The sequence below is a fragment of the Mustela lutreola genome, chromosome 7 (genome assembly GCF_030435805.1).
Source record: "Mustela lutreola isolate mMusLut2 chromosome 7, mMusLut2.pri, whole genome shotgun sequence".
NCBI lineage: Eukaryota > Metazoa > Chordata > Mammalia > Carnivora > Mustelidae > Mustela > Mustela lutreola.
Window position 1 is genome coordinate 94,879,937 of NC_081296.1, and position 144,179 is coordinate 95,024,115.

Consider the following 144,179-nt stretch of genomic DNA (forward strand, 5'->3'; position numbering starts at 1 on the left):
CAAAAAAAGAGTTAGATATGCCTAGGAAACAAGGAAGCTGATGAATACCAGATTATTCCAAGGTGAGGAGGCAGTGTCTGGAAGAAAAGTCAGTGTCTGCAATGATTAGGGAAAGACAGATGAAGGAAAAGAGCCATTTTCTATCTTATAACTGATAGCTGTTTGTCTCAACAACCAAGAATAGAGATTACAAACCAAACTAAAGCAATATAGGAGTTTATGAACTATTTAATACTGGCATACTAAAGGATTTCTGCATCTAGTATAGGAATTGTATAAAGTTCTTATAGCCTATAAATTATGTTTTACTATATCAATACTGTTCTAAATGCATGATACACTTGAGTTTTGTGATAACCAGTCTATTGTTTGCTTTTAAGCTTGTATTTTGCCAAAGCTAGTTAAAACAATTAAAACCCTTCAAACTATTTAAACTGAGACTTTTTTGAAAAAAAAATTCTTTGAGAGAGAGAGAGAAAGAAAGTGAGTGAACAGGGGGAGGAAGGGCATAGGGAGAGGGAGGGAGAATCTCAAACAGACTCCCTGCTAACATGGAGTCCAACTTGGGGCTCAATCCCAGGACCGTGAGATTATGACCTTAGCCGAAATCAAGAGTCAGATGCTTAACTGACTGTACCACCAGGTGCCCCTAACCTAGGACTTTTTATGAAATATTCCCAAATTTAAGCTTTGCCGCACCAGACTAAAATAGTAGCTAACGTGATTATAAAGGATTATTACAGTTTAACACTAAAAGTTTTCATGCTTTGTATACAATAAAACATATTACAATGGTCACTTTTTAATGCTTTATTCATTGATTAAAAGAATATACATTTAACATAAACCATACAACATCAGTCATCAGGTCAAACATTCAGCTGGTTTCCTTACAGTTTCTGTCAGGATTTATTTTATCTGATCACATTTGTAAGATAAAATCTCACCACATCTGGCATTTACACACACTGTGCCAGTGGATTCACACTACTGATGTACATATAAAATCCTCATGGTATGTGCTCACTGGAGACAAAACAGTGCACACCTGTCAAAAGGTCATTTTAATATAAGATGGTAAAACCATTTGTAAAATACATATAAACTTTTTCCATAAATAGAATCATATCTGGACATCTGTTGCATAAATTGTGTTTCCAAAGCTTACAATAGAGCAGCCAGGTCTCAGCACTGCTGGGCACCCACGTTGGCTACTTACTTTATTATTGCAGACTGTCCTTTAACATTAAATGCACAACATTCGTACCACTTAAAACTGGGGTCAGGTGGAAGTCTCACAGAGACCACGTCTGTACCGCGGTTGCCCTGAAACAGTTAAGTCGGCTTTTAAAGCCTCTCAGATATAACAAGGTTTTAAAACATACTTCATGGAATGTTCTTCATGTATCATAGCAGCTCATACCTGTGATAGAACAAGCTTTCAGTTCTTCCTTTCTTTCCTTTACATTCACTATTCACAGTGAAACAGGTGCATGGTTTTTTTTTCTTTTTTTTGTTTTGTTTTTTTCAGAGTTCTGAGGTTGCTGACTGAGCCACAGCACAGCTGTGTACCACAGGTCGAAATTCGACCTTAAATATTACAATCTAGCAGTATCTGGCTGGCCAGAGTGGGCCGGCCCCTGCCAGCATGTGGGCACTTCTTCAGTTAAGTCTATTCTTTGGCAGCTGACACGCGCGCTGACAGAGAAAAATCCAGTGACTCATTGCTAGGGATTTCACGACTAATGTTTGTTTGCAAGCATGTGTGTTTACAGCTCTGTTTTTTGATTTTCTTTTAAGGAGGTTTTACCCTGGAATACAGTTTCCTCCTCCACTATTTGAAATCTGGGCTAAAAAGCTAACTTGAATGTATAATGTAATTGATGAATAAAATTATGTCTCATACAGTTTAAAAAAAAGTCTAACAGTTTGAGTATTCATGTTTATGTAAATGCATTTTTTAAAAAAAGGATTAAGCAGTATTCTAACCTAATACACAAAATTCAGAATGGTAATTGGTGATATCAACTATTATATATGTAATAAAAGTTAAAGTCTTGGCTTCTCTGTTAAAGATCACTCATTTGGGATCATACTATCCTCCCTTCTTCCATTTCAAAAAAAATTAATGAAATGCTATCAAGCATGAATGCAGTGCATTGCATACAAATCCACCAGGCTATGGATATATATCTATATACGTATAAAAATATTTTGGCTCCTGAGTTCTGAACTCTGACACACAAAGAATAAAAACATCAAAAGGCAGAGTAACTCAGTGAAAAAAAAAGTTAGCCAGCAACCTCAGACAACCTTCGGTTGTATATCCTTAAGGTTTGATAACAAGTCCATTAACCGTGAAAGCCCTACACATTGTCACTTTGAACTTCTAAACCAATACCCGACTACGTTCTTTGATCAAGAAGTAGAATATACATATATAATTCTATAAAGCTAATACTGATTAAACACAGCACAAAGGGATTAATTCACACTACTGAAAAAAAAAACATAATAGGACCCTACTTGCATATGTAACCACAGGAATTGTACATTTAAAAAAAAGCTAAATGTCTTCGCTGAAGCTTTGCATCTCTCTGTAAAAATGACGATTCGGTTCAGTGAAGACACTGAGTGATTCGATGTCCATGACCGCATGCCAAGGTTGACCCAGGCCCAGGGATACCTGCTCAATAAGGTTATGCACTGGATCCACATCCTGGTCGGCCAGTTCACCTTGGTCAAAATCAATGCTTTCTTCAGTGACTTCAAGTACTTTTAGATCAGAGCCACGAAGACGAGCAATGGCAATGAGGTTGTGCGCCCACACTGTGTAACCTTCAAAATAAACAAAAAACAAGCACTGTCATTTCCTCGTAATTTATTTTTTCTATTTGATAAGTTAGTCTTTTCCACAAACTTGTATCTCACTGACCACTTTGGTCCTTTTCCTTTAAAAATATACCGAGATTGAAAAAGACTGAAGTAGGATTGTTTAGCTCCAAAAAAAAAAGACCAAGTTTGATATTGTTTCCAACAACATCACTGTGGCTGGTGAATTGGTAGATGCTGTAATGCTATTCCGATATCAGTACATTTAGTTAAGACTGAAGACATTTAAAGTAAAACTTTATAGCTTTGGATAGTGCTCTATCATAAAAAACAAAATTTTATTTCATGTGTATGTATCCATTAACAATACATCGAAAACATTTTTAGTGAGTAAAAAATCCTCTCCTATGATGCTTCACAGTCTGAAGTTAATAAGCGAAACTTTAAACTGTTAATTGCCAATAGAAAATATGTAAAGTATTAAAGAGTCATGGATAAACTTTGGGAAGGAATAAAGGGGAATGGGTATAGGAGCTTTAGCTGTATCTAACATCTTATTTCATATTTCTTGTAAGAAAAAAAGAGCTTAGATTGGCTGAAATTAATCTTTAATATATAGTGTTGAGTAATATTATAACAAGTTGAAATGTATTTCTCTACTGCTATCTCTGATGACTGGCCAAAGTATAAAGCAAAACTTTATAAGTTTTGAAAAGCAAGACACATACTTTCCTGCACTAATGCAGGCTAAAAGATATTTAAAAAATAAGGAAACACAACTAACAGTCCATTTTGTATGCTGTAAAGGTCTTACATGTTCCAGAAAAGGAAGTAAAACGTTCTTCTGGCAGAATAGAAACTCTCTCTAAATGAGGATAGTATTAAGATGAAAGGCACCAGTAAGAAAAAGGCATATACCCAATCAATGGAATCATCATTTAAAAAAATATACAAATTAGGGCGCCTGGGTGGCTCAGTGGGTTAAAGCCTCTGCCTTCGGCTCAGGTCATGATTCCAGGGTCCTGGGATTGAGCCCCGCATCGGGATCTCTGCTCTGCAGAGAGCCTGTTTCCCTTCCTCTCTCTCTGCCTACTTGTGATCTCTGTCTGTCAAATAAATAAAATCTTTAAAAAAAAATACAAATTAATATGGTAATATCTAGAACCTAGAAGATGAGGCAGCAAGCAAGTAAGAAATCATACTTTCTCTTCCTTCTGTATTATGTTTTTAAGAGATCTTGTGATAAGAGGAAGAAATATATCTACTGCAAGTAGATATGTAACTTTTCTTAGATAAATTAATTTCAAATGCCACTCTCATGAAATACCATCTCTCATGAAATACCATCAATCCCATGGTGGAAGAAAAAAGCAACATGGAAGCTGGAACAAAACACTTAAGAGTGGAAATATGACCTTTTACTTGTAAGTGGTGTATCTTATAAGTTAAGTATAAAAGCCAGGGTGCCTGGGTGGCTCAGTGGGTTAAAGCCTCTGCCTTCAGCTCAGGTCATGATCCCAGGGTCCTGGGATCAAGCCCCGCATTGGGCTCTCTGCTCAATGCGGGGAGTCTTGCTTCCCCATCTCTCTTTGCCTGCCTCTCTGCCTACTTGTGATCTCTGTCCAATAAATAAATAAAATCTTTTTTTAAAAAAAGTATAAAAGCCTGCATTTCAACTTGTTAGAAGATTACTCAACACTACAAATGTCAGTGCTTTTTGCTGGTTTAATATGTTTTAGATATAAATAACAAACTGAACAAAAATCACCTACCATGAATTGCCAGGAGAGAGAGCTTTGTGCACCTCCATGCTAATAAAACCAATGGATCTTCATTTCGGTTGTCACTAAGATCTGGAAAACCAGATGTGTCAATCACATCATTCATTAGTATAAAATGAGTGAGGAACTTATCATACTGCCTGGATATAAGATCAACAATAGCTCCTGAAACACAAGTGATGTAGCTGTCAAAATGGATCCTCTCTAGTGGTATACTGGGTTTCAGAATCTTTAGCATATCTTCACTCTTGATATCAAAGGCCATTATGTAGACACGAAGGCTGGTGCTCTTTCGTGACAAGGCTTTCCAATGCTCATCATTTGGCATATTGTCCAGAGACTTGTGCATCACGGAAACATTGTGGACCAGGAGAGACAGTCGCTGCAAAGGCACATGGTTGCTATCAGTTAAGACTCTTGCCATCTCAGCTGTAAAGTCACAGAAATCCAGGGCAAGTGAGCGCAGATTCACGAATCGCTCCAGTTCGACTGTGGTGATAAGGGTGCTGCTACCAGGAATATTGTTGTCTAGCAAGCTCAGGTGCTCCATGGTGTTGGCAATAGAGTTTGAGAGAGATGACAGTGATGTTGGGGTTACTAGTTCCAGCATAAACCCACAGGACAGCCATTTCAGTTGCCTACTATTACTCAGTATTTCTTCAAACAGCTGCTGAATTCTGTATGGAAAACACATGCCACAATGATCCTGTTAACATTTAGTGCTAATCTTTTAACACTGACTTCTGAAACTGGGCAATAAAATGGCATGCAATGTTAAGATCCATTTTCTCTCAATCCAACCCACAAGTAACATTATCATAAATACTACTAAAATTCACATAAAAATATAATGAATAAACCATATTAAACATCCAAAAATAAGTTCTTCAACCAATGAAAGCAGCATTTTTGTACCAGTATGGTAGAAAAGAGTGATGATATACAATTTATGTTACAATGAAGGCAAGGAGAGAAGTAACACTGTTAAATAGCAATAATTTACCCAGCAAAGTCTTTGATTTATCTTAAAGATTTATGATGTGGAATAGGGTATTTCATAGTTAAAACACTTTCAGTTTACAGGACACATTTTTTGGGAAAAATATCATTACTCTCCTGATTGTATCTTACAATTTCTCAGAAAAAACTAAAATTATTGTTAATATAAGCCCCCTTCCACTAGCCATATAACTTACTGTTTAATTTTTTTGCCATCAGGATCCACCTTGCTGAGGTATGTATTTGACAAACTTCCTTGCTGTTGTAAAACACTTATGTCTCCAAAAAGGCTAAACTTCTGGAGGTTCCTACAAAAAAAAAAAAAAAAAAAAGCAATTTAAAATGACTAATATATGCAAATATAAATATTAAAAATAGAAATGTATAAGGGATATCTACAAAAGTTTCCACTTTATAACTCATTTGAAATCCAATTAGGTACTTTCGGATTGCTTTTTACATACAATGAAAAGCAACATAATACAGGAGAAGTAGTAAAAGCTTTACAGAATGAGTACTGAGGTTTTACACTAAGCTGTATGCTCAGTTCAGAAATTCAGCATTTCAATGACCATGGAAAGATGTTCATGCATTGTTTTCCTGATTTTATTTAGTTGTCCGTGTTCTCTTGCGTGTAACTGAGCTTCTTTTGAGATGATTACTTTGAATGATTTGGCAGGCAATTCACAGATCTCTATTTTTGGGGGGTTGGTTACTGGAGCTTTATTAGTTTCCTTTGGTGGGTCCATGTGTGCCTGATTTTCAATGATCTTTATATTTGGAGGAACAAAACCTCTTCAAATGTTTTATAGATAGGTTTCTGCTAACGATCTCCTCTTACTGGGTCTCCAGACTGATGAGATCACCTGTAGGACCATAGTCAAGTTGGACTGAGGCCAGGTCACATGGCTGCTGCTGGGCCTGCACTGGGGTCTATCGTTTGTGGACCTCATTACCAGTCATCTGGGCAGGCATGGATCCTGTCTGGTCTCCTGGTGGAAAGGCTTGCCTCTGAGTCCTTGGTCAGTAGGGCTGGTGCTAGGACAATGTCATTAGGTCCGCGGACAGCGGGCCTATTACTAAGTGTGTGGGCAGGAGTGGTTTTTGTCAGATCCCTAGGAAGGCCAGTGTTTTGCCACTGGGTGGATCCCAAGAAAGGCAGGAATGCCCAGGATTGCAGCTGAGAGGGGCTAGAACTGAGTGTCAGGCTTGTTTCAGGGTCCAGAGCTGGGACCAGATTCTGCAGGTCTGTCTCCAAGGGCACTAACAGATATGTCACCTGCTGGGTTTCTAGATGAAACTGCCCTAGAGCATGGCAGAGTGGGGATGGAGGGCTGCTTCAGGATCCATTTAGACCAATGTTAATGGGTCTGCCCTGGGGTACAAACAGGTATCTCCCAAAGGTTCCTAGGCAGGTAGAAATGCTCCTGGATCATAGCTGTACACAAACTTGAGTACTGCCTTGATTAAAAATCCCTAAGAGATCACACCCTATTGGCTACAAGAAAAAGGCAAATGGCTAGCTTGGTACAATGAGATCCTTCAAAATGTGGTTCAAAAAAAGTTATACTGGGCTACTTATTATTTTTTAATTAAGATTTTATTTTAATTTATTTGACAGAGAGAACACAAGCAGGGGAAGTGGGAGAGGGAGAAGCAGGATCCCTGTTGAGCAAAAAGCCCGATGTGGGGCCCAATCCCAGGACCCTGAGATCATGACCTAAGCCCAACGGAGACGCTTAACCAACTGAGCCACCAAGGCACCCTTACTTACTATTTTTTACATGTAATATTATTCCCTCTCAGGTCTGTCTGGTAAACCACTATTGAGCCTTCTATACCTGAATGCCACCTACTCTATTAAAGCCTTTTCTGAGTCAATTCTTTCAGCATCTGTGGATTTAGCCATCCTATGGGAGTTTGTAAAATGCTTTTTTCCCCCTTTGTTTGTTTGTTTCTTTTTTTTTAGATTTATGTATTTGACAGAGAGAGACACAGAGAAAGAGGAAACTCAAGCAGGGTGAGTGGGAGAGGGAGAAGTAGGCTTCCCACCAAGCAGAGAGCCCGATGTGCCTAGATCCCAGGACCCTGGGATCATGACCTGAGCCGAAGGCAAACACTTAGTGACTGAGGCACCGAGGCACCTTGTAAAATGCTTTTATTTTTATTTATTTATTTATTTATTTATTAAAAGATTTTATTTATTTATTTGACAGACAGAAATCACAAGTAGGTAGAGAGGCAGGCAGAGAGAGAGGGGGAAGCAGGCTCCCTGCTGAGTAGAGAGCACGATGTGGGGCTCGATCCCAGGACCCTGGGATCATGACCTGAGCTGAAGGCAGAGGCTTTCACCCACTGAGCCACCCAGGCACCCCTAAAATGCTTTTATTAAACTAATATGCTTTACTGTGATTTCTTACCTTTCTCATGAGAGGGGTAAACTCCTGTTTCTTATAAGAACCTGGCAATACTTTTTGGCACAGGACAGGTGTTCAATGAGTATTTTTTAAACAAATGAATACTTTGAGAAGGTAATTTCAAGAGTTACCTAGATAGAAACTGTAATCAAGACCATAATTAAATGAGAATAATGGGACATAGATACATAAGGGGAGGTGGGCCTGGGATGGATTTTGGAAAGATAATCATATCATGTGGAGCATTATTTTAAGGGTAATGTTTTCAATCAATTAAAAAAAATAACACAGTTATCTTCTGGATAGGATTTCTATGTAAAGGGAAATTAAAGATACTGACAGCTATTCCAAGTAATTATGTCCTCCAATACTTTGTTTTTCCTATTAGGAGTTCTTTTATGAAACAGAGAACCAAATCTGCCTTAAAGGGGAAAAAAAGACTAAGTAAAAGGTTAGCACCTCAAAGGGCTTAGAATCACTTCTTCATAGATTTCCACAGACTAGTAAGACGATAAATACCAGGTGAGCAGAAAATATTTCACTAAATTTACTACCAAGATACTCCCATAAAAGTATTTAAATTTATTATTTATGAAAAGATATTCATTAAAAAATCTTCACAAATAAAAAGACTTTTTAAGGGACCCATGATAGATGGGAACCAACCTGAATTATTATTATCATAGTAGTAATATTCTTCCTATCATATTCTAAATCTGCATCATTCAATATAGAAAATATAGCTACTAATACTTGGGTAGTCAGAACTGAGATGTGTTTCAGTATAAAAAACTATTTGGAAGACAGTACAAAAATATAAAATCTCATTAAATTTTTTATATTGGTTATATAATATTTGGATATATCGGGTTAAGTATAGTAAGACTAATTTCATAATTTCTTTTTAATTTTTTAATGTGACTACTAGAAAAATTTAAATTACATGTATAATCTATATTATATTTTTATTGGACAGTATTGCTCTAAAGACTATAATGTGCATATTCTAGTTTTCTGGTTAGTTTCATTTAAAAACATATTGTCATCAGCAGAAATGCTCTTATGGTTATTTTAACCATTTTTCAGCTTTCTTTCTTTCTAACGCTAAGACCAATGACTAGTTTTTAACTATAAAAAAGTAGAAGTTGACTTAAGAAAATGTTATCCATAATTAAGCAAAAATCCTACAACTCCAAACACATCGTGGTTATACTGCTAATATATGTTACAGATAAAAAGTAGACACAGACAGGGGCGCCTGGGTGGCTCAGTGGGTTAAGCCGCTGCCTTCGGCTCGGGTCATGATCTCAGGGTCCTGGGATTGAGTCCCGCATCGGGCTCTCTGCTCAGCAGGGAGCCTGCTTCCTTCTCTCTCTCTCTGCCTGCCTCTCAGTGTACTTGTAATTTCTCTCTGTCAAATAAATAAAATCTTTAAAAAAAAAAAAAAAAAAGTAGACACAGACAAACCCACAGTCTTTCCCCATTTCTCCCATTAACTCAAATACAAATCAAATCCAACAACCCGAAAAAAAGTACAAATGATCAAAGGACAACCATTTTGAATGAAGAGAGCCACCTTTTTCCACCCGTGATGTCATTTCTTTCTATTTACTGTAACTCATTTCTTCTGAAGACATCATATTTAATCCCTACTGTTTCTATCTCAGACCTAGAAAAATGCAGCCTGCCAGCAATGGCTGATTCAAAACCAAGTCCTCCCCTAGGAGGAAGGAGTCTTCATTTTCTCATTCTCTTGAGAGAAACAGGAATGGAAAAACATATGGGCAGGGGAAATGAAATTAACCCTGGATTGTATATTTCCTCTAAATGGCGAGTTTTCTCCACTTATTTACTATAGTTAGGTCCACAGAATTTAAGATGACTATGCTGGTGTTTTTTTTTTGTTGTTGTTGTTGTTTTGTTTTTTAAAATTTTCCCAAACATTTCAATCTACATCACTGACATCAAGGTCTGGGTAATTCCTTTTTTCCTGCATTCTGCTGTCTCTGCTACAGTGGAGGGAGATTATCCACATTCTCCAAGACATCTATCCTCTCTTTTGTCTTCTAATCTTCTTTTTTCTACTCCTTCAATCCATTTAGTCCCCAGACTTCCTTAAGTATAATATCAAAGACTTCTACTTACAACGTGCCATAATGGAACAGAGTTCATTTAAGGAACTGTGATTTTAATTTTGCTGAACTACATGTGGTAAATAAAATGCACCTATCTCCTAGTCATGGAATACCAAAGTCCTCATAAATTAAAAAAAACAAAAGCAGAAGAATGGTCTTTCACAATCATGGCTAATAGCCAAGACTATTAACAAAAAGTTTTGACATTTTGACAATTCCTGGCATAATGGTGATGATCTCTTCATTATAGCTACTAGCATTTAAAATTAAAAATAGAGTTTAATAAAATATTGCCCCAATTAATTTGTTTCACAGCCGGTACTTAGATTTACTGAATCTAGAACATAAAAGTTTTCTCTATCTCAGCTTTCCTTTTCAATCGTGACTAAGATATTCTTGCAATGTCATTTTCTTAAGCACTTAAATTTTATCGACAAGCAGCACTTAATTTCTTCAGGTACACAGCAATTTAAAATTCCTTATCATTCAGACCACAACTCCGTGCTTCCGTATGTAATCAAATAATTAGATAATATTACCTGAAAATGAACTTGACAATTCCACTACAAAATTGTATATGAAAGATTTTATCCATTCATTTTAAATCCCGTATCACACTTATCCCTTCCCAGCCCAATAGCTTTCCCTAGCTGGAATCTATTGACCAAATAATGCTCATTGTGAAGCTCACAGTGTTAAGTAATGATGCTCAAAAATGTTAAATATTACATTTGCTTGGCACATATATTTAAGTACTTATAATTCTTTTTTTCATATACTATCCACACTGGTCTGAATGAAGTACTTAGTGTCACTTATTGAGACAATCAACATAAACCACATTATAATCAGCAAGAATAATGTTATCCAAATTTTTAAAGGCTTGGTCAGGAGAAATAAAAGTAGTGTTGATAGAGCACTAAGTGAGAAATCAAGTGTCCAAAATGCAAAAAAATCCACTGACTGGAGTTTTCTTATGTGTGAAACAAAAGTTTTTAAGTTATTTAAAAAGACAAAATCCTATTACATTAGCAACACCTAATTCTTCTTCTAAACATGGTGATACTTTAGTCATATTTAGAACTCTTGCCCACAAAAGTAGGTAAAAGGAGAAGAGAAATTAAGTACATTTACGTTAGAACCAGTACCTAATTTATTTTGAGCCTAAAGTGTTAAGTGTTTATCAATTTTGTTGGTAAGTCTTCAAATTCCAATAAAAGGACTTTTCTATCAGAAATGCCACTTTTCGGGATGCCTGGGTGGCTCAGTTGGTTAAGCGGCTGCCTTCGGCTCAGGTCATGATCCCAGCGTCCTGGGATCGAGTCCCACATCGGGCTCCTTGCTTGGTGGGGAGCCTGCTTCTCCCTCTGCCTCTGCCTGCCACTCTGTCTGCCTGTGCTTGCTCTCACTTCTCTCTCTATGACAAATAAATAAATTAAAATCTTTAAAAAAAAATTCTTTAGAAATGCCACTTTTCAATCAACCCATGTCACAGTTATCAATCACCACCACCACAACAAAAATGTTCAGCTTAAGGAGTTTCCCAGTTTTTGGTAGAAATAAAAATGTTTTACTTTGGAAATTCTTAAAGAACTTTGTCATATATATATTATATATATAATATATATAATAAAATCTCATATATATATATATATATATATATATATGAGATTTAAAAAATAATCCTAGCCATACCTTTTCTCTACAAAAATGCTGGACTGTCTATTATCTTCTCAGTTAACCCCTCAAAGAAAATAAGGCCTCTTAAATTTGGTACTTTAAGGTGGTTATGTTGTTGTTGTTTCAGTATTCACATTAGCTCACAAGATAAGCTTAATTTAGGATTTTTTAAAATATAATTTTTAATTTTTTATTAACATATAATGTATTATTAGCCCCAGTGGCTCAGGTCTGTGAATCTCCAGGTTTACACACTTCAAAGCACTCACCATAGCACATACCTTCCCGTTAATTTAGGATTTTTATAAGACAATTTACTTTTTATAAGACAATTTACTTTTTTATTTTTAAAAGATTTTATCTATTTATTTGACAGACAGGGATCACAAGTAGGCAGAGAGGCAGGCGGAGAGAGAGGAAGAGAAGCAGGCTCCCTACTTCGGGCAGAGAGCCTGATTTGGGGCTCGATCCCAGGACCCTGGAATCATGACCCAAGCCAAAGTCAGACGCTTTAACCCCTGAGCCACCCAGGTGCCCCTAAGACAATATACTTTTATATTTTCAGGCTGTATTTTTTGGTAAAATCTTGATTAATACCTATGTAAAAATCTAAGCAAATGGGAAAATTTACTTTGTTGGGTTCTCTCACATATATAAGATTAACATAATAATGGAAGTCTTAAGTATTTTCTACTTTTATTTGAGAAAACCATTTTATTTACTGAAGTATTATAAACATACAGTGTTAGGGAGCCTGGGTGGTTCAGTTGGGTTAAAGGACTGCCTTAGGCTCAGGTCATGATCCTGGAGTTCTGGTATGGAGTCCTACATCTGGCTCCCTGCTCAGCAGGGAGTCTGCTTCTCCCTCTGACCCTCCCCCCTCTCATGCTCTCTCTCTCTCTCCCTCTCTCATTCTCTCTCAAATAAATAAATTTTAAAAATTTAAAAAAAAAACCCATAGTGTTATATGAGTTCCAGGTATATAACATAACAATTCAACATTTCTATATATTACTTATGCTCATCACAATAAATGCACTCTTAATCCCCTTTATCGGTTTCACCAATTCCCCGACCCACTTGCCCTCTGGCAACCACCAATTTGTTTTCTGTATTTAAGAATCTGAGCTTTTTTGGTCTTTTTAGTTTGCTCATTTGTTCTGTTTCTTAAAAACACATATTGGTGAAATCATGGTATGGGTCTTTCTGACTTCGCACTTTGCATTATACCCTCTAGTTACCTCCATGTTGTTGCAAATGTCAGATCTCATTCTTTTTTATGGCTGTATGTATCACTTCTTTATCCATTCATCTGTTGATAGGGCACTTGAGTTACTTACATGTCTCGGTTATTGTAAATAATGCTTCAATAAACATAGGGGTGGCATATATATTTTTGAATTTGTGTCTTCATTTTCTTTGGATAAATACCCAGCAGAGGAATTACTGGATCATAAGGTAATTTTGTTTTTTAATTTTTTAAGGAAATTTCATCCAACAGTACACGAAGGTTCCACTTTCTTCACATGCTCACCAAAACTTGTTATTTCTTGTCCTATTAAGTCTAGCCTTTCTGACGGGGGTAAGGCGATTATCTCATTGTGGATTTGATTTGCATTTTCCTGACAATTAGTGACTTTCAGCATCCTTTCATGTATCTGTTAGTCACTTGTATGTCTTCTTTGCAGAAATGTTTGTCTAGTCAGGTCCTCTGTTCATTTTTCAAATAGATTATCTGGGGTTATTTGGTGTTGAATTCAATATTTCTTTTTATATTTTGCATATTAACCCCTTATCAGATGTTATCATTTGAAAATATCTTCATTACAGTAGGTTACCTTTTTGTTTTTTGATGGTTTCTTTCACTGTGCAAGAGCTTTTTTGGGTGTAGTCCCAATAGTTTATTGTTTGCCTTGCCTGAGAAGATGTATCTTCAAAAATATATATATATATATTTTAAGATTTTAAAATTTATTTGACAGACAGTGATCACAAGTAGGCAGAGAGGCAGGCAGAGAGAGAGAGAGAGAGAGACGGGGAAGCAGGCTCCCCAATGAACAGAGAGCCTGGGATCAAGACCTGAGCCAAAGGCAGAGGCTTTATTTAACCCATTGAGCCATCCAGGAGCCCCTTAAAAACTATTTCTGTGGCTGAAGAGAAATTACTGTCTATGTTTTCTTCTAGGAGATTCATGATTTCAGGTTTTACACTTAGGTCTTTAATCCATTTTGAGTTTATTTTTGTGTACGGTGTAAGAAAGTGATCAAATTTCATTCTTTTGCATGCAGCTGTATAGTTTTCCCAGTATCACTTGCTGAAGAGACTGTCTTTCCCCCACTGTATATTCTTATGCTTTTGTTGAAGATTAATTGACCTTAAAATCATGGGTTTATTTCTGGGCTCTCTGTCCTGTTCCACTGATCTACATGTCTGTTTTTGTGCCTATAGCATAGTGTTTTTATTACTACAGTTTTGTAGTTTATTCTTTCTCGATTGCTTTGGCTCTTCAGGGTCTTTTATGATTCCATATAAATTTTAGTATTATTTGTTCTAATTCTGCGAAAAATACTTTTGGTGTTTTGATAGGGGCTGCATTAAATCTGCAGACTGCTTTGAGCAGCATGGATATTTTAACAATATTGGCTATTTTTTTGTAATGAAGAAGAGTCTTCTTGGCTTCGGACTAGGAGCCCTTTATATATGAAAATATTTATAAACGTGAAGAAGTATAACTGAAATTGAGGGTCATTTGTTTCAGACTCCAGTTGGGAAATGGGTGGAAATCTTGTATAACATTTCAATTTTTGTTGTTGTTGTTGTTTATTAAGAGTACAGTCATAATTACATCCCAGCATTTTTAAATCTGATTTTTTCCTTCAAATAAAACCAACTAATTCTTCATGCTATGGATGAATACACAAAGTATCTGCAATATAAACAATTTTAGGGCTAATCATCCTCTGGGTTTTGGAGTTTACTTCTCCGGAACCAGAAGATGCTTTATTGATACCATTATATTTTAGAGCAAAATTTTAAACACATCTATGCCTATCTTTTAAAATGTATTTTTAGAGCAATTTTAGATTCATAGTAAAACTGATCAAAAGTACAGACTTCCCATATCCTCCTTATCCCCACATATGTATAATCTCTTCCATTATCAACAGCACTCATGAGAATGGTACATTTTTTAGCAAGGATGAACCTACTCTGACCCATCATAATCACTCAAAGTCCATAGTCTAACTTAGGACTCACTCTTAGTGTTGTGCATTCTATAGGTTTGGACAAATGTATAATGACACATATCCATCATTATAATATCGTACAGAGTTTTTCACTGTTCTCCAAGTCCTCTGTGCTCTGCCTATTCGTCTTTCTCTTCTCCCCACCCCTTGCAACCACTGATTTTTTTATTGTCTTCAGTTTTGCCTTTTCCAGAATATCACACAGTTGGAATCACACTGTATACAAAATTTTCAGATTGCCTTCTTTCAATTAGTAATATGCACTTAATGTTTCTCCATGTCTTTTCATGCCTTAATAGCTCATTTCATTTTAATGCTAAATATTCCACGGTCTGGATGTACTAAAGTTAATTTATACATTCACCAACTGAACAACATCTTGACTGTTTCTAAGGTTTGGAAATTATGAGTAAAGACACTATAACCATCTGTGAGCAGGTTTTTGTGTGGAAGTATGTTTTCAACTCCTTTTAGTAAATACCAAGTAGAACAAATGCTGAATTGTATGGTAAGAGTATGTTTAGTTTTTTAAGAAACTGTCAACATTTTTTTTTAATAGTAACCATACCATTTTGCACCCTCTAGCAACAAGAATTCCTGTTACTCCACATCTTTGCCAGTATTTGGTATTGTCAGTATTCTAGATTTTTACCTTTGTAGTGCATGACAGGATTTTGATGTGAAAAATGGACAAGATAAAATATTAAAGGAAAAAGGTACAAAACCACACATGGATTATTATTCCAGTTTTGCAAAAGATACATCATGTTTGCCCGTGATCATCTCTGGTGGATTTTTTACTTTATTTTTCTTGTATTTTTCAAATATCCTATTTTACAAACAAATATTACTTGGGAATTCACAAAAGAAATGTATTTATCTGAGTATAGGTGACAAACAATGTTACATTAGTTTCAGGTGTACAACTTAGTGATTTGACAAGTTTATACATTATGCTATGTTTACCACAAGTAGAGCTACCATCTTTCCCATTACATCACTATTAAAATATCACTGACTGTATTCCTTATGCTCTACTTTTTATCCTTGTGACTTACTCGCTCCATAAATGTAAACTTGTATCTCTCTCTCCCCTTCAACCATTTTGCCCAAGCCCCTTTGGCAACCATCTGCATTTACAGTTCTGATTTTGCTTTTTGTTTCTTCGTGCACTTCTTTTAGATTCCATTTATGAGTAGAATCATATGGTATTTGTCTTTCTCAGTCTGACTTATTTCACTTAGCATAATATCCTTAGGTTCATCCATATTGTCTCAAATGGTATGATCTCTTCCCTTTTTTATGGCTGTGTAATACTTCACTATATATATATATATATATATATATATATATATATATATATATATACACACACACACACACACCACATTTTCCTTATCCATTTGTTTATTGCTGGACACTTCTGTTGCCTCAAATTCTTGGCTATTGTTAATAATGCTGAAATAAACAAAGGGGAATGAATAGAAAAAAAAGTATCTTCCTAAGGTAAACACCCAACAGTGGAATTTGATCATATGATATTTGTATTTTTAGTATTTTGAGGAACCTCCACACTGTTTTCCACAGTGGCTGTACCAATTTACATTCCCATCAGTTGTGCAAGAGGATTCCTTTTTCTCCACATCCTCACCAACACTTATCATTCTTGTCTTGATTTTAGCCATTTTAACAGGTATGAAGTAATATCTCATTGCAATTCTGATTTGCATTTCCCTAATGATTAGTGATGTTGAACATCTTTTCATGTGTCTGTTGGCTATCTGTATGTCTTTGGAAAAATCTCTATTCAGGTCCTCTGCCCATTTTTTAATTGGATTTTTTTTTTTTTTTTTTTGTGTGTGTGTATATATTTTGGATATTTTGGATATTATATATTTTATATATATATTTTGGATATTTTGGATATTATATATTTTGGATATTAACCCCTTATCAGATGTATCATTTAGAAATACCTTCTCCCATTCAGTAGGTTGTCTTTTTTTTTTTTTTTTTGATGGCTTCCCTAGCTGTGCAATAGCTTTTTATTTTGATGTAGTCCCAATAGTTTATTTTTGCCTTTATTCCCTTGCCTTAGGAGACGCATCTAGAAAAACGCTGCTACGGCTAATGTCAGAGAAATTACTGCTTGTGTTCTCTTTTAGGATTTTTATGGTTTCAGGTCTCATATTTAGGTCTTTTCATTCATTTTGAGTTTATTTTTGTGAATGATGTAAGAAAGTAGTCCAGTTTCATTCTTTTGCATGTAGATGACCAGTTTTCCCAACACTGCTTGTTGAAAAGACTACCTTTTTCCCAGTGGATATTCTTTCCTGCTTTCTTGAAGTTTAACTGAGCATATAATTGTGGGTTTATTTGTGGGTTTTTCATGGGTATCTATTTTTTGTGCCAGTACCATACTGTTTTAATTACTACAGCTTTGTATTATAACTTAAAATCTGGAATTGTGATACCTCCAGCTTCGTTATTCTTTCTCAGGACTGCTTTGGCTATTCAGGGTCTTTTGTGGTTTGATACAGATTTTGGTATTATTTTAGTTCTGTGAAAAATATTGGTGTTTTGATAGGGATTGCATTAACTTTGTAGATTGTTTGGGGGTAAAAACATATTGACATTCTTCTAATCCATGAGCTTGGAATATCTTTCCATTTCTTTGTGTCATTTTCAATTTCTTTCATCACTGTTTTATAGTTTTTAGAGTATAGGTCTTTCACCTCTTTGGTTAATTCCTATGTATTTTATTCTTTCTGGTGCAACTATAAATGGTGCTGTTTTTTAAAAAACATTCTCTTTTTGCAACTTCATTGTTAGTATACAGAAATCCTACCAATTTGGGGCTATTAACTTTATATCCTGCCACTTTACTCAATTCATTTAGTACTTCTAGTAGTTTTTTTGATGGAATCTTTAGGATTTTCTATGCATAGTGTCATGTTGCCTGCAAATACTGACAGCCTAATTTGTTCTTTACCAATATGGATGCTTCATTTCCTTTTTTTTGTCTGATTGCTATGGCTAGGAGAAAGCAGTGAGAATGGACACCCTTTATCTTGTTCCTGACCTTGGAGGGAAAGCTCTCAGTTTTTCACCACAGAGGATGATGTTAGCTATGGGTTTTTTGTATGTGGCCTTTATTATGGTGAGGTATGCTCCCTCTAACACTGTTTTGTTGAAAGTTTTTTTTTTTTTTTTTTTAAATCATGAATGGACGTTGAATCTTGTCAAATGTCTTTTTCTACTGAAATGACCATATGACTTTTATCCTTCATTCTGTGATGTGGTTTATCATGGTGATTGACTGTGAATACCGAACAATCTTTGCATCCTGAGAATAAATCTCACCTGATTGTGCTGAATGATCTTTTATTTTTTATTTTTTATTTTTTAAAGATTTTATTTATTTATTTGACAGACAGAGATCACAAGCAGGCAGACAGGCAGGCAGAGAGAGGGAGAGGAGGAAACAGGCTCCCTGCTGAGCAGAGAGCCCGACGCGGGACTCGATCCCAGGACCCTGAGATCATGACCTGAGCTGAAGGCAGCGGCTTAACCCACTGAGCCACCCAGGCGCCCCTGAATGATCTTTTAAATGTATCGTTGTATCTAGTTTGCTAACGTTTTGCTGAGAATATCTGCACCTAGGTTTGTCAGGGATACTGGGCTATAGTTTTCTTTTTCTGTGGTGTCTGTACAGGTTTGGTATTAGAGTAATGCTGGCTTTATAGAATATATTTAGAAGTTTTCCTTCCTCTTTTTTTTTTTTTTCTGGAACTACTTTTAGAATAGGTATTAACTCTTTTTAAAATGTATGGTAGAATTTGGTCTGTGAATTCATGTGGTATTGGACTTTTTTTCTTTGGTTGTTTTTGAATACTGATTAAATTTCATTATTTGTAATCAGTCTGCTCAGATTTTTTTCTTTCTTTCTGGTTCAGTATTGGAAGATTATGTTTCTAGGAATTTATCCATTTCTTTCAGGTTGTCTAGTTTGCTGGCATATAATTGTTTATAGTATTCACTTATAATCTTTTATATTTCTGTTGTATGAGTTATTACTTTTCCTCTCTCATTTCTTTATTTTAATTTTTCTCTCATTTCTGATTTTATTTATTTGGGTCTTTTCTGTTTGTTTCTTAATGAGTCTGGTTAGGGGTCTGTCAATCTGGTTTATTTTTTCAAAGAACCAGCTCTTGGTTTCATTGAGTTCCCCCCCTCCTTTTTTTTTTAAAGTCTCTATGCCTTTTACGTCTGCTCTGACCTTTATTTTTTCCTTTTCCTTTCTTCTATTCACCTTAGGTTTTGTTCGCCTCTTTCTAGTTCCTTTGGGTGTAACATTGATCTTTTGAGTTTTTTCTTGTTTCTTATTTCTTAGGCCTGTACTGCTACAGAACTGCTTCTGATGTGTCTCAAAGATTTTGGATCATTGTGTTTTCATCTTCATTTGTAATCATGTATTTTTTTTATTTCTTCTTTGATTGTTTCATTGACCCACTGGTTGTTTAGTCTTCATGCATTTGTGGTTTTTCCTGTGTTTTTTTTTTTTTTCTCCTTGTGATTCATTTCTAGGTTTATACTGATGTGTTGGAAAAGAGGTATGGTATGATATCAATTTTCTTAAATTTATTGAGACTTGTTTTATGGCCCAATATGTGATCTATTCTTGAGAATGTTCCATTTGCACTTGAAAAGAATGTGTACTCTGTTGTTTTTGGATGGAATATTCTGTATATATTTGTTATGTCCAGCTGGTCCAACATGTTCAAAGACCTTACTTCCATAGGGGTGCCTGGGTGGTGTAGTTGGTTAAGTGTTCAATTCTTGGTTTCAGCTCAGGTCATGATCTCATGGTTCTAAGATCAAGTTCCATATAAGATGAGATAAGATCTGTGCTCAGCTTAAAGTCTGCTTGAGATTCTCTTTTCCTTTCCCTCTGCCTCCCCCCACTCATGCACATTCTCTATAATACATAAAATCTTTAAAACAAAACAAAAACAAAGATATTTCCTTATTTTTTTGTCTGAATGATCCATCCACTGACGTAAGTAGAGTATAAATGTTCTCTATCTACTGTTTCTGTATCACATCAATTTCTCTCTTTAACGTCTTTATGTAGATAGGTGCTCCAGTATCAGGTGCACAGATATTTATAGTTGTTAAAGATTCTTGATGGATTGATTCCTTCATTACTATGCCCTTCATTACAATGCCCATTATTATGATTCCTTCATTATAATTCCCTTCTTTGTTTCTTACCACAATCTTTATTTTATTTATTTTTATTTATTTATTTATTTATTTATTTTTAAAGATTTTATTTATTTACCTGAGAGAGAGACAGTGAGAGAGAGCATGAACGAGGAGAAGGTCAGAGAGAGAAGCAGACTCCCCATGGAGCCGGGAGCCCGATGCGGGACTCAATCCCAGGACTCCAGGATCACGACCTGAGCCGAAGGCAGTCGTCCAACCAACTGAGCCACCCAGGCGTCCCACCACAATCTTTATTTTAAAGTCTGTTTTGGAAGTGCTTAGGTGGCTCAGTGGGTTAAAGCCTCTGCCTTCGGCTCAGGTCATGATCCCAGGGTCTTGGGATTGAGCCCCGAATTAGGCTCTCTGCTCAGCAGGGAGCCTGCTTCCTCTCTCTGCCTGCCTGTGATCTCTGTCAAATAACTAAATAAAATCTTAAAAAAAAAAAAAGTCTGTTTTGTCTGACGTAAGTGTTGCTACTCCAGCTTTTTTACACTTTATTTACATGGTCAATGTTTTCCATCCCTTCACTTTTATTTAGTCTGTAGGCATCATTAGGTCTGAGGTGAGCCTCTTGTAGGTAGCATATAGATAGGTCTTTGTTTGTTTGTTTGTTTTTTAAAGATTTTATTTATTTGACAGACAGATCACAAGTAGGCAGAGAGGCAGGCAGGAAGAGAGAGGAGGAAGCAGGCTCTCCGCGGAGCAGAGAGCCCGATGCGGGGCTCCATCCCAGGACCCCGGAATCATGACCTGAGCCAAAGGCAGAGGCTTTAACCCACTGAGCCACACAGGCGCCCCTGTTTGTTTGTTTTTTAATCCATTCCACTACTCTATGTCCCTGGATTGGAGCATTTGGACCATTTATATTTAAAGTAATTACTGATAGTATGTACTTATTGCCACTTAAAAACTTTGTTTATTGGCTGTTTTTGTAGTTCTTCTTTGTTTTCTTCTCTTGCTCTCTTTGTGATTGATTAGTATCTACAGTGTTTTATTTGGCTTTCTCTTTACTTTTGGTGTATCTATCATAGGTTTTGGGTTTATGGTTACCATGAAGTTCATATATGTCATCTGATGTAAATATCAGTCCATATTAATTTGATGGCCTTTTAGTTCAAACACGTTCTTAAAAAGAAAAAAAAAAAGGTTTTTTCCCCTTCTTTTCTCTTTTTACTCTCTTCTCCACGTTTATGTATATATTGCCATATTTTGTGTGTTTTTATTCATTTTTCCTATGTTTAATTATGGCCATTTCTTTTCCACTTAAAGAAGTCACTTTAATACTTCTTGCAAGGCTGGTTTAGTTGTGATAAATTCCTTTATCTTTTCTTTTCTGGGAAACTATTTCTCCTTCAAATATGAATGCTAATCTTGCTAGGTAGAGTATTCTTGGTTGAAGGTTTTTCGTTTTAGCACTTGTCACTCTCTTCTGGCTTGCAAAGTTTCTACTGAAAAATCAGCTAGTATTCTTACAGGTTGTCCTTTCTAGGTAACTTTATGTTTCTCTCTAGCGGGTTTTAAGGTTCTCTCTTTATCTTTAACCTTTGACTTTTTAATTATTATGTGCTGTGGCGTGGAACTCTTTGGGTTCATCTTGTTTAGAACTCTGCTTCTTGGACTTGGATGTCGATTTCTCTCCCTAGGTTAGGAAAGTTTTCAGATACCGTTTCTTCAAATATGTTTTTCTACACCTTTCTCTCTCTTCTTCCTCTGCAACCCCAATAATGCGAACATTTGTTGACTTGATTTTGTGTAAGAGATCTCTCAATTGATCCTCATTTCAAAAATTTTTTTAATTAAAAAATTTTTTTTTCCTTTTTTTTGATGTTTGGCTTGTGTGCTATTATCCTGTCTTCCAGATTGCTGATATTTTCCTCTGCAACCTCTAAATTACTGTTGATTCCCTCTGGGGGAAGGGGGGACACTGACAACTCAATGGCAGCTTTCAAATATATTGTGTTGAAATAGGATTATAGATAATATAGTGAAGCCAAGAAAACTGCATATAGCCTCCAGGTGACTCACAATTGTTTCAGATGGTAAAAATGGGACTGAAAAGAACATCTGGCAACAACACTAGAATAGAATATACTGAACCATAACAATAAAGAGATGCCTCATTTTGAGGCCATGAGATAATACCAGTAACAAGGGAATTGTGCCCAAATCCTTTTACTTAAATATGAAATCTGTGACCTGCTTTTTCAAGTGAACTAAAGAAATAAACAGAGTTCTTTCCTGCACAATGTCCATAACATGTACTTGCTCAAAAGGTATGTAATAAAAACATACTGGGAAAACATTACAGTTGGTTACAAAGTTTTCTGTCATCTCAATTCTTCAAATTAGTTTAGCTCTGTTCCTAAGGTAATATTAATAGACTACAACCTACTTAATATTATTAGTCCCTCTGCAACATACCTTAGCTCTTTTCTTTTCTTTCTTTTTTTTTTTTAAGATTTTTTGTTTATTTGAGAGAAAGAGAGGGAAAGAGGGCATATATGAGTATGTGTATGAGTTGGGGAGGGGCAGGGAAGATGGAGAAGCAGACTCCCCACTGAACAGGGAGCATGATGCAGGGCTTGATCCCAGGACCCTGGAATTATAACCTGAGCTGAAGGCAAATGCTTAACTAACTAAACCACCCAGGTGCCTCTGAAACACACCTTACGTATGTTGTGAAAGCACAAAATCATAAACAATGTTTGATAATCAATCTCCTGAACCATGTAATAGGCCATACTACTGCCAAAAGAGAACGAATTTCTTCAACCTCACTGCATTCTTCTTTAATCCTATTTCAAAAAGCCATCAGTTTTAGATCTAGAGCTGTCAGATTATTAAGTACTTACAACTTAGAAACTCAGCGTATAGACTGCTCTCCTACTCTTTGTTCATTCAAATATTAAAATATGCATTATGTGTCAATGATGTGAAAAGTTATGGCAGTTAAGCTCCCAGAGTCCATGGGTTTAGTCTCTTGGCATAGAAATAAGGGTTTTAAAAGACTCATTCAAAAAAAAATAGATGAGAAGAAGGAATTATTAATAACTTTGTTAATGTATATTAATAGCACTGTTTATATTTTTAAAAGTACATAATTTTCAGAGCTTTATACTGAAATGTATAGTATAAAATGATCCTGGTATCTTGGATTTGTTTTAAAATACTTCAGTAAAGATAAAATAACGCACATGTGACAAATTCCTTAAATTACTGAATCTGGGTGATAGGTTGTCCATTTTAACTATTTTTTGTATGTATTAGAAAATTTCATTAAACAAATAAGAAAACCAGGCAGTCATTTCTCTGTATAACTGGAAAGTTAACTTAACTATTCTGTGGTTCAGTTTTAGCATCTGTAAAATAAGCAATAATAATGTTACCTACCCTTATGGTTGTTTAATACTGCTGTTTCTCTGGGAAAACTAGTTTAGCATTTTAGGAATTGTTAAGAACACATCTACTGGGCACCTGGGTGGCTCAGTGGATTAAGCCGCTGCCTTTGGCTCAGGTCATGATCTCAGGGTCCTGGGATCGAGTTCCGCTTCGGGCTCTCTGCTCAGCAGGGAGCCTGCTTCCCTCCCTCTCTCTCTGCCTGCCTCTCTGCCTACTTGTGATCTGTCTCTGTCATATAAATAAATAAAATCTTTATTAAAAAAAAAACAACCACATCTACTTAACTCTCTGCAGTGCTGGCAATATGCCTGGACCTTACCCAACCCCATGACTCTTGTGGTGACACTAACTGGAGTTTGGTATCAGAAGGGTGATGGCTTGAAAAGGTGGGTTTAAGCCATGGAAGATCAAAGTCTCTTGCCTCAGGTGACTACCTTTCTTCTTAGCCTTGAATCAAGACTGTCCCTTTGAGGTTTCTAATTCTTCTTAGCCTTGAATCAAGACTGTCCCTTTGAGGTTTCTAAGAGTGAGTCTGAGTCTTTTTTGAAGTAACTAGCAACACCTAAATAAAAGGTAGCTCAATTCTGCCCTTGTTTCTTCCCCTGTTCCTTGTCCACTGAAGAGATGTAATAGAAGAGTACACATGATGAATGTCTGGGTAGGAAAACAGATTTATCCAGGCTTACAGTTACAGGTGATGAGACCAATGATATGCAGCGAAGAATCCTTGTGCAGAGTACTACTTGCTTCTTCCTTTCCACTTAGTCCCACCATTTTGAAGCTATAATTCATATGTGGGCCAGACTGAAGCATATTCAAAGAAAAGGGTTTATATGAAGCAGGAAGTGAAGGAGAAAAGAGTGAAAGGAAAATTCCAAGTGTCTGCAGAAAGGAAGACCAGGAAGTTTCTGGGGCTATTTAACAAACTGATCCAAATTTACATAAAGCCTATGTGAACAGGGCACTGTTTGAAAGTACTTTGTGATACAAGGCACTAAATAGCAAAGATAAGCCATGTTTTCAGAAAACAAACTGTTCAAACCCTAGGTATTTTCTTTTTTTGTAAAAAAAATATAAATCGGGACCCCTGTGTGGCCCATTTGGTTAAGCAGCTGCCTTCAGCTCAGGTCATGATCCCAGGGTCCTGGGATAGAGCCCTGCATTGGGGTCCCTGCTCAGTGGAGAGCCTGATTCTTCTTCTCCCTCTACCTACCTCTCTGCCTACTTGCGCTCTCTCTGTCGAATAAACAAATAAAATCTTTAAAAAAAAATGTATAAATCTTTAACACAAAAGGAAAACAAAATGAATAGAAATAGCCAATGGAAAAAATATTTTTTAGACATATTTAGGGAATAATTAAAAGGGCACTGTAATATCAGTAAAATAATTATGTCTAATTTTTTATACTTACATTCTTTCTAGAAGGTCTCCAGATAAAAATACAGAATCAGACTACTCATCACTTTCATTGCTCCCATACTGGTCAACAGCAACATCATCCCTTGCCTGGATTACTGCAAAGGCCTCCTGACCCAGCCTGTTGCTTCTTCCCTTGTCCTACAACTATTTCCTACAAACTATTCCCAACACAGCATCTGGAATGTTCCTTTTTTTTAGTCCTTTGAGTACAGCTGACATACAATGTCACGTTAGCTCCCAGTGTACAAAATAGATTCAACTTCCCTATACATCATGCTATGCTCTCCACAAGTGTAGCTACCATCTGTCACCACACAATGCTATTGCAGTACCACTGACTATTCCCTATGCTGTGCCTATTATTATGACTTACTCGTTTCACAACTGGAAGCCTGTATTCCCTATTCCCCTTTACCCATTTTGCCCATCCTTTCATCCCCCTTCCCTCTGGAAACCATCAGTTTGTTCTGTTAGAATGTTCCTTTTGCAATATTAGAAATTGTCACTCCTTAGTTCAAAACTTTTTCATGGCTCCTCATCTTACTCACAGTAAAAGTCAAAGTCCTTACAACTGATTACTACTTCATCTTCCCCTTTTTGTGGTAGGCAGTGTTCTACAACCCAAGGCATTTCCTGCTATTTTACTTAAGCATGCCCCTGGTTAAAGTCCCATAGTAGAGCTGCTACTTACTCTAGGAATCACTTTCCAGAGAGACACAGAAGGCTGCTCCCTCCCTTCTTTTTCTCAAACTTATTGTGTGCACTTATCTTTTCAACAACAGTTTCAATATACATATAATTTTCATAGACATATTTGTGTGTTTTGTAGCATGTATACTGTAAATATGTATATTAAAATTCCACTAAAAAGAGTTATCTTTTTGCTTTTTAGCATAAAAATTCCCCTGTGAATTAAACAACCATCACAACTTTTATAAAAACCTATACACATATAAGCATACCTCTGAGACTTTCTGGGTCTTGTTCTAGATCACCACAATAAAGCAAATATTATAATAAAGCCAAGTCAAAATGAAGTTTTTGGTTTCCCAGTCAGTGCACATACAAGTTAGTTTTATACTATACTGTTGTCTGTCAAGTGTACAATAGCATCACATCCAAGTGTACATAACTCAATTAAACAATACTTTATTGCTAAAAACCCATCAACTGAGCATTTACCTTTTTATTTATTTTTTTTAAATTGGTGGAGGGTCTTACCTCCATGTTGATGGCTGCTGACTGATCAGGATTGCGGTTGCTGAAAGATGAGGTGGATTTGGCAGTTTCTTAAAATAAGACAATAAAGTCTGCCACATCTATTGACTCTTCCTTTTATAAATTTTTTTTCTGTAGCATGCAAGGCTGTTTGGTAGCATTTTAGCCATAATGGAGTCAATGCTCTCAAACCAGCTTGCTGCTTTATCAACTAAAGTTTATGTAATATTCCAAATCCTTTGTTATCATTTCAATAATCATCACAGCATCTCCACCAGAAGTAGATTCCATTTCAAGAAACTCCTCTCTTTGCCCATCGGTAAGAAGCACCTCCTCATTCATTAAAGTTTTATCATGAGACTGCAGTGATTCAGTCACATATTGAGGCTCCACTTCTATTTCTAGTTCTTTTGCTATTTTTCCACCACCTCTGCAGTTACTACTGAAATCCTGAACCCTTTAAAATCATCCACTGAAATCCTGAACCCCTTAAAATTATCCAGGAGGATTGGAATCTTCTTCCAAACTCCTCTGGTGTTGGTATTTTGACTTCTTCAAGTGAATTATGACTGTTCTTAATGACATCTAGAATGGTGATTCTTTTCCAGAAAGTTTTCAATTTACTTTGCCCACATTATCAGAGGAATCATGATTTATGACAGTGATAGCCTTATAATATGTATTCTTCAATAATAATGCTTAGAAGTCAAAATTGCTCTTTGATCCATGGGCTACAGAATGGATATTGTGCTAGCAGTCATGAAAACAACATTGATTTCATTGTACAGCTCCATCAGAGCTCTTGGGTGAAAAGGTGCATTGTCATAACCTACAATATTTTAAAAGAATTTTTTTTTTTTCCTGAGCAGTAGGTCTAAACAGTGGTCTCAAAATATTCAAAATATTACCATGCTGTAAACAGATGTGCTGTCATCCAGGCTTTGTTGTTTCATTTATAGAGCATAGGAAGAGTAGATTTAACCTAATTCTTAAGGGTCCTATGATTTTGGGAATGGTCAATGAGCACTGTTTTCTTTCTCTCTCTCTCTCTCTCTCTCTTTTAAGATTTATTTATTTGACACACAAAGAAACAGCGGGAGAGGGAATACAAGCAGGGGGAGGGAGAAGCAGGCTTCCCCCCAAGCAGGGAGCCCAATGCAGGGCTTGTTCCCAGGACTCTGGAATAATGACCCAAGCTAAAGGCAGACACCCAAAGACTGAGCCACCCAGATACCCCTGAACAGTTTTCAACTTAGAGTCACCAGTTGCATTAGCTCTTAATAAGAGAGTCCACCTCTCTTTTGTAGCTTTGAAGTGAAGCACTGATTTCTCCTCCCTAGCTTTGAAAGTCCTAGATGGTATCTTCCTCCAACAGTAGGCTATTTTGTCTATATTGAAAATCTTTTGCTTAGTTCAGCCATCTTCATTAATTATCTTAGCTAGATCTTCTGGATATTTTGCTACTACTTCTGCATCAGCAACTGCTGCTTCACCATGTAGCTTGATGTTATGGAGGCAATTTCTTTCTTTAAACCTCATGAACCATCTTCTGCTAACTTCAAACTTTTTTCTTAGTTTTCTCACCTCTTTCAGCCTTCAAAGAACTGAAAAGAGTTAGGGCCTTGCTCTGGATTAGGCTTTGGCTTAATGGAATGTTGTGGCTGGTTTGATCTTCTATCCAGACATCTAAAACTTTCTCCATATTAGCAATAAAGCTGTTCCAGTTATATTTGTGTGTTTTCTAGGGTAGCACTTTTTTATTTTATTTTATTTTTTGAGAGAGAGCGCGAGAGCGCGCGAGAGCATGACCTAAGAGAGAGGTGGGAAGCAGACTCCCCACTGAGCAGAGAGCCCGACTCTGGAGCTTGATCCCAGGACCCCGGACCATGAGGGGGAAGCTAAAGGGAACTGCTTAACTGACTGAGCCACCAGGTTCCCAGCAATTTTAATTTCCTTTGAGAACATTTCTTTTGCATTCACAACTTGCTATTTAGTACAAGAGGTCTAGCTTTCGGCCTGTCTTGGCCTTTGACATGCCTTCCTCACTAAGGTTCATCATTTTTAGCTTCTGATTTAAAGTGAGAGACATGTGACTCTTCCTACCACTTGAGACCATTTCAAAGTTATTAACTGTCTTAGTTTCAATATTGTTGTATCTCAGAGATTAAGAGAGGCCTGAGGAGAAGGAAAGAAATGAAGGAATGGCTGGTCATTGGAGCAGTCAGAACACAACACTAACTGATTAAATTTTCTATCCTATGTGGAAATGGTTAGTGGCACCCCAAAATAATTACAGTAGTAACATCAAAGATCACTGGCTGCAGATCACCATAACAAATCCAGTAATAATGAAAAAGTTTAAAATACTGTGGGAATTACCAAAATATAGACACAATACAGAGATACAAAGTGAGCAAGTACTGTCGGAAAAACGGTGTTGACAGACTTGGTCGATGCAGGGTTGCCACAAAACGTGGATTCGCAAATAAACCTTTCTGCCAAGTGCACTAAAGCAGAGCACAATAAAACAAAGTATTCCTGTGGAATTCATTGGGTTAGTTTGGTAGTTTTTTGAAAAAATACTAACCACCTATGAACCTAAGAAATATGCTTTAAGTTCTAACTACAGAAGGCTAAAGACCTTTCATCTTTTTCTGGGATTCTGCTGGACTATGGAGTACAACTGGGACCCAAAAGTTTGGTATCTTGGTCATAATGACCTTGTTCTCTCTTTTGTGGTTCAGAACTGGGGAACTTTATCTGTGGCAGTAACTTTGGCATGTTTCCTTATTATTTCAGATGACCCAAAATTATTTCTTTGATGTAATAAGTAGTATCAGTGGAAAAATGCAAAACATAGCCATCCTGAACTAAAGTTAATACAGCCAAGTCTAATTACCTATGGAAAATTACATACATGAAAACTTGGTACTTCAAAAGAATGTTCCTAAAAAGGTTAAAACCTTTCCCAATACTATAAAGAAGCTCATACAATGTAACATTTTCACTTTCTAAACTGAGAAAAGCTAAAATAATCTACATCATTTCAAGAAATTCTTTTAGGTAAATTCTATTCTCAGTCCATGTTCAATACCAACTGTGTCTACATCTACGTAACACTTTTGATAACATATTTACTCTCACAAATGCTAATGAATTACCACAGCCAAATGAAACATATAAAAACAAACACTTTAGAGAAATATTGTCCAATAGAACTCTCTGCCATGATAGCAATACTCTGGTCCATGCTGTTTATTAATGGAAACCACTAGCCACATTCGGCTATTGAGTACTTGAAATGTGGCTAGTGTGACTAACATCTTTAATTTTATTTAAGAAATTAAAAATTCAAAAACTACGCATGACTAGTGGCTACCAAACTGTACAGCAGAATTTTTGGGATCAGAAATAAGTCATCAGCTTCTCATAGTATTCCTTATTAGTTTTATTAGGATCTGGTAACTAAAAACAATCTCCTAGCATTTGATTTACAATTCACTTACTTAATTAACTTCTAAGAAACACCATTATCCTCTTCAATCTCAGAGATTACACAAAAAAATTTAAATAAGACTGACATTTAAGATTTTTATGGAACATGCTTAACATTACTAATGGCAAGAAAACTGAGGGATTCTTATGGAGTAATGAGAAAAAATATTTGATTTTCCCTTTTCTCTACATCTAAGCAGCAAGTCCTCTTCTCTCTACTTCCAAAATATATTCTGAATCTATCCACTTTTCTTCATCTCCACTGTTTCCATCATACTCTAAGCTACCATCATCTCTGTCTAGATTACTGAAAGCTTCCCAAATTTCCCTGTGTCCTCTATTCTTCCCTTATAATTCATTTGTTTACACAGCAAACACAGTGTCTTAAAATGCAAATAAGATTACTCTTGCTCTTAAATATTTTTCAGTGATTTCTTTTATTCTTAGAATATAGCTTAAACTTTATTCCATAAACCCACGGAACTAATCCCATTCCTTCCTCCTTCTACATTTCAGAAAGCGTCATGACACCCCTCCCACTTTCATTCTCATGGTCCTGCCATACTTTCTTTCCTACTGTTCCAATGGGGCAAAAATTTGTCTGGCCCAAGGACTTGGTGCTTAGTGTTTTGTTTTGTTTTCCTGCTTAAAATGCTATTTGCTGGCCACCAGGGAGATTCAAATTAAAACTACATTGAGATATCACCTTACACCAGTTAGAATGGCCAAAATTAGCAAGACAGGAAACAACATGAGTTGGAGGGGATGTGGAGAAAGGGGACCCCTCTTACACTGTTGGTGGGAATGCAAGTTGGTGCAGCCTCTTTGGAGAACAGTGTGGAGATTCCTCAAGAAATTAAAAACAGAACTTCCCTATGACCCTGCAATTGCACTACTGGGTATTTACCCCAAAGATACAGATGTTGTGAAAAGAAGGGCCATCTGTACCCCAATGTTTATAGCAGCAATGGCTACGGTCGCCAAACTGTGGAAAGAACCAAGATGCCCTTCAATGGACGAATGGTTAAGGAAGATGTGGTCCATATACACTAAGGAGTATTATGCCTCCAACAGAAAGGATGAATACCCAACTTTTTTAGAAACATGGACGGGATTGGAAGAGATTATGCTGAGTGAAATAAGTCAAGCAGAGAGAGTCAAGTATCATATGGTTTCACTTATTTGTGGAGCATAACAAATAGCATGGAGGACATGGGGAGTTAGAGAGGAGAAGGGAGTTGGGGTAAATTGGAAGGGGAGGTGAACCATGAGAGACTATGGACTCAAAAACAATCTGAGGGGTTTGAAGTGGCGGGGGGTGGGAGGTTGGGGGAACCAGGTGGTGGGTATTAGAGAGGGCATGGATTGCACGGAGCACTGGGTGTGGTGCAAAAATAATGAATACTGTTATGCTGAAAATAAAAAAATAAAAAAATAAAAATTTAAAAAAGGAAAAAAAATGCTATTTGCTCAGATCTTTAGGTGGGTGACTTGTATCATTCACATTGCAGCTCAAGTGTCCTTTTCATACATGTTTTTCCTTGCTACTCTAATGTTGCCACCTAGTCACTATTACATAGTCCTCTTTTATTTCACAAGTGAAATAATCTTTCTTTCATTTATTTACTTTTCTTTCCTTCCTCTCTAGAATGCTGACTCCATGAGAATGGGAAGTTTGTCTTCACTGTTTGGCAGATACTAGGCTCTTAAGATTTGGAGGAAAAAAAAACAGATTTTTTTTTTATAAGTATCATTTTAGGCCCTAAGTAAATCAATCGAGTTGGGTGAGCTCTTTCAAGGCTGCCTTAGAACTAGCATAGTAAAATGGAAATAATTTAGTAACCACTCAAAAGCTACTTCACAGCTTCATTTAACACAGAAAAAATAACATTTTACTTTACCAATCTTTTGCTGAGTTTTATTTCATATTCTCCATCTATCGGTTCTCAGTCATTTTAAGACTGTACCTATGGACTACAGAGAACCCTAATTCTTCTCAGCAGCCCTTCCAAGAGGTTAGTTTCTTTAACAAGTTAGGATCTCCTCCTTTCTTAATGGCCTATAGAACCACTTTATATTGTCAGATTTAAGGTAAGGAGTCTGTTGGATATGCATGATCTCACCTTTCTTCTCTATGGACAATCACCTCTTGGACAGTATACACTGGTCAGAATCCTGGTAGATTTTTTTTTTTTTTAAGATTTTATTATTTGAGAGAGACAGAGCGCATACGATCAGAGGGAGGGGCTGAGGGAGAGGGAAAAGCAGAGTTCAGCAGGGAGCCTGATGCGGGGCTTGATCCCAGGACCCTGAGATCATGACCTGAGCCGAAGGCAGCTGCTTAACCAACTGAGCCATCCACACGCCCCAGAGCCCAAATATATTTTAATATTTATTCTGCAAATGGGATTTTTATACAAATAATGAAAGCTTTCAAAAGATGCTATTATTACATGTACTGACTACATTATGAGAGAGGAAGATATTTCAAGAAAAATAAGGCTGCGGGTTGTTGAATACAACACCTTCCAGGCACTTCCTACCATCTTAGATAATAACATGAAAAGTCCCAAGAATTTTTAATCTATTTTAAGATGCATTTTTAAATGGCCTTATCTGTTTTTGGATCTTGGTAGACTAATGCGGAGAAAATAATAAAAAGATAAGACTTTTCTTCATTGCACGTGCCAATAAATAAGACAAAATCTAAGAATTACTAATATAACTTACACTCCTGAGAAGTTATGTAAGCTGGCATAGCCACGAAATAGTCAATGTACATATATGTAGCTGGGAGCTGTAGCCCAGATTTTTAACAAGAAAATCTCCCTTGTACAAAATCTCTCTGGCCTATTGCAATATTTTTCTTTAATAAAAATACAGCCCCCAGGTGCCGAGGTGGTTCAGTGAGTTAAGCATTTGCTTTCAGCTCAGGTCATGATTCCAGGGTTCTGGGATTGAGCCCTGCATTGGGCTCCCTGCTCAGCGGGAAGCCTCATTCTCCCTCTCCCTCTCCTCCTGCTTGTGTTCCCTTTCTCGCTGTGTCTCTCTCTGCCAAATAAATAAAATCTTAAAAAAAAATACAGCCCCCAAATTAGAATTTCATCCAATAAAGCTCAATGTAAAAATACTTACACAGTCCAGAAAAGTATAAACTGGATGATAACAATGTACCTATGTCTGCTGTCTAAAAATAAGTATTTTTTTTTAAGATTTTGTTTTTTTATTTATTTGACAGACAGAGATCACAAGTAGGCAGAGAGGCAGGCAGAGAGAGAGGAGGAAGCAGGCTCCCTGCCGAGCAGAGAGCCCGATGCGGGGCTCTATCCCAGGACTCTGGGATCATGACCTGAGCTGAAGGCAGAGGCTTTAACCCACTGAGCCACTCAGGCGCCCCTAAAAATAAGTATTTTAAGGGATTCCTGGGGGCTCAGTCCATTAAGGGTGTGCCTTGACTCAGGTTATGATCCCAGGGTCCTGGGACTGAGTCCCACTTTGGGTTCCTTGCTCAGTGGGGAGCCTGCTTTTCCCTCTGCCTGCCACTCTCCCTGCTCATTCTTTATTTCTCTGACAAATAAATATATAAAATCTTTGAAAAAAATAAGTATTTTTAGTGATTGAGTCTATTAACTATTATCATAAATCTTATTATCCACAAATTCATTTTTCTTAAGTAGTCAAATAGAGCATTTCAATAGGCAGTACTCAACAACCAAATTAAATCCTAAAAATGAATATTTACATTTGTTGTTTTGAACTTTTAAGAACAATTTCTTATGGAACAGCTGCAGAAGAAATTCAGCCTATTTAACTTATAATATAGTTGAATGAGAAATATCTATTGCATTTCAGTTCTTACTTCCTGTTTCTTATAATACTGACAGATATTGTAGTCTCCCGTAAGGAAGGGAACTCTGAAACCTAGAGGACTGTGTTTTGTCCTCTGAGAGGCATTTCTGCACCTCTTTGATCTTCATCAGTTGTTCCTAACATCTAACATATCTGTAAAGAAGCTACAGTCATTCTGAGAGGACATGTGCATATGAAACCCAGGAATCAAGCAAAAACTAAAGATTATTCTCTTGGAAGAATACCCTTGAAAAGTTCCCACAATCCAAGGTTATAGTTTTAGTTCTTTTCCTGGGGGACATGAAAATATTTGGAACACAACAAAGTAACAGTTCTGAGTTGTATAGATTATATAAAGGAAATTACCACAAAGCCGGGAAGCATCAGACTTGTGAACTGTTAGGTTTCATACCCTCCTCAGCAGTTAGAAATAATGGCAGAAATCATAAACCAAAATTACTGTAAATTTAGCTTGGAAGTGTAAAAAGACAGTATCTAATGTTCATTTTTCTCATTAGTTAGTAAATTTAACGGTTTTGGAAAACCCAAAAAACACTAAATGAAATTGTTATTTTCTTCACTGAACCTGAGTCTATAGTTTAAGTGCTTATGGAAGAAAACAGGTATAGGCTTTAACAAAATTACCAAATAAACCCCTTAATCTAAAACATTTCAAATTTGTTAAAATTAAAAAAAAAAAAACTATTCCTGCTTATGTTTTTAATATTCATGGTAGCACTTTCAATATTATTAGAATATCTCAAGACATTTTCAAAAATAAAGGTTAAATTAACTTATTTCCAAACTTATCTATTTTTAAAAACCCTTTGAAGTATCACTAGTACAGATAACACATGTAATAATACTATACTTTAATTTCAGACACACACAACGAATGTGCTACCAAAGCAGCACAACACACAGTACCTCCTCTACTATAAAAGACAAGAAAACCTTAAAATCAGAGATAACAGTGTGTTGTATTTGTATAGAAGTAATAGCTGACCCAAATGAGCGGGCATAAAGTGACATTACAGACAGACAGATTGGGATGCTAATGAAAGTGGTAGGTACACTTTTGTTATTTATACCTCCATAAAGCTGAAAAAAAAAAAAAAAGTGGTAGGGTTAAGGAAAGGAGGAAGAGAAGAATTATACACAAAGGAAAGAGGTGATATATCACTATGTTGCCTATAGAACGTTATCCATCCAACCAACCAGTTATTAAAACACATACAAGGAACAAGGCACTCTATAAGGCTTGTTTGTACTTGGACCAAAGTCATGCTCTTTTTTTCTTTTCTTTTTTTTTTTTTTGGATGGTTGCTCAGAGGGACCATCTGATCTCAGAACAGAAAAATCTAATTAGTACTCATTGAATTCACTCCCACTCTTGGTCTCATCAGTGACTCTTAATCTTTTAAACTCTGGGTCATTTGGTCCTCTAGTCATATTTTCAACTCTGAGAGTCTCCAATTTACAGCTTCAAACAGCCTCTCTTGCTACATACAAGCAAAGTAAGAAAATGGAATGGCTTGGTGTGAAAAGCTGGGGAAACACACAGGCCACTGGAATGATGGAGCTGTGCTCCAGGTACAACTTGGAGCTACATGCTTATCTCACTCTTTTGATTCAGAAACAGAATCTATATTAAATCAGTACCTTCTCTAAACCCTGTTCAATATAATGCATGATGTTCAACACAATGTATTTATTGCAAAAGGAAGAACACTGCTCTTGTACAAAAATGATGCTGTATGACAATGTGTACATCACTTGACCCTGTTAAGTGTCAGTTTCCTTTCTATAAAATAGGGATAATAGCTGCCCTGCCTACCTCACAGGGTCACTAAAAGGATCAAATAAGATAGTGTACTTGTAAACTGCTCAACCATTATTACCATGTAATAATTACTATATAATAACTATTATTAAAAGTTGCTCCTTTTAGAACTTTTCCCCAATGAACAGTTCAATTGTAAGGCTAGTTAGAACATCCAGATACAAAAAAATTAAATTAATAGGATTTTGAAGAGGATGACAAATAAAGAACAATATTGATAAAGATAACAGGTCAGAACATAGGACGTTAGTCCCAGAATTACAATAAAGCCCTGATGCAAAACCAGGACAGTTACGTGCTTACTCTTTGCAGACACTGGGCAGTTCCCCCAGCACACACAAACACTAAGCTGTACTGTGCTACTTTTAGGTGAATCACTGGAGACAAGTTGACTCTGGAGGTGCAAGGGGAGGGACTTCCAACCCCGATGATCAGGCTCTTCCCCCATCCCTTTAACAAACACTCCTCCTACTCTTTGTGCCTGGCCCAGTTAATGAAAACTATTCCTGCGAAGAAAATGGCTGTCAAAGATTTCTTTTAGGGAGAGTCTTGTAACTATGAGACACTAAAGGCATACCTACTTCGTCCCCGCATCACGAACTATTCTGAGGGGACAGGTTCAGAGTCAATAAAACCAGGTTATATTTTGTTTCTCTCAAGACTCGGGGGGCTCAACCCCCACCCCCAAGCTTCAGCTCTCTCATCTGTAAGATGAAGAATGACGGCGCCTGTCAGCTCCATCCCATGGCCACAGAGAGGATGACCGAGACAGTGCTTGGAAGGCACCAGGAGTGGTGTCTGGCCAACACCAAGTCCATCCCTGATTATAAAGTATTATGAGTCCCGTTATGCCCTCCCACCTCAAGGAAATCGCCGGGTTGGAACTGACACCCGCAGTCACTGAAGAAAGCAACGCTAAATCCGGCCGGGCGTATCCGCACGGAATCTATTTCGGGGTGCGGGGTAGGAAGCGATAAGAGGGCCCGGAAGAAGGGGACAGGGGAAAGGAGGATGGATGGAAGGTCCACGATAATAAGCCTACCTGTTGTTCCGGATGCTGACCAGCACACACAGCACCAGCTCTAAGTAGGTGCGCAGCACTTCCAGCCAACGGGCAGAGAGCTGCAGGGCCTCGACTTCTTCCCCGCCAGTCCCGGTGTCCGCGCCGCCTCCGCCGCCCGGGCCGCCGCCACCGCTCAGGTAATTCTCAGCCGCGAACTCAACACGCAGCTCTCGCACGAACCAGCCGCACTTACGCATGAGGAATTCGAGCCGAGGCTGCTCAGTAGGGGAGACGCGGAGACAGATGCGGAGCTGGGGCCAGAGAGCAGGGTAGAAGAGGCACTCCCGCCAGTGCGAGCAGGAAGCTGAGGCCCGCAGCCGGTCGGGCGCGGGCAGGAAGGAGAAGATGTGCACGATCAGCTCGCTGGGCAGCGACGCGGCGCCTGCCGCCTGCCCGCACAGAGCCATCCGGCCCCGCCGCCGGCTGCCAGCCCCCGGCCGCCCCCGCAGTCCCCGGAGCAGCCCCCGCAGCCGTCGCAGCTGCTGCAGCCGCAGCCGCTGCCGCCGCCACCGCGCCACCCGGGCGGCCCCCGCTCGGGTTCGAGCTCCCGGCGGTCGGGGCTGCGGCACTGACAAGAACAACAACATCAATGACAAGGAAGAAGGGGGCGGAACCGTCGTGGGTCTTGGCGGAACCAAGTGCAGCAGAAGTTGTCAAGAGGGGGGATGGTCTCTGAAAGGGTCGCTTCCAGATAGCCAACTTCTGGCTCCCTAAACTGTACTCAAGCGAGCCCGAGGCCTACACACTCAATAACTTCAACGCCCTCGCTTGTAATGTTTAGAGCCCAGAAAGTGGCAGAACTTATCGTAAAGAAACGGCAGATCTCCCCGCGCTTAGAGGCGGAGGCAGAGCAGTGGTAGAAGCTGAATTTGACGTCACCGGTGGCGGGAGGAGCCCTGCGAGGAGGAGGGCGACTTCCGGAAGAGAGGTGCGCCCAGTTGCCGGTAGGGAAGAAAGACGCGGCACGTGACTTGGGACGCACGCAGGCCGGCGGGGCGGGGCGGGAAGTGCGGTTGGTGCCGGCGCTAGGCGGCTCATCCCATCTCTTAGTGCCCGCTGAGTCCCATCAAGTGTGTAAGTCAGTTAGTTAATCTGAAGGTTCAGGCGGTGGCAGTGGCGGAACTCGGGTCAGGGCGAGGGGTCTCGGAAGTTTCTCAGTTGCTGGTCGAGGACTCAGAGAGCCAGAGTGTCGGCGTGCGCGGTGTTTCTGAGGGGACCCACCCGCCCAGAGTACTAAGAGTTTATGAGAGGGAGCGGGCGGACTAACTCGGACCGGCTGTGTGGGGAAATGAGAAGCGCGGCGCTGGGCGGCCGAGAGCACAGACCGAGGCCGCAGGCGGACCGTCCTCACGGGTCCGCTCGTGCGGATGACCTCTGCGCGCACCTGGTCTGTGGGGGAGGAGTGAGGACAGCGCCACCCTTTGGATTTTGAGGGCGAGAGGGAAGTGAAGGCAAAGGAGTTCTGTCTCCGGGAGACTGTCAACCTCTTCTCCGGGATTCGAGGGAGGCTCGGAGTGCCCGGCTCTGAGATTTAAAGGCACTAGTTGAAAAGAAGCTGATGGTTATGATATACGTTTTCTTTAGTTTGGCGCCCGTAATTTCAGGGAAGGATTTTTTCTTTTAAGTGACATTTTAAAAAGGTTTTATTTATTCTTTTGACAGACAGAGATCACAAGTAGGCAAAGAGACTGGCAGGGGGAGAGAGGAGGAAGCGGGCTTCCCGCGGAGCGGAGACCCCGATGTGGGGCCCTATCCCAGACCCTGGGATCACGACCTGAGCCGAAAGCAGAGGCTTTAACCCACTGAGCCACCCAGGTGCCCCTCAGGGAAGGATTTTTAAAACAATGTCCCTTCACTTGATCACAACTTGGGAAGTAGTAACCTGATCAGAAAGGACGGTGAAGTCAGAAAGGATTAAGTGATTTTTATGTAATAATTGAGGATTGCTTTAGTGAAGCTACCGCTTCAGAGCCTTCACTATGATCGTGGAAGAGCCTTGTTCTTTTAGTAAATACCAAGAAGCCGTTCTAGATATTTTTAGCTCTCTGCGGGTAAAACTCTCCATTCATGCTGCTCAAGATGGCTTTTGGTGCCTGTGTGCATGTACCAAACGATATCGTGGTGTTACCTGTAATAAGTTCTCATCAGCTAAGTACCTGTCTGAAAAAAAGCCATCATTCGTGGTAGGTCAGTTCTCGGAACCTCTGCCTGCGGGTGTTCTGTGTAATTATTATTATACTTTATGAATAATGAGCACTTACGGAAGCAGCCGTGAATGTAGGAATTTGAGACTTGAATTTTAATTTTTTTATTTCTTGAATTCACCGAAGTATTTTGAAATGAACCATAGACCTCTAGATATACCAAGACCTTCAGTATGCATCTCCATAAAACCTTACTTTAACTATATAACAAAAATATTATCACACTTTAAATAAGCCCTTAATGTTATCTAGTATTCTAATGCCTAATATTATAAGTTTTCATATTTATCCGTTTATCTTCCAAATGACCTTCACAGCTGTTTTATCCAAACCAGAATCCAGTTAAAGATCACATTTGTTTTTGTTTATGTATTTAAAGTCTCTTAATCTAGAATAGTCATCCCCCAACACATTTTTTTTCCTCTCTGATTAGCTGAAGAGAGGAGACTTACTATCGCAAAAAATACCTTCTCTTTTATAATTGTTTGACTATTTTCTCTTGGTGTTTAGCTTACCTCTCTAGTCCTTGAATTTCTAATAAACCTGAACATTAGTGGTAGAAGTTTGACTAAGTTGGTGACATCTTGAGCTCCCTCCTAAATTTATGTTTTGTTTTTCTCATTAAAACTAATCTCTAAGGTGTTATTTGGCTTCCTAAAAATGTGTAAATATCCCATCAACCATTCATTTAATGCCCTTAATAATAATTGATAATTCTTGCCTGAATCACAATTTTATTACGGGTTGCAAAATGGTGGTTTCTAATTCTTTAATTTCATGTATCTTTATTAATTTGCATTCTTCTGGATAGTAGAAGCTTTCTTTTATAAACTGGCAACATTTAGTTACTCCAAAATACAGGTTCTGTTGGAGAGTTAGGAAAAAAAAAATGCTTAGTTCGTTTTATTACCAATTTTGAAAGTAAGTTTTAGGACCTCAAGGAGCAACAAGTGAGTTTTTCTAGCTTTTATTTATTTATTTTTTGAATATCGTGTACTCATTGATTTTTGGTTTATTTTAATTGGTTATTTATTTTTTAAAATATTTACTTATGTAAAGAGACAGTGTGAGCAGGGGGAGGGGCTTAAGGAGAGGGAAAGAGTCTTAAGCAGACTTCCTTGCTAAGGGTAAGCCCATTGTGAGGCTTGATGTCAACCCTGACATCAGTACTTGAGCCAACATGCAGTCAGAAGCTTAGTTCACTGATCTACCCAAGTGCCCCTAGTTATGTTTGATTCACAAATTTGATGCTTTTAGAGTGCCTTTCAAATAATTCTATGTGATTGTTATTATTATAATAAAACTCCTTGAGCATTTTTAATAAATGTTACACTGGACTGGGTTGGAGAGTGAGGCTAGATTTTTATCATTTTTTGGTTTTGCTATGATCTAGCTAGGTAACATTTAAACAATTTGCTTAACCTCTTTGGGCCTTATTTTCTCCATCTCTATAGAGTTTGGATAAGGTTCCCTGCAGCTCTAATATTCTCTGACTTAAAAAGAAGACAAAACTTATTTAGACATATTTTACATATCATAAAATTCACCCATTTGAAGTATACAAGTTAGTGATTTTTAATAATTTTAACAAATGGTGCAGCCATCACTGTAAGACAGTTTTAGAACATTTCCATCCCTTTAATAAGATACCTCATGCCCATTTACAGCTAATTCTCATCTTACCCTCAGACAGCTACAAATGCACTTTGTCTCTATAGATTTGCCTTTTCTGATCATTTCATATTGATAGAATCATACAAAATATGATTTGTGTCTTTCACTTAGCATAATGTTTTTTTTGTTTTTGTTTTTTTTTTTTTTTTAAAGATTTTACTTATTTGAGAGAGAGACAGTGAGAGAGAGCATGAGCGAGGAGAAGGTCAGAGAGCGAAGCCGACTCCCCATGGAGCTGGGAGCCCGATGCGGGACTTGATCCTGGGACTGTGGGATCATGACCTGAGCCGAAGGCAGTCGTCCAACCAACTGAGCCACCCAGGCGTCCCAAGCATAATGTTTTTGAGGTTCATTCATGACGTAGCATGTGTCATTAATTCACTCTTTTTTATTGCTGAATAGTATCCCCCCCTTTTTTTGTTTTTTGTTTTGTTTTTATTTCATTTGTCAGAGAGTGAGCACAGGCAGGCAGAGGCAGAGGGAGAAGCAGGCTCCCTGCTGAGCGATTCGGGACTGGATCCCAGGAGACTGGGATCATGATCTGAGCCGAAGGCAGGCGCTTGACCAACTGAGCCACCCAGGCGTTCCTCCCCGCTGCTTTAAAAAAATAAAAATCTGTCCATTCACCAGTTGATGGATATTTAGTTCCCAGATTTCGGCTGTTACAAATAACATTTCTCTGAACGTCTTTTGTGGACATGGGTTTTCATTTCTCTTGGGTAGATACTAGGAAAGTGCATGGTAGGTTGTATGGTAGTCCTAGGTGAAACTTTCTGAGACACTGTCAAACTGTTTTCCAAAGTGGATGTATCATTTTCCTTCCCAGAAGCAATGTATGAGGGTTTCTCGGGCTCTGACTTTTTGATGATCTTGAGATATCCTCTGATTGAGATTATTTTTCCTTATTCTTAGCATTTTGCTAGAAACTGCATTTTTCTCGGATACCATGGATACTTAGTTTTTAATTATTAGAAATTGTTCCTAAAGGAAATAAAAATATATCAATCTTCTATAAAATAAAAGCTTTTCATTTTTTTTTAAAAGATTTTATTTATTTATTTGATAGAGATCACAAGTAGATGGAGAGGCAGGCAGAGAGAGAGAGAGAGATGGAAGCAGGCTCCCTGCTGAGCAGAGAACCCAACGCGGGACTCGATCCCAGGACCCTGAGATCATGACCTGAGCCGAAGGCAGCGGTTAACCCACTGAGCCACCCAGGCGCCCTTCATTTTTTTTTTTTAAGATTGTATTTATTTATTTGACAGAGATCACAAGTGGGCAGAGAGGCAGGCAGTGAGGGGGTGGGGGGGAAGGAGGCTCCCCACTGAGCAGTGAGCCTGATGCGCGGGGCTCCATCCCAGAATCCTGAGATCATGACTTGAGCAGAAGGCATAGGCCCTAACCCACTGAGCCATCCAGGCGCCCTGAAAAGCTTTTCATTTTTTAAAAATTATTTTTACTTTCATGTTAAATGAAGAATGGTAGTAATACTATTATTCATGAAAATAAGCTAAGACGTGAATTAATAAGATACGGTTCTTGCCTAGTTACCATAATAAAAGGGTAAATTCCAGTGATGGGATATATTTTGTTTATTTTATTAAGCAAGCATTTTTAACATTAATCAAATATTTATTGGGAATGTATATTCTTACCATGTTAATTTAACAAGTTAGATTATTTCTCTTGACATTTATGTATACTAAAGTATAAACTTTTTGATAAACCAACAAAATTGACTTCTAAACAGCAGAATGAAATAGCATTTTGTGAAGTTATAATGTCTGAATTCGGATTTGAAGTGTGGGAGGAAGTACTGACGTTATAAAGCTCATAAATACTCAGTAGTACTAAGCTCCTGGTTCCAAAAGTGGCATATTGTCACTATAGCAACTACCCATACTTACTTGGATCTGAAACCCGGGCAACAAATGGTGGATAAGACTATAACATCGAGATAGATATGTGCCCTGGTGGGTTGATGTGGTTTGATCTGTTGTCAGTCAAGTGTTTGTTCCATTTTTCTTATTATGTTTATTATGATTGATTAAAGTTTTATCAAGTTTTATTCAAGTTATCTTAATTTGTATTAATGTATTTTTTTGGAGAGAAATGGAACATTTAGTATTCTTCTTTTCTAACATGCCACACTGAGTGCTTTTTCTGTTAGGTTATTAGGATATTAAATATATTTGTACTGTAGCCTTTTTTCCATTGTTTGGCAAGTTGTCAAACTGTAGATAAAAATATATAACTTTTTTAATGCTGAATCATTTGCAATACTATAACAGAAAAAAATAACACATGACAGATTTTATTTTAGCTACATCATGAAAAGATGCTCAAGATGATCAGTGAATGTGCAAACTGCTTAAATGGAGACATCTTTTGAAAAAAATGTTTTTTTTTCTGAACAAGGTTTGGGTTTCAGATACTGTTGGCAAACAGAGATGACATAACTACCTTCGAATTATCTCTTATCATGAGTCCATAAATTTACTTAGAGGCACAGGAGCCTCCTGGGAAAATAGAATTGGGAACTTGATTTCTTTCTCTCCATACTTGTCTACTGGATTGGAATGGTTCCTAGTGAGGTCATATTACAGGAAAAAAATGAAGGATTGAAGGGAATTTATCTTTAGGGTAGGGAAAGTCTGCCCTGGTGAGCCGCCTGCAGGACAAAGGATCAGTTTTTCCCCCCTCTAGGTACACCATGTTGCTGATAGCAGAACTTACTTTAACTGAGCCACTCACAAATTTGTTGTACAGGTTTTTGAATTGGAAGATCTGTATCCATAAAGCAGGAATTGATAGGTCATATTCTAAATGAGACCGAGGCAGTGAGAGAAGAATTGGGTCCAGAGCCATGTGATAGTGAGTGAGGAGGACTGGAACTTACCAGAGGATACTTCCCCCACTGGGAAAGTTGAAAGTTTCTAGATTTTCAGAAGACACTAAAACTAATTTTTTTAAAAGATGAAATGTCCTGATTGCTAGCTCATTCACATTAGAAACATTCTGTGGACTAAACCAAACCAGATTTCCTGTAGGATACCAGATTACAACTTCTTTACCTAAGAGCTCTCATACATGTGGACTGGAGCCACTGTGTCTTCTAATAGTAGGCCTATTAGGTAATTCCTGTGCTTTTAGGTCCACTTCCAGAGCTGCCCCCCCACCCCCATTTATACCTTTCAGAATTTAAAGGGAAAAAAAAGGTTTAGCATGTTTATTTTATAGCATTACTGATTTCTTGCCTTTATTCAAGAGCAGGATGGGTGTTTTCAGAGGTACCTTGTGTTGCTAAAATTTATTAGAAACTAAGTATTGCTGTTTTTGATGCAGTAGATTCAACTAATAGAGTTCCTTGGCTTCTTGTTAAAATCGGTAACTGTTTGATATTAATGGTTTTAGTTGGAGTTATACAGCTTTGTAGTATCCCACAGTGGGGTACATAGGACTTTTACTCAAGGGGCACTGTCTCTAATTAATCATCTTAATTGAATTCCTTTGGTTGCTTAAGTAGTTTAATCAGGGAACTCTTTCTTTCTTTCTTTTTTTTCTTTTCTCATGGAAACTATAGGGAGTTTAGAGGACATCCATAAACACATATCAGAGCATACTTGAGCCTCCCAGGGACTCGAAGGGGTAAATAAAAACAGGAACTAAGTTTACTCTCTTCATCTGCGAGTTCAGTAGTCTCTTTTTTCAGTAGGGGTTCTTGGCTTTTTCTTTTGCCCAGGGCCCCAAACTGCTGGCTCTATCTGGTCTGCAAGGTCTTCTATCTCAAGTATCCACTTTCATTTGCAAATTTGTCCTTTGTCTCCACCTGAAATTCTTGAGAGACTTTGGGTTATCTAGGTCTAGAATAGTAAAAAAGTTGGTGGCATTCTTATTGATTAAAATGAAGTGTTCCTGCTGTTAACCTTAAAAATAAAATTGCCAGTTATTTTATGAGCAAACAATAGGTTTATTCAGGAATAGCAGAGAATTACAACCTTGGACAAGCAAATTATGGCAAAACTGTATTGGTAGGACCTGAAAAGGGAGAGGAACATTCTTCTGCAGACAAAAGGGGGAAGTTGGGAAGACTGTTAAAAAGTCCACTGTTAAAAAGTAGTAACCTGGGAGTTTGAAGTATAGTGGCTTTTCATTGGCTAAGCTGTAACTGTCTCTCACTGGCTGGGCTGTTACCGGTGGAGGAGGAAGGGCTTTCTTCAAACTCTTGCTAGGACAGTGGAGTAGTATCCACCTGTGGGGTCCATCTCTTCCTGTTGGATTTGCAATTGATTATGAGTGGTAGGGCATGAGAACTCCTTTGTGGAACCTCTGACTCTATTTTAGTGAGGTTTCCATTAATTAATTTTCACATTGCCCTAGTCCAATTAGCTGAATTTAGGAGGATGGAGTAATGTGCTGATTCTTTGTACAGATGGATATGGGGATTACGATGAAGAGGGGAAGCTTTCTTCAGAACAGGGTGTGGGCCAGCAACTACTCTGAAATCTATCCAGTAGAGTGGGTACCATGGCTCAGTGACTTTTTATGCAGAGGTGTCTTGCACTCTGTATTGAACAAAAATGCTCTATGTTGATAACTGACCTTTTAGATAGTTGTTGACTAGGCTTCAGATAGTTTCTTTGGTTTTCCTAGTGCTGGAATACCCACTAGACTTTTCCAGGTCATTCCAGGTTAAATAGCTGTAAGACTTTGTCATGAAGACCTGTATACTTCATGGTCAATTACTGCAGTATTCTCATTGCAGAATTTAATGTTTAATCCTTTGGGAAAATCTCTTAAGCCTATTAGGTGCTGAAAAAGAGAAATGAAGTGAATATTTTCATACAATAACATTAATTGGAGAGTTTCTTTGCTCCGGGGCAAAGGGGTTTCACTTGCCAGGCTGACTGTAATCAGTTTTAGATGCTGAGGAGTACTATGTTGAGGATTTTGGATTTTGAGATTGTTCTCTTGTTCTACTGGGAAGTGTGCCATGTTTGATTGTGATGTCTGTCATGGCTGCAGTTTTTGACCTGAGTGACCTATATTTTCTGTCCCCAGTCTGAGTTAATTATTGTCTAAATGATATAATATATTAGTGCTTGTTTTCTGCTTTCCTTTTGTTATTTGTATAATACATTCTTCAGTGGATTTTATTTGTGCCAGTTCCTTATATTGTGAGTAGTGGCATATCCTGTAAGTATTCAATTTTACAGGTAACTTTTCTCAAATTAAGAATTTTTAAAACCACAGTGATATCAAATAGATTTTTCAATATAGAAATTTGTTGGCTCTTAACTGGGTTCTTTAGGAATATGAACTACTACTTATATTGAATATTAGTAGGGGAGCAGTGGGGTGAGGAAAACTCAAATTTTATACCACAAAGAAAATACAATAAATTTTCCATTCACTTGAAGGATACAGTTTCTTTCATGATATTTACTTTATATACAGGAAGATTTTAACATTTCTAAAATCTAGTCTTTATGCAAGAAGTTTCTAGTAGAAAGTTCATAATGTTTTTTTTTTTTTTGTTGTTGTTGTTTAACTGAAGTAATGCATGAACATGGTAACAACAACAACAAAATACTTTTGATGAGAAATAGTTTCTCATTCCTTGCCTGCCACTGTCAGGCTTACTCCCAGAAACAAACGTTTTAAACTATATGGGTGTTTTGTTCTTCAGGTAACTTTAAATGACATGCTTCTCCTGCATTCCTTGAATGATTAAACATCGTCTGTCTGCTTCCTCTTACAAAAGATGAAGACTTAGTTCAATTAATTACTCCTCCATTTTTCCCAATCTTTTGACTAATATTTGATAATTAATTATGAGTTTAGTTTTTCTCTTGGTTGTTAGATTAATCAGCTTTTGCTGCACAGTGTCACATTCTTTTGTGTACAGAAGGGTAGATTATGACAGATTAGATAACTGTTCAGCACTTACTTCTCTCTCATCCACTGTCAAAGGAAGAGTATAATTTGCCTTATACACCCATTAATGATTTTAGGCATGGTCTCACAACTTGTTTGGCTAAGAGAATGTAGGAAGTTACTTTGCACCAGTTTTGAGTGTAGGCCTTAAGAGGCATTAAATGTTTCTAATTTGTCACCCAGGGAGTTTCCAGCCTTTGTATAATAAAACATGTCCCAGTCATTTTTTTGGCTGCCATTGAGCCCTTGATGGAGAGACATGGAGAAGATGTCAACTTGACCTACAGTATGAAACAGAGCTTCCTCAATTCACCTAAAAAATTTATTTCTAAGTGAGAAGTATATGCTTATTTTATGTATGCTACTGAGATTTTGTGCTTGCTTATTTTGCATTAAAAACTGATTGATATAAAATGGATACCTAGAAGTAGAGTGTTGCTGTAACAGAAATTTAAAATATGTGTCATTTGTTTTGGGACTGGGTGGTCAACAAGAAAACTATTATAGAAGGCTGGAAAAAATGGTAAACTGTATTATGTAGTAGCAAAAAATTTGATAAAACTGTTGTCTGTAGTAACATAGAAGACAGCAGATGTGACTAATGAAGTTAGTATTGGGCAAGGAAATTTCAAGGCAGAATACTGAGAACATGAGCTGGTTGCCTGTAACCTTACAGGATAAGGTACAAGAGCAATTCAGTCTACCGTATCTGACCTCTTGGTCCTGATTATTCATATCACTCCTATTCCATTTGCCTAGTTTGTCATCTTAATATGTATGTATGGTGGACCATGCCAGTTGGCAATCTTTCCTTTAGTGTTGGTGGACAGAAAGCTGTGAGGCTGCTGGTCTTCCAAATGCCACAAAGAGGAATGCCTGTCTCAGTCACTAAAACAATAGTGTAACGTTAATTTTTATGATGATGTTTTTTCCTCCCTCTCTTTTTTCCTTTTAAGAGAAGGCCTCTAATTAATAAGGTACAGGTTGCTGAAACAAATAAACCTGAAAATTGCCATTTTTAATAAAATAGTTTTTACTTATTTAATGGTTCAGTGAGGATCTTCCTTTCAGCAGGCAGCTTTTCTCTGCCTGCTGAGAATTCCTTCTGTCTTGAGGTTCTGTGATCTTTAAAATGCCTGTGATTCTCTGTCTTCTACTAGAAGGGGCAAAGAATGGAGAAGGCACTTGATTGCCTTGGTAAATAAATGGCATTATTTCTCCTTATGTTCCATCAGCTAAAACTAGTCACATGTACCTACCTACTTGCAGGAGGGTCTGAGAGATGCTATTTTTGGCTAAGCAGTTACTTCTTAGGGACAACTTTATACTGTAGGAGGAGTTGTATGAATTTTGGTCAACAGATGGCCATCTTTACTGCAAAGGAAAATTATACTCTTACTGTTTTTAGCTGGGGGTAAATATTAGGCTCCTTGTATGCTTTGTGGGTGTAGTTGGAGGAGGAGGGTAGGTGGTGTATTTGATAGGCACAGTTTTTCTCTACTGAGGTCTTCAATTAATCTGTTCTTAGCCACTCTTCTCACCCCATTCCTTATATTCCTTAGGGAACAAAGTGACTCTGAACTTAGAATCTCACTGGGCTTCCAGTGAGCAGGTCACCTGTCACCTCTGTTGCAACTTCCTTCTAATATATTATGTTCTGTTGAAGCTGTTAGTATTCTCCTATATACTTTTTGTCTATCAGAAACTTGTTGAAATCTCTTGCTGGCCAATGACCAACTCTTTCCAAGCTGAGTTCTCTTTACTGTTATACAGGCTTAAGTATCCATACATTGTTTTTTATTTTAATCTTCAGGCGTTAGGTGAAGTAAAGATAGAGTATTTTCAATTAGTACTTCTAATAGAATTTTAATTATTTTTTAACATGTGCTGCTTAAGGAAGATGCATTTACTATCCACCATGGCTGAGCACTTCTCTAGGTTCTATAGGATTTGTAAAAAGGTATAATGTATGATCCCTGCCAGTGAAGAATTTCTACCTGCTCCACTCCAACTTTGATACCAGTACTGGCTTACCTTTCTAGAACACTAATTCTGTTGTGGCGCTTCTTTTTTTTTTTTTTAAGATTTTATTTATCTGACAGAGAGAAATCACAAGTAGATGGAGAGGCAGGCAGAAAGAGAGAGAGGGAAGCAGGCTCCCCGCTGAGCAGAGAGCCCAATGCGGGACTCGATCCCAGGACCCTGAGATCACGACCGGAGCCGAAAGCAGCGGCTTAACCCACTGAGCCACCCAGGCACCCCCTGTTGTGGCGCTTCTTGAGAAACTTTGATGCATTGCTTGTTTTTCCCTATGTAACTCTGCCAGGCTTTCACTTCCTGCCTATCAGTGCTTGACTATCTAGTGAGAGCTGTACAGTTCATTGTGTTATCAACATACACTGTTGATTCTCACTTCTCTGCCTTTGTACATGTAATCTCCACTCTCTAGAGTTACCATCTTTTTCGTATCTGAGTCCTATTTAAATACAGAAGGTGATTTAAGATTTCACTTTTTTTTAAGTGTACTGTCTTCACTACTCCAGACTTCAGTGATCTTTTTCCTTTGAACAGAAACAAAGCTTATTTATCTGTGTTATTTATCATTGATTCATACTGTTCTTTCCCGCAAAATAGAGGTAAACTTGTGGTTTTAAAGAAAAAGCCTATGGTATGTACCTCCTTGATTATCCTCCAGTATCTAGTATAGTGAAGAGGTCCATTGAAGCCTTGAGTTGTTTAAATCAGTGCTACTTGAAGTGCAGACTGCAGGCTGATGCTGGTGCACTGACTCTTACCACTGTGCTGGAATATAAGTATGGAAATTGAGAATTAGCTTTAGAAACTTTTATAGAAATTTGATAGTGCGAGCTTGGGTGGCTCAGTTGGTTAAGTGTCTGACTCTTGAGTTCTGCCCGGTCATGATCTCAAGGTCCTGGAATTGAGCCCTGAGTCTGGTCCCACATTCAGTGGTGGAGTTTGTTTTAGATTCTTTGTTTCCCTCCCTCCCTCCACCCATCCCCCCACTTGTGTGTATGTGCACTCTCTCTAGCTTGCTAAATAAATAAAATCTTTAAAAAAAGAAAATTGACCGTAATTTTATGTCTGTTGAATTTATAATTAAAATGTTACTTCTATTTTGCATGTTTAAAAAATTCGTGGTAATTTCATTTTATGAAACTATTAGTCCAAAATGGATTAGAAAAAATTTTAAAAACGGCATCTCACTACAGATAGTTCAGGAAGCACTAATTTAGACTACAGATGATATGAGAATTGTGCAATGAAGAGATCAGTGTATGGGCTGGTAAAAGATTTCAAGAGGATGAGATCTCTTCTTGAAGGGTGAATAGGATTTGGATGGTTGTAAAGCATTGCATCATTTTCAGGAGGGATAACAAGGTTTTGGACTACAAATGGAGGAGATTTGTTAATATGTTTTGTACCACAGTGGAAGTGCCAGTGAGAAGAGCCCTGACAGAATTAAAAATCATGGGCACAGAGAGCTGACCAGATACTACATAACATGGGTATTTCCTGTTTATTTAGTGACTGCTTGAGCTGTTGTATGCTAAAGATCGTTCATTCCCATATGTCTGTTGCTGATTTCTCTTGGCACTAGTAGTACAAGTACATTTTAAATTTTGCCTCTTTGAAACATTTCTTTTTAATTCAGCCTTTAAAGACTTAGATGGTTGGCTTATTGGTATATTGTTGCTAAATTTATTCTACCTTTAATATGAAGCTAAGGAAGCAAAATAAACTAAGGAAGAATAAATCATAAAAATTATATTGAATTTAAAAAACCTGCTTTGGGGGGTGTCTGGCTGGCACATTCAGTGGAGTGTGCAACTTCTGATTTTGGGGTTTTGAATTTGAGCCCCACTGTGTACATAGACTTACTTAAAATATAAAAAGTAAAAATGCTAAAAAAAGAAACCTGTTTTCATCTTGTTCTCTATTTTCCTTTGTCATTTTCATCTTGGATCAAAATTTTCTCATTATTGAATTATAGTTATGAATTCAGAGACGCAGGATTTAAAACAATAAAAACTGATAAAACAGTATTCTGGAGAATTAACAATTTACTTGTAGCACAAAATATGAGGTGAACTTGCTGTTTCTTTAATTGTAGAAAAATAATACATAACATAAAATTTACCATTTTAAATGTATAATTTAGTGGCAGTAAGTATATTCACATTTTACAACTGTCACCACCACCCGTCTCTAGAACTTTTTCATTTTTCCAAACTGGGTCTCTGTACCCATTAAACAGTGGCTTCCCATTTCCCTTCTCTGCCCTCAGCCAATTATTTAAAATTTACCTATTTCTATGTTTTGTAACTTGTCCTGTTTGCTATCGATATAAATGAATATATATGGAATACTTCTTATATATAGAACTGGGCAGATGCAGAGCAAGGTTAAATTACATTATAAAGCTGAGCAGTTTGCCATGATATTAAGTGGTTTCCTAGGTGACAGTCTTGCATCATATTCTTTCTCTTATCTTTATCTTTATCTTACATCCACCATTTATGGGCAAAAGTACAGCTGTTTTTTTTTGTTTGTTTGTTTGTTTCAGAGGTTACCAGGAAAATGTCTTATTGTACCAGTCTGACAATTCTAAGATAAGTGTGAACTGAAATATTGCTTTGATTTCATCTGGGATTTTGAGTACCTAATGAACATTATTAAACATGAAAATAGATGGTAATTTGTTATTTTTTAAAAGCTAGGATAAATTTTTATAGCTGTGGCTACTATATACCTATATATCTGTATAGATATATTTATGTATCTATCTATCTATCTATCTATCTATCTATCTATCTATAAATAGTGAGGTGTCCTGAGGTGTCCTGGTTTTATTTCTTCCCTTCAAGTTTTTCTCTGTCATCTTCATTTGTACCTCTTCCTTCCCCTGTCTATAAGTTTGCCTATTTCCCATGGCTTTTGCCTTTAGTCTTTTGCTTAAAAATCCTACCTTTTCCAGTTCAGTTATCTCTCTGTGGGAAAATAACTTTTAAGTCTGTATTTCTTAACCCTGAGTCACCGCTCTGAATCTAGAATTGTGTCCTGAAATTTTCTCTTATGTGGTCTGCTGTTACCTCAAACAAAATGTGTCTAATGTTGGACTTACCATTTTTTCCCCATCCTCTTTAAACCTCCTCTTCTTTCTCTTTTTCTTTCCTTTCCTTTCTCTCCCCCTTCCTTCCTCGCCCCTCCCCTTTCCTCCTTTTCTTCTTTTCTTTCTTTTGTCTTCTCTCCCTCCATCCCTTCCTTCCTTTCTAAATGGCACCTCTATTCTTCTTGTTATCTAAGTTTGACACTTAGTGGTCATGTCTTTCCCTATTCAGCTAGTCACCAAATCCTACTATTTCTGTCCATTATTATGATCATTATCACATCTGACCCTTTCCATTGTTACTGTGCTCTGTCTAGTATAGTGCCTGATTACCTGATGCCTGTGTTAGTGCAGTAGTCTCTTAGCAATAGAATTTTCTCGAGTTTTTATACCACTTTCTCTGTAACTTTGACATGAAAATTATGAACAGCTATTTTGGATTATAGTTAATTGTGTCTATTTTTCATCATTGTCTTTTTCATCTTTGTATCCCGCAAAAGATTTGCATCATGGTTGGTAGTCAACAAAAGTTTTTGGGGAATATGGTATTCTAACTATAACTTCTCTTTCTAATGGATTTTATATACAGTACTGTCATGTTCTTTCATTCATTTAACAAATATTTATTGGGTGCTTATTATGTATCAAGGACTTTTAGGTGCTAAGGATTTGGTAATCAACAAACAAAGAGATATGTATGACTCCTGGTCTAGTAAGAATAGAAGAATGACAAGCAAAATAATAGTGTGTTAAATGGTGATAACTGTAAAGGAGAAAAACAAATGATGGGAGTATGAAAGGATTATCAAGGGTGAAAGTTTGACAGTTTAGATAAAATGGCTGGGAAAGCCCTTCTGTAAAAGTGGCACTCAAATAAAGACTTGAGTGGGAAAGGAATATCTGGGGAAGGAGTGTTTCAGGCAAAGGGGAAAGCAGGTGCAAAGGACCTGAAGGTGCAGGCGTGCCTGGCATGTTTGAATGCTGGGGAGGAACAGAGTGAGCTGGAAGATTAGTAATAGGAGGCAAGAGGAGAGATTTGAGTGGGAAGACACAGATTGTAGGTCACAATTAGGAGTGTGGTTTCACTCTGAATGAAACATACAAGTGAAATGATCTGACTTACACATTAACAGAACCACTGTGGTACCCATATTGAGGAGGGAGTAGGGAATTAGGGAGATAAGTTAGAATGGTTGATACCAATTCTGGTGGGAGATAGTGGTGGCTCAGACCTCAGTGATAGCAGGAGTAGTGAGAGGTATTCTGGTTTGGGAATATTTGAAGTAGAGGCAACAGAATTTTCTGATGGATTGGATGTGAGGTGTGAAAGGAAAAGAAGAGTCAATGATAATTTGAAGGTCTTTGGCCCAAGGAACTAAAGGTTGAAATTGCCATTAATTGGGAATGTAGGTGGCTCTAGAGGAGCAGGTTTGACAGGGGATTTTCAGGAGTTAAGCTTGGCATGTGCTAACTTTGTGATGCCTCCTTGACATCCATGCTGAGCAAGACTGCCTAGGTTCATGTGGGTGTATTAGACAAGTTTAGGAAGGAGGTCTGGAAGTCATCAGCATAGAGATAATATTTAAGAGTATGAGACCATTGAGTCATCTAGAGAGATAAATGTGGAAAGAAAGATTAAACTTTGAAATACCGTACTCCTTGATTATCTCTGCTTATTGCATACCCGCAAAGGCTGCAGGTTCTCCATGGCTTTTCGCAGTGTAGTTTCATAGAAATCTTTTCTCTCAGTCAAACTGAAGTACTTATATTGACAAGCTCTCCTTTTGCATTGTTGCTTTCCATTTTTTTTTTTTTCTCATTGTATTCCTTTTCCTTGGAATTCTTTGACTTCTCTTTACTCAGTTTCATTTTGCAAAATTCTGTATCTTTTATTCCATTCCCTTTATCTTGTCTGTGTTGTAAATTTCGTCATATTTTTATATGTGTCCTTTTTTCCTAGTGAGCTAATGAGATATAGGGGCCATGATTTTCAGTGTTTTTTACAGAGATCAGAACCCCAGTTCTACTCCTTAGAGGCAACCTATGGAGAAACAGTTTTTCCAAACACTACAAACTTGTGGGAAGGAAGGGTATTCCAGGATATCTGGATATTGATTCTATTTTCTCCACTTGGATAAAGTTTCAGCCTTATTGGCACTGGATTTGGCTCAAGAACCAACAAGAACCCAGATGTTTGTAATTTCTTCCCATTAAAGGATATGGCTTGTTTTAGGTGTGGTTTTTCCTAAAATGGTGATATGAGCCCTGAGCATAAAAGAAGAGTAGAACCATAACAGTTCAGCTTGTTGAATATTGCTAGATCCTATGCTTCTCTCTTGCTGGTCGTGCTGGATTCCAGAGGCCAGTAGAAGCAGTGCTGAGATGCTCTACCAGTATTCCTGCTCTGTCTGTATCCCTGCTGATAAGATTTTGGATACTTGGCTGAGTAAATTGGGAACTAATTGTAAACTTGTGTGCGTTTATATGTTTGTTCATGTATCCTTTCCTCTAATTCATAGCTGATACCTAACCATTATTTAGGGCTTACTTACATGGGCTAGCCACAGTTCTAATGCTCTCCAAGTATTAACTTTTTTTTTTTTTTTTTAAAGATTTTATTTATTTATTTGAGAGAGAGCATGAGAGAGGAGAAGGTCAGAGGGAGAAGCAGACTCCCCGTGGAGCTGGGAGCCCAATTCGGGACTCGATCCCGGGACTCCAGGATCATGACCTGAGCCGAAAGCAGTCATCCAACCAACTGAGCCACCCAGGCGTCCCTCCAAGTATTAACTTTTAATCATAATATCCAAATGAGCTAACCATTTTCAGATAAGGAAATCGAGAAGAGTGAGCAACTTTCTTTTTTTTTTTTTAAGATTTTATTTATTTATTTGACAGATCACAAGTAGGCAGAGAGGCAGGAAGAGAAGAGACAGAGAAGCAGGCTCCCGGCTGAGCGAGAGCCCGATACAGGACTTGATCCCAGGACCCTGGGGCCATGACCTGAGTTGAAGGCAGAGGCTTTAACCCACTGAGCCACCCAGGCGCCCCTAACTTTTTTTAAAGATTTTATTTATTTATTTGACAGAGACACCGCGAGAGCAGGAATGCAAGCAGGAGGAGTGGGAGGGGGAGAAGCGGGCTTCCTTCAGAGCAGGGAGCCCGAAGTGGGGCTCTATTCCAGCACCCTGGCATCATGGCCTTAGCTGAAGGCAGACGCTTAACAACTGAGCCACTTCTTCAGTAATGCTATTAATACTAAGTAGAGGAGTTGGGCTTTGATCCCAGGAAGTTTTGATCCAGAGCTTATATATATGTATTTTTAAGATTTTATTTGTTTTTCTATTTATTTGAGAGAGAGAGAGCGCGTATGTATGAGCAAGGGCAGAGGGAGAGGGAGAGGGAGAGGCAGACTGCCCGCAGGGCAGGGTGCCCGATGTGGGGCTTGATCCCAGGATACTGGGATCATGACCTGAGACAAAGGCAGATGCTTAACCTACAGAGCCACCCAGGCACCCCAAACTTAACACTTTTAAATGCTGTACTATACTAGCCTATCTGAAATGCTGCAAGCAAATTTTAATTATTTTTGTCCTCTAATGGATGTCTCTATAATTTAAAATAGTATACTCAAATTACTGTTTCTTGATTCATAATCTAAGGCAAGAACTATTGATGACCTGCCATTAAAGATGAGGGTTTAGTTCATTTATGCTACCCTTGTGCTACTTCAAATTTTATATGGTTATATATTATTGATGTTATTTTCTTTATCTTTGTAATTCCAGTATACTTAAACCTCTATTTCATGTTCCATTAACTTTTAGCACTATCTCTTCTAAAAGTGTGGATATCACTTACACCCTTTACTTCCAACTCTTTCACCTCCTTTCTGCCTTTTAACTTCTGTCAGATATCTATTTACTTTAAAAGTATCAGTTGGTAATAGTTACATTCTGTTTAAAGAAGGCAGTAGAATATTGTTGTTAAGAATGTAGACATTAGGGGCGCCTGGGTGGCTCAGTGGGTTAAAACCTTTGCCTTCAGCTCAGGTCATGATCTCAGGGTCCTGGAATCAAGCCCCACTTCGGGTTCTCTACTCGGTGGGGAGCCTGATTCCGAACCCTCTCTCTCTGCCTGCCTCTCTGTCTACTTGCAACCTCTCTCTGTCAAATAAATAAATGAAATCCTAAAAAAAAAAAAAAAATAGAATGTAGACATTAGAGCCAGGATGCCTGGTTTCAAATCCAGGCCATAGAACATCCTAGCTGTATGAACTGGCAGGTTATTCAATCTCTTTGTGTCTCACTTTCCTCAGCTGTAAAATGGGGTTAATAATGGTACTTATTTCACAAGATTATTATGATGCTTAAATAATTTAATATGTGTAAAGCATTTAAAACAGGACTTGGTCCATAATAAGTACTATATGAATAATTTCTATTAGTGTTATAATTTTTCTGTAATTGTAGTTGAACTCTGCATGCTTTCAGTTTATTCTAAAAGTTGAAACCAGTAAACAACATATAACTATTATTTAGCTTATTATGATTATATAATACAGAACCAGATAGTGTAAATTATGATTATATTTCTTTGTCTGTGTCCAGAGTCATCACCCTAAGGATAATGCCTCTGGGATCAAGGTAAATGGATTTTTTTCTTATACTACATAAATTTCTCAAAATTATGTGATATTTTAATTTTCTTTATGATTAAACCTTGACTTTCTTGTGTATTATTTTTCCTCTTCGCGTTAGGACCCATTAGGACCAGTTTTTCCCTTCTGATTCACAAAAGAATAAGCTTCATTCTGAAAATTATTTGCCTTATCTGTCATACTGGGTTATAAAATTCCACTTTCTTCTGGGTGATAGTCCTTTTAGAGCCTTTATTCTTTCTGATCCACTTGGGATCTGTTATTCTCTAGGTTGGCTGCATAATTGTCATTCTGAATTTTTTTTTTCTTTGTTATGATCTTTGGGTAGATCTGTTTCTTAGATCCTGTATTTTCTTTGTTTCTCACTTCATTTTACTGAATAACATTTTCAGTATCTTCAGAACATTGCCTGATAACAAACTTTATGGTTCTTAAGTGTCTGAACATGTTTTTGTTTGATCCTTATACTTGACGGACCTGTGCTTATAGAATGTAAGTTCAAAACATTTTTCCTTCAGAACTTTGAAGATCTTCCATATTGCCTTCTAGAATTTTGTGCTGTTGAGAAGCTTGATGCCTGCTTATTTCTTGCCTTCCTGGGATGTTTTAAGTTATTTTCTTTATACAATTCATGCTCAGTAATCTAAAGAATATGTCTAGATACTGATCTTAATTTTGTCATCTGTCTGTTAGCCATTTGTATATCTTCTTTGGAGAAATGTCTGTTCATGTCTTCTGCCCATTTCTTGACTAGATTTTTTGGTTTTTTGGATGTTGAGTTTGATAAGTTCTTTATAGATTTTGGATACCAGACCTTTATTTGATATGTCGTTCTCAAACATTTTCTCCCATTCCGTGGGTTGCCTTTTAGTTTTGTTGATTGTTTCCTTTGCTGTGCAGAAGCTTTTAATCTTGATTAGGTCCCAATAGTTCAGTTTTGCTTTTGTTTCCTTTGCCTCTGGAGATGTATCTAGTAAGAAGCTGCTGTGGCCAAGGTCAGAGATCGCTGCCTGTGTTCTCCTCTAGGGTTTTGATGGATTCCTGTCTCACATTGATTATTTCTGTGTATTTTCTTGCCTTTCTCTGGAACTTCTCTTAGTCTGATGCTGCATCTCTTAGATTTATTCTCCATTCCTTGTGTCATTTGTTCTATATTTTTCTCTCTTTTTGCTGTATGTTCTATGTCCTTGTCTTTATTTTTCAGTCCTTCTTTTGAAAAATGTTTTTAGCAGTCATTTATTTTCAAAGAAGTCTGTTCCTTTAGTGTTCTTTGTTTCTATGGTATCCTGTTCGTGTTTTATAGATACATTATCTTAAAATTCTGTAAAGATACTAGTTAGAATTTATTTTTTTACATTGTCTTCTCCCTGAATATTCTTTGGGACTAATCTTTGGGAATGATCTCTGAAAATAGTTTATTTTTCTTTTTCTTTTTTTCCCCTCTTACCTGCTCCTAGTTTTCTTCGTATGTTTGGAAATTCTTCAGACTTGTTTTTAAGAGTAAATGATACATTGATGATTACTGGAAGCTGACATGAGTTTTCTTCTGTTACTGAATAAATAAATATACTTCTGGTAGGTTTCCTTTCTGAATGGGAGCCTGACTGAAAGCTCTGTCTCTGTGGGTGAGTTCTATCAACTGGAAAGCTTTAGTTTAGAATGTATAGGCAGAGGCCTGGTTGATCTCTGGTGTTCCTTTATTGCTCTTTGACTTGACTCTGGTTGTAATCACTCTGTCAGTCACTAAATCTAGCTAGCTGGCCAGTATAAATCTCTGAAAGGCTTAGATAGATTTATTGGTTGTCTTTTGTTGTGTAGGAAACTTTCCTCTAAGGTTTGGCAATGCGTAATGGATTAAAACAGCACCCGATTACTAAGCTCACCATCTTGTGGATGAGATCAGGCTGGGATCAGCTGGATGGTTTGGGTCTCAGCTTGGATCCTTCATGTATTTGTGTTCAGCTAGTTTAACTAGATGGCTGTGTTATGAGGGTGATGAGCTTTGGGCTGAGGCATTGGGGGCAGTTGGGCTTAGTGTCTCTCTCATCCTGCAGCAGGTTGACGTGGACTGATTCATGTGACAGTTTTCAGGGATCTAAGCAAGGTAGCAGAATTGGAAGGACTTCTGAAGTACAGCCTTAAAACTGGCTTAGAACTTAGAGTGTCACTTTTGTTGGACTCTTGGTAAAACAAGTGAAAAAGCCAACTCAGATTCAGGGAATAAGGGAATAGACAATACCTTTTGATGGGAAGAGCTATGAAGTCATATTGCAAAGGGTATTAGTTCAGAGGTAGAGAATTAGGTTCAGCCATCCTTTCCAAGGAATTGATATATTACATTATATATTTAAATTTTTTTACTTTTGAAAATTAAGTTTTATAGTTTCCTTTGTGTGTGTGTGTGTGTGTGTGTGTGTGTGTATGTATGTATGTATGTATCTGTAAACTGTATACAGTTGACCCTTGAACAATGTGGGGGTTAGAGGTGCTGACACTGAACAGTTGAAAATTTGCATACAACTTTAACTCTCCCAAAACTCGTAATAGCCTACTCTTGACTGGAAGCCTTACTGGTAATATAAACAGTTGATTAACGTATATTTTGTGTGTTATATGTATTATATACTGTATTCTTACAATACAGAAAGGTAGAGAAAATGTAATTAAGAAAATCATAAAGAAAGAGTGCCTGGGTGGCTCACTGGGTTAAGCCTCTGCCTTCAGCTTAGGTTATGATCTCTGGGTCCTGGGATCAAGCCCTGCATCGGGCTCTCTGCTCAGTGGGGAGCCTGCTTCGCCCTCTCTTTCTGTCTGCCTCTCTGCCTACTTGTGATCTCTCTGTCAAATAAATAAATAAAATCTTAAAAAAAAAAAAGAAAATCATAAGGAAGAGAAAATACATTTACATTACTGTACTGTAAATAAATCCACATGTAGGTGGACTCGTGCAACTCAAGCCACCTTGTTTAAGGGTCAGCTTTCTGTCTTTGAGAGCTCTCTCACCCTCATTCCTTGTATGCTATGCAAAGCCAAGTCCTGTCAGTTTTACTATTTACTCTGCAATTCATCCTTTTATTTTTGCTGCTGCCACACTAACATAATAATAATATGGACATAGATTATTATCCAAGATTCTTTTCATGTACCATGGCAATAATATTTTACCCAATTTTTATCATGGCATCATTCATCTACCCCTTGTAGCCCCCCCCAGAAATTTTTCCTCCGCACTACAGCTGGGTGTCTTCTTTTTATATTGCAAATCTAGTCACATCCTCTTCTCTTTAAAAAAGTATCAATAAGGGGTGCCTGGGTGGCTCAGTGGGTTAAGCTGCTGCCTTCGGCTCAGGTCATGCTCTCAGGGTCCTGGGATCAAGTCCCGCATCGGGCTCTCTGCTCAGCAGGGAGCCTGCTTCCCTCTCTCTCTCTCTGCCTGCCTCTCCATCTACTTGTGATTTCTCTCTGTCAAATAAATTAAAAAAAATTTTTTTTTAAAAAGTATCTAACTTTTTGTGACACTTAAGGTGAAAGAAGCTTCAAGAAAATGCTATTATTATTGAGATCTGAGAAATGTATAAATGTGTGGGATAGCCAGACAGTTTCTAGTATGGCATGGTTTTGAATGTATACATTTAGGAACCTACAGTCAAGAAGATAATCTTCTAAATTAATGTTTAGTTAGGGAAGGCAAACAGGTTTAACACAGGTGGATAAATTTATAAAATTAATGGACATTTTTAATTGCTCATTATTTGTGTGTTATAGACACCTGTTTTCTGTTAATCATTTTCTTTTTCCCCCCACTTTATTGAGATACAATTGACAGATAATATTGTGTAAGGTTAAGGTGTACAGTGTAATGATTTGGTACATATATATTGTGAAATGACTACCATGTAGGGTTAGTTAACCCCATTATCACCTCACATAGTCACTATTTTTGTGTCTGTGTGGTGAGAACATTTAAGATACATTCTTTTTTTTTTTTTTTTTAAGATTTTATTTATTTATTTGAGAGAGTGTGCATGTGCACATGAGCGGAGAGGAGGAGCAGAGGAAGAAGGAGAAGCAGACTCCCCCCGCCACACCCCCCCCCGCCCAAATAGGGAGCCCAGTGGGGGTCAGTCCCAGGTCCGCAGGGTCATGACCTGAGCTGAAGACAGATGCTTAACCAACTGAGCGACCCACGTACCCCTTAAGATCTGTTCTTGTAGTGGTTTTCAAATACATAATACACTTTTTTAAACTACAGTCACCATACTGTACATTAGATCATCAGAACTTACTCATCTTATAACTGAAGTTTGTATCTTTGACTAACATCTTCTCATTTCCCCCACCTTGTAGCCCTTTGCAGCACCTTACAGCACTTGCCAACCACTGTTCTATTGTTTCTGTTAGCTTGGCTTTTTTCAGATACCCTATATATAAATGAGATTATGTAGTATTTGTCTTTCTTTGTCTGACTTACGTCATTTAGTACATCTATCCATGTTGGAATAAGTGACAGGATATCCTTCTCATGGCTGAATAATACTATGTTGTGTATACATGTGTGTCTGCATATACACACACATATGTAACTATATATGTATATGTGTATATACATATACTTATGTTTTATATGTATAACTGACACACAGTAGTAGTTTCAGGAAGCAGTAGTGATTCAACATTTATATATGTTACTCAATGCCCACAATAAGTATAGTCACTATCTGTAAACATACAACATTATTAAAATATTGACTATACTCTGTATGCTGTACTCTTTGACTTATTTTATAAGTGGAAGTTTGTATCTCTTGATCTCCTTCACCTGTTTGCCAACTCCTTACAGCCCCTCAGTTTGGCAACCCCATTTGTTCTCTGTATATGTGAGTCTGTTTCTGTTTTGTTTGTTTGCCCTCATCAATGTATATATATGTGTATATATGTATGCATGTATATTTTGTTTGTTTGCCTTCCCACATGTGTATATATATATGCATGTATGAATATATATACATATATGTATATAACAAAAATGTATACATATACACTTTTCAAGATTCCACAAAAAGTGAAATCATATGGTATTTGCCTTTCTCTGACTTATTTCACATGGTGTAATACCCTCTGTGCCCATCCATGTTGTCACAAATGGCAAGGTTTTATTCTTTTTTTAGCCCGAGTAATAGTCCATTGTATATGTATATTTACCACATCTTCATAACTATTTATGTTTTCAGGGACATTAAGGTTGCTTCCATATTTTTACTGTTGTAAACAATGCCGCAGTAAAGATAGTTGTGTATATATCTTTTCAAATTGATGTTTTGTTTTCTTCGGATAAACAGCCAGAAGTGGAGTTGCTAGATTGTATGATATTTCTATTTTAAAATTTTTGAGGAGCCTTCGTACATTTTTCCAGGGTGGCCACAGCAGTTTACATTATCACACAGTGTGCAGGATTTCCCTTTGTTCTGTATTCTTGCCAAAATTGTTATTTGTCTTTTTGTTAGCTAGCCATTCTAATGGGTGTGAGGTGTTAGCTCCTTGTGGTTTTAATTTGCATTTCCCTAGTGATTAGTGATGTTGAGCATCTTTTCATATACCTGTTGGCCATTTGCTACGTCTTTTAGAAAAATTTCTGTTAAGGTCCTCTGCCCATTTTTTAAATTGAATTGTTTTTTGCTAGGGCACCCGGGTGGCTCAGTGGGTTAAGCCTCTGCCTTCTGCTCACGTCATGATCTTGGGGTCCTGGGATCGAGACCTGCATTGGGCTCTCTGCTCAGTGGGGAGCCTGCTTCCCCCTCTCTCTGCCTGCCTCTCTGCCTGTGATCTCTCTCTCTGTCAAATAAATAAATAAAACCTTTAAAAAAAATAGTTTTTTGCTCTTAAATTGTGAGTTCCTTGTGTTCCTATTGGATAGTAACCCATTACCTTATGTGGTTTGCAGATATTTTCTTGCTTTCTATGGGTTGCCTTTTTATTTTGTTGATCGTTTCTTTTGCTGAGCAGGAATTTTTAATTTGAATTCGTCCCACTTGTTTTTCTTTTGTTGCTTGTACTTTTGATATCATATAAAATGATTTCCAAGAGCAATATCAAGGAGATTTTCCCCTATGTTTTCTTCTAGGAGTTGTGCAGTGTCCATTTTCTTATTTCTCTGTTGTTAGACCACTTGCCTCCAAAATGAGTTTTGCAGTTCTGTGAGGTATCTTAGGAAGATTTTGCAGAAAATCGATTTGTTTTTGAGAATCTTTAAGCTAAGTGAGGGGGAGTGTGCTTTGTAGTACGTGTCTAATACTGTAGTTTGGAATGTTCTTTTTTCTTCCAACCTCTTCCTACCCAGGTCACCAGCCAAACGCAATTGCTTTTTTTTTTCTGCTTGTCTATCCTTTTGCCAATAGCCAAAATATATTTGTTCACTCCTGAGAATAAATTACACAAGATTCTAATCATCTAGTGCATATGGTAACTATTGTAACTCTGTTGTAACTAGAAGACTTTCAGAAGGCTTTCAGTTGTTTATTTTCCTTTGGATATAATGGGGCACTTCTTGTTTATTTATTTTGGAGTGGATTTTGAGTCCTTTTAGATATATTAGGATTTTTCCAGGGACAATTTTGGGGTAAAGACACTACTGCATACACCAAAAGAATATAAGGATTTGTGCTGTGAAACAGTCTACAAGATTTTATCCAAAGATTTCCATTTTGAAGAGGCTATTAAATAGAACTACTATATAAATAATTAAAAGATAATTTATTTTTTAAAAAATTTTTTTCAAAGATTTTATTTGTTTGAGAGAGAGCATGAGAGAGAGAATGAGAGGGGAGAAGGTCAGAGGGAGAAGCAGACTCCCCATGGAGCTGGGAGCCCAATGTGGGACTCGATTCTGGGACTCCGGGATCATGACCTGAGCCGAAGGCAGTTGCTTAACCAACTGAGCTACCCAGACGGCCCAATTAAAAGATAATTTAATGTAGATTTCAGAGTAGATTCATGAAGCAAGTTGGTAAGTGGGATTTTTCTGTTCCCTCTGATTTGGGGCTGGGGTCTTAAGAGCTGAGAAGATACTATACTTCTCTCTATATAGAATATACTATACTATACTCTATACTCTCTGTGTAGAACTCGTTATGGTTACAGCCCCTGCCAAGGAAGCAGTTCTAGGCAGTTCCTAGTATATCGTGGCTCTGTACAGTTCCATATACTCTGCCAGCTCATTTACAGTTGATTGGTGATTGTTGGATCCAATGTTCTTCACTCTAGCTGCAGGCAGGTCAGGAGCCTACAAGATGCTGCCATGAAGGCACTGCCCTCATAGGGGCCCTGACAGTTGCTGGTCGTGAGATTCTTTCTTTCTTTGATTTTTTTTTTCCCCAAATTTTTACTTAAATTCTAGTTAAAGTATAGTGTAATATTGGTTTCAGGAGTAGAGTTTAGTGATTAATCACTCACATATAACACCTGGTGCTCAACACAACTAGTGCCCTCCTTAATACCCATCACAGATTTAGCATATCCCCCCAGCCACCTCCCCTCCAGTAACCTTCAGTTTGTTCGTGTGTAATTGCTGGGTCATAAGGTAGTTCTACGTTTAACTTTTAGAGGAACCTCCAAAATGTTCTCCAGAGTGGCTGCACTAGTTTGCATTCCCACCAACAGTGTAAGAAGGTTCCCCTTTCTGTGTATCCTCGTCAACACCTGTTGTTTCCTGTGTTGTTAATTTTAGCCATTCTAACAGGTGTGAGGTAGTATCTCATTGTGGTTTTGATTTGTATTGCCCTGATGATAAGTGATGTTGAGCATTTTTTCTTGTGTTTGTTAGCCATCTGGTTGTCTTCTTTGGAGAAATGTCTGTTCATGTCTTCTGCCCATTTCTTAACTGGATTATTTGTTTTCTGGATGTTGAGTTTGATAAGTTTATTATAGATTTTAGATACTAACCCTTTATCAGATACGTCATTTGCAAATATTTTCTCCCATTCCATAGTCTTTCTTTTAGTTCTAGTAAGAAGTTGCTTCAGCTAAGTCAAAGAAGTATGTTCTCCTCTAGGATTTCAGTGGTTTCCTGTCTCACATTTAGGTCTTTCACCTATTTTTTTTTTTTTAAGCTTTTATTTATTTGTTGGAGAGAGAGAGCGTGAGTGCACACAAGCAGGGGGAGTGTCAGGCAGAGAGAAGCAGTCTCTTTGCTGAGCAAGGAGCCAGATGTAGAACTTGATCCCAGGACCCTGGGATCATGACCTGAGCCAAAGGCAGATGCTTAACTGACTGAGTCACCCAGGCATCCAGTCTTTCATCCATTTTGAGTTTCTTTTTTTCTGTTTCTTTTTGTGTAAGAATTTCTTTTTGTGTAAGAAAGGGGAGTGGTTTCCATTAATTCTTCTGCATGTCGCTGTCCACTTTTCTGAGCACCGTTTGTTGAAGAAATTTTTTTCCATTGGATATTCTTTCCTGCTTTGTGGAAGATTAGTTGACCATATAGCTGTGGGTCCATTTCTCAGTTTTCTATTCTCTTCCATTTATCTGTGTGTCTGTGTTTGTACCGGCAGAGCTTAAAGTCCGGAATTGTGATGCCTCCAGTTTTGTTTTTCAAGATTGCTTTGACTATTCAGGGTCTTTTGTGGTTCCATACAAATTTTAGGATTGCTGTAGCTCTGCGAAAAATGCTGGTGATATTTTGATAGGGACTGCATTAAAGGTTTGATTGCTTTGGTAGTTTAGGCATTTTAACAATGTTTGCTCTTCCAATCTATGAGCATGGAATTTTTTTCCATTTCTTTGTGTCCTTTTTAGTTTCATAAGTGTTTATAGTTTTCAGAGTACAGATCTTTTACATCTCTAATTGGGTTTATTTTTTTGGTATCTTATTGTTTTTGGTGAAATTTTAAATGGCATTGATTCCTTGATTTCTTTTTCTGCTGCTTCATTAATGGTGTATAGAAATGCAACAGATTTCTGTACATTGACTTTATATCCTGTGATTCTGCTAAATTTGTGTATCAGTTCTAGCAATTATTTGGCGGACTGTTCTGGATTTTCTACATAGACTATCATGTCATCTGTGAATAGTGAAAGTTTGACTTTTCATTGCTGATTTGGATACCTTTTTAATTTCTTTTTGTTGTCTGATTGTTGAGGTTAGGGACTTCCAGTTCCAGTACCATGTAAGATTGCAGTGGTGAGAATGGATGTCCCTGTTTCATTGACCATAGAGGAAAAGTTCTCAGATTTTACCCCGTTGAGGATGATATTAGCTGTAGAGCTGTAGGTCTTTCGTGTATGGCCTTTACGAAGTTGAGCTGTTTCCTCTGTCTCTACTTTGTTGAGGATGGTTGTTTTTTTTTTTTTTTTAACAGAAGTACAACAGTATAGGCTGTTGGTTACAGGAGCGGAAATCAGAAAAACGCAGATAAATAACTGAGTCATATCTGTGTTGAAACAGTAAAATAGAGACCAACTTCTGCTAGACCTGCCTGAATCCAGATCTTTAAAAAAAAATTTTTTTTATCTGATTAGATTCTATGTAAGCTTTATATAAGGTTGTTTTTAAGTATAAGGTTTAGGTTATGGGTTATGGGGAGTAGTGCTCTGGTTTGTCAGTTTAAGGTGAGACAATTTTTCCTGCTTCCATTCTCTATACATATCTACTTGAAATCCTTGTCTTAGTGGCTACAGTTGTTGCACCAGTGATTCTGTTTGAAGTTTCCACTATAATTCTTGTCCACTTGAGCTATAAGAACTGACAGGATCTTCTGTTGCTATCATGACTCCTTTAGGGACAGGGAGTGCAGTTAGATTTTGTATCTGTCTGGAAAGGAAGGCTCACTAAGATAGTGTTTATTTTATAGAGTAATAATCTTTTCTTAAATGTTGTTCTCGCTTCAATTCCAAGAAGTGCCACTGCCAAATAAAAACTTCACTTTTAAGGAGAAAGCATGTACTAGATTTAGTCAGGATTTAGTTTAAGGTTCATGCTCTTGGCTTCTGGTGGCTTTGAAGTAAGCTATTAATCTGTGGTTATATAGAAATCTGGTAGGTTAAAGAGAGAGAGAGATTCGTATGTGCACATAGGGGAAGAGACCGGGGAAGAGAGAGAAATACCACCTTCTTTTCCAGGTTTTATGCTTTTCATCATGAACCTGAGAGAATAATCCAGTCTATATAAATAACTGCAAGCCTCATGAGTTTCTGTTGACTATTTGGAGAGAAATTGTGTTGAAATTCTCATAGTCACTACTACCTCTGCCTGTTAAGTAGATAGTGGGAACAACCTTCTTTCTCTCTAAGGAAAAGGTTGGGTGTTTGAATTAGCGATACAGGATGCACAGGGAACTCCAGCCAGACCTGGCTGTTCAGTTGAAGACATTTCTTGCTTTTTTTACTGGTGGCTTTTCTATCAGCTACCACTAAAGTGTTATCTTTTGATAGCCTGTCTCTATGACAGGACTTCTCGACATTTTTCCTTACAACTTAGGGGCCTTTCTTTCTTTCTTTCTTTTTTTTTTTTTTAAAGATTTTATTTATTTCTTTGACAGAGAGAGATCACAAGTAGGCAGAGAGGCAGGCAGAGAGAGAGAGAGAGAGGAGGAAGCAGGCTCCCTGCTGAGCAGAGAGCCCGATGCGGGACTCGATCCTAGGACCCTGAGACCATGACCTGAGCCGAAGGCAGTGGCTTAACCCACTGAGCCACCCAGGCGCCCCTTAGGGGCCTTTCTTAAGTAGTTTGTAGTTCTTCGCAGTTCCCAGTAGTTTCCCGTAGCTGCTACTCCCCATGGTTTGAGCTGATTTGATCCCAGGCCTCTTACTTCTATAGAAACATTGTTTCCAGCCTTCCTTTTTAGCCTCAACTCTTAACTAGTTCTTTTCTTTCTGTTCTTCCTCAGTGGACTTATTTTTATGAATACACTTGCAGTTATTTATGTATGATCCCCTGTTTTGAAATTCCTTCTCCTCCTCATGTCAGCACCCAGCTTTGGCTCAGAATTACTTTTTCTAATATTTCCCAGTTGGAATCCATCACTAACTCCTTTGTGACCCTCATATATACACTAATATCTGTTATAAGCATCTATACTTCTTTGTTATTGTTTGTATCTTCTTTGAGTGGAGTAGAAAGCCCTGCCCAAATTGCAGATTCTTGAGTGAAGTAAATAATATTCTTTTAAGCCACTAAATTTTGGGGTAATTTGTTATGCGGTTATAGAAACAAATAGATTCTGTCATTTGGAAGTGGGGTGCCATGTAACAGAAACCTAAAAATGTAGCAGTAGCTAAAGCCAAACTAGGACTACACAGTGAGCAGGAGATGGGAGGGTTTTGAAAAGATGTTGGTAGAAACCTGATAGCCCTTGAGGAAGTCTGTGAAGTTTTTTTAAAAAGTGAAGAAATATCATTTGGAGTTAGTGAAAATATCCTTGATATGTGGCTAGAAAGTTCAGCAACATTGTCACCTATGGTAATGTGGAAAGTAGGAAATAGCTTCCATGATAACGATGATTTGTATGATAAAGGTATTTTCAGGAGGTATTTTCTGGCTATTTCTTGCTGCTTGTAATAAAATATGATAGGAGAGAGTATTATGGTATGAATGCTTATTATGTCGTCCAGAATTCTTAGGTTAAATCTTAATGCTCATGTGATTATATTTGCAATTGGGGCCTTTGGGGAGGTGCTTAGGGTCATGAGACTGGAGCCCTCATCTATTGGAGTAGTGCTTTTATAAAAGAGACCCCACAGAGCTGACTAGCCCCTTCCACCATGAGAGAATACAGTGACAGGTTGGCAGTTTTCAGTGTAGAAGAGGGTCTTCCCCAGAACCCACCTATGTTGGCACCCTAGTCTTGGGGTTCTAGTATCCCTCTGGAACTGTGAGAAATAAATTTTTGTTGTTTATAAGCCACTCTGACATTTTGTTAAAGTAGTCTGATCGGAATAAGAAAGATAAACTAAGGAAAGAATTGTTAAATATGAAGGAACCAGAACTTACTGAGTTCAAAAATAAAACTCTTTTCTAGTTTCTCCAGATGGCAGACATTTCTCAAATTAAAAAAATTCTAATGGGGAAAAAACTTAAAAATAAAATAAAAACTTAAAGAAAAAAGTCTAATGAAAAGAGATCAAATCTAGAGTATTGTCACTTAACAATGAAGCCAAGGGACTGATTATAAACTCTTTTTTGAGGCTTCAGGAAATTTAATGTCATGCTTCACAAAGACAGTAGTCTCTTTAAGGACCTGAGGATCTGCAGTTCTTCATAGATCTTTATTAAGCAAAAGGTTCTCTAAGAATTTTAAGAGCACTGTCCCTTAGGACATTATAGGAAGCTTAAGGACTTAATATGAAATTTATGGGTGTGGCTTTTTTCTAATGGAGTGGATTATGAATTGATTGATAAGAAGTCCATACAGTTTAAAGAAGACTTTATAAGGGCAGTTTTAGGTTCAGAACAAAATTAGGCAGAAAACACAGAGTTCCCAAATACTGTCCCTCTCATACACTGGTGTGGTACATTTGTTAAAATCAGTGAGGCTGCATTGACACATCATTATCACTCCTGGCTTGTAGTTTACAATAGGATTCACTCTTGGGGGGCACCTGGGTGGCTCAGTGGTTTAAAGCCTCTGCCTTTGGCTCAGGTCATGATCCCAGGGTCCGGGGATTGAGCCCCGCATCCGGCTCTCTGCTCAGCGGGGAGCCTGCTTCCTTTCCTCTCTCTCTGCCTCTCTGCCTCCCTGGGATTTCTGTCAAAATAAATAAAATCTTAAAAAAAAAAAAAATTTCTTAAAAAAAAAAAAAAAGGATTCACTCTTGGTGTATGTTCTGTGGCCTTAGACAAATGTATAATGACACGTATCCACCATTATAGTGTCATACAGAATATTCTTACTGCCCTAAAGATCTTCTGTGCTCTGCTTATTCATCGAGTCCTCCCCGCAGCCCCTGACAAACTAATCTTTATTGTTTACATCATTTTGCCTTTTTTAGAGTGTCATACAGCTGTAGTCCTATAGTATTATAGTCTTGTCAGATTGACTTCTTTCATTTAGTAAGAATATGCATTTAAACTTCTTTCCTGTCTTCTCATGGTTTGACAGCTCATTTCTTTTAAATACTAATATTCTGTTGTGTAGATGGTTTATCCATTCACTACTGAAGGACATCTTGGTTGGTTCTAAGTTTTGGCAGTTATGAATTAAGCTTCTATAAAGGTTTTGTGTAGGTTTTTGTGTGGACATAAACCTACTCTTTTGGGTTAATACCAAGGGCTGTATTGTATTACAAGAGCATGTTTAGTTTTAGAGGAAACTGTCTTCCAAAGTTTCTGTACCATTTTCTATTTCCACCAGCAATGAATGAGATTTCTTGTTACTCCATATCCTCACCAGCATGCAGTGTAGTTATTTTCTGGATTTTGGCCATTCTAGTAGGTGCATAGTAGTTGCATTTTACTAATAACATACAACATTGAGCATCTTCTTATATGCTTATTTGCCATCTGTATATCTTCTTTGGTAGATGTTTATGTAGGTCTTTTGCCAGTTTTTAATCTGGTTGTTCATTTTCTTATTGTTGAATTTTAAAAATTCTTTGTGTATGCTAGGTAATAGTCCTCTATCAGATGAGTCTTCTGCAGATATTTTCTCTGAGTCTGTGGCTTGTTTTCTCATTCTCATGATCCACACAGTTTTTTAAAAGGATTATATCAATTTAGACTGAAAGGCACAGAGACAATACAAAATGAAAAAAACCCGTTGGATCTCAAAGTTGTACAGTCAAGAAGCATGCCAAGAACATGGCTAGTTACCATGAAACCTATAACCCAGAATGGGGAGACGTGAGCCACATGGATCATTCCTTAGTTGAGGAACTAGTAGCATATGCCCAGCTGGGTTTTATTTATTATTATTATTATTATTATTATTATTTAAAATCTTCCTATTTATTTATTTATTTGACAGAGAGAAAGAGATCACAAGTAGGCAGGCGGCGGGGGGCGGTAAACAGGCTCCCTGCTGAGCAGAGAGCCTGAAGTGGGGCTCAGTCCCAGGACCCCAAGATCATGACCTGAGCCCAAGGCAGAGGCTCAACCCACTGAGCCACCCAGGTGTCCCCCAACTGGGTTTTAAACTTGTTATGGACGTATGCCTGCTCCATCATTGTATATTCATGTTTGTGGAGATAGAAAACTTTTTTTTTTTTTTTACAGCTTTTCAGATGAAGAGGAACTGTACTCAAGGGGCTATATTTAAGGAACTGTACCGAAGAAGTTCATCTGTACCTGGATCTCAAGCCTGATCAGGCCTGATAGTTTTGTGGGTATTGGGGGAGGGAATAAATAAATATATATATATATATATATATATAAAATTTTATTTTATTTATTTATTTTTTAAAGATTTTATTTATTTATCCGACAGACAGAGATCACAAGTAGGTAGAAAGGCAGGCAGAGAGAGAGAGGAGGAAGCAGGCTCCCTGCTGAGCAGAGAGCCTGATGCGGGGCTCGATCCCAGGACCCTGAGATCATGACCTGAGCCGAAGGCAGCAGCTTAACCCACTTAACCCACTGGGCCACCCATGTGGAGGGATGTGGACTCCTGTGACCAGAAGGTGGACTATAGCATATGGTATTTTTGCACACTGGTTTCAGCAGTATTTGTAGTCGTCCATGTTCTGCTAGAACCATGCCACTTAGAAACTGAGTATTTCCTCCTCTTGAACTTGGGCTGGCCTTTAAACTGATTAATAGAATGTGGAGGAGCTGATACTGTATAACTTAGGCTGAGTCATAATAGGTGGTACTGTTTTTGGCTGACTCAGGATGCTTACCTTTGGAACCTAGCCACCATACAGAAGCTATTTGAAACTAGCCAGGGTTTCATCTGACTGCATCAGCCACCAAATGTGTTAGTGAATTAGCGTTTTTTAATTTCAGCCCCTAGCCTTTGAGCCACCCTAGTTGATACTGAGTGGAGCAGAGACAAGCTATCTCCTCCGAAACCTGTTTAAATTGCACATTCATGAGCAAAGTAAGTGGTGTCTTGGTCAGTAAGTACTAGGGTTATTTATTTATTTATTTTTAATATAGCCATAGTAACTGAAATAATTAGAAAGGTATATAGTTTCAGCATTTGTTTTTAAATTAAGTTTTGGTAATAAAGTTTTGCTGGTTTCATGAAATGAATTGGGAAACATTTCATCTTTTATTTGGTATGAAATAATTTAAATAAGATTGTAATTACTTGTTCCTTAACTGTTAGAACTCAGTTTTAAAGGTTTTCTTGGGTGTATTATTTAAGATAATGGTCACCTGGGGCACCTGGGTGGCTTAGTCATTTGAGCGTCAGACTCTTGATTTTGGCTCAGGTCATGGTCTTGGGTCATGGGATTGAGCCCCCATGTCAGGCTCTATGCTCAGCGTGTGGAGTCTGCTTGTCCCTCTCCCTCCGTTCTTCCTATAGCTTGGGGATGTGCTCTACCTGCCTTCTCACTCTCTCGCTCTCAAATAAATAAATTAAAAATATAAATAAATAAATAAATAAATAGTCACCTTGGGGCTCCTGCGTAGCTCAGTGGGTTAAGCCTTGACCTTCGGCCCAGGTTATGGTCTCAGGGTCCTGGGATCCAGCCCCGTATCGGGCTCCCTGTTCTGTGGCAACCTGCTTCCCTCTCTCTCTCTGCCTGCCTCTCTGCCTACCTGTGATCTCTCTCTCTCTCTCTCAAATAAGTAAATAAAATCCTAAAAAAAAAAAAAAGGCACCTTTCCAGTCTTTTCTTTGGTAATTTGTCAGTTTGGGTTTTATACTTGGTTTAGTTTGGGCTGTTTGTATTTTCTAGGAAGTCATACATTTCTTCTGTTCCCAGTCTTGTTAATATTTGTTTTATATCCTTAAGCAGTTAAAACAACATCTTTTGGAATTATCAATTCTCCTACTTTTTCTCTGTATCACCAATTATATCTGTTATTTTTATTTATTTACTCTTTATATTTTCTTTTGGTTAATTTTGTGCTTTAAAAAAACAAAACACGGGGCTCCTGGGTGGCTCAGTGGGTTAAGCCTCTGCCTTCGGCTCAGGTCATGATCTCAGGGTCCTGGGTTTGAGCCCCACATCACATCGGGCTCTCTGCTCAGCAGGGAACCTGCTTCCCCCCCTCTCTCTGCCTGCCTCTCTGCCTACTTGTGATCTCTCTCTCTGTGTCAAATAAATAAATAAATAAATAAAAATTTAAAAAACCACAAAACCTTAAGATAAATACATTTCTGCTTTTGTAGTCATTTGTCTTCATAATGAAAGGATTTAATACCTTAATTTTTATCTTAAATATGGCTTTTGCTGTGTTTTGTACATTTTTAATGTATTTACTTTTTTATTAATTTCTATGGAGTTTGTGATTTTTCCTCTTTGATCAGTTAATTTTCAAGTCTTAAGATGTTTCAGACCATTTAAAAATTATCTCTAATATTGAATTACGATCAGTATCTATGGCCTGTAACATACATACTTTAATATATTTGTTATAGTTTGATTTATGGAAATTTTTATAAAACTATGAACAAATTAAAATGTAGATTCTTCCATTGAGTGAAGTAAGATCCCATATTGTCTTAGTTTCAACTGCTACAGGAAAGAGTCAGCCTCACCCTTCAAAACCATTCTGTCTCCCAAGTTCTTGCACTCTGAAACTATGATGGCAGTGGCAGCTCTGATGATTTCTAATTTACTCTGGTAGAGGGTGGTAGTGGTGGTGGTAGTGTTATTCTTTTCATGTCTTGAAGAACAGCACCTGGCTTCTGTTGAGATGGATGCTTTACGTCTGTGGCTTAGGTATTAATCTCCTTATCAAATGGTCATTTTGCAATACTGTTAGTGTCCTCTTCCAAAAATACTTTTTCATTTTTTGCAGTATGGATAGGCTGAAAATTTCCCAAATCTTTAAGTTCTGGTTCCTTTTTTTTTCATTTTGCTTAATAATTCTGTCTTCCAATCATTTTTTTCTTCTCAACATTTTACTGTAAGTGGTCAGGAACCAGGCCATTCCTTCAGTACTATGCTTAGAGATCTCCTCAGCTAAATATCTAATTTCATTGCTTGCAAGTTCTGCCTTCCACAGAACACCAAAACGTGAACACAATTCAGCCAAGTTCTTTGTCACTTTATAATAAGGACCATATTTTCTTCAGTTTCCAATAATACATTCCTCATTCCCATCTGAAACCCAATCATAGTGGGCTTTGTGGTCCATATTTTTACCAGCATTCATTCAGGATTATTTAAATATTTTCTAAGATGACTGAGGTTTTGTCTCCAGCTCTCCTCTTTTCTTTCTGGGTCCTTACCAGAATTACCCTTTAATGCTCATATTTTGAGATTGCTCTTCTAAACATTTCTGCCACTACTCATTATCCAGTATGAAAGTCACTTTCTTATTTTTAGGCATTTGTTATAGCAGCACCCCACTCTTGGTTCCAAAAATCTGTCGTAGTCAGGGTTCTCCAGAGAAACAGAATCTGTGGAGGCTGAGAAATCCCACGATCTGCTGTCTGAAGCTGGAGGCCCAGGAAAGCCAGTGTAGTAATCCATTCCAGATTCGAAGGCCTGAGAACCAGAGGAGCCAGTGGTGTATATCCCAGTCCAGAGTCCGGAGAAGATGAGATGAGAGGTCTCAGTTCAAATGATGAAGCAAGAAAAAAGGGGCAAATTCCTCCTTCCTCCATCTTTTATTCTGTCTAGACCCTCAACAGATTGGATGATTTACTTTCACACTGAGGAAAGCAAGCAATCCCATGAGTCCACCTGTAATTCAGATGCTAATCTCTGGAAACAGCTCTCACAGATGCACTCAGAAATAATGTTTAATGCAGGCACCCCATGGCCACTCAAGTTTACATATAAAACTAACCATCAATTATTCATCAGTAGATGAATTTAAGGAAAAGTTACTCTGGAGATCTGCCTGAATTAGTCTTTTGGAAAAATCAAGAGGAAGAAATATCTGAAAACTAAGAACAAATACACACCAAAAAAATGAATTAGGACAAAGACATTGAGTTAAAGACTCAATTTTCACACACTGTTTCTATGGAAATTACTGGAACTTGTGCATTATCAAAATAATGACATAAACCAAGGGAGAAGAAAACAAAACATAAGAAACAATATCTAAGAGGAAAGAGAGGCAAAGGAATTTACTGAGTGTTGGTGAAGAGAGACAACAAATGACAGCTCTGCAGCAGGCCTGCGGATAAACCAATTTAGATTGAAACAGATCAGAAGACTCAAGGAAAGACTTCTTTAAGAAGATGAAATTTATAAAATACCTAATAGGTTTGAGTGTATTGAGACAAGATTTACATAAGTTTTAGAGATCATGGATAAATATTAAATATACAGAAAAGCAAAACTTGAAAAAAAGATAATTCTTAACTAGAGAAAATAATTGTAGTAAACTTTATGTAGTAAACTGTTGTTAAATACTGTATCAGTAGTATTTACATAGTCATTATAAACAATGGATATTAATTTAAACAATGGCTATGGATCCTATTGCATTGAGTCTGCTATTGGTACCACAGGCCTAGAGAATGGCTGGTGAGTGGCAGGGGCAGCAGGAGGAGAGATTGAAAAGGAAAAAAGATGGATTTTTATCTATCATTATGATAGAGTTTTGGAAGGACAAGGAACTATGTGCATGTGTGTGTGTGGTGAGAATGGTGGTTATATGTGAAAGAGAGCTAAATTCTCATCTTTTGTAATAAATATTAGGTATTAATGCCTATAATTAGAAGTCATTAAGAATATAAGATTATAAGAATGTTACTTAGAGAGTGGGGTTAAATACCAAAGCCCAGCAGAAAGGGTTGAAGGCAGTTGCTTCAGGAGTGAGCAATTTGAAATGTGTGGGGCCTAATTTTTTTTATAACAAGTCTTTTAAAGTTTTAAGCGATACACATGTGTAACTCTGTAAAAAATAAAATCCCCAAAAACCTAAATTAAAAGGAAATAATGAGAGAAAACAGACTTGATGGATCCAAAAGATATAATAGAAGGAGTTCCACAAAAATTAAAAAAAAAAAAAAAAAAGAAAATAGTAAGACCTTGTATCAGAAGAAAGACCCAAGTTTGCATCTTGGAGGGTAACCCATTTCCTCATGCCAACTTGAGTTTTAATTAGGGTTAGTAAGAAAAACTGGTATTAGTTATATACCTGGGAAATTTTCAAACTCCCAAGGATAATGATAAAATCTTAATTGGATTCTAGATTTTAAAATAAAAACACAAAACTGTGTTACTCGCAAAGGAAAAAAATTCAGACTGAGATGGAGTTTCCTGTATGCAGCTTTGTAGACTAGAAGCTGATAGGAGTGGTGAGGGAACTACAACCCATGAATCCTATAGTGGACTAAACTGTCAGTTACTTGTTAGGGAGAGAGATATTTGCAGATATGCAAGGATTCAGAAATTAGGGAAGTCTTGAGGAGTTACCCTAACAAAAGTGAATAGTAACTGTAGGATATGAGAAGATAAAAAAGAGAGGAAATAGTGGTAAGCAACAAAGTTGACAGTGTGTGTGTGTGTGTGTGTGTGTGTGTGTGTATATATATATATATATATATGGTTCAATCTCACTGAATAATGACAGACTGTTGGAAAATGCTTACTGTAAGTTCAAAATAAGTATTCAGATTTCTCTAGCTTTCAACTTGAAGATTTTTCAGATAGAAATTTGAAAAGCTTTTACCTAGATTCACCAATTTCTCTTACATTCTTTTTCTTCTAATTCAGGAATACTACTTCTTTAGAAATGACTAATTCGAGAGCAGGAAAAGCAGAAGGTGAGCCTGCATTGTTTTAACATGCCATAAGTCAAGGAGTTGCTCATGTCAAAAGGGAAGAGTGCATGCAGATCTGTGGGGGAGTACTTTAAGGAAAAATACCCATAAGGGAGTGAATAAGGCAGGTCTGGAAGAGAGAAGTTGAATTGTGATGCAGTTCATCTTCTAAATGTGAAACTCTGGACCTGAGATGGCCCTTCAGAATTCTGAATTGAGGCACAGGGGGTTGACCCTTATACCTCTCATGGTCTGTTTATTTGATGTGGGCTTCCTTTGGAAAGGGTGCATAACCTTGGGTGAGGAAGCTCCCTTCAATTGAGAACAATCCTGGGGAGAAGCTAGTTAGGAACTGCTGCATACAGTATTTTCATACCTGGGGAAGAGTGCCTTGGTCCTTGAGAAAGTCCTGGATAGGGGCGCCTGGGTCACTCAGTTGTTGAGCATCTGACTTCGGCTTGGGTCATGATCCCAGGGTCCTGGGATTAAGCCCCACACTGGGCTCCCTGCTTGACGAGAAGTCTGCTTCTCCCTCTCCCACTCCTCCTGCTTGTGTTCCCTCTCTCGCTGTGTCTCTCTCTGTCAAATAAATAAAATCTTAAAAAAAAAAAAAGTCCCGGATCCTGACAATTTCATGACAATTTCCATTATCATCTCTTTGCTTCATATGTTAAGTTTACCCCATCTGGGGATAGCCCCTCTAGAATTAAGGTTGGTCTTTTTCTGGAAATAGGAGTGGTAGGTAAGTAGGACTTAATTCCTTAACTCCAGTGTTTCTTGAGACCACTGGTCTTGGGGCCACAACTAATAATTCACTATATCCTTTTGTTATTCTAGATTTTCTCTTACCTTTGGCTAACACCTCTGCTCATCTAGGCAGATTGCCTGAGGTCACTGAGTCTGTCATATCTGAGAGGTTCTGAAGCCTAGTCACCATGCTCACTGTGGCTGTTTTATTTGTCTGTTTGTTGTCAAAATTAGGCAAAAGAGTATAAAGAGACCCCTTTCATATATATTCTTCATATGACAAACACGTTTCTCATCTGGGTGATAAAAATATATTTCCCTGGCTGATAAAAATACAGAAGTCTATGCCTTTTCTGATCTTGAAAGTCAGGTGCTCCTCCCAGATTGGTGGCTTTTTTCCTTTCTCTCTGGTCTCTTGGCCCAAGGTGCTTGAAGTGATCAGGTGGCTGTTGTAACTTAAAGCTTAATGGGCTATGTTACTTGGTAAGAACAGGACCTATAGGTTCATAGAACCTAACATTGCTGGGAAGGGAAATATAAATTGCTAAATGGGTCACTTGAATGATGGCAAGTGAGGCCATTCCTGCTTTCCCGCTTTGTTTCCTGGCCGTACGTATTTTACTTATTAAGATGCAGCATCAATGATCAATGGTCATTGATTTAGAGGGTAACTGTATCCTGGAGGAGGGTGGATAGTATCCACATGGTATTTCCAAAGGGGTGCTTCAGTCATACCTTTAGAATGCTCTTCCATTGCTCTTAGTCTGGCAGCTTCTGAATGTTGCAGTATGTGAATAGGACCAGTGGATCCCATGGTCTTTGCTTATATCCTTTGCTATAAAGAAAATCCCTTGGGGGTGCCTGGGTGGCTCAGTGGGTTGAAGCTTCTGCTTTAGGCTCTGGTATGGTCCCAGGGTCCTGGGATGGAGCCCCGCATCGGGCTCTCTGCTCAGCGGGGAGCCTGTTTTCCTTCCTCTCTCTCTGCCTGCTTGTGATCTCTGTCAAGTAAATTTAAAAAAAAAAAAAAAGAAAAGAAAAATCTCTTGGTGTGAAGTAATGTTATGTAGCATATAGTTAAAGCGGACCTGAAATGTTGTTGACTCTTAGGAAGTGGTGCTTCCTCCTTAGGAAGGAGGCTTAGTTGAGGTCCAATAATCCTTCCTCATAGGGAAATTAATTTCCAGAGAGAGACCTGGGTGCTCTGGAGTTCCCTAGGATTGATAGGAGAATCCTACTATATCTCAAACTCAACTCTGTGATCCTGGGCTTTGTAATTAATATAGACTATTCAGGTAGAATACGTTTCAGATTCCTTTATACCTTAGCAGTGTTGACTCCTTATCAGATAAAATTTATTTACTCTGAATGTTTCTTCTTACTTGGTTTTCTTAAGAGCTGATGACAGAACCCACTGGTATCTTGTTTTAAATTATCCTATGATAATTAAGAGTTTATGGATTATAGGCTGGTGGGAAAATTATCTGATAAGTTAACTTTATATTCTTTATTTTACTCATTTCATGTATATGGATTCTGTAAAATGGAGGGGTTTTTTGGACAAGGTAAAAGATACCACATACACAAAGAAGTACATAATGTGCACTACGGAGTTAAATATTTATTTAAAATTGTTTTGAATTAATAAAAGTTTTATAGTGTGCTGCTTGTCTTGCCTATGCTTTTTGATTGTCAATAATTTATTCATTTATCATGTATTTATTAACTATAAGGTCCGGGTTCAGTTTCAGGTGCTGGGAATATATATGTGGAAAGGATACAGTATCTGAATTTTAAGGAGCTTATGGTCTGATCTGGGAGACAGACAATTGTAATAAAATAAGTACAGTAGTATAAAGTATGTGTTATGAAAGAAATGTGTACAGGATGGAGTAGAGCCCAAGGGAAGGAGTAGTCCATTTCTGCCTCAGAAGGATGGGAAACTGCTGTCAAGAAATATTTCCTGATGACAATTAATGCCTGACATGATGCCTGAATCCTGAAAGGTAAGAAGATATTTTTATTAAGTTTACAGTAGATGATATAAGATCTTTGAGGACAAAGAACTGATACAAGTTTGGGTTCCAGCACAAAGGAAGAATTTGTCAGTAAATGAAGACAAAAGTTCTCCAGTTCTGTTTCCAAGTGTAAAACTATATTATAAAAGATTTTTTTAGTCACCAGTAGGTGGCAATGTTACCCTATGAAAAAAGCTGATCACCAAGAGTTGAAAATGATTCCTGAATTTCCAAACCTGGTAATGACGGTATTCTGGGTTAAAAATGGATGAGAAAAAGTGAGTTTGAAATTTTTTTCTCTGCAGGCCAGCTTTTCTTAATAAGGCAGTGTCTTCCCTCCCCTCTTCCCATTCATCCTGAACCCTAGAGATTTCTGTAAAATTGACTTAGACACCTCTCATTCCAAGGCTTGTGGGAATCTGAAGCCCTCCTCAAGATTTCTGCACTCCATTGACCCAGAAACAAAACTGAGCTCCCTGCCTAAAAGCCTATTCACATTAAACATTCATGAGTATAAGAGCCTTTAGTGAAGATTTGGAAGAAAGGATAGCAAGCAGACTTTATATAGCAGCAATGCAAACAACCTCAAATGAGTCAGACAGCTTCTCAGGTCTCAAAATGTCCTTTGGCCACCTACCACCATGAGGTTTTACTGGATTCATTTGTTTCAGCCTTTATCTTGTGGGTTCCTCTTTTTTCATTCTTGGCTTTGGAACTTCAAATTCTTTTCTCTGACTCCATCTTTTCATATGTCTCTTCCTTCATATTTCTCTGTCCCTTTTCTCTTCCCTCTCTCACCTTTTCTCTCCCTATCTAACTGCTACCTCCAAACCTACCAAGGTGCTCTGTAGTAAAGGGCCCTTCACTCTGTGGGGTCTCCCTCCCTTGAAGGCAGTAGTGGCAGTTTATTGCCCTGAAATAGAAAGCCAAACAATCTTTCGGTTTTTAACTTTAAAAAACAAAACAAAACAAAACAACAACAACAAAAAACCACCCTGCAGATATTTTTGTAAAAACTTCCATCAGGGTTTTCAGCTGGTGGTTGCAGGTTTTTCCTTAGCAGGGTGTTATTAAATGAGTTTCTCCCTCCATCTTCTATGTGCCTAGAAAACTACTCTTTCCATGATCTATTATATTTGTATTATTTTCTGCTGGGTTTTTTTCCCCCCATAGGTTTAACTGTGCAACTCAGTGTCGTCCAGGGATTGGTACCAGTTTACAAATTGTGATTGGTTTGGTATAGGGGACCATTCCCTCCCCGTTACCAAACTTCCATGAAAAATTTCAACATAAAATTTGAAAGAATCTGTTTACCTGGATTCTATCATTCTTAACATGGTGTTACATTTGCCTTCTACCCATCCATCTTATTTTTTGATGCATATCAAAGTTAAGTGGTGACTATAAGTATACTTCATTCCTAGACATTTTAGCATGCATGTAATTAACTGGAGTTTACTATTTATTTTCAAATTGTTTGTGTGGGGTGGGTAAATTTACATCACAGTGATATAAAATCTTAAGCATACCATTAGAAATATTTTGACTGATGCAAAAGCCAGGGTCACCCAAACCCCTGTCAAGATGCAGAAAATTTCCATAGAGAATTTATTTGGTTGTTAGTCTTTCTACATATTAGGGATTATAAAATGGTTAAACTCTAGACTTTTCTAGGTTTGCGTAAACTATTGGGAAGAAATTCCTTATAGTAAAAGAGATTTTAGCTGAGTTTTATTTTGTCATTGTAGAAACATCTCAGATTAAGGTCTGCATCTGTGCCTCATGTTTCAGTTTGATCACAGTGACATTATACGTAAGCAGAAACAGTTAGAAGCAAAATGGGCAGTACCTGTGAATTAAGAGCCAGAACTAGGTCTTTCTCTCTATCTATCTCAACTACCTGGAATGCTTTATATCTTTGGCACTCAATAAATATTTGCTGTCTCCTGAGTATCTGCTACAAAAATTTACTGGGTCTATTTTATAGCTATAGCTTGTTCACCTGGAAAATGATCATGAAGCCAAAGCTACAGGAAGTGTCACACATCTTCCTCAGCTATTCATCCATCACTACTGAAGTAGGGTTAAAGGTAGAGAAGGTGATACTGAGAGCTTTTCAGGGGCACAGAGGTGAAGAAAGAAGGGCAGCTAAATTCTGACAGAACAGCGTTGAAGTCCCAGCAATAAAGAGACCTGGTTTCTGAGTTCTCTTATGGTTCCTCTGGGGAGTTCAGACTCAGGGCTTGACCTTTCTGCTGGTGCATGCAGATGAGTAGTTACTGCTACTTGAAGGTGCTTATACGGTTGAGGCCTCTGCCTTCGGCTCAGGTCATGATCTCAGGGTCCTGGGATTGAGCCCCACATCAGGCTCTGTGCTCAGCAGGGAGCCTCCTTCCCTTCCTCTCTCTGCCTGCTTGTGATCTCTCTCTGTCAAATAAATAAATGAAATATAAAAACAAAGAATATAGAGCAAAAAAACAGTAGCAAGTTATTTTATTAAACTAAGCTATAGGGGTGCCTGGGTGGCTCAGTGGGTTAAAGCCTCTGCCTTCAGCTCAGGTCATGATCTCAAGGTCCTGGAATTGAGCACTCGCATTAGGCTCCCTGCTCGGTGGGGAGCCTGCTTCCTCCTCTCTCTCTCTGCCTGCCTTTCTGCCTACCTGTGACCTCTGTATGTCAAATAAATAAATAAAATCTTAAAAACAAATAAACAAAACAAAAAGCATGCTATAGTCAAGGAATTCAGACTCACCATTCTTTGTTTATGAGTGTGTTTCCCACTTCACTGATGTGAAGTCAAATACACCGATGAATTCTGTCTCTGAATTGCTGTATTGGTCACAAATCATTTTCTTCCCAGATGGAAATTTTCTCCAGAAGAAATAACAATAGTATTTTGGTTGGTGTTCATTGTGGAAAATAAAAATTCACTCTAAGTAGTTTAAGCAGAAAGAGATTAATCACAGAGTATTAAGTGGTTTACAGATTGTAGTTTGAACTTCCAGGAATGGTTCCCAGACCCACACTGAGTGAAGAGGGATTGTTGCCTTTGTTACAGTTGGAATGCTGCAATAATCAGAAAGTCACCACTACCAACTATCTGCTCCAGGGTTTCTGCTGTGAACAAAAAATAGCCACCAACTTAGGAAGCTGCTTTACAGCTGCCGTCCCAGTCTACACCACTGCTGTTTCAAATCACCAGTGCAAGTGGATGCCAAAGTCTAAGGTTAACATCTTATTGTAGGAACTTATATAAAATATAGGACTCTAGGTGCAAGAGATTGGGCAATAGTTTTTAAGCTTTTTAAAATATATATATATATATATATAATTTTTTTAAATAAACATATATTTTTATCCCCAGGGGTACAGGTCTGTGAATTGCCAGGTTTACACACTTTACAGCACTCACCATAGCACATACCCTCCCCAATGTCCATAACCCCACCTCCCTTCTCTCAACCCCCCTCCCCCCAGCAACCCTCAGTTTGTTTTGTGAGATTAAGAGTCACTTATGGTTTGTCTCTCTCCCAATCCCATCTTGTTTCATTTATTCTTCTCCTACCCCCTTAATCCCCCATGTTGCATCTCCACTTCCTCATATCAGGGAGATCATATGATAGTTGTCTTTCTCCGTTTGACTTACTTCGCTAAGCATGATACCCTCTAGTTCCATCCACGTCATCGAAAATGGCAAGATTTCATTTCTTTTGATGGCTGAATAATATTCCATTGTGTATATATACCACATCTTCTTTATCCATTCATCTGTTGATGGACATCTAGGTTCTTTCCATAGTTTGGCTATTGTGGACATTGCTGCTATAAACATTCGAGTGCACGTGCCTCTTCGGATCACTACGTTTGTATCTTTAGGGTAAATACCCAGTAGTGCTATTGCTGGATCTTAGGGTAGTTCTATTTTCAACATTTTGAGGAACCTCCATGCTGTTTTCCAGAGTGGTTGCACCAGCTTGCATTCCCACCAACAGTGTAGGAGGGTTCCCCTTTCTCCACATCCTCGCCAGCACCAGTCATTTCCTGACTTGTTCATTTTAGCCATTCTGACTGGTGTGAGGTGATATCTCATTGTGGTTTTGATTTGTATTTCCCGGATGCTGAGTGATATGGAGCACTTTTTCATGTGTCTGTTGGCCATCTGGATGTCTGTTCATGTCCTTTGCCCATTTCTTGATTGGATTATTTGTTCTTTGGGTGTTGAGTTTGCTAAGTTCTTTATAGATTTTGGACAATAGCCCTTTATCTGATATGTCGTTTGCAAATATCTTCTCCCATTCTGTCAGTTGTCTTTTGGTTTTGTTAACTGTTTCCTTGGCTGTGCAAAAGCTTTTGATCTTGATAAAATCCCAATAGTTCATTTTTGCCCTTGCTTCCCTTGCCTTTGGCAATGTTCCTAGGAAGATGTTGCTGCTGAGGTTGACGAGGTTGCTGCCTGTGTTCTCATCAAGGATTTTGATGGATTCCTTTCTCACATTGAGGTCCTTCATCCATTTTGAGTCTATTTTCGTGTGTAGTGTAAGGAAATGGTCCAATTTCATTTTTCTGCACGTGGCTGTCCAATTCTCCCAACACCATTTATTGAAGAGGCTGTCTTTTTTCCATTGGACATTCTTTCCTGCTTTGTCAAAGATTAGTTGGCCATAGAGTTGAGGGTCTATTTCTGGGCTGTCTATTATGTTCCATTGATCTATGTGTCTGTTTTTGTGCCAGTACCATACTGTCTTGATGATGACAGCTTTGTAATAGAGCTTAAAGTCCGGAATTGTGATGCCACCAACTTTGGCTTTCTTTTTCAATGTTTCTTTGGCTATTCGAGGTCTTTTCTGGTTCCATATAAATTTTAGGATTATTTGTTCCATGTCTTTGAAAAAGATGGATGGTACTTTGATAGGAATTGCATTAAATGTGTAGATTGCTTTAGGTAGCATAGACATTTTCACAATATTTATTCTTCCAATCCAGGAGCATGGAACATTTTTCCATTTCTTTGTGTCTTCCTCAATTTCTTTCATGAGTACTTTATAGTTTTCTGAGTATAGATTCTTTGCCTCTTGGGCTAGGTTTATTCCTAGGTATCTTATGGTTTTGGGTTTAACTAAAAATGGGATTGACTCCTTAATTTCTCTTTCTTCTGTCTTGTTGTTGGTGTAGAGAAATGCAACTGATTTCTGTGCATTGATTTTATATCCTGACACTTTACTGAATTCCTGTACAAGTTCTAGCAGTTTTGGAGTGGAGTCTTTTGGGTTTTCCACATATAGTATCATATCATCTGTGAAGAGTGATAGTTTGACTTCTTCTTTGCCGATTTGGATGCCTTTAATTTCCTTTTGTTGTCTGATTGCTGAGGCTAGGACTTCTGGTACTACGTTGAATAGCAGTGTGATAATGGACATCCCTGCCGTGTTCCTGACCTTAGTGGAAAAGCTTTCAGTTTTTCTCCATTGAGAATGATATTTGCGGTGGGTTTTTCATAGATGGCTTTGATGATATTGAGGTATGTGCCCTCTATCCCTACACTTTGAAGAGTTTTGATCAGGAAGGGATGCTGTACTTTGTCACATGCTTTTTCAGCATCTATTGAGAGGATCATATGGTTCTTGTTCTTTCTTTTATTAATGTGTTGTATCATATTGATTGATTTGCGGATGTTGAACCAACCTTGCAGCCCTGGAATAAGTCCCACTTGGTCGTTGTGAATAATCCTTCTAATGTACTGTTGAATCTTATTGGCTAGTATTTTGGTGAGAATTTTCGCATCTGTGTTCATCAAGGATATTGGTCTGTAGTTCTCTTTTTTGATGGGATCCTTGTCTGGTTTTGGGATCAAGGTGATGCTGGCCTCATAAAATGAGTTTGGAAGTTTTACTTCCATTTCTATTTTTTGGAACAGTTTCAGAAGAATAGGAATTAGTTCTTCTTTAAATGTTTGGTAGAATTTCCCCGGGAAGCCGTCCTGCCCTGGGCTTTTGTTTGTTTGGAGATTTTTGATGACTGTTTCAATCTCCTTACTGGTTATGGGTCTGTTCAGGCTTTCTATTTCTTTTTGGTTCAGTTGTGGTAGTTTCTATGTCTCTAGGAATGCATCCATTTCTTCCAGATTGTCAAATTTGTTGGCATAGAGTTTCTCATAGTATGTTCTTCTAATTGTCTATATTTCTTTGGTGTTAGTTGTGATCTCTCCTCTTTAATTCATGATTTTATTTATTTGGGTCCTTTCTCTTTTCTTTTTGATAATTCTGGCCAGGGGTTTATCAATCTTATTAATTCTTTCAAAGAACCAGCTCCTAGTTTCGTTGATTTGTTCTATTGTTTTTTTAGTTTCTATTTCATTGATTTCTGCTCTGATCTTTATGATTTCTCTCTCCTTCTGGGTTTAGGGTTTCTTTCTTGTTCTTTCTCCAGCTCCTTTAGGTGTAGGGTTAGGTTGTGTACTTGAGACCTTTCTTGTTTCTTGAGAAAGGCTTGTACCGCTATATATTTTCCTCTCAGGACTGCCTTTGTTGTGTCCCACAGATTTTGAAACGTTGTGTTTTCATTATCATTTGTTTCCACGAATTTTTTCAATTCTTTCACTTCCTGGTTGACCCATTCATTCTTTAGAAGGATGCTGTTTAGTCTCCATGTATTTGAGTTCTTTACAAATTTCCTCTTGTGATTGAGTTCCAGCTTCAGTGCATTGTGGTCTGAAAATATGCAGGGAATGATCCCAATCTTTTGATCCCAGCTGAGGCCTGATTTAAGACCGAGGATGTGATCTATTCTGGAGAATGTTCCATGTGCCCTAGAGAAGAATGTGTATTCTGTTTCTTTGGGATGAAATGTTCTAAATATATCTGTGATGTCCATCTGGTCCAGTGTGTCATTTAAGACCTTTATTTCCTTGTTGATCTTTTGCTTGGATGATCTGTCCATTTCAGTGAGGGGAGTGTTAAAGTCCCCTACTATTATTGTATTATTGTTGATGTGTTTCTTTGATTTTGTTATTAATTGGTTTATATAGTTGGCTGCTCCCATGTTGGGGGCATAGATATTTAAAATTGTTAGACTTTTTTGTTGGATAGATCTTTTGAGTATGATATAGTGTCCTTCCTCATCTCTTATTATAATCTTTGGCTTAAAATCTAATTGATCTTATATAAGGATTGCCACTCCTGCTTTCTTCTGATGTCTGTCGCTCTCGCCAGCAAGAACGACATGGAGACACGCGTGGAGGCAAACTTCTTTAATGGCTTCTTTTATCTTCTTCCCCCTCTGGCGCAGCACAGCACGCAGCTCCCGCCGCCCCGCTCGGGTGCCGCCGCCGCCTCCAGGGCCCCACGCCGCCCCTCAGCGCCCGCCGCCGCCGCCGCCATGGTCCGGGCTGCGGCCCCCTCTGGCCGGCGCGGCTCGGCGCGGCCTGGCTCCCGGCGGGCCTGCCCCTCTACAAGTACATTCAAGCATATATACACTGGCAGCTTAGCCCGCCTAGCCAATCACCGCAGTGCTCATGCACCTCCCGTGTGAGTGGACCTAAATGAACAGCCAGTCATATTCAGTCCCTTACAGCTCTTATAGTAGGCCTCCTGTACTGGCTCCCGACATCTCCCCCTTTTTTATTTATTTATAATGGCTGAGATCGTGCCTGTCTTAGGTTGCCAATCCTTAGCACACATGCTTACCCGTCATCGGGTACTCTCCCTGGTCGAAGAGCCCCTGTCTTAGGTTGCTATGGTGTGGGATCAGTCTTACCTGTCTTTGACTACCGATCTAGCATACTTAGCCATATCTGGGGGGAGGTACCAGCTTCAAGAGCCATCATGGCTTGAACCATGAGGTGTTATTGTCGTTGATTGCGACGGACAGGCCACACACCCAACGTAACATTAGTATGTTAGCTATGATTAAGAGAACAGCCATGGCACCAAGTCCGGCCCACTATTTGAGGAACGAAACAGATTGCTGTAACATTTTTTTTCCACTCACTAACAGGTGCAATAGTTACTTTGGTAGAATATATGGATATAATTTGAGCTCGTAATTGCCTAGTTAAATTTTGAAATTAACGGTTCCAGGTACCATTAAGCATATTTCCTAACTGTCTAGAGAGGTTAGCTGCTAAGGATAAGTTGTTATGAGCTATAGGGGTGATACAAAGTCCGGCCATATTATGTATGCATCCTATCGGCACAATTGACCCTAGGATATCAAGTTGTTCCTGTACAAGATCAACCCTTTGATTTACAATAAGGATCCCAGCATGCAAATGTCCGTTAATTTGTTCTTGCGTAGCCAATGCTTCAGCGACCATTCCTGTGACGTTGTTGAGCGCAGCTGCTGTCTGTACTGACGTTGTCAACGCCACTGCAGCAGCAGTAGCAGCGGCGGCAGATGCTGCAATAGCCGCAATGATGGCCGCTGTTATCCCAAAATCTCTTTTATGCCATAGCAACACAGGCAAGTTATCGGAGTTCACTTGCACCGGCATAGGGATGTATGTCGGTATCTTGGCTATTACTGCCGAGTCTCCCACCGTGGCGTTCCAACATTCTGATAACAGACAATTCTGGGACTCACAAGAGAGACTAGATGACTTGTTAATAGTAGAAGCATTAAAAACTATGAAGAGAAAGGGAGCTCTAACACAGATGGGCGTTGGTGAGCAACTTATGTGCTTAGCTGAGGTGCAATTGCAAGTAACATTTGTTTCAAATTGAGAGCCCATTAATAAAGTGAAGGCTTTCCAAGCCTGTACATGCCTGTGCAGCGTTGCAGAGCAGCCACCTATCTAGAAGGTGAGCTGACGCGCCTTGCGCCGGGTCTTGGTAGGTATAATTATAGCCAAAAAAGGGTGGAGTTAGAGTAAGTGGGGATTTTAGGACTGAATGAGAATCCTGTTCCCACCCAAACTCCTGAGAGGCTACTATGGCAGCCACTCGTGCGGTGCAGCTCGCACAATAGCAGGCCTTGGCGCAGCAAGGTTTATACGGAGGAGGCCCCTCGTAAGGTGGTGCCGTTGGGGCTGGGTGCGTGGGCATAAGATCTAAGTTATCTACCACTTCCGTCTTTGTTTGTAACTGTGCCATTGCTCCTTCTTCCGCTTTTAATTTCAGCTGCGCCATAACTTCCCCCTGCATTTTGAGCTGCGCCATGGCCTTTTTTAGTTCCTCCTCCTTTTTTGCAAGCCCCTTTTGCATCTTGCTCACCTTTTGGCTTTTGGGAGATTTCCCTCCTCTGCTCCTTTCATCATCACTCGAGCTAGATCCCTCACTGTCTGAGTGTCCGTTTGAGCTTTCACTCTCAGAGCTAGTGTCCTTCAAGGAGCCTTTACAAAATTCCTCTTTCAGGGAACCCTCCTACACTGTTGGTGGGAATGCAAGCTAGTGCAGCCACTCTGGAAAACAGCATGGAGGTTCCTCAAAATGTTGAAAATAGAACTGCCCTATGACCCAGCAATTGCACTATTGGGTATTTACCCTAAAGATACAAATGTAGTGATCCAAAGGGACACATGCACCCGAATGTTTATAGCAGCAATGTCCACAATAGCCAAACTATGGAAAGAACCTAGATGTCCATCAACAGATGAATGGATCAAGAAGATGTGGTATATATACACAATGGAATACTATGCAGCCATCAAAAGAAATGAAATCTTGCCATTTGCAACAACGTGGATGGAACTAGAGCGTATCATGGTTAGCGAAATAAGTCAAGCAGAGAAAGACAACTATCATATGATCTCCCTGATATGAGGAAGTGGTGATGCAACATGGAGGCTTAAGTGGGTAGAAGAATAAATGAAACAAGATGGGATTGGGAGGGAGACAAACCATAAGTGACTCTTAATCTCACAAAACAAACTGAGGGTTGCCGAGGGGAAGGGGTTGGGGAGAAGGGGGTGGGATTATGGACATTGGGGAGGGTATGTGATTTGGTGAGTGCTGTGAAGTGTGTAAACCCGGTGATTCACAGACCTGGGGATAAAAATATATGTATATAAAAAATATATGTTTATAAAAAATAAAAAATTAAAAAAAAAAATTAAAAAAAAAATTCCTCTTTCACTTGTTCTAAGATCTCCCCTCCCAGTTGCACCGCCTGGCATATGGGCTCTCGCGGGGATTGCAAACAAACTTTCACTAAAGACCAAACGGCCAGGGTTCCCGGCGTAGTGCGCGGATCGCGTCTAAGGTCTTCTCCTAAATATTCCCATTGGGGAATATTAAGCAATCCCTCCTCTAAGAACCACGGAGCGGTTTGACCCACTTCTTTTAGAAATAAGCGAGCCTTCTTATTTTTCAAAGGGGTCCCATTTGCTTTAAGAATGTCAGTTAGCGGCCCCAATATTTTATATGTGGCCATCTCGTTTCCCATACCGGAAAGCTTTACTCTCGTCCTTATCCTAGGAACTTTGCAGCCATCTCGTTTCCCATCTTGGAAAGCTTTCTACGCTCGTCCTCGACTTGAGGAACTTTCCCTGTCACTAGACAGAAATAGGTGCACTCTTTACCTGATCGTTGCCTAACTCCGCGCGTCTCTTCTGCACGAGTTCCTGGGTTTCGGCACCACTTGTCGCTCTCGCCAGCAAGAACAACACGGAGACACGCGTGGAGGCAAACTTCTTTAATGGCTTCTTTTTATCTTCTTCCCCCTCTGGCGTAGCACAGCACGCAGCTGGCGCAGCACAGCACGCAGCTCCCGCCGCCCCGCTCGGGTGCCGCCGCCGCCTCCAGGGCCCCGCGCCGCCCCTCAGCGCCCGCCGCCGCCGCCGCCATGGTCCGGGCTGCAGCCCCCTCCGGCCGGCGCAGCTCAGCGCGGCCTGGCTCCCGGCGGGCCTGCCCCTCTACAAGTACATTCAAGCATATATACACCGGCAGCTTAGCCCGCCTAGCCAATCACCGCAGTGCTCATGCACCTCCCGCGTGAGTGGACCTAAAAGAACAGCCAATCATATTCAGTCCCTTACAGCTCTTATAGTAGGCCTCCTGTACTGGCTCCCGACAGATGTCCATTAGCATGGTAAATTCTTTTCCACCCCTTCACTTTAAATGTGGAGGTGTCTTCGGGTTTAAAATGAGTTTCTTGTAGGCAACATATAGATGGGTGTTTTTTTTAAATCCATTCTGATACCCTGTGTCTTTTGATTGGGGCATTGAGCCCATGAACATTCAGGGTAACTATTGAGACAGATGAATTTGGTGCCATTGTATTGCCTGTAAGGAGAGTGTTACTGTATATTTTCTCTGTTCCTTTCTGATCAACTACTTTTAGGCTCTCTCTTTGCTTAGAGGACCCCTTTCAATATTTCCTGTAGAGCTGGTTTGGTGTTTGCAAATTCTTTCAGTTTTTGTTTGTCCTGGAAGCTTTTATTCTCTCCTTCTATTTTCAATGATAGCCTAGCTGGATATAGAGTATTCTTGGCTGCATGTTTTTCTTGTTTAGTGCTCTGAATATTAACATGCCAGCTCTTTCTGGCCTGCCAGGTCTCTGTGGATAAGTCTGCTGCCAATCTAATATTTTTACCATTGTATGTTACAGACTTCTTTTCCCAGGCTGCTTTCAGGATTTTCTCTTTGTCACTAAGACTTGTAAATTTACTATTAGGTGATCGGGTGTGGACCTATTCTTATTGATTTTGAGGGGCGTTCTCTGGACCTCCTGGATTTTGATGCTTGCTCCCTTTGCCATATTGGGGAAATTCTCTCCAATAATTCTCTCCATTATACTTTCTGCTCCCCCCCCCCCTTCTTCTTCTGGAATCCCATGTATTCTAATGTTGTTTCGTCTTATGGTGTCACTTATCTCTCGAATTCCCCCCTTGTGGTCCAATAGCTGTTTGTCCCTCTTTTGCTCAGCTTCTTTATTCTCTGTCATTTGGTCTTCTATATCGCTAATTCTTTCTTCTGCCTCATTTATCCTAGTAATGAGAGCCTCCATTTTTTATTGCACCTCATCAATAGCTTTTTTGATTTCAACTTGGTTAGATTTTAGTTCTTTTATTTCTCAAGAAAGGGCTTTTATATCTCCCGACTTGGTTTCTCTAATATCTTCCATGCCTTTTTTGAGCCCGGCTAGAACCTTGAGAATCGTCATTCTGAACTCTAGATCTGACATATTACCAATGTCTGTATTGATTAGGTCCCTAGCCTTCGGTACTGCCTCTTGTTCTTTTTTTTTGTGGTGAATTTTTCTGCCTGTCATTTTGTCCAGATAAGAGCATATAAAGGAGCAAGTAAAATATTAAAAGGGTGGCAAATATAGGAATAGGAAATAAAGGAGAATATGCTTTAACCAAATCAGAAGAGTTTCCAAATCATGAGGGGGAAGAAAGCGGATAAAAAGACATTCAGAAAGAAAAAAAAGAAAAAGAAAAGAAACAATTAAAAGAAAAGGAATAATGAAAAAGTATAAAAAAGAAAAAATATATATATACTAGATAAACTATTTAAAAAGCATTAAGAAAGAAAAGGGTAAAAGTTAAAAAAAAATTAGCAGAAGAAGAGAATAAAAGGTGAAAAAGAAAAAAAATAAATTAACTGCAAGACTAAAGAATCATGGGGAGAAAGCTATGAGTTCCGTGCTTTGCTTTCTCCTCCTCTGGAATTCCGCTGCTCTCCTTGGTATTGAAACTGCACCCCTTGGTAGGTGAACTTGGTTCTAGCTGGATTTCTTGTTGATCTTCTGGGGCAGGGGCCTGTTGTAGTGATTCTCAAGTGTCCTTGCCCCAGGCGGAATTGTACCGCCCTTACCAGGGCCAGGCTGAGTAATCTGCTTAGGTTTGTTTTCGGGAGCTTTTGTTCCCTGAGCGCTTTCTGTAGAGTTCCGGAGGATGGGAATGAAAATGGTGGCCACCCGGTCTCCGGCCCAGAGGAGCCAAGAGCCCGGAGCCCCACTCCTCAGTGCGCCCTCAGAGAACAGCGCCCAGTTACTCCCGACTCCGTGGCCTCTGGCTGCACTCCGAGCTCACCAAGCCTGCGACCGGTTCAAGGTAAGCCCGAGCTGTGAGCTTACTGTTGGCTCTGTCTCTGTAGCCGGCTTTCCCGTTCCAATACCTGCAAGCTCTGCGACACTCAGACACCCCCGATCCTTCTGTGACCCTGCGGGACCTGAGGCCACACACCCCGCATGGGCTTCACCCTGGTTCAGCCTCTGGAGCGATGTCCCTCAGTGGAACAGACTTTTAAAAGTCCTGATTTTGTGCTCTGTTGCTCCGCCGCTTGCCGGGAGCCGGCCCCTCCCTCTAGGGTCTATCTTCCCTTCACCTTGGATTCACTTCTCCGCCAGTCCTACTTTTCAGAAAGCGGTTGATTTTCTGTTTCTTGAATTGCTGTTCTTCTCTTCAATCTGCAGTTGGATTTATAAGTGTTTGCAATCTTTAGATAAGCTATCTAGCTGATCTTCTGCTATCTGAAGTAGTCTCAGCCTGCTACTTCTCTGCCGTCTTGACTCCTCCCCCCCAGTTTTTAAGCTTTTTACCCCCAGTACTAGAAGAACGTGTTAGAACATGTGCTGAGTGAGCCATTCCACAGTGTCTAGTAGAAATAGCCAGCATCTGGAGATTTGACCAAAGTGGCAGTGTAGGAGGTTCCTGAATGTCCATCCTTTCATGGATGCATTAAATGTGCAGCTATACTGAGAGAAGTAACCTCTGAAAGAAATCCAAAAGCTAGTTGAGCCAACTCCACACATTGGGCAGGAGAGAAAATACCTAGTGGGTAGGAAAGGCTGAGACACACCATAAACCATATCCCTGTAGAGTGTCATAAAATTGAGAGGGAAGCCCCAAATGCCAGTTTCTCTTTGGGGGACTAAGATTTTGGACTATACATCTAGCACCCCAACTTATGACTCGCAGCTGAGACACTGACTGCAATCGTCCTCTTTGTGACAAAGATGGATCTTGCATACCCTTGCTTACTGGGAGCCACTAGGAGCAAAGGTGGCTTGGATAATCCTAAAGGTTTGAGAGATGACCAGGAGCTTGGACTAAACTGATTGATGAGATTCATCTACATGAGACCACTCTGTCAAGTTGGGAGAGGTGGCTTTTATATCTAATGTGCAGAAACCAGCAGAGTCAAGACATCTGTATCTGAAAGCCAACAGGACTTGCATATATAAGACCCACAAAACTATTGCACACAAAGAAGTTCTTAGTGGGTGTGTGTCCACTTGACACAACTGCCTCCCTAGGCTCAGAGTAGAGGGAGAAGGAAAAAGTGCCTCTCTTGTAGTCTTTCCCTGAAAAGGGTCTGGCTATACATGATATTATTTGAGGTTCTGGCCTTTTTTTTTTTTTTTAAAGATTTCATATGTTTGAGAGAAAGCATGCACCAGTAATGGTGCTGGGGGTAGTGGCAGAGGGAGAGGGAGGAGCAGACTCTGCACTGAGGAGGGAGCCTGACACAGGGCTGATCCCAGGACTTCAGGATCATGACCTCAGTGGAAGGCAGATGCTTCATGAGCCACCCCTGTGTTCTGAGGGTCTAGTTTATTCATTTAGTATGTGTCTAGTGGCTGGCTGTGATACCCTCTAAAGACTAGGGAGGCTATTGGAAATTTCCATGGCCTTCTCCATCCAGTTTGCTACAACAGTAAAACTTAGTTGCCAAGATCTCCCTGGAAGAAGCTTGTACACATGTATGAACCCCCAGCTTTTGTGGCTATAGCCTGAGGGATGGGTCCCCAAGCCACCTGGCTGTGATGGCCAACAGGGTTGCATGCATGAATCCCATAGTATTAAAGCTAACAAGCATTTTTTATGTGGGTGCAGAAACACCCCTTCTCTGGCCGTAAACCTGTGCTTGGCATATAGGGGGCAGGAAAAAAATGCCCATTACCCAGGTTCTCCCTGAAAGGGGCTGAACTATACGTGTATAGTTGCTGCCTGAAGGTCAAGATTGTAATCAGCCTGCATCAAAGTACTGACTGTAGTCCTCTCCTTTGTGTCTGGCATACACTCACCTACTGGAAGCTGCTGAGAACAGAGATGATGGCTTGGGCAGTCATAAAAGTTTGACAGGAGGTTGGGCTGAATTGATTGACAAGCCTCATCTATGTGAGACCACTCTGTCAAACTGGGAGTGAAAAGTCAATATTATAATAAAGGAGTCAGTTCATCAAGAGTATATATAACATCTGTAAATACTATGCACCCAGTATAGGAGTACCTAAATATGTGAAGGAAATATTAACAGGTCTGAAAGGAGAAATAGACAGCAATACAATAATAGAAGGGGACTTCAGCATCCCACTTTCAACAATAGATATATTGTCCAGAGAGAAAAATTAATAAGGAAACTTGGATTTAAGTGACATATTAGAAAAGATGGACCTAATAAACATATACAGAACATTTTATCCAAAGCAGCAGAATACACCTTCTTTTCAAGTGCACTAGGAAGACTCTCCATGATAGATCACATTAGGCAACAAACAAATCTTAATACATTTAAGAAGATTGAAATCATATCAAGCATCTTTTTTGGCCACCGTAGTATGAAAGTAGGAATCAATTATAATAAAAAGATTGGGAAATTTATAAGTATTTAGATATTACAGTATGATTCTGAAGAACAAATAGGTGAAAGAAATCAAAGGAGAAATTAAAAAAAAAATACCCAAGACAATGAAGAAGGAAACAACATACCAAAACATGGGATGCCACAAAAGTACTTCTAAGAGAGTAGTTCTAAGAGAGAGGTACTGAAAATAGTTTTAGGAGTGATAAACGCAAACATGAAGGAAAGAGCTCTCAAACAGCCTTCTTTAATACCCAAGGAATAAACTAAGCCCAAAGTTACTAGAAGTATGGAAATAGTAAATATTAGAATGGAAATATGTGAAATACTGAAAACATAGAAGAGATCAATGTAAGAGCTGATTTTTGAAAAGATAAAATAGACAAACCTTTGTCTATACTCATCAAGAAAAAAAGACTCAATCAGCAATGAAAGAGGAGACATAACAACTGATACATAGAATAGAAAGGATCATAAAAGAACCCTACCAACAGTTTTACCCCAACAAACTGAAAGAAGCAGATAAAAAGATAAATTTCTAGAAACATACAACCTATCAATACTGAATCATGAAGAAATAGAAAATCTGAATAGAATGATTACAGAAATGAAATGGAGGCAGTATCTAAAACCTCTCAACAAACAAAAGTTCAGGACCAGATGGCTTATTGGTGAATTCTACCAAACATTTAAAGAATTAATACCCATCCTTCTCAAACTCTTTCAAAAAAGGGCGGGGGAGGGGGGGAACACTTCGAAATTCATCCTAATAGGTCAGTATTAACTTATATCAAAGCTGGATGATGATACTACAATAAAAGAATATTATAGACTATTTTCTCTGATCAGTATAGATGGAAAAAATCCTCAATGAAACGTTATCATTTCATTTAACCACTAAATTCAACAATACATTAAAAGTATTATATATTGTGATCATGTGGGGCTTACTCTGTTGATGCTGTGATGGTTCCACATCCACAAATTAATTAATGTTAGACACCACTTTAAAAATGAAGGATGAAACTCATATAATATCTCAATAGATGCAGAAAAATCTCTTGATAAAATTCAACATCCTTTCACCATATAAACTCAACACATTGGGTGTAGCATGGAGGTATCTCAACAAAGACCGTACATTACAAACTTGAAAGCTAACATTATACATAGTAGTAAAAAACTGAAAAATTTTCCTCTAAGATTGGGCAAGACAAAGGTACCCATTCTTGCTGCTTTTTATTCAACATAGTACTGGAATTTGTAGCCAGAGCAATTAAACTAGAAAAAGAAATAAAATAATCCGAATTGAAAAGGGACTAGTAAATTACTTTTTTTTTTTTTTTTGCAGATGACATATATAGGAAGCCTAAAGATACCATTCTGAAACTATTAGAATAAACAGATTTCATAAAGTGCATGGTACAAAATCAAAATACAGAACTTAATTGCTTTTCTATACACTAACAACTATCAGTTTCACTTTCTTGTGAAGCTTTTGTCTACTCTCACCCTTCCAAGATAGTTATTTATATCTTCCTGACCATTTCATTACTATATATATTTTTCTATTGTTGCATGCACTGAGCAATTTGTTATTGTTTTGATAACTAGATTATGAATTTTTTGGGTTCATTGTTATGCATATCTCTATCCTCAGTGTTTAGTGTTGCTGGATACACAGTAAGTACTTAGTAAATGAAGAACATGTGTCAAAAGGGGTGATTGGAAAGGAGTTAAGATGGCAGAGGAGTAGGCGGACCCTGCATTTGAGTCATCCCTTGAACCCAGCTAGATAAATACCAAGTCATTTTGAACACCCAAGAAATCAATCTGAGGATTGAGAAAACAAAACTGCACATCTACAAGTAGAAAAACATCCACTTCATGGAAGATGGAGATTGTGGAGGCTTGGTTTGGGGGAGAAAACTACAGGTGCTGTGGAGGGTAGGGAGCCTTGATTGTAGGGAGAGGAGTGAGAGGGAGAGTGAAGCAGCAGGCCGGGAATTGCACAAGTAAAATTTCCCCAAAACCATTGACTTGGAAAAAGAGAGGAGCTGCCTACTGCAAGTTATTATAAGCAGCGGAGTGCAAAGTATGAAGTTTTATAAGTCTGAGCCATAGGTTTGTGCCTGGTGAGCTAAGTGGTGCTTTTGCAGGAAAGGAGGACAGAGACTTGGGAGCAGGCAGCATGGTCTGAGAAAGCCCTGGGTTGCATGGGGAGAAAAGTACCCTTTCTTGGGGTGCATTTGGGGCTGGTGGCATGGCCTCTCTGGGGAGAGAAGAACTGGCAGCACCAACATGCCTACCATAGGAACAAAGATACCAGCTGAGGGCAGCAAGCCTTGGTGTCAGCTTATTGCTGTGCTTTGCCATAGACTGAACCGCTGCGTAGCTGTGTTCTTGCTTTTCTGGGACAAACTGATAAATGGCAAAACTGCAGCAAGACCTTCCCCTGGAGAATCAATGCAGGTCTTTGTGGCATGGGTTCATAAAATTTGGTTTTGAAACCCAACTGCACATCTTAGATAAAACACAGGAGTATTGTGCCACCTGGCAGGCAGACAGTTGGGACATAGGGTAATGCCAGGAATCTGATTGAAGCCTGGGACACAAGAGGCGTGATTGTTTCCTCTTTGACGACTTCCTGAAGAGTGGTGGACACAAACTCCTTGCTCTGGGGAGGAGAGAATGGGGTGATGCCATTTTCCCCACCATCCATGAGCAATGACCAGGGAGCCTCAGAGAGCAACACAGTGCTTTCCCAAGGAAGACTGGAGTCACTCACCCAAGCCCCGCCCCATTGCACCCTGCAGATGCATCTCCACTAGAGCAAGTCCACCTGAGATTCAACTCAGGAGGCTCCTCCCCCAGAAGACCCGCACTAACCCCTTGGATGCACTATTTCTACTTACGGTAGAGTGCTGCAAAGCTTCAGCTCTAAGGGAAATAGGATCTAGCTTTTTTGTTTGTTTTCTTTTGTTCTTTTGTTTAACAAGCAGACCAAAACAGACCAAGGATCTAGCTTCCTGGTTTTTGTTTTTGTGTTTTTTAAATCTTTTTAATATAACCATTACTCTTAGGGGCAGGCATACAGCAGGCTTTCTTAATCACACACAAACAGTGACCCAGACAAAATGACAAGATGGAGGAATTCACCCCAAAGGAAAGAACAGGAAGAAGTCACAGTCAGGGATTTAATCAATACAGATACAAATAAGATGTCTCAAACAGAATTTAATCAGTAGTCATAGGGATATTAGCTGAGCTTGAGAAAAACATAGAAGACATTAGAGAATCCCTTAGTACAGAGATAAAAGAACTAAAAACTAGTGAGGCTGAAATTAAAAAAAGAAATGCTCTAACTGAGATGCAAAACAAAAGATTCCATGACAGAATGGATGAAGTATAGGAAGGAGTCAGTGATACAGAAGTTAAAATTATGGAAAATAAGCTGAAAAAAAGAGATAAAGAAAGGTATTCAATCCCACATGTAGATTGAGGGAACTCAGCAACTCCTTAAAGTACAATAACATTTTTATCATAGGACTCCCAGAAGAAGAAGAACAAGGAGCAGAAACTTATTTAAGCAAATTACAGCCTCACTAATGTGGGGAAGGAACTTCTGTAATATGGGGAAGGAAACAGACCTTGGAATCCAAGAAGCACAGAGAATTCCCTTTAAATTCAACAAGAGCCAGCCATCATGCAGAAATATCACAGTCAAATTTACAAAGTACATGGACAGGAAAGAATCCTGAAACCAGGAAGAGAAAACAAAAGTCCTTAACCTACAAGGGAAGATAGATAAGGTTTGTGGCAGATTTGTCCACAGAAAGTTGGCAGGCCAGGAGACAGTGTCGTGATATGTTCAATGTGCTGAATGGGGAACATACACAGGCAAGAATACTTTATCCTGCAAGGCTGTCATTCAGAATGGAAGGAGAGATAAAGAGTTTCCAGGACAAACAAAAACTAAAAGAGGTTGTGACCACTTAACCAGCCCTAAAAAATATTAAAGGGGCCTCTTGGCGCGGGGTGGTGGGGTGGAGTGGAGGGAAAGACCAAATGAAACAAAGACTAGAAAGGAGCACAGAACATCATCAGAGACACCAGCTTTACAGGTAACACAATGACACTAAATTCATATCTATCATTAATCACTGTGAATATAATTGGATTAATTATGCCAACAAAAAGACATAGGGTATTAGGATGGATTTTAAAAATCTATAGGCTGCCTACAAGAGACTCATTTTATTTTATTATTTTAAAGATTTTATTTCTTTGAGTGAGCAAGAGAGAGAGAACACAAGTGGGAACGGGCAAAGGGAGAGGGAGAAGCATACTCCCTGTGGAATAGAGGGGAGCCTGACATGGGACTCAATCCTGGATCTCCATGATCATGATGAGCCAAAGGCACTTAAGCCATGCTTAACCAACTGAGCTAACCAGCCCCTCCTTTCCCCCGCCAAGAGATTCATAGTAGACCTAAACACATTTGCAGATTGAAAGTGAGGGATTGGAAACCATCTATCATGCTGATGGACACCAAAAGAGAGTTGGAATAGCCATATGTATATTAGACAAACTAGATTTTAAACCAAAGACTGTAACAAGACTATACCTGGGTGCCTCAGTTGGTTAAGTGTCTGCCTTCAGCTCAGGTCATGATCCTGGAGTCCCAGGATTGAGCCCTGCTTCAGGCTCCCCGCTCAGCGGGGAGCATGCTTTTCTCTTTCCCTCTACACCCCCCCACCCCGGCTCCTCTTTGTGTGTGTCTCTTTCTCTCAAATAAATAAATAAATAAATACTTCAGGGGGAAAAAAAAGCTAAGACTGTAACAAGACATGAAGGAAGACAATATATCATCATTAAGGGATCTATCCATCAAGAAGATCTAACAATTGTAAATATTTGTGCTCCCAACTTGGGAGTCTCCCAATATGTAAATCAACCAATAAAAAAAAAACCTCATTAATAATATTACAATAATAGTAGGGTATTTTAACACCCTACTTACAGCAATGGATAGATCATCTAAGCAGAAAATCAATAGGGAAACAATGGCTTTGAATGGCACACTGTACCAGATGGACTTAACAGATATATTCAGAGTATTATATCCTAAAGCGGGTGGAACACATACTCTTTCAGCACACATGGAACAGTCTCTGGATTACAATACATACTGGTCACAAATTAGCCATCAACAAGTACAAAAAGATTGAGATCATACCATAATTTTAGACCATAATGCTACAAAACTTGAAGTCAACCACAAAAAAATTTGGAAAGACCTCACATACATGGGTATTAAAGAACATCCTACTAAAGAGAGATGGATTAGCCAGGAAATTAAGAAATAAATACATGGAAGCAAATGGAAATGAAAACATGATAGTCCCAAAACATTTGGGATGCAGTAGAGAGGCAGAGGGAAGAATATTGCAATACAGACCTACCTCAAGAATCAAGAAAAGTCTCAAATATGCAACCTAACTACACATAAAGAAGCTAGAAAACAGCAAATAAGCTCTAAAGGCATCAGAATAAGGGAAATAATAAACATCATGGCAGAAAAATAATAATACAGAAACAAATCCAGTAGAACAGATCAACAAAAGCAAGACCTGGTTCTTTGAAAGACTTAATGAAATTGATAACCCCCTAGCCAAACTAACAAAAAGAAAAGAGAAAGGACCTAAATAGAGGAAATCACAAATGAGAGAGGAGAAATAACAACTAACCTGTCTTCTCTTCCTTATTTCTTTGGTTTAAAACTTCTTGTGGGTTTTCCTGGCTAATAGACAAAATCTAGCCATCTGTCTTTTTTTTTCCCCCTGCAAACTTATATCCCAGGCAGAGTGATCTCTGTACAGCAATTTGGACACATCGCACTTTGTCAACTCTGTACTTGTGTATGCTCTCTTATGTTCTCACCACTGGGATTGTTCATCTTGGCATGATAGATCATTCAAGAGCTACTTTTTCTGTGAACCATTTTCATTGCCTTCTTCCTCTTCCCATCCTAGCTATACAGAAATTTCTCCTTTTTCTAAACTGTAACCTTTTTACCTAAAACTCTTACAGAACTTAGAGAAGCAATGTTATAGTTATTTCTCTTATTTTCCTGTGGGTTTATTTTATTGCTTATAGTTTCTTCTATACAGTAGAAGTCAGCACTGAAAAGTTTCTGTTAGGTGTGTCTCACTCCTCTACCTCCCAACCTCAGCAAGGAGCACATTGCTTTGTATATATTTGTACCTAATAAGTATGAATTGAGTAAAACATTAATCTTTTGGGTGAATTGGGATATATTCATTGAGAATATAATATGCTGTAATTAGTTGAAGCATTCATATGAAGATAAGTGGATTAATGAATTACTGTAAGGCACTTAAGTTTTATTTGAAAATCTTCTGAAATCTCAGTGTGTCCATATATATTTGCATTTTAAATAATACTTAATCAATTAAATAAGTGCCCTTTATACTCTTTGAGGTTTTTTTTTTTAAGATTTTATTTATTTATTTATTTGACAGAGAGATAACAAGTAGGCAGAGCAGCAGGCAGAGAGAGAAGGGGAAGCAGACTCCCTGCTGAGCAGAGAGCCCAATGTGGGGCTTGATCCCAGGACCCCGAGACCATGACCTGAGCTGAAGGCAGAGGACTAACCCACTGAGTCACCCTGGTGCCCCACTCTTTGAGTTTTTGAGCTAGAAGGTTTACATCTTGTATTTAAAAGCATTTGAAGTTTGAAGTAGTATTAAAGCCAAAAGCTTAACAGACAAAAGATACTTTGGGCTAGGAACATTGCAACAAACATATTTTTTAGATCCTTGTGATATACCATGTAGCATCATATTCCATATTTGTCATATCTTGCTACTTGCTGTGAATATCTCTATTTTATGTAGGATACCACAATCAATTGGGAAATTGGGAAAATGCACTTACTGGACAAATTTGAAAAAAGGGTATTATTTCCAGAGCTATTACACAATTGTCAATGTTTAACACTTTTGCTAGAGATGAGGTTGATATTTAGTACCTGTATTATTTTCTCGCAGCTGTTGTAATAAATTACCACAAACTTGGTGGCCTGAAACATCAGTTTATTCTCTTACAGTTCTGGATGGCTGAAGTCCAAAATCTTTATCACTGGGCTGAAATTAATGTGTTGGCAGGGTGACATTTCCTCTGGAAGTTATAGGAGAGAATACGTTCTTTGCGTCTTCTAGCTTCTGGTGGCTGTCAGGATACTCTGGCTTGCAGCCATATCACTCCAATCTTCAAGGCCAGAATCTTCAACTCTCTCTGCTCTGTCTTTATATCCTTTTCTTATGTGTGTAGTCAAGTCTCCCTTTTTTAAGGATATATGTTATGGCATTTAGGGTCCACCTGAATAATCCAGGATGATCTTTCTGTCCCAAGCTCCTTACCTTCATCACATCTGCAATGACCTTTTTTCCTTATAAGGTAACATGTACAGGTTGATAGCTCTTTTGTGAGTTTGATTTGCTTTTCTCTGATGACTAATGAAATTGAATACATTTCCATATCTATATAGTTTGTTATATTCTTCTATGAATCATTTGCTCATATTTTTTCCTATTGGCTGGCTGTTTTCTTTTTATAAGAAATTGATTTGTACTTGGTTCAAATTCCTTGTTAGGTGGATTTGTTACCAATATCTTTTCCACTCTATGACTTGCTTTTTCATTTTCTCAGTTATGTCTTTTGATGACCAGAAGGTCTTAATTCTTATGTGGTTCAATTTAACAGTCATTTCTTTTATGATTAATATATTTTTTATCCTATTTAGGAAATCTTTGCTTGCTCCAAGGTCATGAAGATGTCTTCTAGGGATGCCTGTCTTGTTCAGTCAGTAGAGCATGTCACTCTTGATCTCAGGGTTGTGAGATCAAGCCCCACATTGGGTGTGAGAATTACTTAAAAATAAAATCTTAAAAAAAGAGATGTATTCAAATTTATCCTGGAACCTTTACTTATAAATCACATTTAACTTTACAATTCATCTAGAATTAATTTTTGCATATAGTGTGAGGGAAGGGCAAGATTCACTTTTTCAGATGGGCATGTACCATATTGTCTCCTTTTTTATAAATCAACTGGACTATATGCACAAATTAATTTGATTTTGTAAAATTTTATATGTTCTAGGAATTGTACTTGGTTCTAATGATATAGAAATAATAGAGGTTATCTATTCTGAAGATGGTCTTGGTTGAATCAGGAAGATAATGAGATAATAATGAAAACACAGTAATCATATTAAAATTGTATGTTGTTAGTTAAGAGAATAGGTGTTCTGTGTGTAATGAGGAAATCTTTGCTAGAGGAGGCAGAATTTGAGCTGGATCTTGAAAAATGAGTTGGTCTTTGATAAATGCATCCCATATAGAGAGAAAAATAGTGAAAATACACAGGATTGTCAAAGAGCAGGTGTGTTCATAAAATAGTGAGAAGTTTGCTATAGGAAGCAGTGTGCAAGAAGGTGAGATTGGGGAGGACAAGAGAGGAATGAGTTGATGAGCCTAGAACATTTTAGACAGAGAAGATTACATGTGTAGAATTAAGTAATTATAAAGGAACATGGCATGTTTATCAAATGGTGAGAAGTTCAGTATGACTAGAAGATAGATTGGATTTGCATGGGAGAGTGGTGAGAAGGAGTATCAGGGGAGAGATGATGAACTAATGAAGATGAAGATGAAAGTTGTGTTGGGCTTTATTTTCAAGGAAATTAAGGAGAAAGAAAGTTTCCAATTAGCAAGTTGTATAATCAAATCTGGCTTTTAGGGAAATGACCCCTGGGACATAGAGGATAGATTAGGAAGTGGGAGATTGGTAGATGGAAATAAGAAAAATGAGGGTTGGCCAAGGGGTGGCAGTGATGATGGTGAGGTAGTGTCAGATGTGGAACAAGTCTGATGTATAGTCAAGAGGACTTGGTGACCATGAATGGTGAGAAATAAGCAGGTGTGACAGATGACAAATATATAGTTTGAAAGACTGAGTGAATGGTTATATTATCAGATGATAGAGGAAATATGAGGAGAAGCTTGGCAGTAGCAAATAATAAATTTTGGACTTAACAGATTTGAGATGCTAGTACATTAAGTAGTTGGAGACATCTAGGAAAATTAAAAATAAGTGTGTGGAACTCAAGAGGGAGGTAGAGAGGTCATAGCTCTAAGTGTATATTTGAGAATCATCAGCACAGAGAAGATACTTGAAACCATAGGAATCGATGAAATCATCCAGGGAGAGTAAGAGAAGGATTAGGAAAATAAGTTTATAGTCAATCCGGACTAACTTGAAGAGGAGTAGAGGAAAATGAGCCTGTGAAGGTGGGATATTTGCACTGCTCCATCTTTGGTTTCTAATTTTCAACAATAGCATTATTTCTTGTGTAATATAGAGTAAGATGAAAGGAAGTAATTAGTATGAAATTTAGGAAGAACAGGAGGGAGTTATGTCAAGAAGTTAGGGGTGTTCATAGCTTTAGATGACACACAAAGTAAAAATAAATCATATAATCTGTTAATGAACTTTCCTTTGCTTTTATTGGGACAATGTATATATAGGGTTTTAAAAAATCAAATAGTACATAAAAGCATTTGATAAAAAGCAACAATTTTCCTTCCTGCCCAGATCCATTTCTCAAAAGCAGTCTATGTTTAACTCTGTTTTTTTTTTTTTAAGTTGTAAAATGTCTAAATATAAGCTTGGATAGTATGCTTGTTCTTCTGTATTTTGATTTACCTACTTTAGATCGTGACTGTTGTGCTAGGCAGAATTCTAACATGCCTCCAAAGATTCTCTCCATGGTTTGCATGCCTTATATAAATCCTTTTGCCTTGGGAATTGGTGGTGCCTGTGAATATGGTCTGTTACTCTAATGATTAGGTTATTAGTCAGTTGACTTTTAGTTAATGCAAAGATTATCCTGGGTAACATATTCAAATGAGTCATTAAAAAAGGGACCAGGCCTTTAAAAAAACAAAAAAAAGACTCTCCTACCATACTCGAAGAAGAAAGCTGTCATATGTTGAGAGAAGAGAGCCATCTGGCTAGGACCTAGCTGTGGAGAGCGAACCCTGGCTGACAGTAGCAAGAAATCAGGGACTTCAGTCAAACTGCAAGATGATGAATTCTGCCAACAGAGTTTGGAAAAGGGCCCCAAGCCTCAGATGTGATTGTAGCTGGGCTGACACCTTACTTTCAGCCTAATGAGATCCAGAGCAGAACATTCAGCTAACCTGTGCCCAGACTCCTGACCCACAGAAAACTGTGAGATAATAATTTTGTGTTGTTTTAAGCTGATAAATCTGTAAGAAGTTGTCATGCAGAAATAGAACACTGATAACAAATTTTAACTTCAAATGAAAACATATGATTTATTTACTTTATCTCTTCATTTCCCCTCCCATTATTTAAATGTTATAATGACTTTAGTTCTTCAAATGGTTTATTTTGTTTGTTTCACTGCTATTTTTTATTCTTTTAAATTTCAGTCAGAATTTTGATTCCTCTTAATGTGAAAGAAAGATATTAACAATTATACTCTTTTTTTCCTCCTGATTTCTGCCTTTCACCTAGAGTGAGACATAATGAAGACTGCTGGTGGGAGAAACCTGGCTCCAGTCTGGGGCATCTAAAGATACACAGCTGCACAGTGATGGAAATATTGTGTAATAAAAACAGTACACTTGCTCAGAGTGAATTATTATTAATCTATAAGGAATGTGAGTTAATTGAAAAAGGGTGTATGTTTTTGCCAGTTGATAAAACTCAGCTGTATTTCTCAGGGATGCTCTGCCCTACCTATTGAAATCATCCCCTGAGATGCTCAGGGAAAACAAGTAAAAGCTACCAGGAAAAGGCTAAGGGAAATTAAGTTAAGTGTAGAAACTCTGCCGAGGAAGCTAAAGGATAATTTAAGTTTATCTGATGTCAAGAGGCTTAGGTATAATTTAATGCTGGGAAGATAAACAACAGTTTCATCTAATTGGGAACCCCCAGTATTATCGGGTTTCCTCATCCTCTTCAATCTGCTTGAATCCTTTGCTGTTAAGGAAGATGGATTTTATAGAGATCTTTGGAAGTGTGGTAATGTCTTGCAACACTACTCTGTATGCATTCCAGGTTATTACCATTAAGAGTCTCTTCTATAACCCAAATTGTGTTCTGGGTTTAGTTTAGATTCAACAGGAAAGTTTGAAAATGACAAACAGTATTTCCAGTGTTATGAACCCATCATTGTGTTTGAGTTGTGAGTAGGAGAAACCAATTTTAGTTACCTTAAGCAAAAAGGCTTTTTTTGGTTGGGTAGGATCTCAGTTCCTGGGATTGATGGAAAGTATAGAGAACCTGGCTCTAGTGCTATAACTAAAGTAAATGTATGGGAGATTGAAGAACTAGGATAGGGAGTCTGAAAGGCTGAACCCCCAGACCATGGGTGATAGGTGGAAAAAAAAATCTCATCTTTCAGAGGGACTCTTAAGGGACTTCTTTGAATTTCATCAAAGGTTGAGGGTAGGGCACCTTGATTATAGTTCCACTAAGACTGTATCCCATGAAAGAGAAAGTTTCCCAAAGGAGACAGAGGAATTACTGGCAAGGATGTCTGGATGCCAGGTAGTGGAAAAAAGTTCTGAGGATCACATGGTGTCTAGAATTTGCAAGCCTGAAGGGAATCTAGGTCCTCTTCAGGGCTGCAAAAGGCTAAACTGAAAAGGGATGTAGGGGAAAGCAAGGATGTCATCAAACATTAAGCTAGACTAAGAAAAACAATGTCCTCATTTACTAAGCTAGATCAAAAAAGCACCTCTAAATCTGGGAATTTAAACCTTTCTGCTTTGAAATGGTCATATTCCAAGTCGTGAAGGGAGAGGATTTCGGTGTTTCTTCTTGCCTGCAAAGTTTCTCCACGTTGCCCAATTAATTTAAGACTCAGTGTTCAGAATATTATTATAATATTATTTCTCTTTACTTCTGCTTGCGTAATAACCAGGCCTTCTTTGTTTGTTGTTGTATTATTCCTTCTAAAGTTTTCCTACTCTGTTGCAGAAAGTGCTACTTGGATTGTGAAGTCCTCTTCAAGTTACAAAATGTACAGGAGACTGCTTTCTGAATTTCTAAGAGTTTGTTCTTTTTTTTTTTTTTAGATCGGTTCTTCACTGGGACAGTTAAGCTGAGATTTGATATTATCTTAATACTTCAATAGGAAATCCTCAGTTACATAAAAGTGAATTACTTTGCTATAGTTTGGACAGCTGTATCTGTTCTTCCCATCACTTGGCCGCTCAGGTCCTTTGCATAAGTTTCTTTAGAAGGAAGTTGGATGCTGAACTAGGCAGCATCCTTTCAGAGGCTGTGAACATCCAATTGGAGTGTGGTTGTGTTGTAAGCCTGAGAAATGGTTACCACGAAGATAATGTGATTGACTTTTCTATCACCACTTTAAAAAATAATTATGTTCTTGACTGCTACTTGAGGAAAGAAAATATTATCAAATTAGATTTTTCTTCCCATTTAAAAGTAGAAACCTTTCCTAATTGCTCAAGAAAAATGAAGCCTGTATGATTCCTTGAGGCACATATAAGCCTACATGTGGAAGACTTAGTAGTCTTATCTAACTATTTAAAAGTCAGTAAAAACTTAGTAAAGGTATACCTGATTATATTTTAATATTCTAGGTTTTTCAGCTTTATAATTAAATTCAAAGTGTCTGTATAGAAATTTGTTTCAATGATTTTAGGGAAAAGAAAATGTTCTTTGGGGGATGGGACAAGAGAATCTATTCCTTCTTTAGCAGCTTTCTTTCACTTTAGTGCCTTTTTTCTTTTGAGACAATTTTTTTTTTCTTTTTCCTTTAGAGAAGCTTAAAGTTCTTCCTTAGTTTCCCCTTCTGTCTCATTTTCCACAGCCATCAACTCCTGTCTCATAAATATCTCTGGAAAACCTCTCATTCACTCCTTTCCCACTGCCCAAGTTCAGACTTGCATCATCTATTTTGGAGACAATGCAACAGTTTCTATTTTTGACTTCTTCCATCTCAGTTCACCTTTCCTATTGCCACCAGAATTATTGTCCTCAAATGCAAAACTCTCCTGCTTAAAACCCTTCTGCAGTTCTCTTTCAATTGTGGATTAAAACCCAGACGTAGGATCATAAGGTCCTCAGTGCTGTATCTTCTGCAGTTTTCTTTCTTGCCAACCATTCCTATCCACACATGTTCCAGAAACACTGGACCATTAGGTATCAAATCCAAAAAAATCATTGCCAAGACCAATGTCAGGGAGCTTACCAGCTGCATATGTTTCTTTCTTGGAGTTTTATGATTTCATAAATCATAAATATGATTTCACTTTATAATTGAAGTCTTTAATCTGTTTTGAATTAATTTTTGTGTATGGTATAAGACAGTGATCTAATTTTGTTCTTTAGCATGTGGCTGTCCGGTTTTCCTAACACCATTTGTTAAAGAGACTTTTCATTTCCCATTGTGTATTCTTGCGTTTTGTCATAAATTAGTTGACCATATATGCCTGGGTGTATTTTTAGGCTCTGTTTTCTATTCTGTTGATTTATTTGTCTGTTTTCGTGCCAATACTATAAAGTTTTGGTATTATAGCTTTGCAATGTTATTTGAAATCAGTGAGTATAATGCCTCCAACATTGTTGTTGTTCTTCTTTTTTAAAATATTTTATTTATTTGACAGAGAGATCACAAGTAGGCAGAGAGGCAGGCAGAGAGAGAGGAGGAAGCAGGCTCCCTGCGGAGCAGAGAGTCTGATGTGGGGCTCGATCCCAGGACCCTGAGATCATGACCTGAGCCGAAGACAAGGGCTTTAACCCACTGAGCCACCCAGGCGCCCCCTTCTTTTTTTTTTTTAATTAAAAGAATTTTTTTTTTTTTTTTTAAATTTGACAGACTGTGATCATGAGTAGGTAGAGAGGCAGGCAGAAAGAGAGAGAGAGAGGAGGAAGCAGGCTCCTCGCTGAGCAGAGAGCCCAATGTGGGGCTTGATCCCAGGACCCTGGGACCATGACCTGAGCCGAAGGCAGAGGCTTTAACCCACTGAGCCACCCAGGCGCCCCTATGCTATTGATTTCTAATTTAATTTCATTATGATTGGAAAAGATACTTGTATGATTACAATCTTCTTGAATTTGGTAAGACTTGTTTTGTGGCCCAATACGGTCTATTTTGGAGAAGAATCTGTGTTCACTTGAGAAGAATCTGTATTCTGTTGCTATTGGATGGAATGTTCTTTATGTATCCTAGATTTATTTGTTCTAACATGTACTATAAGTTCAATGTTTCCTTATTGATCTTCTGTCTGGCGATTCTGTACATTATTGAAAGTGGGGCATTGCTGTGTATTCTCTCTTCAATTTGTCTTTGCTGTATACATTTAGGAGTTCTGACGTTTAGAGCATAAATGTTTAGAATTTTATGTTCTTGTTCAACGTTTGTATAATGTGATTCTTGGTCTCTTGTTAACAGTTTTTTATTTGAAGTCTATTTTGTCTGATGTTAGTATAAGCACTCCTGCTTTCTTTTGGTTGCCATTTGCATGGATTTTGTTAATCCTTTCACTTGCAGCTTATGTGTGTCTTTGCATCTAAAATAAGTCTCTTGTTAAAAATGTAATGATCTGAAGTGACACATGCACCCTGATGTTTATAGCAGCAATATCCACAATAGCCAAACTATGCAAAGAGCCAAGATCTCCATTCACAGATGAATGGGTAAAAAAGATTTGGTTTATAGGGGAGCCAGTGTGGCTCAGTCATTAGGCCTTTGTCTTCAGCTCAGATAGTGATCCCAAGATCCTGGGATTGAGCCCTGTATCGGGCTCCTTGCTAGACAGGAGGCCTCCTTCTCCCTCTCCCACACCCCCTGCTTGTGTTTTTCTCTCTCTCTGTGTCTCTCTCTGTCAAATAAATAAATAAATCTTAATAATAGTAATAATAATAAAAAGAAGATGTGGTTTTATATATACAATGGAATATTACTCAACCATCAGAAAGAATGAATACTTACCATTTACATTGATGTGGATGGAACTGAAGGTATTATGCTGAGTGAAATAAGCCAATCAGAGAAAGGCAGTTATCATATGGTTTCATTCATATGTGGAATATAACAAACAGTGCAAAGAGGATCATAAGGGAAGGGAGGGAAAGCTGAATGGGAAGTAATCAGAGAGGGAGACAAACCTTGAAAGACTCTTTTTTTTTTTTTTTTAAGATTTTATTTATTTGACAGACAGATCACAAGTAGGCAGAGAGGCAGGCAGAGAGAGAGGGAGGGGGAAGCAGGCTCCCTGCTGAGCAGAGAGCCTGATGTGGAGCTCGATCCCACCTGGGATCATGACCTGAGCCAAAGACAGACGCTTTAACCCACTGAGCCACCCAGGTGCCCTGAAAGACTCTTAATTATAGGGAACAACCTGAGGGTTGCTGGAGGAGAGGTAGGTGGGGGGAATGGGGTAACCAGGTGATACTCATTAAGGAGGGCACATGAAGTGTTGGGTGTTATATGCAACTGGGTGTTGTATGCAACTGATTAGTTATTGAACTCTTCCTTTTGAAACTAATGATCTAGTATGTGTTGGCTAATTGAATGAAATGAAATAAATGAAAAATGAATAAATTAAATGAAAAAATAAAACGAGTCCTTTGTAATCAATATATAATTGGATCTTTTATTTTTATTTTTCTAGAGATTTTATTTATTTATTTGACAGAGATAGATCACAAGTAGGCAGAGAGGCAGGTAAAGAGAAAGAGGGGGAAGCAGGCTACTCACTGAGCAGAGAGCCCAATGCTGGGCTCCATCCCAGGACCCTGAGATCCAACGTGAGCTGAAGGCAGAGGTTTAACCCATTGAGCCACCCAGGTGCCCCTATAATTGGATCTTTTAAAAAACCTACTCAGCCAATTTATGTCATTTGATGGGAATTTAATCCATTTACATTTACATTAATTACTGATAATGAAAGATTTATTATTGCTAATTTTGTTAATTGTTTTCTGTATATTTTTTATTATTTTATTTATTTTTTTGGCAGGGGGCAGGGAGAGAGGAAGGGAAGACAGAGTGGGAAAGAGAATATTAAGTAGGCTTGATCTCAGGTAACTGAGATCATGACCTGAGGAGAAAGAGGTACAAGATATACCCAAAATAGGAACTCTTAGTTATTTAGTCAGACAATTAACTAACTATGTCAACTAAGTAACCAAGTGTTCCTGTTTTGGGTATATCTTGTACCTTTTTTTTCTCTTCTTTTTTGTCTGTCTTCCTGTGTTTCATTGACTTTTGGTAATGATGTGGTTTGAATTCTTTCTCATTTCCTTTGATGTGTATTTTATAGATAATTTCTTTGTGGTCAGCATTCCAATTATGTAAATAATCTTAAAGTTATAGCTTCTATTTTAAACTGATAACAACCAGTTACACACAAAATGCCTTTACTGTTCCAACGTCCTTTTTTGTTATTGTCACAACATCTTTGTATATTATATACTCATTTTCATAGACTTATGGTTTAAAAAAGTGTTTCTGTCCTTTAAATTCTATGCTGCAAAATTAAAATTAACACAGGGTACTGTGTTCATTCATGTATTTAGCTTTACTGGAGAATCTTATTTTTTCATATGGCTTTGTGTTACTCTCTATTGTCCTTATGTTTCAATGTGAATAACTCCCTTTAGCATTTCTTGTTAAGCAGGTTTAATGGTAATGAATTCCCTCAGCTTTTTTTGAATTAAAAAAAATTTCTTTTAAATCTAGGTACATCTTAATATCTTTCTTTAAAATTGAGATGTATTTGGGGGACACCTGGATGGCTTAGTCAGTTAAGCATCTGCCTAGAGCACGGGTTATGATCCCAGTATCCTAGGTTTGACCCCACATTGAGCTCCCTGCTCAGTGCGGAGTCTGCTCCCCCACTTCTTCTCCCCATTGATAGTGTTCTCTTTCAAAGAAATAAATAAAATCTTAAAAAAAAATTGAGATGTATTTGCCATATGATATTGTATTAGCTTTAGGTATACAGTATTGTGATCCAATGTTTGTATATATTGTGAAATGATCACCACATAAGTTAGTTAACATCTTTCCTTCAATTTTTTTTTTTTTTTTTAATATTTCATTTATTTACTTGACAGAGAGAGTGAGAGAGTGAGCAGCTTCCAAGATTCTCTTTTGGACCTTCTCTTGGATCTTCGAAGATTATCTTTTGATCTTTTACTTTTTTTTTTTTAAGATTTTATTTATTTATTTGACAGAGAGAGAGATCACAAGTAGGCAGAGAGGCAGGCAGAGAGAGAGAGGTGGAAGCTGGCTCCCCGCTGAGCAGAGAGCCCGATGAAGGGCTTGATCCCAGGACCCTGTGATCATGGCCTGAGCTGAAGGCAGAGGCTTAACCCACTGAGCCACCCAGGCACCCCAAGGTCTTTTACTTTTGACAGTTTCGTTATAATATATCTTTGTGTGGCTCTTTTTGGATTTATTCTAGTTAGAGTTTTTTTAAATTTTAAAATTTGTACATCCATTTCTTTCCTCAGATTTGAGAGGTTTGGCCCATTATTTTTTCAGATAAGCTATTTGCCTCTTTCTTTTTTTCTCCTTCAGAGATTTCCATAATGTATATGCTTATCTGCTTGTTGGTGTTCTATCACTTTGTTAGGCTCTTTTCACTTTTTTCCCGGTTCTTTTTTGTTTTTGTTTCTTGGAATTGATGATTTGAAATGGCTTGTCTAAATTCTCTTATTCTTTCACCCAATCAAGTATGCTGTTAAAGCCCACTAATTAAAATTTCAGCTTAGTTACTGTATTATGCAGCTCTAGAATTTGTGTTTGGTTCTTTTTTCATGGTTTCTGTTTCTTGTTTATATTCTTATTTTGTTCATGCATTATTTTCTTGATTTCATTTAGTTATCTGTGTTCTTTTTTAGTTGATAGAACATCTATTTTGATATTTTAAATTCTTTGTCAGGCAGCTCTTGATTTGCATTTCTTTAGAATTGTTTTCTGGTATATTATTTTGTACCTTTGATTGGGCTATGATTATCTGTTTGTAATTTCTCATTGGATTTGGACATTTAAAAAACAATCACCTCTCTCAGTCCTTGTGTACAAGCTTTATACAGGGGAATACCTTTACCAATCAGCCTGGTTAGAGGTTCTAGGACCTTTGAAACTTTTTCTGATCTCTTGCTCTTCTTGGCATGTGCCTGCGGAACTTTAGCTCGAATGTTTTCAGCAGCTTCCGAACTGTGGTGTGGTCCTGTCAGCACTCAGAGTAGTCAAAGACAGACACGAAAGTCTTTTACAAGGCAGAATTTTGAATGTAGAGTGTCCTTCATATTTCCATGCTGAGGAAGGAGCTCTGGTATGAAGTTTCCTCCTAGATGCTCTATGCTATGCTGCATAGGGTAAGGGATATGGACAGATGTGCCAAATGGTACAAAATTTCCTACTCTTTTCACTGGAATCTCTTCTTAGTTTTCCAGTGGCCTGGATGCTGTAGCTTTTTTTTTTACCTCTTGAGTTCTCACAGAGGTATTCTGGTACATGTATTGTTAAGTCAGTGTTTCTATGAGAAAAAGAGAGCCAGTAGTTTTATAGTTCATCATATTCTTAGAAATAACCCTTTAAAGCAAAATTATTATTTATAATTAGGATCTATTGTCTATTAATAATGATCTCTTCTTCTATTGTACTATGAAATAATGTGCTTTGAAATACATTTGTTTTCATGTTTAGTTTATCCTGACCTGCATTTTTGGTGTATCACTTTATTTTAGGGGAAGACAGGCTCATCTTTGGGTTCCTTAAGTTACAGTGAAGTATTTGCCTATATAGTACAAACATCATATTTTTTGATATGTAATTTTTTAAAAAAGAGATTATTTGTGTTCAGATAATAAACTACCATGTAGGCTTGCTGTGTGTATGGGTGTGTACATGAGAATGTGTATGTGCATATGTACATGTGTATGTAATGAGGAGGCCAAGGAAAGAGTAGGATTTTTCCTCCAGATTTATTACAAGTAGGATACCTGCATTTGAGACTAGTGGAAAATAGGGTGTTTGTTTTGGAATTCATTTATGGATGCATTGAAAGGGAAGAGTTCGGATTATAGGGTATGGTCTTTTGAAATTAGTAAACTCTGAATAGTTATTTATTGCTACTGTTTCTCACTGCCAAGGCCATTGTGTGATATTGCTAATAAACGTGTATTTACTACTTACCTTAAGGTAACTGTTATGGGTTGAATTATATCATTTCCAAAAAAGATACATTGGAGTCCCCAAGTACCTCTGACTGTGACCTTACTTGGAGATAAGGTCTTTACAGAGGTAATTGAGTTAAAATGATGTGGTTAGGGGAGGCTTTAATCCAATATGCCTGGTGTCCTTATAAAGTGGGGAAGTTTAGGGCACCTGGGTGGCTCAGTTGGTGAAGCAACTGCCTTTGGCTCAGGTCATGATTCTGGAGTCCTGGGAACAATTCCCGCATCAGGCTCCCTCCTCATCAGGGAGTCTGCTTCTACCTTTGCCCTTCTCCCGTCTCATGCTCTCTCTAAGTCTCTCTCTCATTCTCTTTCTTTCAAATAAAAAAATAAAATCTTTAAAAAAAGGAGGGGGAAATTCGGATGTAGAGAGAGACACACAGGCAGGGGCATCGTGTGACTATCAAGGCAGACTTTGGGGTGATATGTTATAAGGCAAGGGACAACAAAGATTGCCAGGAAATCACTAAAAACTAGGAGACAGGCATAGACCAAATTGTTCCTCACAGCCTTCAGATAGCAACAACCCCACTGAAAGCTTGAATGGGAGTTCCAGCCTCCAGACTTTGAGACCACAAATTTCTGTGTAAGCCACTCAGTTTGTGGTACAGGAGTCCTAGGAAATGAGTACAGAACCTCTTAAATTATGTTGCATAGTTAAAACGAATCTTTGTAAATGATTATCAAAATTGTGCTGTATCCATTACTATAAACACATTCTAGGGTGTATGTAGGTTTATGTTATTACTTGTCAATGCTTTAGAGTCTCCCTTTCAATCTAAAATTTTCTACTCTTATCTCACTCAAATGTTTTAACATTTATAGTGTTAGCATGCAGACACACAAGGTTCTTTTATGATCTTGGGGGCGATATTTGGTAAAATAAATTGATAACTTCATGTGAAATCTTTTAGAGTCACCATCATCTCTGTTTTTCTCATAAGAGATGTTTGGGTAGGACTCAGACGCTTTCATAATTGTGTGAGGAATTGTGTGAATTGTTGTGGCCAAAGAAGAAAGATGAACACTTTCGACCTATCTAGTTCTAGTTCCAGGTTTTATTTTTATTTATTTATTTATTTTTTTCCTTACAAGGATTTTACTCATCAAATCAGGCTTTTTCCTTTAGAGATTATTTTGCAACATAGATTACTATCACTTTAACTCATTCAACTTTGGGGTAAATCAAATTTGCTGAGCAAGATGTAAGATACAATACAGTTATTTGTGTGTGTAATAGTAAGGGGAAGAAGAGTGAATGGCTTGTAACAGATGCTGTGTTTACAAATGTCAGAGTTTTCAATGAGCCCACGACTTTAAAAGGTCATACCATTTTATATTTATACATTTTAAACTCAGTAATAAATAAAGGGCATGTGCTATACATTCTACTTTAAATGGATTGGTTTTCCAATTTTCCGTGTCAAAAGATGGCTTTACCATCTGCTGCTGTTTTATAACATTCCTTCAAACCCAAGCCTTTCCTCTTTCCTTTTGTGCTTGTTAACTTTCAGGAGGTGCTATCACCAAGACCTCACAATGTGGAGCTTTATAATATTTGTCCAACAGTGATATGAGTGATTGATTTGGAACAGCCCTCAATGCCAGAAATACATCTGGAGTAGAATTATATGAATGCTAAGATCATTGTTAAAATTCTGGTCAGCATGACTTTGTAAGCAGATCACGCTATAGTCCTTTTCTGCATATCAATCTGATTAAGGCTTGTTTGTTCAAATCAAAGTTAAATTAAAAATTTCTATATCTCTAATATTATTGTGTACTTTATTTGTTGTGAATTGAGAGAAGAATGTTATAGTCTCCTACTGTGATTATAGATTTATTTTTTGCATTTCTATCAGATTTTATGTTTTAAGACTACCTAATTTCTTGATATATCTTGTCTGTGTGCTTTATCATATGAAAAATCCTGATTTTATATATATAAAAATACATATATATGTAATATGTATATGCATGTATATATGTATATATATAATATGTATACATATATAATATGTATATGTATGTATATATAATATGTGTATATAATATGTATAATATGTATATAATATGCATATGTGTATTATATGTATTTATATATATAAAATCAGGATTTTTCATATGATAAAGATAAAGGATATCATATTCATATATATATATATACATACTCACCTGATATTTTGTACTTTATGTCTGATTACTCTTTTTATTTTGAATTGTTTTTTAAATTTTTAATTTTCAAATTGAGGTATAAATTGAAGTGTACTTCACTTTTTTCCTTCAAATTTTCATTTAAATTCTAGTTAGTTAACATACAGTGCAATATTGATTTCAGGAGTAGAGTTCAGTTGTTCATCACTTACATACAACACCCAATGCTCATGATAGCAGGTGCCTTTCTAAACCCCTATCACCCATCTAGCCCATCCCCCACCCACCTCCCTCCATCAACCCTCTGTTTGTCCTCTATCCTTATCAAAAGTTATCCTGTCAAAAGTTAAAAATAGAGCTACATTATGACCCAGAAATTGTACTACTAGGTATTTATCCAAAGTATACAAACAGTGATGCAAAGGGGCACATGCACCCCAATATTTATAACAGAAATATCCGCAATAGCCAAAATATGGAGAGCCCAGGTGTCTATCAACAGATGAATGGATAAAAAAGAGGTGGTATATATATACTATGGAATATTTCTCAACCATTAAAAAGAATGAAGTCTTGCACTTTGCAATGACATAGATGGAACTAGAGGGTATGAAGTGAAATAAGTCAGTCAGAGAAAGATAAATGCCATGTGATTTCACTCATATGTGGGATTTAAGAAACAAAATAGATGAGCTTGGAGGATGGGAAGGGAAAAATAAAGTAGATGAAAATAAAGCAGAAGGCAAACCATAACAGATGCTGAACTCTAGGAAACAAACTGAGTGTTGCAGGAGGGGCGGGGGTGGGGTGAAGTGATAATTGGGGGATGGGCATTAAGGAGGGCACTGGATGTAAAGAGTACTGTATGCAACTGATGAATCACTAAATTCTACTCCCGAAACTAATAATACAGTATATGTTAACTAAATTGAATTTAAGTAAAGAATTTAAAAAAAAGCAAAGTCTGGTTTGTTTTCCTTTCTCCATTTTTGTTTCCTCTCCCATATATTCATCTGTTTTGTTTCTTAAATTCCACATATGATGAATTCATATAGAGTGTACTTTACTTTACTTTTTAAAAGCATTTAATATCTACTTACTTTTGTTCTGAGTCGTTTGGTTTGGGATGTGTCTGGGATAGAGAGCCTATAGCTGGGTTTAATAATACACATATTGTATTATGTGTAAGGCTTTCTACCTTTTTTTTTTTTTTTTAAAGATTCTATTTATTTATTTGACAGACAGAGATCACAACAGGGTAGAGAGGCTTGCAAGAGAGGGGGGAAGCAGGCTCCCTGCTGAGCAGAGAGCCCAATGTGGGGCTCAATCCCAGGACCCTGGGATCATGACCTGAGCCGAAGGCAGAGGCTTTAACCCACTGAGCCACCCAGGTGCCCCAGCTTTCTACTTTTAATAGAGTAAAAGAGTACTTAATTTGCCATTTCTTATTATTGTTGATATGTTTTGGATTATTCTTGCAATGTTACTTTGTAATGTATGTTTTCTATACTTCTAAATTATTATTTTTTTCATCTTCCCAATTTTCTGCTCTTGTTTTGATTGGAATATTTGTGTTCTGTTTTTCCCTTGCTATGGTTAGGAAATTATATGTTCTATTCCTTTGGATTCTAGAGGTTATTAACCTTTACTTTTATTTTTTATTTTTATTTATTTATTTTTTTTAAAGATTTTATTTATTTACTTGAGAGAGAGACAGTGAGAGAGAGCATGAACGAGGAGAAGGTCAGAGAGAGAAGCAGACTCCCCATGGAGCTGGGAGTCCGATGCGGGACTCGATCCCGGGACTCCAGGATCATGACCTGAGCCGAAGGCAGTCGTCCAACCAACTGAGCCACCCAGGCGTCCCTAACCTTTACTTTTAAGGGATACTTTTCAACCTTTTTTTTTTTTTTTTAATCAATATCTAAAATAAACCAGTAAGTAAGTCCTTTCTAGACAAGGCAGGGACCTCAATATTCTGGTTCATTCTACTGCCTCCTCCTGGTATCTCCCTCCCATTCTGAGATCATCTGAGATAATAGTTCCAGATCATTATTATTTTAATAATAAAATTTTTTTAGCTAATGTTTTATCAGTTTCATTGCTCATCATTATATGTGTAGGTTTTTGTTTTGTTTTGTTGTTTTTGTTTTTTTGTTTGTTTTTACCCTTTCTTAGATATTTTTTGTTAATTTGTTTTTCTGGCATTCACATATTGATCCCCACCCAGCTTTACAGAGAACAAATAAAAGTTATGTATATTTAAAGTATACAATATGATGATTTGATATATCACATATTTTTTGTAGTGGGCTTATAGGAGACAACTTCTTTAATGCTATCTCTGAAAATTATTTTTTTCTTCATATTTGAATAATATTTTGATTGAAAAAATTTTGGGGGTTCAAAATAATTTTCACAAGAACTTCAAAGATATTTTTCCAGTATATATATTTTAAAGGTTTTATTTATTTATTTGACAGAGATCACAAGTAGGCAGAGAGGCAGGCACAGGAGAGAGGAGGGAAGCAGGCTCACTGCTGAGCAGAGTCTGATGCTGGGCTTGATCCCAGGACCCTGAGATCATGACCTGAACCAAAGGCAGAGGCTTAACCCACTAAGCCACCTAGGTGCCCCTTCAGTATCTTCTTGAATCTAGAGTTGGTGTGACATGTGATACTAGTCTGATTCTTTTTTTCAGTAAATAACACTCCCCTCACTTCCCCCCTCCAACTTTCCTGTCAAACCTTTTACCTTTTTGACTTTTTCCTTGGTAGCTTAAAATTATATAAAAATGTGTCCAGGTTTGAGGCCATTTTCATTCATCCTTTTTGGTCATTCAGTTTTAAGGTCAGGGTCTTTCTTCAGCTACAAGAGTGTGTCTTCCATTACTTTTTGGTTCTTTTCTCTGTTCTTTCTGGTCATTTCTTATGGAGCTTTGATAGATGAGGCCAGATGAGGTCAGATCTTCTGGATTTATTCTCCATGTAGTTTACAATTTTTATATCACTTACTTGAAATAATTTCAAGTTGATAGGAACATTGCAAGAACAGTATAATGAACTTGTACATTAGATTTAGAAACTGTTAACCTCTTGCCACATTTGCTTTATCATTTTCTCTCTCTTTATATATATATATAAATTTTTTTGGAAAGCATTTGAGAATGAATTACAGAGTTGCTTCTCTATTACCCCCTTCAGTGTAAATTTCCTGAGAGCAAAGATATCCTCATTTATAATCATATTACAATGAGTTAAAATCAGGAAATTTAACACAAGATAGTAGTAGTATCCGATTTAAAATTTTTATACATTTCACCTTTTTGTTTCTTTTGTGGGTACAGTTTTGGAATCATTAAGTTTTAGCTGTGTTCATTCATTTTTCTCCCAGCCCATTTATTATTTTTTTTGTTGTTTTTTGTTGAAGAATAGTTGACACACAGTGTTACATTAGTCTCAGGTGTATATATCAATGATTTAACAGCTCTGTATTATGCCATGCTCATCACAAGTATAGCTACTATCTGCAGCCCATTTATTGAGTTTTTATTTTGACAATAATTTTTATTTTGCAGATCTAGCTCATTCTTTTTCATTGCCTGATCTTGTTTCATGGATAGTGTGTCTTTTTTCACTAAAATTATTACTTGAATTTCTTTAAAATTTACTTTATGTTCCATCTAATATTTATCCTTACTGAGTTCATGTGTTCTTATTTCTTCTGTTATTTAGTGCTTTTCTTTTATCATGTTGTTTTTCCTGAAATATTTTTTTAAAAGATTGTATTGACTTATTTGAGCAAGAGAGCCAGAGAGAGGGAACAGGAGTGGTGGGAGGTACAGAGGGAAAGGGGGCAGCAGACTCCCTGCTGAGCAGAGAGCCTGATGCAGGGTGCCATCCCAGGACCCTGAGATCGTGACCTGAGCTGAAGGCAGATGCTTAACCAACTGAGCCACCCAGGTGATCCTTTCCTTAAACATTTTTATGATTCCCGATTGTGTGTTTATCTTTGTATTTAAGGTCCTTGTGGATAACTAGTGAACCCTGCTTCTGTTTACCATGCTTGCTTCATTTATTGTGGAGAAGGGTGAGCCAGTGGCCAGTATTCTGGTTGTAACATTTCCTCTTTTTTTGTAGATGTTGCCAGCCACAAGGTACCTTGACTTTTCTTGGCAAGGTATGCATTCACATTAACTATCCTCGCTAGAGACAGATGATTTTGCTGTGTGTTGTATGGGGCAGTACTGGAAGGGGACTTTATATCAGTCATGTATGGCTGTAACAACATCTAAAACCACTCTAAAACTTAGTGACTTAATAGCATAGTTACTTAGCTGACAATTTTGTGGGTCTGCTAGGTAGCTCAACTGGTCTTGGCTAGCTCTGCTTTCTCTTCTGTTCTTGTTTATGCATCTGTGACCAATAGATGGTTCTGTGATTCTGTTCTTCTACTGTCAATTTGTAGGTTGGTTTGAGCTGGCTAGTCTCAGATGGTCTCACTTATATGTCCGACAGTACATTGAACTCCTTGGTTCTCCTCTATGAAGTCACTCTTTCTTTAGCAAGTCAGTTGGGGGCTGTTCACATGGTTGTCTCAGTTCTAAGTAAAACAATATAAAAAGACTTTCAAGCCCTGCCTGCATCGTATTTGCCAATGACCCATTGGTCAAAGCAAGTCAAATGGCCAACCCAGATTCAAGGAATGAGGGATTCTACTTCTTCTTCTTCTTCTTCTTCTTCTTCTTCTTTTTTAAAGATATTTATTTATTTGACAGACAGAGATCACAAGTAGGCAGAGAGGCAGGCAGAGAGAGAGGAGGAAGCAGGCTCCCTGCTGAGCAGAGAGCCTGATGCGGGGCTCAATCCCAGGACCCTGAGATCAGGACCTGAGCTGAAGGCAGAGGCTTTAACCCACTGAGCCACCCAGGTGCCCCAAGGGGTTCTACTTCTTGGTGGAAAGGGCTGCAACATCACATTGCAGGGGTGTGAATGCAGGGAAGGGAATGATTTGTGACCGTCATAGAGGAATCTGTCCCAGAGTTGCTGATCCACTGGGCTGCACTAAATGTGGTTCTAACAATAACTTGAATAGTTTCCCAGACCACCTTCTCCATCAGTGCTTGCCACTTCAGAATTTGGGAGTATTAGTGGCATCTCTTCATCTTATTTCAGCTTGTATTTTCTCTGTTGGGACTATGGTTTCCTTCATACTTCCAATGCCACCTTCCTTCTGTCTTTTAAGACTTCTTTGTTATTTCTGATATATTGAGTGTATTTGTTCTTATTTTCTAGATCTCATTTGGATTTTTAATTTTTTTTTTAAATAAAATACTAAAAAAAAATCTAGCTATATTTTAGGCAGGGATAGGAATCAGGGGCATGTTCTTGCTTTGCCTTCTTATTTGTATTACTTTTATTAACAGAATCAGAAATTTAAGGTATAGAACTAAGTGTTTTTACTGATATATCACTTATATCAACTGTCTTCTCTGAAATGACCATGTAAAGGGCTCACTTAAGATGATTGTGTTATACTGTGAAAATTTTATTTAAGAAATTTTATCTGAATCAGTAGAGCTTCCTTTGGAAGAATAAAATGGCAAAATTTGACCACTTTAAAAATTACCATATTGTGTGGAGTTGTTGAAAGATTTGAAAATAATTAACATTTAAAGCCTTTTATGTTTAATTGCTTTTACTTCTGCTACCTAAAAGTAAGTATTTTACAAGAGGAAATAATTATTATTATTTTTTATTCATCATGTTAGCCACTTCAGTCTCCTTGGTTCTCAGACTTAATATTAAAATTCTTGAATATAGAACCCTTTCGACATAAAATTGCTCTTTGAGAGTCAGAAAAGATTGAATTTATTTGGAAAACTGCTATTCTATTGAAGGCTAATGCCAAAAAGTTGAGCTTGTTTATTCACTTCACTGAGCTCAAAAAATGGCGCTGTCACACAAATACGTTGGTTATTGAAACTATTTTCCACAGCATGTGCTTTTCCTGAAAAGTGCATGCTGGTCATTTTATTAGTTTCACTTAATTTCCTAAGCCAAGAGAATTAATGAATGATTGGATAATAACAACAGTAGAGAAGTGTATGAATCTTGAATTCTTCCCTTTCCATTAACATTTAAAAATCCTTATCTGCTCACCTTTAAGTAGAATCTCTATATCCTCCTCACCCTTGTAGCAGTCCTCCATATGCAGTTATATTTTTATCTGTCCATTTTCTCACTTCCCACCTTCTTCAATTAGGTTTCTTCATCAGAATTCTATTAAAATTGCTGAGGTCACTCATCACCTCTTTGTGACCAAATCCAGTGGGAAAATTTCAACCTTTATTTGTTCACCAAACATTTGTAGAGCTCTTCTTGTGTTGTGAGCACTGTTCTAGGTACTGGGATACAGTATTGAACAAGAGTTAAAATTCCTGGTGTCATGGAGCTCACATGAACAAGTACTCTAATGTGTTATAATGAACATAAAAGGCAAAGGGAAAGAGAGAACAAGAGAGAGAGAGAAGAGAGAATACTTTGACATTTGAATGACAAAAAGGAGCCAGCCATCTTCATCTGAACCTAGAAGCAGTGAAAAGAGCCACTACGGCTGTTGCTGTGGTAGCTTAGATGAAGGCCCTGTGGAAACTTCAAGGCAGTAGTGTTAGGAGATGAGAAGATGGAACTGGTGGGGTGACTGGATTCTCCTTGAACAAGATAGCCAAGGCCCAGGAGATGGCAAGGTAGAACAAATCTGGAAAGGTACATCAACAACCCAACTGGGTAGCCATCATCATAGTGACCTGTTATGGGTGTCATGCAGCAAAACAACTTCTCATTCTTTACAATCCCAAACAAAAACATGTATATGTAGATTTGTAGTGTTATTTTGGGGACTGGAATTGCCTTATCAACAGGGTATGAGCTATATTTGATCTGCGGTTTTCACCATCACACCAATTATGCCCTTTGCTGGAGGTTTTTAAAGTCTTTGCTGTAAATTTTCTAAGGGATTGTGACTGTTTATCAGGCATTTGGTTTGTCATGGTGTTAGATTGACCAGGCATTTGCTCGTGTTGGAATTGGTAGGTTATGATTCAATAAATTAGTTGACTGCTGCGACATAGGGAGCCATTTGTGTTTGGCTTTTCTTTGATAATTCACTGGAAAACTGTGAATAATAACATTGCATATAAAAGAGACAAGGATGGATAAAGGTGTAAAGGAATAAATTTTCTCGGTGAGTAGCAAACAGCCATGAATCTCTTATTAAATTTTCCAGGCAGGGAGCCTGTCACTCTAAGCATGAGTTCTTGTTGTAAGGAAAATTTAGACGCGTTATGGACTCGTTGTTCCAAAACAGTCAAACAGAGTTGAAACGTGTTATATCCTGATCATATTTTGGGGTGGGAGGGGAGTCAGGGGTAAAACAAAAAACCATTATTGAAATTTTTAAGCATAATAGTTCTTAGCTATAAGCAAGAAGACAAATTTGGTTGATTGGAGAAGAAAATTATTTATTCAGAGGACACTGGGCTAGAGAACCAGCCTTGGGACTATGCAAATAGGAACGACATTCCAAATCAAGCTGCAGAACTACCTCAGTGGAGACACTGCTGTCATTGCTCCTAAGAATTACAGCCTGCGCTGTTGACATCCCTAGCAATGGACTATGGAACCTGCCATCAGCTCTGCTATCCTGGCTACCTAAAGAACTTGATTTTTGTGACAGCCACCTCCATTAACCATAAATAATTTATTCCTTCTGTTTCTCACCTGACAAAGAGAATGATGCTGCTTTGGTCAGCGAGGGCCTGTCATGGATGGGATTTGGTGGGTTTGGGGTACTTATGACATCCAAATTCATCCATTTTCTTCCATTCCAGATCTCAGTTTTGTTCTATCATGATCAATGCTTTTACTTTCACATAAGTGTTCTCAGTGGGCTATGAATTCAACTGACATTATAATTTTTAGAAAGCTCCAGGATCAAAGTTTGCGTTTGATTTCCAGTTATCTCAGCCCTGCGGCTGAAAGCGATAAGACATTCTTTTAGCAGTCAGAGAAACTCGGGATTTCACTTCATGCCTCTAGCCAAGAATTTGTGATTTCAGCTTGTCATTCTTCTCCTTTAAGCATTCTAGCACTATTCCAAGCAACTTCCATGCCCCACAGTTCTTGAACTCCTCATGCCTGTCATATACTTCCGTGGCAGGGGTTATGTGGTCCTCAGTGAGTGCTTCTTTAAGGTGATAATTTGATCATTTGTGCCACAGGCTTCCATTCCCATCTCTTGATACGGACTGGATTTTCACTGTTTTTATTTCAATGAGGTCAGACACCCAGTTCCATTTTTCTGAGGGACTACTGCCTATAACTGCAACTAGTAGCAGTTTATATGTTAGTGTTCTTAGTTAAAGCAACTCTATACTCTGTAAGCAGAAAATTAATTAATTTTGAGGACACTTACTTGCATAGACTCTTCAGGGCTTCAGAGCTAGGAACAATACTCCAAATCATGTCCCATAAGCACACCATTGCTGCTGCTGCTGCTGCGACTGGGTGCTGTACTTTGCAAGGCTGACCTTGTAGTAGTAATAATGGACCTGGATTGGTTCCAAGAGAACTGCTGTAGGGATATTATTATGCTGCATCTCTTGTCATCGCCAGACTAAGTTCCTCACATTTTCCTCTTTGCATTCCTGGTTCATAACTGAGTGGATGCATCTTACTGGTGGAACTTAGGTCATGGGCTCATGTTTCAGTTGTGCAGGCCACTAAATAGGTGAATTTAAGTCATTTTATTTCCTATAGTCTATAGTAGGCTCTGCCACCTACTAGTAATCCTAAGTTGCAAGACTCTCAAAATATAGGGAGTAGGTTTTGGTAAATACTGTAATAGGTTGGCTTATTAACACCCAGCCCAACCCTTTTCTAATTAATCTTTGTCTGGAGAACAATGGATTTCCAGGCTCTGTTGCCACTGTGGAGTACATATACCAGATTGTATATAAAGCCAACTCATATGGCTGCGTTCAGGGCTCTTAAACTGTATACAAGCATGGTTGTAAAGGTGATTTTTTTTTTTTTTAAGAGTGGCTGTGGGGCATTTCTGGCATTTAGAACCGAGCGTACTAACCCGTGGGTAGGATTGTTAATGGAGTTTCTTAGGACTGACCCACAGTGTACCTATGCCTTTTCTCTCACTGTGTCCTAGGCTCATTGACTCTGCTTGTGAGCCCCCAAGCCTTGTTCTATGTCCCTCTCAGGGATTCTGTGAGCTGGCTAATATTCCTTTATAAATCCATTTCTGGTAAAACTATCTTGACTCAGTGCTGTTGTTTCCAAGTAAAAGCCCTAATAGAAAGTTTAAGGTAGTGGGTAGCCCAAAAGAATGAAAAATAACCTCTGTGTTAAAATACACATGTAAAGATTGGAGGTGTTGATCTTTACTCAGTATTATAAGAAAAAAATCGTCTTAGAGGATGTACATGGTTGGTAGTTATGAGAGCAAAGTATTCTACGGGACTAAATCAACTTGTGAATTTCAGATCTCAAATGCTATAATCAGCAGAGATGGAAGGATACCTTAGAAGCGCTGTAGGTGCTGTGGCATAATACTAATAAGTAGCATTTGTTGAGTGGTCATGCGGTTATGCCACGTGGATTACTTCATGTAATCCTTAGAATAAACTTTGATGTATTCGCTGTTGACATCTGTATTCTACAGATAAGGAAATTGAAGTTAGGTGGTTAAAATACTTTCCTGTGATTACTCAGCTAGGTGGGCATTAGTGTGATTTGGACCTATAGCTAGCTGTCTGTTATGGATTCCTCATTTATGCTATTAAGTAAACACTACCTCTTAGCACTGAATGTCGATTTAACTGCTCTACTCAGAATTGCATAGCATTTGATGAGGAAGTTAAGATGGAAGATGCATATTTAACAAAGAAAGCCTGAGAACCAATATGAGCGCTCCACAGGGGAGTCAAGGTCTAGAGGCTAATGAGTCTCCTGGGTGGATCTCTTCTATATAGGAATTAGGAAAATTTTCCTAAGGCAAGTGAGTTATGCTTATTATGCTTGAAAGCCTTGATACTCCAGGTATGGTCCATGGACCAGCAGCATTGGCATCACCTGGGAGCTTGTTATAAATGACTTTGTTTATGAAAGAATGAAATAGGAATAGCAAATGAAGGAAGTTGAGAAGCTTCCTGGATAAAGCCTTGTATGTTATTGTATAGGAGAGGTTTTGTGTCCTAATGGAAATATTTATATGTTTAAGCAAGAGTGCAATGTAGGCTTGATGTGCTTTTAAGTTTTTTCTAATATATTTTCCTTTTGTTCACTCCTTTTAATTATTTATATGACATGTATATATACCTGTTTAAGTGAAAGATACGAACAGATACTGAAGGACCTAGCTATGAGTCCGGGTTTCCTCACTGTTGTCTCTTTAGTATTTACTATGCTCTTCCTTTATTCTTCCAAGTTTTGATATTCCAAATGGTATTTTAGAGCTTGCAAGATACATGGTACCTAAGAGATAGTTCAATCATAGCCATCACTGACTTGAAATAATATCTTACCTTCTTTGTTCCTCTTCATCTAAAGGGACTCTAGATGTAGGCTTTCCTTGCAAAGATCCCTTAAATCCTCATTTTAGGAGGCACTTGCTGTCACAGATGCAGTTGTGATAAAAAACCCTATAAGGTTTTCCTCTTGGAGCTGAAAAGCTTTCTGCAGTCCAGGTGGCTTTCACAGAGAAGGCTAGGACTCTCATAACCACATGTCTGTCCAGACCCATTAAGTCTTGACACAAATGCTCTTGGGAAGGGATTAAGACTGTTTTACCAGTGAACAAGTGCTGAGAGAATGGAAATTTCCAGTTGTGTGTCTAGAAAGAATGTTTAATTTAAACTGATGTCTCTGAATGGTTTGTTTTCCCAATTGTTCTTAAGGTTATAACTTATTGATGTATACTTCTGATATACTACGTATGCAAAGAAGGCATTTAAAATGATAAAGCCTCTATCATTTATGAGGATACTATTCTCATTTTCATGTTCTCATTTATTTTACTGTTAAATTGTTTGGAATATGAGGTGCCTGGGTGGCTCTGTTGGTTAAGCATCTGCCTTAGGCCCAGCTCTTGATGGGAGCTCCACATCTGAGCTCCCTGCACAGCAGGGAGTCTGCTGCTGCTTCTGCCCTTCCCCCTGCTCATGCACTCTCTCTCTTTCTCCCCCCCCAATAAAGAAAATCTTAAATAAATAAATTGTTTAGAATGATTTATCAAGATGCATTTTTAATTACTTATTATTGTCTTCTTTTTCCTATATCAGTGGAGGAAATCTACAATCCTTTACTTATGAGTAGACATGGTTGAGAAGGTTTCTCCAGTCTCCTATCTGAGGAACAAAGCAAAGCAAAACAAAACAAAACAAAACAAAACAAAACAAAACAAAACAGGTATAAGGTTAAAGTTGAGCTTAATTGAAACATGTCATACTGACACTTCCAGGATCTGACTCCTGCTTCTCCCTTAGCCCCATCTCTCATCCTTTTTTCCCTGCATGCCCATTCTCAGCCATACTGAACTGTATTTCCCTAACATGCCCTGTTGTTTTAGAGTTCTTCCTCTCACCTCTTTTTCTTCACAAAATGCTAGTCTCCCATTATTCACATTTTGCATGCCTTCTCATTTTCAAAGATGCAGCCCATTTTCTTACAGAATGGAGCCTTCTTACTATTCCTTTAGAAAACTGACTTTGGTGTTTTACCCTGTACCCAAAATGCTCATAAAACAATTCTTACATGGATAATGAGTAAATTGTGACAAAGAATGAAACAATGAAGAGCAAAGAACCAAGATTTCTTAACTCTTAAACCAGTGATGCAGGACCAGAAAATCTCAGAAAAGAATAATTTTTTTTCTTTTGCATATGTTTATGTCCTACTTGTGTACTGAAAATTCAGTGGTGTGGAATCCATGACTTACTCATCTCTATATATCCAGTGTACCCTCCCAGTGACAATTTGATCATCTGTTTGTTGATGCAGTTTTTGGAGGTTACATGATCAAATTTTGTGATTTCATTGAAAAATTACTTCATTGGCTTGGAACATTCATAATGACCTTAGATTCTAGAACTATACTGCCTTTAACTGGGTGTCTGAGAAGATTTATTTTTATATGAAGTTTCTTTATCAATTTTCTTCAAATGTCAGGACTAAAAGCAGAGGCACATTTGCTCCCAAATGTTTATCCTATTCTTCACTGATGATCAATTTAAAATGTGTCTGTTCAGGCAAGAATAAACAGAGCAAATGATCTCTTTTTCCCATATGAGCTCTTGAATTTCACTTTTCTTTAGAATGAAAACTGCTTCTTGCCATTAGAGGATTTTTTATACTGTCATCTTACAAATGGATTTTCTTTTATCAAACCAATAACCTTTGTTTTCACTTACGTGAAACTTTGAGATCAGCTTCTGCAGATTATGTTTTGTGGTGAGTGCTGTCAGTGGAAGGATGTCATTTGTCACACCTTAGACTGAGTAGTACCTTTTCCTTCTAATAGCTAAAAGGAAAAATCAGCGTCTCTCTACCCAAATAAGATAAATATACTTGGGACATGTATTTTTGTCTGTCATTTTCTGGTCTTGCATCACTGGTTTGAGAGTTAAAGAATTTTCTTGGTTCTTTCCTTCTTATTTCATAGCTCTGTCACTACTTAACTCAATATCCATGTAAAGATTGTTTTATGGGCATTGTGGGAACTAGGCAAAGTTGTAAAGTTCTGCCTGTGGTGGTGTTTTCTCTTTTCTGTGTTTTCTTTCCTTCTGACCTTGATCAAGTACTCAGTTTTCTGCACAACCTGCCTGCCTTCTTGGGCCAGCATCTCAAAGACAAACCATTTTCCTTTCTTCTCCATAAAATGCTCACTAGTTGGCTGTCAAGTAGAAAATCTATCTGATGAGCTTCCTCCCTCCAGGGAGCGGCTGGCCATTAATGGCCCAATGTCTTAATCTTGTAGAGTGAAAATGAATATTGTAGAGCAGGTAAGAACTTATGACAAATCATTAATCAAGCAAGTGACTGTGATTGTGGGTTTTTAACAGTCATGAGGTGGGATCCTGAGAAGTTGCATATCTTGGAGGGATACGTACACTGTTGCCTACCTGTCCTGTTTGAAAGACTGCTACTGGTGCTGGTAGAAGCAACCTAAGAATTTCCAGGTCTAAATTGTAAATTTCTGTTCTCCCATTGAAGGAATCTAAATGCTGTTACGTCATGGTAATGGCACTGTGCTTTGTATGGTGTCATAGAAATGAAAGGTATTTTGTGTTTTAGAAAAACATTACTGGTGGAACATAAAGAGCAGCAGCAGTAATACTACTAATCTGTCAGTAGTTTGTGGATACTGTTACACATTCTAAATTTTCGTGAAAACTCTCATCAGATTATTGAAAAGTGTGTGTATTAAAATATCTGTGATAGAGATCACATATTCAAAATAGTTTTCTTCAGATTCTCTGGAAACAAATCACTAGAGTAGACAACGTACTTGGTCATCAAAGCATTTCTTATGTTATAGATATCACTGATAAATAGAGAAGAAAATAGAAGATTTGAAGTGAAAGGAAAACTATAAAAACAGACAGCAGATGTCACTGTTGCTTTTCCATTACCTTAATCTCATCATTTTGGGTTTTGTTCCTAGTTATGACACTTTTCATTTTATTTGAGATCTCTAATAGGATAAACAAGTTCACATATGCTAAACTTCTGTTTTTTTTTTTAATTTTATTTATTTATTTGACAGAGAGAGATCACAAGTAGGCAGAGAGGCAGGCAGAGAGAGAGGAGGAAGCAGGCTCCCTGCTGAGCAGAGAGCCCAATGCGGGACTCGATCCCAGAACCCTGAGATCATGACCTGAGCCGAAGGCAGCGGCCTAACCCACTGAGCCACCCAGGTGCCCCTAAACTTCTGTTTTGAATTTTATATTTATTAAGGTTATGACTGTAAAGCTTGCATGTATAGTTTATAAAGGAGATACTTAATTACATTTTATATGCTTAGGTTCATTAATTCAATATTATAAGTGATAAAACAATAACTTCTATAATTATCTCTGATTCAGGATGACGTATTATCTAACTTGAAGATAAACTTGTCCTGATTTTATTTTAAAAAAGACCATTCATGTCATTTGTTCTTTCCTGTACTCAAGCAGAAATGCAGCAAGAAATAGTGATAGTACAATTAAAATCTCTTAAGAGATTTAAAAAATATATATATTTTTTCCAGAATCTAAACTTATTGTCATCTGTTATTCAGAAAGCTGAAGCTTTACCATTATATTCTTGAGCATGTTGACCATTTTTTCTTAATCTATAAAATAAGAAACTTGGATAAACTATTCCTAACGTGCTTTCCATTGATAAAATTCTACAGTTCAATAGGAAGCACTGAAATAAGATACTCAGAGAATATTGCTTTTTATTTCTCTTACAAAAATCTTATCAGGAGGGCTCAGGGTTAGGTGTCTGCCTTCTGCTGGGGTCATGATCCCAGCGTCCTGGGAGTGAGCCCACATTGGGTGGCTCCCCACTCAGTGGGGAGTGTGCTTTTCACCCTTCCTCTTCTTCTGCCCCTCTTCCCCTGCTGGTGTTATCTCTCTCTCTCTCTGTCTCTAATAAATAAATAGAATCCTAAAAAAAAAAAATCTTACCAGGAAGTAATTTTGGTAGCATTTATGGTTTGTATATAAGCTGCCTGTTTTCATAAAAATGCATCATATTACTGTTTTCTAGAACTGAAATGAAAGAGTATATTGAGCATGTTTTGAGAAATTAAGATTTTTAAAATCCTAGAACAGTAATGAAAATGTGACTCATGTATAGAATCTACTGTAACTGATTAATAATTCAAGAAATTTAATGACAATCTAAAAATATGAGTATAAGCCTCATATATAAATGTGTATATGATTAGATAGGAACTGTTAGAGTAAATGATAAAGAACAACTTATGTCTTAGAATTTATCTTGATTATTGAAAATAAATGATGGAATGCCATCTCCTTCCTTTCAAGGCTGTGTGTCACTACTGTCATTAATCATATTTTCAATAAATAATCAAGATAAAAGAATAGCATGGAGGACATTAGGAGAAGGAAGGGAAAAAATGAAGGGGGGGAAACAGAAGGGGAGATGAATCATGAGAGACTATGGACTCTGGGAAACAAACTGAGGGTTTTAGAAGGGAGAGGGATGGAAGAATGGGTTAGCCCGGTGATGAGTATGAAGGAGGGCATGTATTTTGCCTGGAGCACTGGGTGTTGAATCATGGAACACTACATCAAAAACTAATGATGTACTATATGGTGTCTAACAAAACATAATTTAAAAAAAAACGAAGGAGGTGGGCTGTTGGAACACTGTTCTTAGTTCTAATATTCTTAGTTCAAACTGGTACCATAGTCAAATTAATTATAAGGCCTATATTCAGAACTTCTGGAATAAATAATTTTTATCATGGGTGAATTGGAATATAGTTTTCAATAACTGGTTCATGAGTTATTTATTTAACTCAGCAAGTGTTCTAAAGAAGAATTTAGAAATTGGGTACTTTATTCACTGGTAGGGACTTAGGTACTTAGAGATACATTGTTTTTGTGCCCTGTTCCAGGATAGTAGGTTTGAACATGTTGCATCTCCAGTATTGACCTTGGTTTGAAGTTTGGCCTTGCCACTTTTAGTCTGTTCTTGGTCCAGAAATTTAGCCTCTCATAGTTTCCTCATAAAAAGAGAATAATGCTGCTTACATTTCTCAGAGTTGTGAGAATTAGAGTTGATGCATTTGAAGTACTCAGTACCAATATATGTGTAAGGTGTACATAAATTATTCACATGTGTATATCACCAGAATCATTAATAGCAAATGTTTCTCAATGGCTGGTTGAGTAGAAGTCTTTGTATTGCTTCTGGGAAAAAAAAAGAGGGGGAAAGATTTGTGGTCTCCACACTTAGAAGTAATATCGAAGTAAGGTATTTACTAATTGTCACAGTAATTCTTTTTTTTTTAGAAATTAAAAAAAATTTTTAATTAACAATAATGTATTATTTGCCCCAGGGATACAGGTCTGTGAATCATCAGGCTTACACATTTCACAGCACTCACCATAGCACATACCCTTCTCAATGTCCATAACCCAGCCACCCTATCCATACCCCCATCCCCCAGCAACTCTCACTTTGTTTTGTGCCACAGTAATTCTTTACCTTTGACAATTGTTTTAGATTTTGTATTAGATTTGAATTTCAAAGCTTTAGTTTTTTTCTTTTCTCCACTCCTCTCCCCTTCCCTTTCCTCCCCTCTCTTCTCTTTCTCCTCTCCCTCCCCCTTCTCTCCTCTCCTCACCCCTACCCTGCTTCCCTCTTCTCCCATCCCCTTTCCTCTCAGCATCTCCCTCTCCTCTCCTCTCCTCTCCTCTCCTCTCCTCTTCTCTTCTTTCTCCAAAGGCTTATAAACTCCCCCTTAGTGGTAACTCAATGACTGTCCCTACTGTTTAACAGCAGCTTAGTGGAGTTCAATTACCAGTTTTACTGTTCCACTTGCTTTTCATCTTTAGGCGTAGACATTCAAATGATGGAGGATTTGATGGGATTTCAGAGTTAACCTGGTTGGGGTGTGAAGTAAGTGGATAATGGGGGTTCCCCTCATGAAAACCAAGGTAGAAAGTGAAATGTACACTTGGTACCTTTTGGCATGACTTGTTTACAGCTTTTATTTATGTATAAAAAAAGGTAACTTTATGACATGGAAATCAATAGTCATAAGTTGAGAATATGGATCTCAGCTATTAGACTTTATAATCAGAGTGGGTAGGTTCCTCATCAGTCCTGTGGCATCCCGTCTTTATTCTCTGAGCCCCAGTACTTCATGGAATTACAGATGACTTATTTTTGGCTACTTTCTCTGCCTCCTAACTGCTTCACAATTTTAGCTAATATGCTCTCTGGTAACTCTTAGATAGAATTCAGAAATGAAATGATCACATATCCATATATGTGTACTTTGTTGTCTATAATACATTCTTATTAATACAAATAACTTCCTAAACAGTAATCCATGGTCTTAATATTTTGTAGCAGTCCTAAACTGGAGGCGAAGTCATTATCAAGTAATGTGTATTTGTTGAGATAGGGGACAGCTGACATATGTGAATATTCTTCCAAATCTCTCCCTACCACAATATTCATGTTTCCCATAAATTTACTGAGCATTTATGATTATACTAAACACTGATTTAAGTGATTTACATGTAACAATGTATATTTTATGACAATGTAGCTGTATGCTATTATCATTCTTATTTGGAGGGTGAGAAAACTGAGGCACAGAGAATCCTTTAGCTAGTCCCATCTGTTGTCCCAGGTCTCCTAGCTAGGGAATGTTAGAGTTGGGGCTACCCCTCCATCTTCTAGGTACAGTGTCCATACTCTTGGCACTTATGCAGCAAATCGTCTAGAAAGGTTTGGCTTTGTTTTCTAAAATTGGTAGAAGAAAGTGGGATGGAAAAGGTGACTTCCACGGGAGGCTTTCAGAGCCAGAGAATTTTTTCCCCCCAGTGCATAGTTGTGGATGGGGCTTGTGAATCATGAAGCACCTTTGAGCAACTTGTAATGATGATACAATAACACCAGTATGATTCTATATTTTGGATTAATGCTTTTCTTAAAATCTAACTTCAGGTTGGAAAATGAATAGACACCGTCAAGTATTAAGTTTTACATTGAAGACAAGGAAACTAGAAGTCAAACATAGGATTCTCTCCCTGGATCAAGTTTGTTACTCAATTCAATATATGTGCGTAATAAGCACTAGGTGTAATCTGTAGTTTATCTGCCTTTAAATAAAGTCCTCAAGCAACTTAAGTTCTTTGCTGTTTTTCTGCAACACTTTAGACTGATTCTACCTCATTGAGTACTGTGAAATCATTAGGTTGAACTATTCCTACCATTATATGCAAGTATTTTTAAGATGGTGTGCAAGTCCCATCTAAAAATATGTAAATTCTCTTAGAGACTAGAAATATTTTTTAGTTATTTAAAATCACATTATATTTGAGCCATATATCAGTTTGGAATAAATTGACTTACCACAAGTACATTAGTTATCTTTGGAAGAAAAAATTATTTCTATAGGTTATAATCGAAGTCAGTTAGTTATCATAGATTTACTATGTACCGATGCTGTTTCCTTAGATTTGATCTGGCTTCTCTTGTACATTTGAAGCTTATTTAGAAGTGTGTCAGAACAAGCTGTCTCTCGAGTTTGAATTGTTAGCCTGTAGGGCAGGGGCCACATTGTTATATTCTGTTTGGAGAAGGGCATAGGAGAGCACTGCCCAGATAATAAAAGACGGTGATGAGCGCAAGTGGGTGAACTGGCCCATTGTTCTGGACAACATGGGCAGGGAGCAAAGGCCTTCTTTCTCACGGCTTTTTCCTTGATGATCTCTCTGAAGCTACTCTTCACCTTGATGTCAGGTCTTATTTTATTTTACTTCAAAAAGAAAGTCTGTAACATAACTTCTCTAGTTTTGCAACCATTCAGTTTTAAAACAATTTAAATTCATACCTGATCTTATTTGTTTTTTTTTTTTTTGTACTCAATATTTAGAAGAATCCTGGCATATACAGGAGTTTGATAAATGAATGTAGAATCAAATTGAGTTGGTGCTTTGACAATGGGTAATCAGGCAGTTGAGAGCAAATTAAGATCTAGAATCCAGTTTTCCTGTCCCCTCCCCACACACACCCCGAGGTACAGTGGATCCCAATGGCTCTTTGATGCTCACTCAGGATCCAGTCTGGTTTAGGGTTACTGTAGATCTTAAGGCCAGAGGATTGATAAAAACAACAGACTTGAAAAGGTATTTAAGTTTGTAATTGAGTTTGATGTCAACTTGTGTTTGTAATGTTAGTAGTCTGGGGAATGCCTGGTTTTCCTCCACTTGGAGAAGTTTGTATCAGAGGAACTGGAAGCTGGAAGCAGGAAGGCTTCTTATTAAAAATGGACTTTCCTAATGACGGCTTGCTGAAGCCTTATAAACCAGCTATTTTGGTGCTTTTACTGGACTTGTTTAAGCCTGTATTGCTCAATACAAATATAACAGGAATAAGAAACTATGTTCTGACAGTAAAACATCCATTTGAGAAAGATGGTAAATTTATTGGGAACATTTCAGGGTTGAAGCATATTTGTAACTGTGAGATATAGCCTCAATTATTAATCTTCATGAGAAACTGAATAGAACTGACTGATATGCTAGATTAATGGCACTTGATTTTACTACCCCAAGCTGAAATCATCATCTACGAAAGGAGATTTGCAGTCTTTTCAGTAATTCAACCCTAGCTATGTTATAGCCCAGGACTCTGGCTTTAATTACTACTGATTTCATTTTACCTTCTCTTAGCGATGCCATTTTGAAATGTGGGGAGAGGTTGCAAATCGTTTCAAATTTGAAACTTTGCACTAGTCAACCCAGAACTGTTGGGTTAAGAAGGCTGTGACTCTTTTTAGAGCAATAGGAAACTGAGGAGGGAAGATGTCATTTTTTGAGCACTTATTCTGTTTTAGGAACATTAGCCAAATATGAATATTATTCCCATTTTACAGAGAAGAAATCTGAGACCCAGAGCAGTTAAGTATTTTGCCAACAGCTGTGCCATTTACAAGAAGTCAACCAGATCCAAACCATCCTGAATGACTTCCAAGTCCATATGCTTCTGACTCTGCTCTAGAGGTTCTCCCCTGAGTTTTGCACATAATTAAATATCCACAACAGTTTTTTCCTCATATGGCACTACACTGGTATTATAGTTATGTCAAATTTTGTGTTATCTCATTGGTCTATATTCTTATTCATGAGTAAGATTGTATCTTTGTATTTTCTACACAGCTGGCATAATGCCTTTTGCACATAGTAGATGCTTTATGAATTTTTATTGAAAAAAATTTTTTAATAATCTGGCATTGTTTCCTACTTGATGTAGATCTGGGTTCAATTCTTTCCCAAATAGTGCTAGTGGTTGGTAATTAAAATGTGAAATCTCATTTGCACTATTATAATTTTCTTTCTATCAACACTTTTTTTTTTAAAATAGAGAACAACAACATATAAATAGTAATTTATTCTTCTTAAAGGGTAGGAAAAATATTCAAAGGGGATACAAATAAATAAACTGAAGTCCCTACCCTTTGGGAGCTCACAGCCAAGTGACAGTGACAGGAGATATTATTTATATTTATAATAAAAGGTAGAATGTTTTAATGCCTTAAAATATTCAAATAGCATTGCAAAAGTTTAGAGGAGAGGTGATTTTTTAAAATCCAGTATAGTTAACAAACAGTGTTAATATAGTGTGTGTAACATAGTGATTCAACACTTCTATACATTACTCTGTGCTCATCATGCTAAATAGACTCTGGATTCCCTTCACCTATTTCACCCAGCCCTACCCACCCACTTCCCCTCTGGTAACTACCAGTTTGTTTTCTGTAGTTAAGAGTCTATTTTTCAGTTTGTCTCCTTTTTCCCTTGTTCATTTGTTTTGTTTCTTATAATCCACATATGAGTGAAATCATATGGTATATGTCTTTCTCTGACTTACTTATTTCATTTAGCATTATACCTTTATATCTTCTAGATCTTGCAAATGGCAAGATTTCATTCTTTTTAATGGTTAAGCAATATGCCATTTTTTGTGTGTGCATGTGTGTGGATTACTATATATATGTGTGTGTGTATTTCTCTCTCTCTCTCTCTCTCTCTCTCTCTCTCTATATATATATATATATATATATGTATGTAAATATAAATATATACCACATCTTCTTTATCCATTCATCTATTAGTGGATCCTTGGGCTGCTTCCATAATTTGGCTATTGTAAATAATGCTGAAATAAACATGGTGGTACATGTGTCTTTTCAAATTAGTGTTTTTATTTTCTTTGGGAAAATGAATATTGTTAATATTACTGTTTTCCACAGTGGCAGCACCAGTTTGCATTCCAACCAACAGGGCACAAGGGTTCCTTTTTCTCCACATCCTTGCAAACGTTTGTTGCTTCTTGTATTTTTGATTTTAGACATTCTGACAGGTATGAGGTGATATCTCATTCTAGTTTTGATGATGAGTGGTGTTGAGCATCTTTTGATGTGTCTGTTGGCCATCTGTAGAGGAGAGATGATTTTTAATTTGCAAGGATCAGGAAACCATTCATGAAAGAGGGGACATTTGATCTGGGACTGAGAAAGATGAGTATATTTTGACAAATAGATTCCAGGGAAAGTGACTCCAGGCAGAGGAAATGATTTGAGAGTTTGAGAATAGTCATGGAGGCATAAATGTCAAATGAATGATAGTCGTTTTAATCTGACTGGAGTGTAAGGCATGTTAAACATAGTGGAAAAGTGAGACAGGAGAGGGTACTTGGGGAGAGGGCTTAGAGAGCTTTCTGTTAAATGCTATTTAAGTTCCTTTATAATAATTTCATAATCCTGTAATCCTTGAATGCCATGACAAGGCACTTGAGTTTTATTAAATAAGCAGTTGTGAGTCTCAAATTTTTTGAATTGTGAAATTTTATCTTCTTTTGTTATGCTTATAGGTGTCATGGAATAACACATTAGAACTACAGTTGGAAAGCACAGATTTGAGAAGAATGGTTTGGCAATATGTATCTTTGAATGAAGTGAAAAAGGACAGAAGTTTAGAAGTTAGGAGGCAATTGCAGTACTATTGATTAGAAAGTGGCATAGATTATACTATTAGAGAATAGTACAGATGAGAAAAATATTGTGTAGATTCAAAACAGACTTGAACTCTGATGATATCAGTGTAAATAAAGAATGTGACAAATTTAAGGTGAATTTTAGAATTATATTTCATAGGGCTTGGTATTTGGTTGAATGTGCACATATATATGTATATACATATGTGTTGCAAAGGGAGAGCTTAAGGATAATTTTAGCATTTGGAAGCTGGAGGATTGTAAGAAGGTTAAGAACATAATAGAATCAGAGGAATCAGTTGGTGAAGTCTATTTAAGGAAGAGGAGAAAGATGAGTGCCTTTTTAGTTGTGTTGAGTTACTGGTAAAGAATTCAGGGCAATCTATTAGGTTAGAAATTGGGAATGAAATAAAAAGGCTGGTATTATTTCTATACATGCAGAGCCTTGGTGAGGAAGGTTTAGGACAAACTACGAAAGGGAACATTATTTAATTTTCAATATCTATTAATCTTTGACCCTGAATGAGTCTATAATTAATAGACATACTCTAATGATAAAGACAGGCAGATGCAGAAACATACACTCATACAAATATTCCTGCAAAGATAACTGATAGTAGTTACCACAATAAATTTACAGTGTCCAGTTTTGGTATTAGCAAAGAATGAAACAGATTTAACTTTAGAATTAGTTTGGCTAAAATGACCCCAGGAAGTTCCATTACAGTGCTTCCTTTATTTGAGTTCCAAGAACTCTTACCAACCCTTTTGGTTGCTTCTTTTCTTTTTTTTTTTTTTTTTTTTTCCAATTTATTTATTTTCATAAAAAACAGTATTCATTGGTTTTTCACCACATCCAGTGCTCCATGCAATCCGTGCCCTCTATAATACCCACCACCTGGTACCCCAACCTCCCACATCCCCGCCACTTCAAACTCCTCAGATTGTTTTTCAGAGTCCATAGTCTCTCATGATTCACCTCCCCTTCCAATTTACCCCAACTCCCTTCTCCTCTCTAACACCCCTTGTTCTCCATGATATTTGTTATGCTCTACAAATAAGTGAAACCATATGATAATTGACTCTCTCTGCTTGACTTATTTCACTCAGCATAATCTCTTCCAGTCCCGTCCATGTTGCTACAAAAGTTGGGTATTCATCCTTTCTGATGGAGGCATAATACTCCATCGTGTATATGGGCCACATCTTCCTTATCCATTCGTCCACTGAAGGGCATCTTGGTTCTTTCTGTAGTTTGGCAACCGTGGCCATTGCTGCTATAAACATTGGGGTACAGATGGACCTTCTTTTCACGACATCTATATCCTTGGGGTAAATACCCAGGAGTGCAATTGCAGGGTCATAGGGAAGCTCTATTTTTAATTTCTTGAGGAATCTCCACACTGTTCTCCAAAGAGGCTGTACCAACTTGCATTCCCACCAACAGTGTAAGAGGGTTCCCCTTTCTCCACATCCTCTCCAACACAATTGTTTCCTGTTTTGTTAATTTTGGCCATTCTAACTAGTGTAAGGTGATATCTCAATGTGGTTGTTTATTTTCTTATCATTAATCTCTTAGAACGTGATGCAGCTAGAACAAGATTTGCGCTACCTTGAGGCTTTCCCCCCCCCTTTAATTAATTAATTAATTAATTTTGTTATGTAGGTTTTGATGTATTGTTCCATGATTTATTGTTTGCATATAACACCCAGTGCCCCATGTAATCTGTGCCCTCCTTAATATGCATTACCAGGCTCACCCATCCCCTCACCCCCTCCTTTCCTAAACCTTCCATTTGGTTTAGGAAATGGAAGTCTCTCATTTTTCATCTCCCACTTCTGTTTCCACCCCCTTCATTTTCCCCTTCCTTCTCCTAATGTCCTCCATGCTATTCCTTATGTTCCACAAAAAAGTGAAACCATAAAGTAAACCAAAAGTGATAATTGACTTTCTCTGCTTGACTTATTTCACTTAGCGTAATTTCCTCCTGTCCCATCCGTGTTGATGCAAAAGTTGTGTATTTATCTTTTCTGATGGCTAAGTAATTTTCCATTGTGTATATGGACCACATTTTTATTCATTCATTTGTTGAAGGGCATCTTGGCTCTTTCCTCATTTTGGTTATTGTAGACATTGCTGCTACAAACGTTGGGGTTCATATGGCCCTTCTTTTCACCATATCTGTATCCTTGGAATAAATACCCAGTAGGGCAATTGCTGGGTCATAAGGTAGCTCTATTTTTAATTTTTTGAGGAACCTCCACACTGTTTTCCAAAGTGGCTGCACCAATTTTCATTCCCACCAACAGTGTAAGAGGGTTCCCCTTTCTCCACAACTTCTCTAGCATTTGTTGTTTCTTACCTTGTTGATTTTTGCCATTCTAACTGGTGTAAGGTGGTATCTCAGTGTGGTTTTGATTTGAATTTCCCTGATGGCTAAAGATGATGAACACTTTTTCATGTGTCTGTTAGCCATTTGTATGTCTTCTTTGGAGAAGTGTCTGTATATGTCTTCTGCCCATTTTCTGACTGGGTTATTTGTTTTTTGACTGTTGGGTTTGACAATTTCTTTATAGAACTTAGATATTAGCCCTTTGTCTGTAGTGTCATTAGCAAATACCCTTTCCCATTCTGTAGGTTGCCTCTTTGTTTTGTTGATTGTTTCCTTTGATGTGCAGAAGCTTTTTATGTTGATGAAGCCCCCAAAGTTCATTTTTTTAAAGATTTTTACCCTGAGATCATGACCTGAGCCGAAGGCAGCGGCTTAACCCACTGAGCCACCCAGGCGCCCCCCAAAGTTCATTTTTACTTTTGTTTCCCTTGCCTTCAGAGACATGTCTTGAAAGAAGGTGCTGTGGCCAGTGTAGAAGAGCATGGCCTATTTTGATAGATTCCTGCCCCTCATTGAGCTCATTCATCCATTTAGAGTTTATCTTTGTGTATGGTGTAACAGAATGGTCCAGTTTCATTCTTCTTATAAGAAGCTGTATAATTTTCCCAGCACCATTTATTGAAGAGCCCGTCTTTTTTCATTGTATATTTTTTCCTGCTTTGTTGAAGATTATTTGACAATAGAGTTGAGAGTCCATATCCGAGCTTTCTACTCTGTTCCATTGGTCTATGTGTCTTTTTGTGCCAGTAGCATGCTGTCTTGGTGATTACAGCTTTGTAATATAGCTTGAAGTCAGGCAACATGATGCCCCCAGCTTTGTTTTTCTTTTTCAACATTTCCTTGGCAATTTGGGGTCTTTTTGGTTCCATAGAAATTTTAGGATTGTTTGTTCCAGCATTTTGAAAAAATGTCATTGGTATTTTGTTTGGGATGGCATTGAAAGTATAGATTGCTCTGGGTAGCATAGTCATTTTAACAATGTTTATTCTCCCAAACTATGAGAATGGAAGGTTTTTCCATCATTTTATGTCTTCTTTAATTTCTTTCACGAGTGTTTCATAGTTCATAGAGTATAGATCCTTTACCTCTTTGATTAGGTTTATTCCTAGGTATTTTATGTTTTTTGGTGCTATTGTAAATGGAATCTTGAGGCCATTTTTATCAAATGGTGCTTAATGGGAGCAGATTGATCATGTAAAGGTTAGGTTTCATTTCATTAGTTGATGTTTAACAGCTCTAGAATTTGCTTAAGTTAGATGATACAGTTCTTAGGCCACTAACTCCAGCTATATTTGACTTCTATCAATCAGCAGAAACTATCCATTTTCTATGATAGGTTTTCAAACTTACCTACCCATCCTCCTTTCTCACCTCTTTCCCTTTCTTTTTGAAAATATATTGATTAAATGCCTGTTCTATTCTAGACATTATATTGAATGCTAGGAAGGGATTGTTGAATAAATTCCCATTTTTAGGGACCTTATAGTCTAGTATAGTGGAATCATAAGTGTTCTGATACAGGAACACAGAAAAGGGAACTAAATCAGATCTGGAACTAGAGGGATAAATTAGAAATAATTTCCGGGAAATGGTGATATCTGAACAGTGTTTTGAAGATAAGTAAGAAGTTGCTATAAAAAAAGAGTATTGTGGGATGGGAGAGACTATTCTTGGTAGAGATTTAAAGAGACATTCAGAGATTTACAAACTCTGTATAGATAGAGAGAGGAACATACTTGGGGACTTCTTGAAGATGGAGTGAGGAAAGTAGTCAAGAGTAAATAATTTTGAGTCTTGGGTTCAAAGGACTTTCAACCACTTCCTGAAAGCTATAGGGAGCCATTGTAGGATTTTATGCAAGGGATTGCCTTGATAAAATTTGTACTTTAGGAAGATTATTTTGATATAGGAATGGAAAATGGATTTGAAGAAGGTAAGATTGAAGAAGGGCAGTCTATTAGAGGCCACTGGTGAAATCTGGGAAAGAAGATGAAAGCCTAAACTAGGGTGGCTGATAAATTAAGAGGAAAAGATAGATTCAAGAATAATTAAGAAGGCAGACTATTTGAAACTTGGACCCTGATTGATGAAGTAAGTGACAGAAAGGGATAAACTCTCAGTGTTTGGTGTGGATATTTAAGTCTTGGTCATTCAGTGAGGATACAGAAGTGAGATCTGATTTTGGGTAATGGATATTTCAGACTTTGGCATGTGGAAGTTGAGATTCTCATTGGTTATCCAAGAAGAAGTTCTATTAAGCAACTCAGTTGAATGTTTCGAGCAGAAGATATAGACTAGAGTTATCCTGTAAAGCTGATGTCATAGGTATGGGTGGCGAACCACAAGGGTCATGGGGTAAGGATTGAGGTTGGAGCTCTTGGGAAGATATTTAATTGATCATCAGAAGAGCACATAGAGGAGAAAATTAGCAGAAGTAAGAGGTAGGAAAAAAAGAGAGGAGCAATGCGATGGAAATAGAGAGTTTAAGGAAGGAGGAAATGTCATCAGTGTCAACCTGCAAACAGGTATAGTAAGAATTACAGAAAACTTTTTGTTGTATTTGGCATAAAGATATAATCAGTGACCTTTGAACTGAGCAGTTTCAGTAAAGCAGTATGGGCAGGGCTGAGTTTGGACAAAATTGTATCCAGTTATGAGGGGAACAGCTGAGTTAGGAATGAAAAGTGAAATAGTAGGATGAGAACAGATCAAAAGTCCTGGTAGCAAAACCAGGTTGGGGGCCAAAATGAGCATCAGTTGAACCTGCACAGGAGCAGGGAGGGAACAAACATGAAGCTCATATAGATTCTGTTAGAATATGATATGATTTGAGCTGGCATGGCTGTAGTTAGGATACCTTTGAAGCATTATACAACTTCTTTTATAAAATTTATTTATTTGACACACACACACACACACACAGACATATGCACACACACACGCACCCACAGCGAGCACAAATAGGGGAAGCAGCAGAGGGAGAGGGAGAAGCAGACTCTTCACTGAACAGGTTGCCTGATGGAGGGCTGAATCCCAGGATCCTGGGATCATGAACCTGAGCTGAAGGCAAATGCTTAACTGACTGAGCCAGCCAGGTGCCTTCATTATGCCACTTCTGACACTACATTTCTGAGACGAGTTTTCTCCTGACCAACCATTTCATATCCAGAGGCCAAATCAGAAATCCTGACCAGTTACATGCAGCTACTCATCTAGCATTAAACAGCTGAGAACTGTTCCAACACAATAAGGCAAACTGTCTGTGGAAAGAAGAGTCTTTTATCATATACTACATAGGCCTAGAAATCAATACGTACTTGACAGTCTGGAAAGCATCCTTTTGATGATGGATCCGATGCCACTGGAAGTACTTAAATGCCTCAGCAATGTTTGTCTTTTGTCAAAGAAAAATGTGGTTGTAAACTGGATACACTGAGAAGACTTGAAGTTCTTAACTTTGTTTTCAGGGTAGGCATGGCAAGGATACCATGTACCACATTTTAAGGGATAAATATCCAGCTACATTGGTGAGATAGCTAAGCAAGGTGTTCCTGGAAATTTAATTTGTTGAGGGAAGGGCAGGAGACAGAGCTGTTGTACATGGATGTCTAGCTTGACTGGCTGTTCTCTGATCAAGTAGCTTGGGCAAAGGCAAGCAGGCTGACTCCATTCCTGGTTCACACTTGACTCTGCTTCCGACATACTTACTTCCCATAGTTATCTATTTTCTCTGGTTATTGATCTTCAGCTTTGCTCTAGGCTATAACCCTGGATCTTCTGCCACCAGCCTTACTGTGTTTATCAGTAAATTACTGGTAGCTGACTCTGGCTCATGTCTAGGATCATATCATGTCTTATATAGTGTACTCACTTGGGCAGAAATATACCTTCTTAAAACAGCCTTGAGTAAAGGTTTTCACCCACTCTCATCACAAGAATGTTGATTGTAAGGATATCTAATTCAGAACTTTAATAAGCAATGAAATAATTTGTGGACAATGCCGAATTCTGCAGTCTAGAGGAATAACTATTTCAGTTCATGCAGGTTAATACAACAAAGTACAAACTGGGACAATGGTGTTTGATATAAATGTCCAGTTTT

General features: G+C 37.9%; 1 protein-coding gene and 1 long non-coding RNA gene across 3 annotated transcripts; one reads left to right on the plus strand and one right to left on the minus strand.

Moving 5' to 3' along the window:
- Positions 1-795: 795 nt before the first annotated feature.
- On the minus strand, positions 796-37,249 carry FBXO33 (F-box protein 33). Its single transcript, XM_059181986.1, has 4 exons — positions 36,627-37,249; positions 5,810-5,920; positions 4,605-5,290; positions 796-2,838 (listed from the first exon to the last, which is right to left on the minus strand). The coding sequence occupies exons 1-4, from the start codon at positions 37,232-37,234 to the stop codon at positions 2,567-2,569; spliced, it is 1,677 nt and encodes a 558-aa protein (XP_059037969.1). The 5' UTR covers positions 37,235-37,249; the 3' UTR covers positions 796-2,566.
- Positions 37,250-37,572: 323 nt separating this feature from the next.
- LOC131836505 (uncharacterized) lies at positions 37,573-105,101 on the plus strand. Of its 2 annotated transcripts, XR_009355647.1 has the most exons (5): positions 37,573-37,721; positions 70,454-70,559; positions 71,183-71,276; positions 76,033-76,082; positions 104,995-105,101. It is a non-coding gene; the product is annotated as an uncharacterized LOC131836505 (long non-coding RNA). The 2 variants fall into 2 exon arrangements; XR_009355648.1 differs by lacking the exon at positions 76,033-76,082.
- Positions 105,102-144,179: the final 39,078 nt, after the last annotated feature.

Bases quoted from the DNA above. Each gene is read 5' to 3' on its own strand.
- FBXO33 (XM_059181986.1), bottom strand. From the start codon at position 37,234: ATGTTGTTGTTCTTGTCAGTGCCGCAGCCCCGACCGCCGGGAGCTCGA. The intron at 5,291-5,809 runs GTAAGTTATATG...TTTTCCATACAG, and splicing joins GATGGCAAAAAAATTAAACA to AATTCAGCAGCTGTTTGAAG. The intron at 2,839-4,604 runs GTAGGTGATTTT...TTTATTTTGAAG, and splicing joins CTCTCTCCTGGCAATTCATG to GTTACACAGTGTGGGCGCAC.